The 108,838-nt window shown below is 38.9% G+C and overlaps 1 protein-coding gene across 1 annotated transcript; it reads left to right on the plus strand.

The window, feature by feature from the left end:
- Window positions 1-5,092: 5,092 nt before the first annotated feature.
- LOC6569413 (pneumococcal serine-rich repeat protein) lies at window positions 5,093-98,453 on the plus strand. Its single transcript, XM_043215969.1, has 12 exons — window positions 5,093-5,122; window positions 5,637-5,861; window positions 9,661-9,727; window positions 38,479-38,639; window positions 56,844-57,035; window positions 57,108-57,926; window positions 58,032-58,835; window positions 59,374-59,502; window positions 94,036-94,202; window positions 95,031-96,687; window positions 96,773-97,233; window positions 97,861-98,453. The coding sequence occupies exons 4-12, from the start codon at window positions 38,499-38,501 to the stop codon at window positions 98,132-98,134; spliced, it is 4,644 nt and encodes a 1,547-aa protein (XP_043071904.1). The 5' UTR covers window positions 5,093-5,122; window positions 5,637-5,861; window positions 9,661-9,727; window positions 38,479-38,498; the 3' UTR covers window positions 98,135-98,453.
- Window positions 98,454-108,838: the final 10,385 nt, after the last annotated feature.

Raw genomic sequence — 108,838 nt, forward strand, 5'->3', positions numbered from 1 at the left:
CGATTGAGGCGTCAATCAAAACATCGCCTCGCCAAATGGCGAATTTGATTTGAACTTTACAGCGACCTCACACAACACCCACACACATCTATATATATATGTATATATACATATTTACATAAATATATACACATTTACAATGTGGCAAAGAAGTAAATTTGATTGATGGTTGCATTGAGTTGGCAATCCCCGAATGCAGCCCGAGGATTCGCCACTCTCCAGCCTGGAACTGAAAGGCATGACAAACGTTTTCTTTTTCCCTTTTTTGTTGTTGTTGTATTTGTTGTTGTTGTTGTTGTTGTTTTGTTGCTATTCTCTGCTGAGCCGTGCCCAGTTTTAAACTCATTTTTTATTTTGCTTCATTTTATTCTTATGTATATATATATATATATGTATATAATATAAACATATATTTTTTGTTTTGTTTTTTTTTTTTTTGTTGTGGGTTCTTTTAGCCGCTTTGCCCTTTGGCCAAAAACTGTCGCAACTCATCAATTTTCATTCAGGCCACAGCTCTTCGGCTCTCGCCTATTATTCACGCCTAGCCAAGGAGCAGAGTCAACGTGCGTCCAGTCGCCAGTCGCCAGTCGCCAGTTTCCCAGTTGCCCACTTCTCCAGTTGTCCAATTGTCCAGTTTCTTTAGCTTTGTTTTTTTTTTAGCTCCGCTCTGTGCCTCAGTGGGCGTTTGGCTCTGACGTTAAGCCAGAGCAATGAATGCTTTTAGCTGAAAACTGAGTAATTGAGTGACAATTAAGTTATTTCTAGACGAACAAGCCGCGATCAGCACTCAGCCAGCTAGTTTCCCAGTTCCCCAGTTGGCCAGGCTCTCTAGTTCGGACCAGGCTTTTATGAAATATTACCAAGTTCATATCTCAATTATGAATGCTGCTGCCACAGTGGCCACTATGCTGTAATCTCGCCTCCAAATTCCATTCGGTAATTAGCCCAAGCAGATGCTATATGTAAATTGTGTCTAGCCTAAAAATTGATCTATGTTATATGACTACAACATTTCCAATTAAATAGGTCTGAACAAAATTCCTCAGTCGAAATGGAAATCGATAATAAATTCGTATTCTTTTTATTTACATATTTCATTTACATATTTGGCGAAAGCAAAGATATTAAAATCCATCCACATTCAACAGTTGCACATGTGCACAATAAATACACATTCCACATACGTAAAATAAAATTAATTTTATCACATTTTTTAGTTGCATTTAGATGATTTCGATATATTTCCATTTTCATTGCATTCCCATTGAACTGTTGGCCACTGTGCTGAGGCTGAGGCTGAGGCTGAGGCTGAGGCTGCGCTCGCTCGCTCTCTCTCTCTCTCTCTCTCGCTCGCTCGCTCCGCATTCGGTCGCTCTCCGTGAGTGAGATTAATCGCAGCTTTGACAGGCAGACTGCATTCGACGACGACGATGCTGCTGCACTTTATTTATATTTTTTTCGTTTTTTATTTTCTGTTGCTTTCTTGAACATGATTAAGCGACCGTGAGCTGGGAGCCGCCGAAGAGCTGTTCGGGCGTTCGGGTGTGTTCGGGTGTGTTCGGGTGCTCGGGTGTCCGCGACTGCCTTTGACATTATCGCCGCCGTCGCATCGTCGTCAAGTCGAGCAGCAGTGGCGAGTTTGGCTGAGTCGAGTCAATCATTGCCAGGCATCATCAGCTGATGATTTTGGCGTTGCCTTTGATGTTGTTTTGCGGTTGAACTTTAACATCGCTTATGTCAAATTATGTGTGCATTTTCGGGGGTGTTGCGGGTGGGTTGGGGTGGCCGACTAGTGAGGATGTGCAGGGCGTGGCGTCCATGAGTCTCGGCTAGTTCGGTTTGTTCGCTCCACATTTGATTTATGGCTGTTTTTGTTTACCGCCCGCTGCAATTTGTGAATTATTACGCATTCTGTTGGGGGGAGTGGGATGTAGATGTTTAGGTGAGTTGGTTGGTCGAGTGGGCGGGGGAGAGGGGTAAGGATGCGGTCTGACAAATTGCACAAGAGCCGCGAACTTGAGAAAAACAATTGCGGCGATAGAAAAACATGCGAAATGGCACAAAAACACACACTGAGAAAACAACGACAACAAGCAAAACCAAGAACGATATGAAAAATGCGCAGCGACAAACTGCAGGAAATGCTGCGTGCTGAGCCAGAGCAGAGAAGCAGAGCGAGGGAGAGAGAGAGAGAGACAGAGAGAAAGAGAGAAAGAGAGCAGCAGCAGAGGCAGCGACGTCATGCGTATGCATTTGGATGCTTGCTACCCGCACACCCCCTCCACACAGTGGGGTGGTCAACATGCGCTGCGCTGCACTTACATAAGCTGCACGTCGTTTCCGTCAATGCCGAATGCGCTCGCGCCCACACGCGCCAGCGAACACGCTCTCCTCTCTCTCTCCTCTCTCTTCTATCTTTCGCGCTCTCTTTCTGCGACTGCGATTGCGAGTGCGAGTGCGAGTGCAGCGATCGCATTGCGTTGCGCATCGAAACGAGCGACGACGCGACGCTTCTCGACCTTGACAGTGAAATTCATTTGCTGTTGGCAGCGGCAGCGGCAGCGACTGCGACGCTTTTGCAATTTACGAGCGCAAATTGTATTTGTTGTTATTGTTGTTGTTGTTTTGTATACTTGTTTGCAATTTGAAGAACACTCAAACATTTTGCGTATGCGGGCGGAACTGTATTGTTGTTGTTATATATTATTCTTGCTGTTGTTGTTGCTGGGTTAGGTGCATTCGCCGCACGACCTTGAATAGTTTGCAATTGGCGCGACTTTGGCAGAGTGCGCACATAAAACTATGTACTCTGTGTGTGTGTGTGTGTGTGTGTATGTGTGTGTGTGTGTAGAGATGTTGAATAGTTTGGCATTGCACTTTTGAATTGCTTTCGCGATCGTCGCATAGAAATTTCATATTTCACCCTACAATTCAAAACATTAGGTAATTAAATTCAATTTAAAAAAAAATAACAATAAAAATATGTGTCAGGCACTTCAAATAATGATTTCATATAATAATAAATATAAATAATACGATAAATTAAACAAATAGCTTAAGTTGATAAGAACATTATTAAAAATTATACTATAAGCGGCATATTTAATATTGTAATCGTATTGGAAATGAAACTCAATTCCTTTTTGGTCTTCATGCGATTCTATTCATCTGCGCACTTCCCGCAAACGTCACAAAATACATACAAATGTAAATAGATGTGTGTGTGTGTGTGTGTGTGTACATCTGAAAGTGGAGAGATTGCAGTCTCCACTCTTGCACTCTGCCCTCTCTCTCTGTCGCTCCCACATAGATCTTTCGTCTATTGTGCTGCAGTCTTTTGCGCGTCTTTTGATGCTGCTTGGCATTATTTTGGTTTTTGTTGTTTTTGTCGGTTGATTCTTTTGCATTTGTTTTCTTTTGCGCAACTAAGCAAAAAATAGCAAGGTAAAAAAAACCGCCCCAAAAAAAATGAACAAAATAAGAATAAAAAAAAAAAAACGAAACAAAAGTAAGACGAGAAACCAAACAAAATAAATACCGCACCACATTTGTATAAAAATTGTGTTTGGCAATGAAAACTGTTGGACATTGGCTTTCACTCACACACACACACACACATACAGACACACACACACACGCTGGTCATGGCAACAAATAGATTTGATTTGTGCGCCGCACATTCGCGTTATTCGTGGCGTTCTGCTGTTTTCCCCAAAAATTGTGTTGTGCTTTTTGCGCACATGCACGCGAAACTTGTGTTTTATTTTTAAGAATTTCAACAATTTGTGCACTTTCTTTTGTTTGCGAGCAAACATTAAAAGGGGGGCGGATAGGTTGCGGGGCGCTGAAGGAGGGGAGGGCCTGTAGCATGGCAACTACAGCTGCAACTGCAGCGTTTGGGTCAAATTTTCAAGGGCACGCGCGTGCAATGTGCGCCGATGACTGATCACAGGCCGAGTGAGTCGGTGTGGGCAGAGCGACAACGGCTAGGGGGTGGGGAAGGGGAAGGGGGGGCGGCTAACGGTTGACAGTTAAGAGTTGGGCAGGCAGGCAGGCAGGCAGCTGCAGTCTGTGTGCGATTATGCATACGACGCGAGCAGCACTCGCTCGCCGCACGTCTAACGCGATCAGTTACACTTGTTACACACACACACACACACACACACGCACGCACACAGTTACATACATACATACACACGCACACTATGCGCTGGCTCTTTCGCACGCCGTTGGCCTTGCACGCGGCTGCGTCGCCCGCTGCATTTCCGCACTCTCACACAAAAAACGTAAAATAAATAAAAAAGAATTCGCTGTACAGTGAACGCTCGCAAGCAGAGACGGTAGACTTGTTTCGACGAATGAAATTATTTGAGGACTCACACACACAACAAATTAAATAAAAAATAATGAAATTGATTAAGGACTCTCGCACCAAAAGAATTATAATTCGTTGTACAGTTAACGCTCGCACAGCGAATTGGGGTGTTTATTCGACCAACGAAATTAATTAAGGACTCACTTAAAACAAACGAAAAAAGGACAAATTTAGAGTTATTTTTCGAGAAATGAAATGGATTAAGAACCATGCATTAATTTGCAAATATACAAGTGCTCTTAGCGAGCGACCACTGTGCCGCCTATCGCCCTATCTCTCTCTCTCTCTCTCTCTCTCTTTCTCTCTGTCTCTCACTCCCTTGTACACAAAACACACAAAACACAATATGCTCTCACGGGCAGCAGGCGCTCTACATCTAATGCGAGTGCAATTGTCGCCGTGACGTCGTCGTCGTCGTCGTCGTCGCCGTCGTCAAAAAGTGAAAAGCTTGCAAAATAGAATGCGAAAAAAGCAAGCAGCAGCAGTAGCAGCAGCAGCTGTGAAAAAAAGACGCCGTCGCTGTCGGCTGCGTTAGAATCGTCGTTTTATACGCCAACGCTCTGAGCGCAGCCAGCGCCAATTGCAGTTGCGCCGCAGTCGGCGTCGTCGTCGCCGTTGCCGTCGCCGTTGTCGTTACTCGTTTTCAATGCGCCTGCGGTTTCAGTTGTCATTTTACTACAGTCGCTGTTAGTTATTTGTGTGTGCGTCGTCGTCGTCGTCGTCGCCGTCGTTGACGTTGCATTCTAAGTGGGTTCTCGACTCGGAACAAAACATCAACAGCAACATCAACAGCAACAGCAACAGCAACATCAACAGCAGCAACAATAACAGCAACAATTGACGCACTTTTTTTCCGTTGTCAATTTCCGCCTGCGCTGATCTCAAGGCTACACGCTTATCCATTGTTGTTGTTGTTGCTGTTCGTGTTTGCTGCCGCTTGCAGGAGGAGTGGTTAGCGGCTCGTGTAACGTGTCGCTTGCGTCTCCGTGACGTCTGCGTCTGCGTCGCGCCTGCGTCAGCGTCAGCGGTTGCAGCATTGCGTCTACGTGTTCATAAGCGTGAATTCCTTTGGACGCAGTCCGTGCCATTTTTGCGATTTTGCGTTTGCCGTTAACCATTAAACGTTTACCGTTGCCCTGCTGCTCTCTTGTTGTTGCTGTTGTTGTTTTGTAATTGCAAAGCCATTTTTTTTTATTTTTTTTATTTTTATTTTATTTAATGTACAAATATATTTATATATATATATATATATTTCGAGCAGTGCACAAGAAATGAACGCCACGTTTTTCATATAATAGAAAGAGAAAGGAAGTAGTGTGTGTGTGTGAAAGAGGAGTAAGAGAAAGAGAAAAAGAGCGAGAGAGAGAGAGAGAGAGTCAACGAATTCTACAATATCTGTGCAAATAATCGTTGTTCTTTTTATTTGTAATACTTTTTTACAACAACTTTATCGTGTGTGTCGCTGCCTGCTGCATAAGCAAACAGGGTGAGTCAAGTAAAATCTATAATTGCAAATGTGACGTATACGTTATATTAAATAACCACATTATTAAGCATACGCACTGTGGGGAGCTCATAAAAACCCTGAATCAACTCACATGGAAAGCATTCACAAGTTATTCATATTTAACCTGAATATCACTGATCAATTTTGTATGGGAAGAAAACAGAAAAGACTTTCACAGCTCAGATTCGTCCTGCAGCTGTTTTTAATGGTCTCTAATTGATGCATGATTGATTGATGTGGCCAAGACGAGACTGACCCTTATTTATATAAACATTTCCATTTCTATAAACATCTTAATCATTTCCATAGAGTGATTATGTTATTTAGCAGACTGGCTGTCGTTGTCAGCGCGATGAAATGCCATCAAATGCAATAATTGGCAATTTATTGTTTGTTGTTTTTTGCTTTTTGCTTTTTGCTTTTTGATTTTTTGTTGCTGCTGTTTGTCCTTATCAGACTCAATCTTAATACAAACGAAATGCAATTTATATATATGCATTATCGGGGCTGGCACAGAAACCTCTTCCGACCAAAATCCAATTCAGTTGGTGTTTTAAAAAAACCAACAAAAAGCAACAAAATCAATAACGATTTGTTAAATATAATCATTTGAGTTTGTTAAATATTTTGCACAAAGATTCATATTTGAAATGTGAAATATTTGAAATAATTATTCATAATTTAGTGTTCGGGGACCAAAGTCGTCTCTTTTTGGAGACCGTTCCCAAAGACTCTGGAAATAAAATTGGAAAATTGAAATAGAAATCGAAATAGAAATGCATATGCGTATCAGCAGGCCGACTTCGACCTCGTCGTCGTCCGATAAGCCCTGCTCTGGCAGGCGTCGGGGTGTGCGAGGGGTGCAGGTGTGGTTGGGGTAGGTGGAATAGCGCATTGTCGATAAGAACAAATGCCAAACGAGCGGGCATCAATAGGAAGGAGTGAAAGAGAGAGCAACACACACACACAGAGTGAGAGAGAGCGAGAGGGAGAGAGTGAACGATCTTTGAAGGCAAACCAGGTGCGACAAAAATTGCTTTCGCCTAACAATTTTCGACGTTGATTGTAATTGTTGTTATTGCTGTTGCTGTTGTTACTGTTGTTGCTGTTGTTGTTGTTGTTACTGTTGTTGTTGTTGCACTGCTTTGCTTAATGCAGCGCAACGAATTGCGGCGAAACTTTTTCATCAGCCTACACAAAATGGCAAAGCCCAAAAGCAGCAACACACAACTGCAACACACACACACACACACACACACACACCTAACCGCAAACGTGGCAAATAACACGAAAAAAAAGGAGGGGTGGGCGGTGGGGGGGTGAGCAAAAGAGGAGCAGAGGAGCGCTGAGCTGATTTTCCCACGAGTACCGCAACGCTTTTCATCAACGTCAGCGCTGACAGACAGCCAACGACAACAGATGCGAATGCGAATGCGAATGCGAATGAGACAAAACAGACAAAAATACATAGAAACAAAAACAACAAAAAAAAATAACAGAAAAGCAGAAAAACAGCGAAAAAAACAACAAACAACAATTTGAGGCAGAGACAGAGACACTGCTCAGGTGTGAATCGCATTTGCTTGTCGCCCAGTTCCCTCAGCCCCGCCCATCTCACAAAATCACAAAAAGCAAGAGAAGAACAACAACACTCATAAATTTGATTCAATTACAATTGCCTACAGAAGGCATGACAAAGAGAAAGGCATGAAAAGTCATGTTAGCCGGCAAGGGCAAAGGCAGTAGAATTAAAAAGATTCATGCGAAACTTTGATGTCATCACAAATTTCATATTATTCGAACTGCTTTTTCAATTTTGTTTAGTTTCATCTTTAAGTTTGTCAAGCAAAGCTGAGCACTTTTATTTTAGCCATATATATATATATACACATATATATATGTACACTGGCAAAAAATCGCTTTTAATTGAAAATCGACCTGCAAAATACGAACATGTTTTGCTCTTTGGATATAGCAAATATATGTCCCTATAATTAGAGCGCTTTGTTCATTTCTTTCTATTTAAAAAAATATTTTTTTTTTCTAATAATATAAAAAATATTTCTGAGAAGTAGAATGGCAAACAGTTGTTTTTACCAAATAATATTTCGTTCGATTATTTCTACACTTTAGTAAAATGTAATTAAAAATCCTGATTTTTAGTAAGATACAATCTGCCTTTTAGACATATACACTTGCCGAATAATAGGATGAGTTACGCTTGCCACCAAAAAGTATGACGATGATTTAGTTAAAGGCAGTGCGATCTTTTGCTGAGTGTATTACTAAAGCGCATCTGTGGCTTTGGCTTGCATTAATTATTATTGTAAATGTAAGCTGTTGTTGTAACCTCTCTCTTTTAAATGTTGTTGTTGTTGCCGTTGTTGTTGCTGTTGTTGCTGTTGTTGCTATTGTTGCTGTTGTTGCTGTTGCATCGTCGTGCCGGCGTCGTCATTGCAAATATGGGTGTGGGAAAAGTGGGCGGAGTAAAAAGTGCGCTTTCGTCGTTGGCGGTGGCGTCAACTCCTCGTGTCTGTGTGTTTAGTTGTAATTGCATTTGTCCAACAACAACAGCAACAACAACAACATCAACAACTGCTGCAACTACTACAACAATTTGCTATTTGCTGTTTTTGTCGTTTGCATGCGACACGCGCTTAAATTGAATTGGATCATATCTGTTTTTTTCGTTTGTCGTTTTTTGTTTCTCTCTTTTTTCCCCAAGTGCATTGGCAGACAAGCATACGCATTGTTGTTGCTGTTGTTGTTCTTGTTGTTGGCAACTGCATAAAGTAAATTGTGGCCACGCCCTGGTCGCTGCCTTTCTCTCTCTGGCAACAACGTCCAAAAAATTGCCAACTGGCCATTTGAAAGTTGTCGTTTTTAATGGAATTTGGCGTTGTTTGTTTTTGGTTTTTTTCTGTTTTTCTGTTTTGTTTTTTTGCTTTTTGCTTTTGTTTTTTATTAAATAATTTAGCACTATTTTATTTTTGATATGCCCTGAATTGAATAATAAACTGAATCAAGTTATTTTGAGTGCATTTTTTGGCGATAAATAAATCAAATTTCAAATGACGATTTAACAATTTAATTTAACATTTCATTAGCAAAACAAAACGAAACGAAAACAAGACAAACAACAACTGTAATTACAGGGTATGTGTTGTCGTTGGGCGATCTTTGTTTATTTGGCTGCGGCCCTGAAATGTCTATTATTTGATTAAGGCAACAATTGATTTGCTTGGCAAGGTAATTGGCAGTCGCTGCAAAGTTGCCAGTTGTGCGAGTTGCAGGCTGGCTGTAAGTTGCAAGTTGGCTGCAGCTGCCTCTCATTTGAACTTGCCACACATTTGATTTGATGAATGAGTTTAATCAATTTTCACAGCAGCAGCAGCAGCAGCAGCCTGGCGTTGGCATTGTTGTACGCCTGATTGCTGCAGTTGCAGTTGCAGTTGCAGTTGCACGTCTTGTGGCAGTCGCACTTGACTCTGAGCCCGCTCTGAATTGCGCTTAATTGCAGTTCGCACTTATGCAATATCGTTGGCCCAACCAATTCAATGCAATTCATTCTCTCAGCCAGCTCCTTCAATCTATTCTCAGCATTCGCACAATGAACGGCGGCATTCGCTTTGTTCTTTTCTGATCGATTGTTCTGTGTGTGTGTGTGTGTGTGTGTGTATGTGTGTGTACATATGTGTACTACTATTCAGCACCTTTATCTATATCTTAATCTTTATCTTTATCTAATTGCCACTCTTTCGTTTCATTCCATTTGCAGGTAAGTGCAGCCAAAAGAAGCCCCAACCCTCGACCAACCTCCCCAACCATCCTGGATATGATATTAGGTGAGCCAACGAACCTAGTCGGAGACCAATGACTAATAGATATATATATATATAGCATTATATTTGCCTCTGTATGGATCGCAGCCCAAATTACTTTATCCAAAACTGATCCGCGTTAAATCCTTTTAAGACCTTCAACGCTTTTCATTTGATCGATAACTTTGGCCCTTTGGCACATATCGATACAAATCGATTTCCGATAGAAGTCAGCATTTTAAAGATATATCTCCAGATCGTAGGTAGCTTGATGTAATATTGTTCATCTGTAAATTGTATTTTGTGATTTACTAAACTAAGACTTATGAATAGATATTATTATAGATTTGGATCGAGCTCCTTCGACTAGAGCATTCTTAGTTGACTGCTTATTTTTGGCTGAATTTAAATTGTATTTTATTGCTGCTACTATTTATACATATATTGACAACACTGGCAACGCTATAATCTTTGAAACTGCTGCTGAAGTTATATTTAACAATGCTGGTTGACAGTTGACTTCGACTCCAGTTGAGGCAGCCAGGAAGACTGCTGGAGTGAGGGGTGAGAAGGCGAGTTGCACCCCAACTGCGATATCTGTCTGATGTTTGCTGTCTGGTGTCTGTTAACTGTTCTTTCTTCTACTTCTTTTATTTTATTATTATCTTCCTTTGTTTTTTTTGTGTTTTTTTGTGTGTGACCCGAATTCGCGATGAGCAGGGGAAGATTTCTATCAGCTAAATGAGAGTGTTGGCTGGCAACCCTTTTACATACATCCATTCGTTAAGTGCCGGTGAAAGTTGTGGCACGTGCGGCAGCAGCAGCAGCAGCAGCAGCTGTTGATGTGGCAGGAACAGTTCCTGTCGCCGTCTTCTTTGCTAATTGTCATTGTGAAATGTGCTAGAATGTGCCGTTAGGTGCTTCCGCTATATATATATATATATATATATATATAGACCTGTACATATGCATATGTATTTTGGACTGTAGGGGTAAAACTTTCACTTGCTGGATGTTGTTGCTGTTGCTGTTGCTGTTGTTGTTGTTGTTGTCGTTGTTCTTGCAACATGCAGCTGCCCAGTTGGCTGCCTGTCGCATTCCGTTAGCCATAAAAGCTGGCATCAATCATAGCTGCTAGTTGAGTGGAGCGTGGCAAGTCGGGCAGCCTGGCAGCCTGGCTTATATGTAGCTGCCACAAAATGGGGCGTTATCGCTCTTAATGACACGTCATTTGTTGCCAGCGTTCTGCGCCGCACTCTGTGGCAACTTATTAGATTTGCCACATGCCGAACGATTCATCTTTTAATTACCGCGCTGAAAGCGCACATTTTTCAATAGCGCATCGATTCCAACAGCGCCGCTTGCAACTGCCTCTGCCTCTGCCTCTGCCTCTGTCTCTGTCTCCCTCTGACTCTCACTCTGTCTCCCATCATGTTGCCATCTCTCTTGTGGAGTATCTCCATCTCGCTCGCACTGACTGCCCACGCATGCCAGAGCAATTTCGCAGTGCGCTTTGCACTAAAATAAATCTGCGGCGATTTGTTTGTTTGCACAAGTCGCCGCCAGTCGCCCAATTGCCGAGTCGCCTCTGTGGCTCAGTGCCTCACCCCGCCGCACCCTGCTCCCCCATTGTTGCCACTATGCGTGGCACCCGTTAAGCGCTCGGAGGCCCGCACTTAATATTACAGGCTGCTTAGTTGCTTATACGCAGTACATTTGAATACCCTGTAACCAGCTCAAAGACCAGCACATCAGCCAAGAAGGGGTCTATCATCTATTTGTATTTAGTGTTCCGATTAGCACAATCAAACTATATATTTTTATTTAGACATGCATTCAGAAATCTAGCTAATATTCACTCATCTCTCGCCAAGATTCCATCATAAAAGAGGCCATCACAAAATGACTACAAAATTGATTATTTACTAAAAAAATAAATATTTTAATTAAGCATTATATTTATATATATATTTATATTCATTTCTGCATTTTCATTCAACGATTTCAGTTTGACTTTGCGTTTTGAACAAGAGTTTGAATTGTTCCAAGAAGAAGAAATTTGGACTTATCGTTTCGGGTCTATTTTTGGGTGTGCATTTATTAAAGATTGTAGAGAACGCATCTAGGTTATATATATATTTATATATACATTCATGATCTCTGTCTAGAGGGTATTTTGCTAGACGAACAGTTGCCACCAAGACGCACTTCTGCTTGGTTTTTGGTGCATATTCCTCGTCTCCAACTCTCTCTCTCTGTCTCTGTCTATCAAGCGGTGTCTCGTGCGTTCTCTGTCTTTATATCCCTATCTCTCTCCCTCTCTCTCTGTCCCTCTGTCTCTCTCTCGCTCTGGTGTTATTTATCATAAAAAATTGGTCAGATTTGTTTTGCGACGGCAAAGACATGACGCTCATTTGTTAGCAAACGAACTGGCAACGGGGCAAAAACTGCATCACAAATCCACGGTGGGGTGGAGAGTGGACAGTGGCGCGGAGGCGGCGAGGGGGAGTCTAACTGCAGCTCTGGCAATAGCACTGGCACTGGCACCGGCTCCACCATCTGCTGTCTACCTTCTTGCAGCGCAGCCTGCGCGCCGCCAACTTTCACTCTATGCTCTATGTGCAGTTGCTCCTCGCATACCCTGTAAAAATATGAAATTATTGTTCAATTTACCAGCTGATCATTTTGATATGTATTTTCTTATAGTTGTTAATATATATGTGTGTAAATATATATATATATATTGATACACTGATACAGTTTTTAGTTAGCTAAGAGATAATAAAATATGCGAGTATTTTAAAGTCAAAAGTATCTTGGATGAAACACTTGGCTCATTGTAGACATTTGTTGGGAATATTAGACCAGCATGTCAGTTGGGTTATTAGGGTATCGGCTAGTCGTGACGATGGCAGCAACTATTATTTGTTTGATGTACAATATTTTTGTGCAAAACTTGCTCTACACTTGCGTCGTGTGTTCTTATTTTTATTAATGCAGCCGCCGACTGTTGCCAAAGTTCAACGCAAATATAATCTGTCAAATAATTTATCAGTGTTTGCTGACGATGAGCTAAGAGCAGCAGCAGCAGCAGCAGCAGCAGCAGCAACGACAACGACAACAGCAACAAGCAGCAACATCAGCAACATTGAGACCTCGCTGTCTGTGCCTGTTGCCTTGTGCAAAGTTCACTTCGAGTGCTTGACAACAACAATTCGCATCGATAAAGAAATGCTTTCTTTCAGTTGCTGCTGCTGCTGCTTTTTCTTCTTAGTTCTTTTGTTTGATTATTGTTTTGGGAAGCGAAACCTAATGATGCGCCTAAAGGAGCTGACTACGCTCGCGAACACCTGAGCATTCTTTCAAGTATTTTTTATAATATTTTCATTGAACTTGTTCGTGCAACTTTCAGTTTACATATGCCACAGCTAACAGCTATGACTGTTATTGTCGCTACTTATTTAAACACCATTCATTTGCTCAGACAGTCAACAGCGTATTTTTGAGTGCACTTTCATTATTAATTCTTGTTAAATACCAAGATTTATCAGCCAGAAATAGACAGAAATAAAAGTAAAGTTAAAACTTAGCCTCATTTTGAATAGTTGAGTTTTTTCATAATTAAATTGAATTCAAAGTGTTCAACGGAATTGAAATCGATGATTCCGGTTCTGGTTCTGGTTCCGATTCTGATTCAGATTGAGATTCAGATTCCAGCTACAATTCCGTTGCCAGTTCAATTGTCGATGAGGAAACTGTCGCTTTTCTCATCGGTTTGCTTTCTTTTCAATTGTTTGCTGACAATTCGCGTTCTTGACTCGACCGATCGACAGCCCCTCGCATCTCTTGCTTGCGATTATATATATATATATATTATATATATTATATATTATTTATATATATGTATATATTTATTTATATATGTGTGTTTGCTCTCAAACAGAAACGATTAAATTATCTCAAGGTTGCACGCGCGCTATTTTATCTGCCTCTTGCTCGGTTTGCTGCCACTGTGTGCTATTTTCTACGCTTGCCTGTTGCCTTTTCCACCACCACCACCCACGCCCTCATCGCTGCCGCTTCTCCTTGTACCCTTGTGCATCCATCAAGACAGCTCAGCTTGGCTTTGCTCAAAGCAACTATCATTCTCTGACTTAAAACTTATCAATCATCAGGCTGGTTCAGTTCTCTTTTATTTTGGACGAATTCTTTCTGCTCTTAATGAAGAAGTGTGTGTGTGTGTGTGTGTGTGTGTGAATTTATGTTCATAAATAAAATGGCAAAGGGAGTTGCAATCAAAGGTGCAATTAAGTGAAACAGGCACAAAACGTGCAACGTTGCCTGATTTGAACTCTATTTAAGGCACTCAGTGGCCCAGTTGATGTTCCCTTCACCTTGCCCCCTTCGCTCCTTTCATCGTTTGCATCTCTGTTTTGTTTGCCCCGCTGCGTGCTGTGGCTGCCCTTAAGGATGAGGGGCAATATGTGGCTGGCCTCTCTGTCGTTTATCTGTTTGGCATTGTTACCCACAGACCCAAAGAAGAGTGCTTGTTGTTCTTATTGTTGTTGTTGGTGTTTGCTGGTGTCAAAAGCTGGGCGAAGGCCAAATGCGAATGCGGAAGCTGCAGCAGCAACAACCACAAAAGGCAACTGCTGTTGTTGTTGTTGCTGCTGCTGCTGCTGCTGCATTTTTATTTGCTTGTGCTTCTTCTGCTTTTGCTTTTGCTTCTGCTTCTGCTTCTGTTTGGGTTTGGGCTTGGGCATCGGCTACTACTGCTATTGTGGCTCTTGTTATTGGACACCTGTTGTCCCTGCTCGATTTATCGCTCGTGTTTTGCTGTGTTTCTGCTGCTGCTGCTGCCTGCTGCCTGCTGTTGTTGCCGTCGAGGCGTCTGCCTCGAAATCGTGCCGTTTATGATGATGGCCACTTGCCGGTGCTCGCCTTTTATTGCTTTTCGATTGCAGCGTGTGAATTATGATCTTACAAGAGGCGGGAACCACAACAACAATAACGTTGTCGTCGTCGTCGTCGACGACGGTGGCTGTTGCCTGCCCGCCGGCAACATGTTGTTGCTGCAGCGGTCACGTGCGCAACAAGTTGGAGTGCTTTGATTTTAAGCGCCAACAGGTGTCGAATAGCGGCAGCAGCAGCAGCAACTGTTGCTCTGGCATGTCAACAGCAACAGCGACAGCAACAGCTACAATAATATCATTAAGCACAACAGCAATATTCTTATCTACAATTAATAACAACAACATTCTCTCGCAATAACTCAAAAATCATTAACAATGAAAGCAGCAGCAAGAGCAAGAGCAACAGCAACAGCAACAGCATATAGACATATGTATGTCGAGTGTTGCTGTCCAGTGCAGTAGCAACACTTGCAATGAAATCAAAAATAACAACAACAACAACAGCAGCAACATACAGCACATATTGCTGGCGGTAACAAGAGCAACATCAACAATGACACAACCAACAACTAGATACCTAAGCCGGGCAATAGGCGAGTGTTGATGCTGTTGTTTAGCTGACACCTACGCAACTAGCAGCAGCAATCGCACCTGGTCGCTTTCTCACCTGGTTTGCTGCTAACGATGCGCGCGTGTCAGCAACATGTTGCTGCTGCTGCTGCTGCGTATTTCGTATCATTAGTCAAAGGAACGCGACAAAAAAGAAAAGAGAAGCAAAGCAAACTGGCAATCAGCAGCAGCAGCAAAAGCTGCCCAAATCAATTGCTGCCATCCGTTTGCTTTTGCTGCTGCTGCTGCCGTTGCTGCTGTTGCTGCTGTTGATTGTGTCAACGCAACAAAAGCAGCAGCAGCAACAGCAACAGCAGCAGCAGTTGCAGCAATAGTTAGAGTCTTGGCATGATTTATGGCCAAGCATTTCTCGCATCTCACCCACACACAGATGGGTGCACACCACAGCAACACACGCTAATTGTGTGTGAAAGCAGCAGCACAGCAGCAGCAGCAGCGGCAGCAGCAGCAGCAGCAGCAACAACAACTTGCTGCATTGCTCATACGCCCACGTGTACAACAACAACAGCAACAACAACGATCGCATTACCATTCGCTGGCATATTTAGCATTCGCATGGACGCAATCATAACCATAAAAAGTTTTTTAGCCGTCTTTTTTTAGCCTTTTTTGTGGCGGCTCTTGTTTTGAATAGGCGAAAAGCAAAAGAGAAAAAAAAATCGAGGAAAAATAGGCGAGCGACGCTTTTGGTCAGCTGCTGCTTGCTGCTTGCTGCTGTTTGCTGCATGCCCCCGCCGTCCCATAAAAGGCGCTTGTAAGTGCTACTGTTTATCCAATGCGGCTAACGGTACAAAATGCGCCGCATAATTTACGCAAAAAAAAAAAAAAAAAGAAAAGAAAAACGAAAATAAAAAATAAAAAATTGGCAAACAGCTGCCGAAAATAAGCGGTAAAAAGCGCTTGAGAGTTTTCTCACACAAACAAACACACACACACTCGCACACACACACACACACACACATATAAGCAGGCAGAAAAAGTTTGCGGCGCGCTTTTCACTTTTCACAAATGGCCATGCAAATTACAAGACACATTAGCCGAGTCAACAATCCTACGCCTAACCCAAAAATGGGAGCAACTACAAACAGCAACAGCAGCAGCAGCAGTAGCAATAGCAACATGCTGCATGCCACATGCCGCATGCCGCATGCCGCTTGCATAGCTAGCTAGTCAGGCGAGAGAGCAGTTTACAGTTTACAAAACGGAAATACGCCAAAAATATGTTTACAGCAGCTGCTAAGCGGCCATTGGAATTGTTTGCCGCTAGGGGGCGCTGCAGGCAATTGCCAGCAATTGTTGCTGCTGCTGCTGCTGCTGCTGTTGCTGAACAGAGTTGCCAACACAACGACGGCAACAGCAGCAAGTTCTCAGCAAATAAATGAGATCGTTTTTGTAGCTCAACTTTGAATAAGTTTTGACATCTGATCAATTTTAGAAAATTAACATCTCCTAACGTAAATGACCCATAAATTGGGTTCAATATATCAGAATTGAAAATAATGTTTCGAAACAAAATGTGGACTGTTTTGTGTCAGTTTCACTTAGAATACTTAAACTAAAATTGAACAGCTTAAATATATCATCTTTTTCCAACCCACTAATGAGTTGAAATATACTCGTATGTCTAACAAAATCGTTGAATTTCTCAATTCGGAGTCTTTTTTTTCGCCCTCAAGCCGTGAATAACTAAGTATTCAGATGGTTTTTTGGGAAAATGGAAAAAAGCAAATAGCAAATTGTATTTTGTTTTATGAAAGTTGCTTTGACAATATGTAAATCACTCAATATAAAACAAGTGTTTGACGCGCTGCTCAAATTGAAAAGGGTTCGTTTCGCATAAGTTGCAACAAATAATGGAGTTGTGCAACACTGTGTCAAGCTGCCAAACAATGAGCTCGAATAAAAATACTTGACTTACTGCAGCGTCAACAGCATTTAGTTAATTGACTTAAATTTAAATTGAAATGAAAATTCATTTCCCCATCGATGTTCTTGTCAAAAGTCAAATGGATATCTCTGCGTTGGCAACTCTGGCTTTTTTCTCTTTAGGTTTTTTGGTAAGCCTGGTAAGTGTGGTAAGCTAGTTGGTGGACTTTGTCGTGGCCCGTTTGGAATGTTTAGTTAACCGTAAATACCAAAAAGTCGCACTGCGCCCGCGCCATTTTGGCATTGATTGCTGAGACCAACTCAAACACACACACACACACACACACACACACACACACATGGACATGTGAATACACTCACTGGAGCGTGAATAACATTTGGTAATCATGGCACAAACACGAAAATGCATTAACCAAAATTGTGATCATAAATTTTCAATCGACACGCGGCGGGTGCTGTTGTTGTTGTTGCTGTTGCTGTTGCAGCTTTAACTAACTGAGCCTCTCTCAGTCTGTGTGTGTGTGTGTGTGTGTGAGTGACTTGGCCAAGCGCATGAATGACTGGACTAAAACTGAACTGGACTACGCTGCATTTGGCCAGCAGCGTGTTGCACATGTGTGTTGCTGTTGCTGTTGCAGCTGCGCGCATTCTTGGTCAGAGAAAGTTTTTGTTGTTGTTGCGCTTGTTGCTGTTGCACAAGTGGCAGCCAGCTATGCAGCTTCCACACAGCAGTTGGGTCAGTTAAATGCCAAAGGCTGCCTGTTGTTCTTCTTGTTGTTGTTGCTGCTGCTGTTGCTGTTGCTCGCTTGCCATTTCATGGGCCTTGCAAATGCGACTAGCTACACAATGCTTGCTGCGTGGGTGCAACAACAACAACAGCAGCAGCAGCAGCAGAGATGCCATTTGGTCTGAGCTTGTGCGACACTTGACCGCAATCCTCCGCCATCGCCAGCCTGGCTGTGCTAATCATGCACTTGTTTATAAGCCCCAAATTATAACGAGCACAAGATCAACATTTCGATGCATATCGATATTGTTGCAACAAAATATTCAACTCAACAAATATGCGTATATCGTTGAGTGATTTTGTGGCAAGTCAATGAATGCGGAAACAGAATAAATATCCTGAATAAATGCAGCATCGAATTGGTATTGTTTGTTTCTTAATTCTTCGGTCTTTTAGTGGTTGAAAGTTGTTTTGGATTACAATATGAAATGCATTTGAATTTGAATCTTCAACTGTGTTGTGACAATTAGACAAATACGTATTATATTTTGTTCAACGACGAGTCCTTTGCGCAGAGGGTACTCATTGTAGTTGCCGATGTTGGTGGCATGTTGGTCTCCTGTGTCCAGTGTCCAATGTCCAATGTCCTTTGCTGCTCGCTTGTCTGCCACACGCAAGCACAGCTTAATCGAATCAATTGACAAGCGACTGTTGCAGTTGCCACAATTTTGGGCCAACAATAAATGCTGGTCTCTTTGTCGCTGTTACTGCCGCTGGCACATGACTCATGCATTGTCTTGTTGGCTTCCCTTTTATTCAATTCTCTTTTTTTTACGGATTTTCTGTTGCCTTTTTTTTTGTATTTTTTTGGAGGCGACTTCAAGCGCGCGCTTGTGGCACAATGTGAGAAGCAGCCGGTCGAAGGTTTTACCACTTTGGCCCAATGTTGCTGTTGTGTTGCTGTTGTGTTGTTGTTGTGTTGTTGTTGTTGTGTTGTTGTTGTTGTTATGTATGTATGTGTTTGTACAACGCCTTTGCTGTGGCTTCTGTTGCTGCCTGTTGCTTCTGATGCTGCTCTTGTTGCCATAGTTGTTTCAATATCATCGCATTCCTTTTAGCCTGGCCAATTGACTTGCCCACACACACACACACACACACACACACACATGCGATACGAATTTATTGAGCTGAGGCTTTTTGGCCTGTGCCTCTGTCTGGACCCTGGACCTGGACCCGGACCCGGACTCGGATCTGTTTGCCAGCGAGATATCTTTGTGGCCTTTTGCGTTTCGGGGTGCTGCTTGTTTTTGATTCTGCTGCTGCTGCTGTTGCTGCTGTTGCTGCTGCTGCTGTTGCTGTCTGTTGTTTATTTTTATTGTTGGCGAGGTGTTGTTGCTGCTGCTGCTTCTCAAAATCAATTGAGTTTAACTGCTTTTAATTTACTTGGAATTTGTACAGCTTTAATGGATTTATGTCGGCTTATGTTGCTGCTGTTGCTGACTGCTATTGCTGTTTGCTGGCAACAGGTTGCTGCTGCTACAACTGCTGCTGCTGCTACTGCTGCTGTTGCTGCTACTGCTGCTACTGCTGCTGTTGCTGCTGCTGCCTCTGTCGCTGGTGACAAGCTGCCATATATTAAAATTTATCATGTGCTAAAAACTTATCAATTAAAAAAATGCATAAAATTTCTTACGCTTGGGCTGCTGGTTCAATAGATTTACGCAGCGCCCCCAGCAACATCAATCAAAATGTAGCAGCAGCAACGGCAGGAGCATCAAAATGTAGCCGCTTGCAATTTGATGTCGCGACTGCAATTTAGACATGCCATGCCATGTTATTAACTAATTACAGGCGACTAATCTAAAACGCCGCGCCAAAACAGGTGCCCATGCATCATGCCCAGCAACAACAACAGAGGCAACAACAGCAGCTGCCTAATGAAAAGTGACATCTTGGCCACGGCCAGGCCTAAACTGTCAACGTCTGAGCCGTGCCCAGGAACAAACTCGTTTGCATGTCTTGTCATTCGTCATTCGTTGTTGCTGCTGCTGTAGCTGTTGTTGCTGTTGTTGTTGTTGCTGTTGTTGTTGCTCAGGTGCAACGCCAGCAGCTAGAAGATGTCGCGTTTGTTGGCCACCCGCTAGCCAACACATGTCACATGTCATGTTTGCTGCACGCACTTGTTGCTCTACTTGTTGTTGTTGCCGTTGCTCTGGTTGCTGTTGTTGCTGCTGCTGTGGTTGCTATTGCCGGAAGCTAGCTGTGTGTTAATTACAAAGTACGCTTTGCTTTTGCTGTTGCTGCTGTTGATGATGATTATGATGTTGCTGTTGTGTTGCGTTGACATGCGTTGCTAAACGTGCCGCCGGTTGTATTCTTGCTGCTGCTGCTGCTGCTGTTGCTGTTGCTGCACGCATTCAAATGAGGCAAGCCGCTGACCAACTTGATTTCCTGCAACATGTTGCTGCTGCTGGCATATCGAATGCGGTCCAACATGCTTTTGAGATTATGAAAATTAGATATACAAATCGCCAAACGGATGCTGCCAGCAGCAGCACCAACAGCAGCAGCAGCAGCAGCAGCAGCAACATTAGCTTTTGATGCTCGTAAAAAGAAAACAAAAAATTCGTTGCTTGACTCATGATGTTGCTGCTGTTGCTGCCGCCGCTTCTGGCTGGCGGGGCACACAACATGCAACATGTTGCTGCGGGTCAGGGTCGCAGTTGTTTGCCGCTGTTGTTGCCATCGACTGCGTAAACTACTTACCAATCAAATGGCACTCGATGCCAGCCAGCGTCGAGAGAGCTTCGCGGAAATTGCTTGAAACGGAAATGTGGTCGTCTTGTTTGCTGTTGCTGTTGCTGTTGCTGTTGCAGTGTCAGTGGCAGTTGCAGTTGCATTTGATGCCGACGCTGCTGTTGCCAATTTGATGTCATTTGTTGACAACGCGCTGCGGATATTGTTTTAGTGTTTTGCATAAAAGTTTAGAAAATACGCGAATTGGGTTAGAAGGAAGTTGTCACTTTGCGGTCGCCTCAACCTCCCGTCTCCCGACCACTCCATTTCCCGCCCCTCCCCTTACTTTCTTACTGTGCAACTCTCTTCTTGGCCTGCCCGATGCCCGTTGCCCGTTGCCCGTTGCCTGTTTTGTGGCACCATTCGAATAGTGCCCTCGGCATGGCTTAATTATAGTGCTTTGGCCAGCATTGGCAGGCGCCGCCACAGCAATAGCAGCAGCAACAGCAACAGCAACAACCACTGCCAACAGACCACGCCCCCCAAATACAATAACACACACACATACACAGTTACTTATTTGGTTTGGGGCCACTGCTGCCACCGCTGCCGCTTTGTTGATTTTTTTGTTTTGGGCGGGCGAATTGTTGCGACTTTACCTGTCTGCCACACAAGGCGTGGCCAAAATGCAAGCCAAGCTATCTAAAAAATAAATTTATTACCAGTTCAACTGACTTGATCAATGACCAACTAAATGTTGTAAACTTCCTTCAATTGTTGCAAATTAAATTATTACAAATAACTAAACTGTTAAGCTGAACTTGGACAAAGTTTTTGGTACATGTTTGTCTCATTTGTAAAGTCAACTGGATTATGGATATATATATATATATATATATATTCTTTTTTTAATGTTTTTTCTTTATTTTGAAAAGGTAGTCATTAACTTTTTTTAGATAATAATAGTTTACTAATACATCCATAAGCATTGCGCTTTACTTGATTAATTGCAAGTGAATTTTTGCCATTTCATGTGAAGGGCAGATCACGTGAATGAAGTCTATATATGTATATAGCTCAGCTGTTCGCAATTCATTCACAATTCGCAATCGAATTCGTATAAAATGTATGCCAATATCTGCAATGAGTTTCGATTTTGATTCTACGATTCTACGAATCTCGAGTAAATATGCCAAGACCACTGTCCTGAGCTGTGCAACTGCTAGTGGCAGCCACTTTTGCTGGATGTTGCTGCTTGCTGTTGCAGTTGCTGTTGGGGCAACAGCACTTTGGCTAAACCTATAATAATAATGAAAGCAATCGCAATGCATCGGATTCCACTTTGATTGCTGGTTTGCTGCTTTGCTGCATTGCTGGTTTGCTTATTTCTTTTGCTTTATTCGATTTTGGGCCCCTGAGCGTTTTCTTTGCATGTGCAACATTTGTCAATCGCTTGGCAATATGTCATTAAACAGTTGCTGCTGTTTGTGTTGATGTTGGTGCTGGTGTTGGTGTTGGTGTTGCTGCTCTTGTTGCTGTTGCCGCACTTGCAATCATCATAATTTATGGCAACTCATTTGCTATTTTTTACACCCGCTAACGGTCTGGGAGAGAGAGAGAGCGAGAGGGGAAGTGAGGTTGAGAGACGGGGAGAGACTTGCAGCCATTTGTGATGCTTAATTATAGGCGGCATTCAGCTGCAGCAGCAGCAGCAGCAGCAGCAGCAACAACAACAGCACCAAGAACAACTTGCAGCGCGAAAGATGATGTTGACGATGGATGCGTTTTAATAGGCACTTGGCTGCCAGATCATTAAAGTAAAAATTGATTTTCTAACCTGCAACGATTTTTGCATTAACAATTAGCTGCTGGCAGCAACCATTGTTGTTGCTCGTGTTGCCTGCAGCCTCTCAATATTTAGTTGCAGCTCATTCGCGCCGCTTTATTAATTAACAATGCCACACCAGGCAGCCGCATTTAAGGCATTAATTGCCTGAACCGGTTAACAACGCTGCACCGCCGAGCATCACCCGGCAAAGGCTGGACGGCTAATCAATCTAGCAAATTGTCGCCCAGTCGCCCAGTCGCTATCGCATCGCAATATTCAAACACCAAACTGATCTACATTCACCCTCTCTCTCTCTGTCTATCTGTTGCTGTCTCTGTCTGTCTCTGTCTTTTCTCTAATTATGACAACTAGGCAGCCGCTGTGCGTGCTCACGTGTTTTTCTAATTAGCCGGCCCCAAGATGACAATAAGCGATAAAGCCGTCGCCAGCATTCGACGACCAAATTGACAATCATCGCAGACCGTTGAGAGATAGAGAGATAGCGAGAGAGAGAGAGAGAGAGAGACAGAGAGAGAGAGAGAGAGAGAGAACATATAGGCAGCCTCAATCGAAACGATCGCAGAGTGTTGCCAACTTGCTGCTAAAGTCTTTATGCTAAAAGTGTTAAAGAGCAAACATTTTCTGCCAGCCAATTCGCAGTTCAGTCTTCATCAGTTGAAAATTAAATTGCTTAGTGTTATGTGGTATCTAAAATGTTAAAGTTACTCGTCTTAAGTAAATTTCTCTCTCCTCTCTCTCTCTCTCTCTCTCTAGCATGCCTCTAAAACATGGTTCAGCTAAGCTTTGTGCGTTTAATTAAATGTTGAATCAAGTTCAGAAAGATTTTATGACTGAAAAGTGCACTGGCCAAGTTGGCAGCACTGTCAACCGTCAAGCATCAACGTCAACGGCAGCACCGACAACGTCTTCTGTTTGCCTCAATGGCACACCCACTGCCCGTTTGCCAGGTTGGCAGCCTCCGCTGCTGCCTGCTTGCTGCCTGCTTGCTGCCTGCTTGCAACGCCCACTGAGCGTTTGGCTGAGCTTTAATGCGTTTTCATTTAACACAGGCCCAGTTGGCCAGGCTTGTTAGCTGCTCGCCATATGTGTGTGTGCGCTTGTGTGTGCGTGAACACCTCCCACTTGGCAATCTAATATAGAGCCCCCCTCACCTACCCACTCCACCCCTCGCCCACCCCCAGCCACTATCAAGTGCTTCGACGGCGCGTGTTGGCGTCTTTTTTCTTCTTCTTCGTCTTCTTCTTTTTGTTTGCTGCATTTTTTTAGCCGTTTTTTTTTAGCCATTTTTCGCACATTTTGCTGACGTTTTGGCGCTTTTCACTTCCGCATGCCTAAGACAAGTCTATATATATATTTATATACATATATATATATATATTTATATGTATGTATTTGGTATATAAATGTTTTTCTTGTTCTTTTGCTTTTGGCGCTTTCTATCAATATTTGCTGGTTGGCTGGGCTGTGCAACGCTCCACATTAATAACGCATCCACCCTCTAATTGCATTGTGGCTGGCCACCTTAATCGAATTCCAATTGCTGCCACATGCCGCATAGCGTTGCCCCAACGATGCACAATTTCGATTACGCGCTGCTATTTTCGGGGCGACCTGATAAGGCAATATCCCCCGGCCCCCGTTCCCCCCAACTCCCAACCCCCTCTCTGTCCTTATCCCATACGCTGCGCTTGGAGGCCTTTAGCTGCTGGGGGCTTTTCTTTAGTTTTCTTAGTTTTTAGAAAGTGGCAACGTTTCTTAAGCTGCTTCCGCATTTGGCGTCCGAGGCCGTTGTTAAGTTATGTGCTCAGATTAGCGGGTGTGTGTTAACTGTGTGTGTGTGTGTGTGTATGAGTGTGTTTGCTGGTCAACTCTATCGCCGGGCTGGTCTAATGAAAACCATAACTTTAACTTGGCATTTTGGGCCGGGCTCTCGAATAGTGGCAAAAAGAGGCGACGCCTTTTATTTTGTGTATTTTTTCGATTTTGTATATTTTTGGGGTCAATTCAGTGCGCTGAGGCTGCTGCATGGATGCATTCGATGCCACATGATGATTATCTTCTTGATTATGATTGAGTTCGCTCTTGCAAGTTGCAATTGCGAAGAAAAACTAATCGCAAATGTCTGTTGTCTGTTGGCTGTAAACTGAAAATGATTGCATCGATTGATGAGATCAAAAGCCCTTCTTAGATAATGTTGACAGGCAGTTCTGAATTCTGAATATATATATATATATATATATATATATATATATATATATATATATATATATATATATTTGAATAAATGTCCATTAAACTTGCATAAATCAATTATTAATTATTTTTTATTTATCTCCGTTCTTTTCGTCTTCTACTCGTCAGGTGAGTTTTAAACGTTTTTTTTTCTTGCTTTCTCGATTATTCGACTACTTATATGCAACCAAATTGTTAAGCGGGCAGCAAATGCCTTAAATAGTAATTCAGGCTGACCAAAAGAGCTGACAACAACAATATTAGCATAAATATGAGCAGCAACAGCAGCAGCAACAGCAGCAACAGCAGCAGCAACAACAGCAAAGGTATAACCAAAGCCAAATTAAAACAATTTGTAAAAAGTTCACACAGTTAAAAAGATACAGATACATAGATAAATGCTGGCAGATAAATAGCATATATATATGTATACATATGTTATGTATGTATGCGTCTGCAGTTGCCTGATTTTGGTTAAAGCCTGTCACATTTTGTGGTTGTTGCTGTTGTTGTTGCTGCTGCTGCTGACGACTGACCATAGAGAAATGACCACAAAATGTGCGCATAAATCAACACAATGGCCAAATGCAGCAGCAACAGCAACAGCAACAGCGGCCGAAATAGCCGCCAAAGGTGTGGAGCCAGCAACAACAACAGCAACAAGAACAACAACAGCATCACATGAAAAATGCAAATTTCACATGGAAAACGAGCCGCGGGGGATGACAATTTGTTGTTGTTGTTGTTGTTCTTGTTGCTGCTGCTGCTGCTGCTGCTAACTCAAAACAGTTGTTGCCGTGCAAGTCTGCTGTTGCTGCTGCTACTGCGAAATGAATTAATAAACTTGCAACGGCGGCTGCTTTTGTAAAAATGCCGCCAATGATTGTTGCTGTTGTTGCCGCTGCTGCTGCTGCTGCTGTTGCTGTTGCTGTTGCCTTACAGCAACTATACGCAATGAAAACCAAACAAACGAAATTGAAATCTGACACCAAAAGAATTGACACACACGATTTCGGAGCGGAGACTCTCGAAAAATGCAAATTCAACGATCGTTCGCCCAAATCAATGAAAATTGACCAACTACTCTCCTCCCCCCCTCATAGAGGCCCCGCGAAACCCCTGCGGAAACCCTCACGCTAACCTGACTCAAATTGCTTTTAAATTGTTCAAAAACAAAAAGCGAGAAACAAATATAGGGAGTGTTTGACTATGAAACACCATGTAATGTGTATTTGGTATATAAAATCGATATTTATCGATAGACTTTAATTGATGTGAGAGAGCCTGCCTCGCAATCGCTCCAAGTGTTCATCTCTGAGATCACACAGATAAAGAGATGGTCATCAACTAAGCTGTTGCTGCTGATGTATCTTTACAGGGAATTTACAGGGTATTTACAAATAGTGAAAGAAGCTATGCAAAATGATATTAGCGGTAGTTTTTGTCCCTGCAGCAGCAACAGCAGCAGCAGCAGCAGCAGTAATTGCAACTCCAGCAACAGCTGCTGCCCCATTGGCCACCAATTGAATTGTCCAGCGTCCGTTTGTTGGTGCTGTGTTGCTGTGTTGCTGCTGGTGCGCTGTTATTTTATTGATTTGCTTGCTTGGAAATTGATCTTAATTTTCATGGAGCTGCGATTCGACAACTTCAGCTATGATGTTGGCTATGACTTCAGCTTGCAGTTCATTTGCATATCTCGACTTTGAGTTCCATTCGAAATGATTATGAATAACTGTTAATTGTGTTTAGGCTATTACGTTGCATAAAACGATTTTTGGCCGCTGGCAAAACCGCCCCTTTAAAAAGACCCCAAAGACCTTTACAGCAATTTGGAACGAGGGGGTCTTGAACATAATCCTAGCCTATTCACTATTCAAAGTCTGTTAACTATTGACTACCTATTAACAAAATACTCGAGCACAGCAATGAATACAGCAGTTTGTCACACAACTCATCTAAAATGCTACACAATTATGATTTAGTGTTAACCACCTCGAGTGGAGTTTGATTAGTCGGAATATGCCTATTTTCCATCCAAGATAATATCACGTGAAGTAATGTAATTGGTTGGTGTTCCCAAATTAAAATGTATAATATAATAAGTATAATAACCACAAATTAGATACGGGTCAGTTGCATACATCGTTCAAGACATGTTATCTTATCTCTCTCTCTCTCTCTCTCTCTCTCTCCTTTGCTGGCTTTTCATATTTATAGCCATCAGTTTGGCAGGTTAAGCACACAGCACACAGTTCACGGCTGCCTTTAACTTCATCTGCAATTCGGCACCCTTTCCACCATCACCCTCGCCATCCTTAAAGGCTGCTGCTTCCCGTCTTTATGTCTATGCTGTGGAATCGGCTTTTGAGTGAAGTCTGTCCTAATGACAACGGTAGCAGCTACTGCCAGGCAATTACTTAATTTACACTTGGCTATTTTTTGTAACCTGTTGCAATCGTTGTTGTTGCTGTTGCTGCTGTTGTTGTTCGCCAACATAAAAAATTGTGGTGCCTGCACTTGGCAAAGCTATTGAACAGCAACAGCAGCAGCAGCAAAAGGAACAAAAACAGAAAAGAAAAGAAAAACTCAGCTCAGCGGACAATAGCAGAGTGTGGCCACAATTCAAAAGTGTGCAACGGGCAACGCCTCCTTCTCTACCAGCCCCCCTTTAACACCCCTCTCTGAACTGCTGCTATTTTGCGCGTAAATCAAGCGACGCTGACGCTGAAGCTGAAGTTGAAGCTGACGCTGAACAGTGGCGGGCTTAGCTACTGAAGCAGAAAATTACTTTCATCATAACTTAAAGTTACTTATGACCACAGCAGCACCAGCAGCAGCAGTCTCCAAGCCGAGAGTCCCAGAGTCTAGGGAGTCTACAGAGTGTGAGACGTCTGAGAGTTGTTGCTGTTTGCTGCGGTTGCTGCTGCTGCGACTGCTGCTACTGCTGCGACTGCTGCTGCTGCTGCGACTGCTGCTGCTGCTGCTGCTAGAGCTGATTGTCTTAGGCTGTGTTGCGCACAAATTGAAAAATCATCTGGGCAGGATGTGCTGCTCCTGCAACTGTTGCAAGCCAAACATTTGCACGTCAAACAAAGTGGCAGTGAAATAACAAAATTATGTTGGCAGATTTGTGGCGACGTTGAAATTATTGCAACACAGCAGCAGCAGTTGCACTTGAGTTGTGTATGTGTCTATGTGTCTATGTGTGTGTGTGTGTGCCCATAATTGCTATGTTGCTGTGACGTTTGTGGCATGAATGATGTGGCGTGGGCTTCCTCAGCAGCTACTGGGCACACACTGCTGATCCACATTTTGCATAAATTACACTTCATTTGATTTGGGCAGCCGCGTCTCCAATGACAATGCCACAGTAAGGCAGCAATGCAGCAATGCAGCAACCAGCAAACTGCAGCAGCAACTGCAATCTGTTGGCCATGGCCACAATCAAGTCAAGTGTTTATTTGTTTATGGTCCGTGCCGAGCAAAGCTCTGCTTCTTTCCTACTTCTTTTCTTCTCTTCTCTTCTCTTCTCTTCTCTTCTCTTCTCTTTTTTTTGTAAGTGAGTGGATGGCATGTTGCTTGTTGCATGTTGGTGGTCCACATTGCGTTCCTTTCGTGCGTTTGTTTGCCGCAATTAGCGTGTGGGCAGCAGCAGCAACAGCAGCAGCAACAGCAGCAGCAACAGCAGTAGCGGGTGAGTGAAAGTTGGAGTTGAGGCTGCCGCTGTTGCCTGCATTTTGATAAGCTCCCCCACAGTCAAAGCAGGCAACCTTCCCAGCCTCCAACTCCAACCACCTTCTCACATGCACATCTAACCCCCAATGCACACCTGTTGCCAGTTGGCTGTTGCCTGCCGCCTGCCGCTTGCTGCTTGCTGCCTGCTGACTGCAACCGGTTCGTGTTTGGGCTCTGAGCTCGTTAGTTAATTCAGAGAGCTGTAAATATTATAGCAGAGCGCGTTTCATTATTGTATTAACAACAGTTTTGCGAATCGAGCGCATTCAGTTGGGGTTTTTGTTCAGCTGAGGGGTTTTTTTCTTTATTTATCTTTGGAGCCTGACCAAACGACATTTTTTATTTGTCTAGCTTGCTCCTTCGCTGCTTGTTGGCTGGTCTATTTTTAGCCAATTGACATTAAACTATTTTTAAAAGTGTTTGTTTATTTGTTAGACGATTTTTTCTTAGCCGTGTCTGGCTGGCAAAGCCTATGCTTTAATAGTTTTTGAAAGGTTTTCGTTTACTCGAATGATTTATATTATAAATGATTTACATTCGGTTTTATTACTTCAAGTTGAATGCCACAAAAATCAACGTTTAATGCGCTATCAGTTTTAATAACTGTTTTATTAGCCATAAATGGATTAGCTTTGATTTTGCAATATTTTTTCCTTGATTTCAAAATGCCACAAATACGTAACACAAATATGGTAAACGCATTTGGAAAGCAGGTTTATTTACAATCCATTATAGACTGACTATTGCCCACTGAGCATGCTGATGCTTAAGGAAGCAAATATGCAAATATTAAGCCGAAGACAATGTTTGAATATATTGAAAGTGTATGTGATCAATACGACTGACCAATTAATCACTTATTGCAAATGTTATCAGTCACACACAATTTAATACTGTTCTATAAATTTCATTCAATTGAAATCTTTATTTTCGAGCTGAAATTCATATTTTACTGCTGCCCAGCAATTTTAGTTATTGCCTGACAGTTTTGACCATTGTTTTATGATTTTCTTCGCACAAAAAGGGAATTGTAAGAAGTTTTTTTCGAAGCCTTTTTTTGTTTTGTTTATTTATTTTTATTTTGTAGTGTTACGGAGCTGCGGCCACATTACTCATGCGCCGTGTTGCACATGCGGGTATAAAATAACAGATTTATGCCTACGTTGCAGGCAATGACACGCCAATTAGCCGCCCAGCAATAACAACAACAAAAAAAGGCTTGCAAATAAAGCTTTGACATTTTTATGATGCTAAGCGGGGGAACAGCAACAACAGCAGCAGCAGCAGCAGCAGCAGCAACAACAACACGTTCTGTCTGGCTTAATACTGGAACAATCTTTTCGGGGGAGCCAAGACAGGCCCCAAGCAGGCAGCTGGGTGACCTTTGCGTGTGTTGTTGTTGTGCCGTTGTTGCTGCTGCTGCTCTTGTTGCTGTTGTTGCTGTTGTGTACTGTTGCTGTTGCTGTTGCTCTGTGGAGGCGAATTGAGTTTGACAGCTGGGGCGACACGATCCGATTGCGATTTCGATCGCTCTTTGACCTTAATACGCGCCAGCTGCGTCAACGTCAGCGCCCGGGGGCAACATGTCTTCCACATTGCATGCCACTCCCCACTCCCTTCTGCCCCGTCTCCGTCCCCGTCCCCGTCCACATTGCCTTGCCTGACTGCCTGTTTCGAAGACTAGCATTGTCATTTGACACCTCATTTGGGGGCTGTGGCGGGCACGCTCAGCTAATAAGCGCTCAATAAATGTGCAACACCCGCTGGCAACAGCAACATGTTGCTGCCGTGCCAAGTTGCTTTGCTGCTGTCGCCGCCACCGCTGCCTGTTGCTGTGCGTGCGACAACAACAATGCATGTGGCACACAATGTTTCTGGATTTTTCTTCCTTTTTTTTTTTTTTGCAATCAACTGGGCAATCTCATTAATAAATTGCGCTGCATGCAACGCAGGCAACATGTTGCTGTTGCTGTTGCGTCTAATGCTGCAAAACGGCAGCAACATTAATTGGCTGCTTACAGCTGACAAGGCAGCGACTCTTGTTCCCCGCTACTGTTGCTGTTGTTGTTGCTGTTGTTGTTGTGGTGGTGGTTCGTATCAATTTAACTGCCGATAGGTGGCGCTGTTGCATGCCATCATCGGCAACGGGCAGCAACATTTATTGTTTATGCATATGTGAAGGCACAATTTCAACAGTTTTTTTTGCTTGTATGTTTTGTTAGTGGTTGGGGGACAACTAATTGATTTTATATGCGCAGCCATGGCCACAACAACAACAACAACATCATCAACATCAACAACAAGAACGAAAACTACATTGAATGCCGCATAGGCGGCACATATTTTAAGCACAAATTACAAAGCAATAATCATAAATCTTTTTTGCGGCTCAGCAGCGCTGCAACAGCAACAGCAATAGCAACATGTTACTGCCATTTATCAAATTATTAATGTGTGTGTGTGTGCGTGTGCGTGTGTGTGGCAGTTGCCAGACAAATGGGCATTGCGTGTGCCATATCAACGCAATTTCGCTGCTGCTGCTGCTGTTATTGTTGTTGTTGCTGTCGCTGTCGCTGTTCCTGTTGTCATCGTCGCTCAAATGTTGATAACTTGGCTGCCAGCAACAATTGCAAATGGAGCACGTGGCCAACATAGCAACAACAACAACACTAACACCAACAACAGCAACAAGCAAGTCAGCAATTATTGTTGATGCCCCGCTGCTGCTGCTGCTGCGACTGCCTGCCTCAACTGATTGCTCTTGATTAAATGCTAGTCACTCACTTGAATACTTGAATCTGCACTAAAGATGCGAGATGCGGCCCCCGGAAATTGTTTGTGCCACGAACTGCAGTTATGCACCTCGCAGCAAGCGTCTGCTGCCAGCATTTAAACAGCTTCCTGGCGGTTGATGCTCTGATCTAGACGAACGCTTGTCCAGTTGTCCAAGTGGAACAGCCAGCTGCTGCTGCTGCTGCTGCTGCTGTCTAATTTTGATGGATCTTTTGGTTGCAGCTCAAGCAAGTTGTAAGTTGCAAGTAGTACAAAATATTTTCCTCGTTCATATAAATAAAACTCAAATTAAAATTCTTTGAAATCAGCATTCAAACTTTAGATTCCACAAGAAATAATCACTAAAAATAGCAATGATTAAAAATAACAAGTCTACCACATTTTCATTTGTATATATATTATAAATATATATATCAATAATTGTACTTTATTTATTATTTACACAAAAGCCACTAATTTGGCTCCGATTAATTATTTCGCTGCATACCAGCCTAGATCTGAAGACAAATTTGTGTTAATCCTGTGCATTGGCCAAGTCAAGTTTAATACGCTAACAACGACAGTTGCTCAGTTGACAAACCAACCAACAACAACCAACAACGTTGTTTAGCGGCAGCACTTACAGATTGCAGCTGCGTGTTGCTGCGGTGTTAAAATCGTTTCCAACAACAACAAAAACAGCAACAACACCAACACCAGTGAATGACAACAAGAACCGCAACGATCCCTAGCTTATTAAAGTTTAATGACTATTGGGGTGGTCTTGGCACGTAGCTGTCACTGTTGCTGTTGTTGTTGCTATTGCTGTTGTTGTTGCTGTTGCTGCTGCTGCTGTTGTTACTGTAGTTGTTGCTGTCGCTGACGATTTGCGCAATGCGCGCAATGGCAGCAAATAATTGCAACGGCAACGTGCAACGATTTGCGGCGGCAACGAGGTGAAGGCAACAACAACAGCAACAAAATGTTTATATGAAAATTGAAAATGATCATTGCGCAATGCGCGCTCGGCGACAACAACAGCAACAGCAACAGCAGCAGCAATACTACCAACAACAACAGACAACAAATAGTCAACGTTTTCTTTTGATGCTTTGCATTCGGCACGCAAAAAACAACAACAACAACAGCAACTTTATGCCGTTTCATCATGGCGCAACAACAATTGGCTAATAATATAAATTTGGTGCCCGAAAAACAAGACAACAGCAGCAGCAACAGCAACAGCAGCAGCAGTAGCCGTAGCAGCAGCAATCGTCTTTGGCCCAAGGCTGATCGTTGTGTGTCATTGTTATTGCTGTTGTTGTTGTTGCTGCTGTTGTTGATCCAGTTTTGCATTATTATAGTACGTATAATTTAATTGCATTTCGATAGCTGACCCCGTCATGGCAGCTATATGTCAATAAAATTGCTTCTGCTCTCCAACAAAATGCACTTGCTGCTGCTGCTGTTGCTGTTGCTATTGCTGCTGTTGCTGTTGCTATTGCTGTTGCTTATCGTCCGACCACAAATAACTGCAAATTGTGTGTATAAAAATGCAAACTGCATTGTTTGTCTCTGGCTTATCTGCAGCAACTGGCCAGTAAATCAGCGTAACAGGCGCAGCAACAGCAACAGCAACAGCAGCAACAGCAGCAGCAATGGCAATGGCAACAAACTGCCAGGCAACACGCATGCGCCACCAAAAGTCATGTTCGTGCCACAAAGGCGACACCAAAGCCATACATATTGTAGGTGGCAGCAGCAACAACAACACTGAGCTGCAGTTGCAGCTAAATGTGGCAATTGTAGCTTAAAACAGCTAAGCAGCAACACACACACCCTAGCTAATCATTTTGGGTAATAATTTTGCATTTTTTGTGTGCAACATGTTGCAAGCGCGCGCCCTTTTTTTTGTTAGATTTTTTGTTGTTGCTGTTTTTTTTTTTGGGTCGTATATAACTGTCCAGCGTGTGGGCGTGTGCAGCTGCCCAGTCGCACAAAGAAAAGCGGCAACGTTTGCCACTTTGAACCCGCCACGCAGCAACAGCAAGAGCAACAGCAAGTAACAACAGCAACCGTTGCAATTGCAATTGCGCTTCGCAACAATAGAAAGCCACGCAGGAAGCAGCAGTTTAAATGATTTGAAATTTATGAGCAGCACCCAGAGCGAAATCCTTTCACCAGCTTAGACAACGCATTAATAAATCAATAACGCGTTTATAATCATAGTCGTTGCTGTTGCTGTTGCCGTTTGCTGGTCGGTCAGCAGCAACTTCCGTGCGCGGCAGGCAGCAGTGACAGGCGGCTATTTGGAGCGACAGGCAGCGACAGCGGCAACACCTTTGCAACAATGTTGCTGGGGTGACCGACAGCAATTAACATGCCACGAGAGAGTCTTGATCACAATAATATGCAGCGCGCCAGCAACATGTTGCGCAACTTATCAAAATAATCATCATTCACATCGACAACGGCACAACCACAACAACAACAGCAGCAGCAGCAATAGCAACGCAGGCAGCATTATGATAATCGCAATGCGGCGGCAATGTTGAAACAAACAGCAACAAAAAATTGCAACTGTTTCTTATGCAGCATAGTGTTGCCGGCCAACGCCACCCCCATTGCCCCTTCTCGCGGCAAAATGCAACTGCTGCATGTTGCAATTAATAATCGACGTGGCTAAGCAACTCGCAAGGCGCGGCGACAACAACAACAACAACATCATCAGCAGCAGCAGCAGCAGCATCAGCAACCGCAGCAGCAACAGCAACAACAACAACTGCGTCGTGCGCCCTTCTTTTTGATTTAAAATGTGCCGCCACCGTTTTGGCCCGCACGTAGGCGTACTCACACGCAGCACACATATATATATATACATATATATATATATATATATATAATGTATACCACATATTCTATATATAGTATAGTGTATACCATCCAGCTGCGTCAACAGGTCGCCCTTTGGGCGCTAGACTTGCCACAAGGTAACAAGTGTTATTGTTGCTGTTGCTGTTGCTGCTGCGGTTGCTGCAACCACTTGGCATCATCAGTCAAGTGAGTTTGGTGGTGCAATGTCACTGTCGCTGTGGTTGCCGTGGTTGTTTTGGCATTAGCCTTGTGCACTTTTGTGTGGGTCGGCAGATTGCCATCAGCTGCCATCACTGGACACCAATTGTTGCTGCTGTTCTTCCTGTTGCTGATAATCAACTAGGCCAGAGTTATTTATATTTTTATAAATTTTCAAATTTATTATGCTGATTAATAAAAATACAGATCGAAATGAATAGTTATGAGATAAAAGAACTCGCTAATGGGATTAATAATGTGCAAAAAAAGGGAATGCAATAAGAATTCTATTTAATAGTTGTTATTAATTTGATAAACTAATAATAATTAGGCAGTAAATCAAACTTAGTCACGGCAGCGTTAAACCAAGCAACTAGCAACTTAACTTAAATTAAGTTCTTATCGTAATCGCAAGTTAATCGTGGTATAAGATTTTAGCAGTTTGGCTCAAAAAAGCATATGAAAGTTGCATGTCTGCCAGGATTGCATAACTTAAAGTTCAGTTTTCAACTTAATGGCTATGATAATATGTCTGTAGAATGTGGAATGTAGAATGTAGAATGTTGAATGTTAAATGTTGAATGTTGAATGTGATAAATTAAAGCTTTGAGCTCGGCTAAGTGGCTTCACTTTGTCATCAGTTTCATTTTGCAAAATGTATCCACAATAAACAATAAGGAAAATGAAAAGCAGCATTCAAAACTGAACTCAACCCGAGTCAGATATGTGCGTTTTTGACACCATGCCACGCCCATGACATGGGCAAATTTATGTGGCCCACTAATAAGCAAGTTTGCTGGCAATTACGCTTCTAAATAAATAAATCAGCGCCGCTAACTTCGATGGCGGCGGCGCCTTTGTAGAAGCCACTTTAAGGAGAGCCGCTGGGTGCCGCGTGCTGTGGGTGTGACAAGTGCAGCAGCAGCAGCAGCAGCAACAGCAGCAGCAACAGCAGCAGCAACAGCGAGTGGTGCTGTGGTGCAGCGGTCCAGCGGCGCCATTCAAATTCAAATTCACATGTGATCGCCCAAGCATGAGTCAGCTACTCTGCACGGAGGTGGCCTGTGGATTGCACAACTCTGCCGGGAGAAGCGCAAAAGCGAGAAGAGAAGAGAAGAGCAGAGAGGAGAGAAGCAAGTTGAGAAGCTTCTAAGCTGCGCTGCTCGTCAGCGGTGCTTAATTAGAAAATTGCTAATAACTCATGCACACGAACAAATTTCAATATTAATGAGGTTTTAAGGCAGCAACCACAAACCAGCAACAACAACAACAACAACAACAACAGCAGCAGCAGCAGCAACTTTGGCACTGCGGCAACTGCAACGGCAGCGGCAACAACGTCGACTTAATTGAAAACTTTTTGAATCGTGCCGTCAAATGAAGGGGAAGCAACAGCAGCGGCAGCCGCAGCAGCAGCAACAGCAGCAGCAACAGCAGCAGCAACAGCAGCAGCAGCCCTGGCCCAAACTGTGCGCAATGGGAGGCACAGCGGCAATTGTTGCTGCTGCCTGTCTTACGCTGGCAGCCTGTTGCTCCTGCTGCTCATTAAGTTGCATGAAAACTCAATAGGCTGCTGTTCTTGTTGCTATTGCTTCATTTTTTTGCTGTTCTTTTGCGCAATTAACGGTTGCCGTCTTTGACTGATTTAGTTGTCAGCTGAGCGGCAGCAACATGTTGCTGGCATTCATAATTAGCATGCAAACGGCATAAATCGCAGCAGCAACAGCTGCAGTGGCAGCAACAACAATTAACAGACCCAAATTGCATGCAACACACACACACACACACACAGACACAAGAGGCACAAATGTAAACTGCCGCTTTCTCTGTCTATCACACAGTTCACTGCTGTTGCTGCTGTTGCTGCTTTTGATGTTGTTGCTACTTAGCATGCAGTACAGCGTTTGATGTCTGCAACAGAACACGTAGGCAACAGCAACAACAGTGACTGTCAATTATATTAGTTGCTGTTACACAGCGCGCTAATTCAAAAATCATGCGTGGGCAGCCGACAGCAACCAGGCACGCCAGCAACATTGCCCTCTGTGCCAGCAGCAACATAGACTCTAGCAACTTTTCTTAATTAAGTGACGACCTGTTGTTGCTGCCGCCGCTGCTGCTGCTGCTGCTCAGCTGTTGCAGCATGCAAATTTAATTTGCGACTTGCCGCGACCTTTGGCCATTGCGTGTTGCTGCTGTTGATGCTGCTGTTGTTCGAGACGGGGCCATAACTTCTCGGCAGCAACATATAGCATTGTTGTTCGGCCACAAATTGATATTTAACTGGTTGCTAGCCAACCTGGTAAAAGTTCGCACGACTTTTCGCAGCCAAATGCACGCGTATTTAACATTTACAATCCGTTCGATCTTCTCTCTTCTCTCTTCCGATCTCTTCTCGCTTGCCCTATCCGATCTACAATGCAATCTCCTCGATATTCTCGATCGTTGCTCGTTGTTGTCGTTATCTGTGGCAATATCTCTATCTGGGGCCAATTCACTTATGTTGCCTGCTGCCATTTCTATCTATCGTGTGTGCGCCGTTAATGTTTTTACTTATCCACACACACACACACACACACACACACATATATATACACACACACATTAAGACGACGCGTTGCATGCTGTGTGCGTAGTGCAATAAATCAAAGTTTTATTTGTTGAAATAAATTCACAGTTTATTGCTTCGTTATTATTTGCGCGACTGCTGCTGCTGCTGCTGCTGTTGCTGCTGTGAGTGTTGCTGCTGTTGTTGTTGTTGCTGTTGCCGTTGCTGTTGCTGTGAGTACAACAGCAACAAACACAACTGCGACAGACAGCCATCAAACACTCGCAACAAACAACGCATGCCGGAAATGTTTATTGTTCTTGTTGCTATTACTGTTTTGTTGTTGCTGTTGTTTGTTGTGGCTGTTGTTTGTTGTTGCTGATCTCCTTCCAATTTTTGTTTTTGCTTTGCCGTGCCACGTTGATTGCCATTGCCTGAATATCATGCGTTTCGCTTACGGTCATCAAATTAATTAAAATCGAATTTATAACGTCATTTATTGCCTCATGGATTGTGAAACGCCTTCAAAATAATCCACAAGCAGTTACAAGTCTCAGATTACGTCCATAAGGAAGTACTTTAGCCAGCTATCAGCCAGAGCTTTAAGCCTTATGCTCAGTTTCCAATTACATTGCAATATTTTATGGCACTTGCTAAATGAGCCCAAGAATACCGATTCATATTCATAAGCAGCAATATTCACTGCTCCACATCTAAATAACTATTCTTCAAGAATTTGTTCAATCTAAAACTTTATTGTCCTCGAAACTACTGAAACCTAAAAGTGGCTTTAAGTGAATTTTCATTAAGGCTAATTCCATTTGCTTAAATATTATTGCGCATGCACTTAATGAGCATGCCAATTAAATAATAACTCAAAATTTCTTAGCCCAAAATATAGAAATATTTCGCACAGCTTGTCGAAAATCGCAAGTCAAGTTGGTCTGCGGCAATACCACGCCCCCCGAGCACACCAAACAGCCAAACCAACCAACTGGCAGTCCGTCCACCTGCCGGACTGTCTGTCTGTCTGTATGTCTCTCTGTCCGTCTGTCTGTCTGTCTCTCTGTCCGTCTGTCTGTCTGTCTGTCTGTCATGAGGTTTACGGTGACATTTTTGAACCCTGACCGTTTTTTAATTTACAGGCTGAGGCAACACGCTGTGGCAAATGCAACCGCACGCTTTGCCATTAATTAGTGATACGAGATACAAAATGCAGCTATAAGATAGAAATAATATATTTATATATATATATATATATATAGTAGGTGTGTGTGCGAATATTACGCAATGCCTTCAATTAACAAACTTGGGACGCTAAATTGAGAAATGATTCACATGCCTCGCCTAATTCATGCTAAGAACGATAGTTATTTAGATAACGATTAATTGAACGTTGCAACACATTGTTACAGTGTACAACGGCAATTTTAAGCAAAGAAAAACTTAAATCCAGATACAATATCAATGAAAGCAAATCTTCAATTTGTTGGGCTCAACTCGTAGTCGAACTGTATCCAATGTGAAATGTAATACTTTTAAATAGAATTAAATATAATATCTCTCAAGTGATTACTTATGCTTAAATTAATATTAATAATTGTTTTAAATTAATATTAATAATTGCTTCGATTTTTTTTAAATAATTATTTTGTATCTTTGATCTATTTGCAGCAGCGTAAGCTGTCACCGACATGGGCAGTGAGCAATACTGCTTGAGGTGGAACAATCATCAATCCAACCTGTTAGGGGTGTTTAGTCAATTATTACAGGACGAGAGCCTGGTGGACGTTACATTAGCTTGTTCAGGGGGCCCATCCATCAGAGCCCATAAGGTGAGTTCCCAAAAAGCACACAAAGAAATACAAATCTATACAAATATGTTTAGATATGTTGCCTATGCCTACAACAACTATATTTTTAACAACTGCAACTTGACATTCTAGTTGATATCAGCTCAACTAAATCTGCTTTCTGATTTTATTTATTTATTTATATTTTGTTTAATGAATATATTGTTCAAGATGAGACTAGTTGTTTATTCATATTCTGATAATGTTGATAGATTAGTTGCCTTATAAATTATTAACTTATGCAATTTGCTTATTTTATATGAATTGCATTTAAATCGCAGCTGGTTGGCAGCGCTGTTAACGAGCAACTGCAACTGCAACTGTAAAATGCGGAAGCTGTCGCCAGTGTTGCGATCAAGGTCGCCGTTGCTGTTGCCGTTGGCGTCGCTGTTGCTGTTGTTGTTGTTGTTGAAGTTGCTGTTGCTGTTGGCGTTGTAGGCCTCTCAAAATGCCAGCCGCATAAATTAACGAAGCAACAACAAACAAACAGCAACAGCAACAATAGCAACAACAAACGGCAAACCACAACACGATCAAATGCAATTTACACATTTGTCAGTAAATTGTCAACTTAGCGCGGCAAACAGAGCAGAAGACTGGTGAGGGGAGCAAGGGGCAACGACGGCAACAGCGCTGTTGGCGTCGCTGCATGTTGCTGGCGTCGCTTGTTTGTTGCTGGCAACATTGTTGACAAGGTCAGCGTCTAATAGAAATTGACTGCGCCCCGCCACGTGGCTGCTGCCCATGTGTGCTGTGCTGTGTGCTGTGTGTGTGTGTGTGTGTGTGAGTACATAAATCATGCGTTGCCAGGCAGCAACAGCAACAGCAGCAGGAACAACAACAACAACAGCAGCAGCAGCAGCAACGTTTTGCGCACGTCTGTCAATTGAAATTCCTGTTAAATTAAGCGGAAAATATTTAACTGCAGCAAGCAACACCAACACCAACAGCAACAGCAACAAGACAACAACCTGTAGCCAAGTTGTTGCTGCTACCTTTTGATGTTTCTGCTGATAAAGTTATTTTGAATGTAATTTCTTGCCGCCGCATAGCAAAACTGGTAAATTGTTCAATTATAATGCGTTTACTATGCGCTTGCTTGCAACAACAACAACTAGCAACTAGCAACAGCAACAGCAACAACAACAACAATAAATGACACTGATATGGCCAGTGATTGCCAGTTGAAGTGGCTCAGCGTCAGCGTTGCAAAGTTGCAAAGTTGCAAAGTTGCTCATTACGTTTAGGAGCATTTAGGCCGGACACAAAACGCATTTTATGCATTTTCTCAACACTTTCGAGTCGAACTTTGAATGCCGCCTTCGCCTTTCGCGAATTTCCATGAACTAGACAACCACAATTTGCTGCAAGTTGGCAGCGGCAACTGCCGCATAAACTCATTACAAATTAAAGACATTTTGAATGTTCTTCGAACTGTATTCAAACTGCCTAATCAAATAGTCTGCACCAGCTAGGTGCATAATTGATTTACCCTGCCTCTCCTCTCACAATCCCAAGTTGGTCATATCATGATGTCAGCTCCTTTTCAATATTTTGCTGTCCTTTTTCTTTTTTTGCGGAATCAACTTCATTAGCCGCGCAGACAACAACAGCAAACAGGAGCAACAAATGTGGCAGGAGAGGGTTGAGAACAAACTGATGAATTCATTTCCTTTTTAGACAGACTTTTAGGCAACAAATATTGCCGAAGGCAGACAAAAAATTACACACACAAAAAAAAAACCCAAAAAAGAGCAAGAAAAACAAAGCTTAGCAAATGAAGAATCAAAATCAGCAAAAGAAAAAGAAAATGAAAAAGATAAAGATAAAACAAACAAATATTTGAAACAGAAACTGGGAGACGATGGACTCTGATTACGATTCAAATCCGGAGACGACTCCTTCGCATACATGTGTTGCTCCTGCTGTTGTCGCTTTGCCAAACTAATTAGCAAATGTACACACACACACACACATACACACACACACACACATGCATTTGCCGGCATGTCAACGTTTATAAAAGTTAATAAAGCAAAGAATTGAAATGTTGAAGCAACTCGAAGATGAAGTGGCTGAGGCAGTCGAATCCAAAGCCAAAGCCAAAGCCAAACCCAAAGCCAGCTGTCAATTACTTTTGCATATCCTTGCCAACGATGCTGGTTTGGTTATTGCCTTTATTGTTTTTGTTGTTTTTGTTGTTCTTGTTGTTCTTGTTGTTTTTGTTGATAACGAGTTCAGTTTTGACGCTGCAGGCGCCTTCACAACCGGCCAAAGAGCGACAAAAAATTGTTAAATTGATTAAAAAGCAAAGTGTCGATGAACGAGCCAATGATGACAGCAACCAGCAGCCAGCAGCCCCGGCCAGTCAGGACATTTAGCCAGCAGGCAGCCAGGACATGCCAAAGTCAATGTGCAACAAACAAAAAAAAAATAGAAAAAAGAAGAAAAAAACAAACTGCGAGACGAGAAAAAAACACTGCACGTGAGCGAAGTGGATAACATCAGCCAGAGTTGACTGGCTGGTCTGCTGACGTCAGCGTGCGCCGCATGTCCTCGCCAATCCTCCCACCCCTCGCTCACCCTCCGCGTCCTGCAGGCCAACTGCAAAACTAAATGAGTGCGTGGGTTGACTTTAAAGTCGGACTTGGTGTTTGCTCAAATCATCATCAAATCTGAGCAGCATTTGACATTTCTGTCTGACTCAATTGAGAGTCACGCTGTATTTATCCCGTTAATTCCTATACTCGAACTATATATATATTATATAATAGTTTTGAAAGCAGTTTTGAGATTCGAATTATTCAATGAAATGCCACATTTAATAGCCATAGCCACAAGCCGTACAGTGAAAGACAAGAGTACTGCAAGCCCAATATTATTTCGTTTCCGCTTCCGGTACGGTTAAATATTAAGGTTTCCGGTAAATGTTATGAATTGGTTGCAATTTTCAATAATATCGGTTGCTTTTACTATTAAAACAAGAAGGAACAGTTAGCTTAGATTATTATTTATTATAATTATATAGATTATTTATTATAATTCATCTGTGGACATATCAATTTCAGTTTGCCAATAGCTTTTCCTGTTTTTAGTTTTAGCTAAGAAATTCTCGTTCTAAATAAATATTTGTGAGAAATGTTTTTAGTTGAATAGTTCCAGATTATGCCACATTTATTTATTGATATTGTTCGTCTGCTGAAGCTGATCAAGACTGTATAGATGCTATATGGATTCGAAGTTATTAACTTGAAAACAGAATTCAAATGCCCTCAACAAGGCTAGCAAAAAAAAAAGTGTTGAATCTTAGTTCCGTTTCCGGTTTGACACCCTGCTGCAAACTTGTTAAGCTGCCCGCTTTTTTATCTATTGCGTCTCATAGTTCTATGCACGTGTGTGTGTGCGTGTGTGTGTGTGTGTGTGTGTGTGTGTGTGTGTGTGTGTGTGTGTGTGTGTGTGTGTTAGATAGTTTTTGCTGCTGCCTCTGGCTTTTGTAATCCACTCGTTTTTATACGTATGTTTCAACTACTACTTTTTTTTGGTTGGTTGGTTGGTTGGTTGGCTGGTTGGCTGGTTGCCGTGGCCATTTGGTATCAATGCTCCAAACGGCAGCGGCACTTTAACTCAATTTGAGGCATTTAACGTATGCCTGGTTGATATTTGATGCGATTTGAGAGCCGCCCACCCACAGCTGCACCCACCTTTATGGTCGGTCACTTGTTGTTGTCGATGCGGATCTGTTGCCCAAAGGCTAACAAAGTGTAACAAATGCCTTGGTCGAGATACAGTGGTGTCGTCGCTGGTTCAGCCCTGGTACACCACTAAAACTAGGGAGTTAGCACCCAGCCGTGTTGACTGCTCTTCATTGTTGTTGCCGGCAAATGACTTTCGACAACTTTCGGGCAACTAGCAAAAAATGCGAGAAAAAAATGAGAGAAAAACTCATGCAAATATTTGCAAGGATTTCGTTTCTTTTTTTGTTTTTTTTTTTTTGTTTTCTGTGTAATTTACTCAGTGCGGATTGATTTGGAGGAGGGGTGCAGGGGTGGGTCGGGGTGGGAGGAGCGCTTGTGTTATCTTAAGCTGATTTGTTGGCTCTGGAGCTGAAGAGCTGAAGAGCTGATTGAGTTGAGCTAATCCTTTCGGCTGGCTCCTGGCGCCTAAGTCAATTTGCAAATAGAAATTGATCGAGTGGGCGTTTTTGTAGTTGTGCTGCGGCTGTGGCTGTGGCTGAGGCTGAGGCTGTTGCGGGTAGGCGTGGCACGCGTACGTATGAACATGCATGTTCAACAACATGCCACACATGATTGTTCGCTGGCATTGTTGTTGCAATTGCTGTTGTCAAAATGCATATGCAAACACTTAACAGCAACAGCAGCAACAACAGCAACAACACAAGCACCAGCTCGTAAGTCTTGCCAACACTTTTTTGACAAGCCGCTAGCAACAACAACAACAACAACAGCAACAGCAACATGGCGTGGCTGCCTCTATTGGCAGCTGCAACAACTTGCAACATATGTCAGACAACAGCAGCAACAATTGCAGCTACAACAAAACAAATTGCCTGCCTAGCAAAAATCAAGTAAAATGTCAAAAAATGCCACAATTTTCATATCGAATAAAAGAAACAGCCGAAGCAAGCGCAAATAATAATAAGAATAATAAGAATAATAATAATAATAGCAGCAATAGTAGAAATAACGCATTTTTCTCTGTCAAAAGTGGTTGTTGTTGTTGTTGCCATTGTTGCTGTTGGCAGCGCTAATTGTTGCTTGTCATTGATAAGCAGCTGAAAGCTTTGTGCAGAGAACTACAACAAGGGGAAGGGAAGGGGAGGGGAGGGGAGGGGCACGGGCCAACACAGTTAAGCAATTGCTGTTATTAAGTGCATGCAAAGCCTCTCACTGTTGCAGAGCAAAAGGACAAGAATGTGGCAAGCAAGCAAACAAGCAAACAGGTATTCGAAGCGATCTGACCCAAGAACTATATATGCATATATATAGTGTATTATAATTCTATATATAATATAATTATATATATGTTGTTGTATTAGTTGCAGTTGTCAATTGAACTTGACTGAACAAACTGAACTCAATTCAATTCAAGAATTATTTTGAATGGGCAAATTTCAACATTCCTGAACAGAAAATATCTAACAAAAGCTCGATGAATTGGCTTAAATGAAGTGGCTTAGCTACAAAGCGGAAAAAAGACTGTTCTAAATTCAAGTACAGCTGCTCTAAGCACATAATGACAAACATTTGCAGCCAAGTTGAGTAAAGTTAAAACGAGTTTTCACAGAGTCTTAGTACATTTTTATCCTTATTTTTGCTGTGTGTATTTTGGCAGCATGCATTGAATGCAGCTTGCGGCAGCCACACCTTGTGTTTAGTTCCAAATTTGCATAATTGCACACAATTAATAATTATATCTTGTTTACATTAATTTGAAGGAACAACGAAAATAATGAACTTAAAAATGTACCAGCAGCAGCGGCAGCAACAACAATATACAGTTAATTGCAATTTGATGTTAACATGTGGCAACCAGAGCAACACAGCTGCTCATTATTGTTGTTATTATCGTGCAACAACAACAGCAACAGCAACAGCAACCACATTGCGTGGGTGGCAATTATTAGTCAGTTGCCGATTGTCGATCGTCGATTGCTTATTGCTCGTTGTAAATTGTAAATTGAAAATTGGAGCCAACGTTGCGTATGCGTAATGCAAGAACTGCTCATGCGCCGCATTCAACATTCAACATTCAAAATTCGCCATTTGCCACTCAACATTCGCCATTCGGCCGCTCTCGCATTGGCCATGCTCCGCGTTGCTAATGTGCCGTGACAGGAACCAACAAATGCAATATACAAATAATTTGATAATTAGTCTCACACACACAAATGTAATTTGGTAAATGTGTGTGTCTGTTTATGTTCAACATTCACATTCACCAGCACACATTCAAATGTGACTCACACATGAATGTTGTGGGAATGGGTGGAAGTGAAACACCATTTTCATTCGAATAGTAAATGCTCAATTGCTGCATGCATATGGGAACGACAGGAAATGGAACAAGATGGCGATTCGAGCACTGCTTTGCAGCACACACACATAAATATTCATGCTTGCGTCGATCAGCATGCCATCCCTTTCTCACACATGTTGATGCATACAGAAAACAATATGGAAATATAATTTCGACCATAACTTGGGTGTTCCTTATCCGATCTCGATGACATTTGGGCAGTTGATTAATGACATGCATATGCATTTTATATATTAATGAAAAGATTCTGTCTTTAAAATTGTAGCATTTATTGCTATCGGGAATTTAAAAGTATCGATATTCGAGAAACGGAGGCGGTTATCGATAAAAATAAAGCAAACTTAATCTGCGCCGGGTATTCGAGAAGCTATATTCGAATTTTGAAGTTTCTAGCTCCTATAGTCTCTGAGATCCGCGAGTTCATACAGATCGACCCGACTGTTGAACCTGATCAAGAATATATATATATATATATGTATATATATTTAGGGGGTCGCAGATGCTTCGTTCCTCATTTTTAATGAAGAGTTTTTCAAAACGTTGCATGTGTGTTGTTGTTGTTGTTGCTGCTGTTGGTCGTGCAACCAGTGACACTGTGCCACTGTGCCACTTCCACGCCGTTCGACACACTCGCCTCTGGCAGACTTGCCAATTTGCCAGAGCGAGAGTGAGAGTGAGAGAGGGAGAGAGAGAGAGAGAGAGAGATAGAGCACATTAATCGCAATTACAATTTTGCGTTGCATTTGCAAATCATTTTGCCAGCTCAAATTTCGATTACACGATTTGATTAGCTTGGGCATTACTCAACTCGCTGCTATAATTATCAATTAGCAATCAATTGATTATATTACCACATTATGGCATGCACCGCAAAACAGCAACAAGCTTCGATTTTTATTTGGTTTTTTTTTCCATTTTTTTTCCTACAAATTCTTGCGACTACAATAAAACAATGGCAAAGAGGCAGAAACAACCGGATAAAACGACAACACAAAAAACTGCATATCAATACATTCCACAGCAACAACAGCAACAGCAACAACAGCAACAACAACAACAACAACAATAACGCATATTGCTGCCGGCACTTTTTTTTTGGCCTGGGAAAAAAATCGACAACAGCAGCAGCAAAACCAACAACAACAACAATAACAACAACAATAACACTGTTAATTTAAATTGGAAAATTATACAAAAATATTCAAAACGTTCGCTGTGTGCAATTTCTGCTGTTGTTGTTACAGTTGTTGTTATAGTTGTTGCTATAGTTGTTGTTGTTGTTGTTGTAGCTGTTACGAGCTTTTTTTCTCTTTACATTCAAATCTCTGTTAATCTGAGCAGCTCTCAAACGTCACGTTTTCACGCGGCCAACTATGCAACCTACGGCAACAACTACGAACAACGACAACAACAGCAACAACAGCAATAGCAACAACAACAGCAACCACAGCAACAACATCGATGAACAACGAGAACTGGAATCTAACGATGATGGCTGGCTGCAATCAACAAAAGCAATTCACGCATTCAATTAAATGCCTTCAAATGCGACTTGCCGACATTTGTTGTTTGTTGTTTGTTGTTTGTGCTGTTGTTGTTGGTGCCTGTAGTTGTTGCTGCTGTCGCTGGAGTATGCTTTAAAGTGGTATCAAATTGTCATGTTAATAACCAATAATTGTTAATTTACAACACATTCGCATTCGCAACATTTCTCTGCGTTTTTTGCTTTTGTTTTTGTTTTTTGCATTTGAATTTCAGTTTGAATTATTTGCGTTTTGACTCGTTTTGGCATTTGTCAATTGATATTTTTATTTATTTAATGCTTTTGGTTCCATTAGATGCAAAAAATGTTGTTATTGCACTTTTTGTTTTCATTTTTATTTGTATTTTGTGCGAAACTCAATTGTCATTAATGGGGGCGATATTCGCAGGAAATATCATGAAATATACAATGGCACCCTAAATATGCATGTGTATATATACATATATATACATATATATATGTATTCTTATAGAATACGACTGGAGAATTTGATAAAAACTTGCCTCGTTCGATCAACAGAGAATACCGTATATGAAATTCGTCTAAGCTCATAATTAAACATGAGAAACTTAATGGACTGCCGACAGTTCATCGGAAATAGAAATAAAAAACATTGCACAAAGTACAGAAAAATGCAATGAAATATATATACAAATATATATATATATATATATTTTTATTATTTTTTTTTTAGTTCCTCCATGCAAACAAATTTTAAATAGAAAAAAATTGCACACAAAAAAAAGCAAAAAAAAAAACAAAAAAAAAGTTATAATTAAAATTAACAACATTTCTTGTCACGACTGCGAATGCTGGTGACGCCGCCGATCTGAGGCTCAAGCTGAGGCTGCAACTAAGGCCCCAGGTCTGCGGCCAGGTGTTGTTGCTGTTTCAGTTGTGGTTGTTGCTGTTGCTGTTGTTGTTGTAGCTATAATTATGCGCATTTTCAAAAGATTTATATCTTTTCTTTATATTTAAGCACAATAAAAAACTAAAAATAAAAACAAACAAAAACAAAAAACTTATAAAAACTGCAAACACACACAACACACACACACACAACACACACACACACACAACACACACACGCAGACGCATCTATCGATGCTGTCGGAAGGGACGGAAGGGGGAAGGGTGGAGTGGGGTGGGCTCTGGTGTGGTGGGTAAGAGAGGGGTGGAGAGCGAAAAAAAAATGAACTGCGATTCAGACGCGTATAGAAAGATAGCGTATCTCATTAAAGCAGCAACAGTTGTCGGCTGGCTGGCTGGCTGGCTGACTGGCTTAGCTGCCATTAGTATATAATAGCAGTAGATCCATATGTATGTGTGTGTGTGTGTGTGTGTGCTTATAGTATATAATTAGTAATTGTTGCACAAGCGATGCAAAGTTGGTGAGTGGCTGCGGCGACGGGTAGACAAAAGCCCGGGTCTCCATTCCAAGCCGGGCATAATTCAAACAGCGCTCATAAGCTTCTAGCAAAAACAACAACAAACAACAACAACAACAGCAACAACAACAGCAACAACCACACCGATAGCAACTAGCAACAATAATTATAATAAAGGCAAAACGCAGCCGGGCAGACAGCAAAATTAAAACCCAGTTTGAAGGTCAGCTGCGACACGAACTGCGTGGCCCAGTAACAACAACAGCAACAACAGCAACAGCAACAACAGCAACAACAGCAGCAACTATGCACAAATGTGTCTCTGAAATGTGACGTCAGCAACAGGAACTGAAAATAAAAACGCGCATGCGTTGGCGCGTTTTTAAACGCTAGCTTTTAAAACAGTTTCTTTTCTTTTTCTTTGGTTTGCTTTTGTTTTGTTTTGTTTCGTTTCATTTTTGGTTTGTATCTTGAAATTCGTTGAAATGCTTGAGTGTGTAATTATGGTGGGTGTGTGTGTGTGCGTGTGTGTGTGTGTGTTTTGGGCAGATTAACAAATACTCAGCTCGGGCACAAATCACACTTTTGAGGTGCTCTATTGAAAATTGAGTGCACAGTGCACAGTGGAGCAGAATGGCAGATTGAGCGTAAATTATTACTATTTTTAAACACTGAACCACTGTAACAGTATACATATATATATTTATTCTTGATGAACACGCGGATCTCAGAGACTATAGGAGCTTCAAATTTGGAATATAGCTGGCTCGAATAGCCGGTGCAGATCAAGTTTGCTTAATTTTCGATAGTTTGAAATTGCCAATAACAATAAATGCTACAATTTTAAAGGCTGAACTGATCAGCTGCCCAAATAAAACTGGAATATATTTAACAGTTAGGTGCAGGGTATATCGTAGTCGAGCTCATTTTATCTTATTAATTAATTTATCAGAAATCAACGTATTCAAATTGTGTATGCATTCACTTGTCTTAAAACTTAAATATTGCTCAGTCTAAAATATATATATATATATGTATATATACATATGTATGTGCGTGTGTATGTGTATGTGTGTGCATAGCTCATAGTTCATCAAGCGAAATTTAGCAAACAATTTAGAAGTTTTCACTCAACAATTTGTATTTATTTATTTTTTTATTTGGTTCCAATTCGCCCAGTTTGCACGAGCATCACGCCCCTCCCCGCACACCCGCCTCGTCCAACCATCCGTCTATCCGTCCATCCGTCGTTGCAGTCATTTGTCGTCGCTGCCTGCACAACACCCACAATGCTCAATTTCCACTCCCTCGAAACATGCAAGCGGCTTAACGGTAAACGTTCTCTTTCCGGTTTCGCTTGCAAATCGTTGCCCAAAATGCTTGTAACGAGTTCAAGATCTGATCGCATATTGTTGTTGCTGCTGTTGTTGTTGCCGTGCCCATAACGGCGTCAATTAAATTATGTTGCTGGCAACATTTTACAATTTGCAACAAATTGTTAACAGCAGCAACAACAACAACAACAAGAACAACAGCAACAACAACAACACAAATCAATATCAGCACGATTTCGCTTTAGCTATGTTTCTCATATTGCTATCTCGCTCACTATCATCACGATTTCGCTTTAGCTATGTTTCTTGTATTGCTATCTCGCTCACTCGCTCACTCACTCCATTTTTGAGTTGTTGCTTTCATTTCGTTTCATTTGTGCTTCATTTTTTCAATTATTTGTTGGACAGCGGACGCTGGGGCTGGGGCTGGGTGTGGGAAGGAAGAGGAAGAATTGCGTTTTCTGTTCCTTTCTTTTGCTTAGCGTGGGATAATTGTCGCTGTCGCTGACCTTGAAGAATGTCTCCCTCTCCCTCCCTCTCTAAGCTCCTCTTCTGTGCGGTATTTCGGCGGGTCAAGTGCTACCGATTCTTTATCTGCTCTGCTCTGTTTTGTCCTGCTGCTGCTGCTGCTGCTGCGACGCATCGTCGCTGGTCGTCTTGCGAGCTTCCGGCTACCAAATGGATGACCACAAAAGCTTTTGCTGCTGTTGCTGTTGCTGTTGCTGTTGCTGACCACAGACAGAGGCACGACACGCAATTGTTGTTAGACAGACAGACAATGACAATGGCAGCAGACAGTCCGGACAGACGGACAGATGGGCAGACAGACAGATGGACAGATGGACAAACAGAGCGATCAGAGCGACTTTCCGGCGCGTCTTTTGTGCGTGCAGCACTCGCTCGCTGCAGCAATTTAGCATTGGCGAATTCCCTTCGTTTGTTTTCTGTTTTCTGATTTAAGTTTGCTGTGTGTGTGTGTGTTTTTTATATTGTTGTATGCGCTGACCATTGGGCGGATATTATTTAGACGCTATTGTGTGGCGCCGTGTTCTGTTCGCTGTTTACGGCTGCGACTACCTGCAATTAGCTTTCACAGCTGCCGCTGCTGCCGCAGCCATAAATTAATTACGAATTGTAAACAATGCAACGCAGGCGTCGCTCGCTGGCATAAATAAATCTCTTTCGCATGTGCGCATAAATTTGCATTGCCTGCCGACCTTGATGTGGAGACTAGTCGTGCTCCGAACTCTACTATTGCATACACACACACAGACACACAGACACACACACATATATATATATATGCATACATACGCGCACGCTTTTTATCATCAGATAACGGCACAAGTTGATAAGCAGCAAACAGCAACAATGCCAAGTTAAAAGCTGCGAATGGTGCGTAAAGCAAAGCAGCGCAACGCAACGCAACGTTCAAGTTCAAGTTCAATGTCAATGCTGTACAACCAAACATACATACAAACACACACACACACACATTTGCACATTCGCACATGCACACATACATACATACATTAATGCATGCATAAATGTGTGTGTGTATAAATATAAAACTCGTTCAATCACATTCACACGCACACAAGCACGCATACATGCAAAACATATACATTTGCGTTATGCGTTTTGTGCGTCATTTCGTCGGCAACAAGTGGGCAGACAGCGACAGCGACGTCAACGTTGACTGTTGCTGTTGCTGTGCGCTGCGTTTTCCTCTCCACTCGAACTTGTTTGCCGTGACGTCATCATCAGACATTGCGCCGCAGTCTCTACGCATGTTTCGCACACGCACGCACGCATACACATGTATATATGTATATGTTTTATTTCATTTGTTTTGTTTTCTTGTATTTTTGGGGGCGCGTCTGTGTCTGGAACGCAAAATGTGCGTGAGACGACAAAATAAGTGCGTGTGACGTGAAAAAAACAGCTGATTGGACTTGTGCGCGTCGTATGAATGAATGGGGAAGCTGAAAGCAAACTGGGAGCAAATTTATCGATAGGAATGCAAGCATCGAGTATGTTTGTAGGAACACATACACACACACATGCATACGTATGGATGTGCATGTCATAAATCAAACACACACACACACACACTTACACAGCATTAATTTTTGTTTTTGGAGACTTCGCTCATCAACATAGATTTTGTTGGTTGGCTGGTTCTTTATTTCACTTAGCTGCGTTTTGGTTTCAGTTTCGTTGCTTATACATATAACATTTGTTTCTCTTTGTTTTATTTTGTGTGTTGTTTGTTGTTGCCACACTAATTTGGTTTGGACTCTAATTCCAAGGTCATCATCGCATTAGAGCGACTCGTCCGACGTCCGACGTCGTGCAATCAGTCAACAAAAACAAAAAGCAGCAGCAACAAAAAAAAAACGACAAAATAAAATAAAATAAAGGCGTTTCAAGATGTTTGATGGCTCACAAATGGAATTCATTTATTTATGAGAATTGTGGTCGGCTTGCGGATTGTTGCATTTGGCTAATTGACTAAATCATAATAGCCATAGTCAAGCCTTAAATTCAACGCACCCAAAAACCCAAAAAAAAAAGAAAAAATAATATAAATATATATATACAATGTATGTATCTACAAATATTTATGTATTATATATATATATATATATATATATATATATATATATAAAGTGAACAGCTGCCATATTTGATGAGATAATTTTTAATTTTATTTATTTATTTTTTCCTGCGTTTTTGCAATTCACATTTTGTGCCAGCGCCACGCCCCGCCCTGTCCCGCCGCCCATCCGTTAGCACGCTTGTTCAGACACATGCACATATGCAAATACACACAGGCATAGCGACAGAGAGAGAGAGAGAGAGAGAGCGAGAGCGAGCGAGAGAGAGGGAGACAGACTTAACACCCGCGCACTCGCAAATTTTACAAACGCGCTGCGCCCTTGCCTTCCTCTTCCTCTTCTTCTACTTCTTCTTTTTCTTCTCCTCCTCTTCGTTTGTTTCCTCTGTGCTGTTGCTGCTGCTGCTGCTGCTGTCGTTTCGCACGCTACACTAACGACAAACGGCGTTAAAGCTCTCAGCTGCTGCGTTGCGTGCGCTGACGCTGACGCTGCTTTTGCTTAATGCTTTGCACGCCGCTTGGCACACACAGAGACACACGCACACATATATATACACACACACACACACACAGACGCTTGCACACAAAGTTGGTTCCGCTGCGAATGCGAATATCAAGGTCAACATGTGATGTGTGCTTGCTGCCCGCTCTCTCAGTCGACGTTGACGTTGACGTTGACGTCGCCGTCGTCGCTGAAATGAGCTCTAAGAAAATAATTAAATAGCAGCAGTCGGCAAACAAAAAAACGCAATTTTTATTTGAAGCGCAGTTGTTAAATTAGAAATGCCATATTTTTATTTAGCCTTTTCTGCAGTCATTTTTTTTCTCATTTGTGTGTTGTGTTTTTTTTCTTCCTCTTTCATTTTATTGTTGCTGCCAAAGTTCCCCTTTAGGCCATTAATCAGCATCAAAAGCCAGCCATGCAAAGATACAAACATGCATATGAATAGAAGTTTCATTTGTGGTTTTTTTATTTGGGAATCTGTCTTGGGATTATCTATCGATAGCTAAATTGATGAAAATATCTGTATGTATATGTATATATTATATATATATGTATATATGTACATACCTGTATCAATATCATTGTGGAAGTATTCAAAATCGAAGCGTTCTCGTTTTGCGAGCGATGACTGATTGCGATATTTAAGGGCGCAAAGCTTTACAAAAAAAAAAACAGAAAAAAAAGATGACTAAGCACATAGAATTGCCTCATTTCTAAGTCATGAGTACTCATTTATATATATATATATATATATATATATGTATATATATGCATAGATATATATTGGAATGTGTATCGTACAAATTTATGCCCCAAGAAAATCTTTGAAAAACAAACAGTTTTGTGAGTCACACACACAGTTCGACAGGCGGCGCGACGTGATTGCTTTATGACGCTCAAGCTGCAACGTGCAACGTGCAACAGGGCGTATGCGTGAGTGAGATGGGGCTACACACACACACACACACACATAGGTGTGACGCCGCTGCCAACTTAAGTTGAAATGCAAAAAAGGAAAAAGAAGAAGAAAAAGAGTCACTGGTTGCAAAAGGTTAACATTTCTATTACGGCCACTCCCTTAAAATATTCTGGTTGTTGTTGTTGCTGCTGCTGCTGCTGCTGCTTTTGACCACCATCAGAGCCAAGTTGGGTCGCCAAAACACTGCGGCGAAATATGCAAATTATTATGTTTGCATATCGCCTTCACTGCATACACACACACACACACGCACACACACACACACATAGATACACACACATACACACACACACACACACACACACACAGAGAGGGACGCATAGATTTAGCTGGCTTTGCTGCAATTTCTGTTTGTTGCCGCAAGCGGCTCTTTTCATTGTCGTTGTTGCTGTTGCTGTTGCTGTTGTTGTCGATGCTATTTCTGTGGTGCCCAGAAGAGCGTTTCGACTTGGACTTGCAACTGCCAAGTGCAACTCCACGCTCTAAAGTCTCTTGCAGCCGCTGCCCCTGCCCCTGCCCCTGTTGCTGCCACTATCTGTGGCTCTGCACTAGTCGCGCATTTATGTCTTAATATAATTTAAGCTGCAGCTGCAGTTGCTGTCTTTTGATGCTGCGCTACTGCCACACACACACACACACACACACACATAGACACACACATAGACACACACACACACACACACACACACACACGCAGAGCTACTGCACCCACCTTGGCCCACCTCAACCCCACCTTCTGCTGCTTCTTCCTCCTCCGCCTCCTCGGGGCTGATCCGCACAATTTGCGACTGCAGCAAACATTGTTATTACCCTTTCTTTTTTGTTGTTGTTGTTCGTTGTTGTTGTTATTTGGTATCTTCTTTTTTTATGTAAAATATCTTGTTTTTTGTCTTAATATTTTAATCCGTTTTTGTAGGCTGCTCTTCCGCACTTGTAATGTGCGCAAATTTCTATAATCTGCATTATGCCCAAATTATAGCATAATTCACTTTTATTGATTTCTGTTGTGGCCCAAACGAGCACTTCATTGCCGAAGTCGAACGTGCCTCAAAAATAATACCACCAACTATCTATATTTAGCATGATAATCATATTTTATTAGAGTCCCTCTCTCTCTCTCTCTCTCTCTCCCTATCTCTCTCTCTCTCTTTGCTTTACTTAATCTTATTTTATTTGATTTCTTTGGCAAGAATTCACACGATTATTTGAGCACAATTAAAGTCGGGCAATTGGCGGAGAAGCTGGCTTAAAGATTGCCTGGGGCGGCGCCTGGCCAGTTAAAGGATGTGGCAAGTGTATCGCTGGTTGAGCGTGGCAATCGCAGTCAGCAGTTCCAATTACAGTTGATCGGTTGGCCCCAACTATAGTTGTCCTACTCCATACACATAACTGATGATGATCATGCCCCATGCCCGTTTGCATTTACAGTTGCAAGTACAGTTCCAGCTCCAGTTCAAGTACCAGTCCCAGTCCCAGTTCCAGTTCCAGTTCCAGTTCATTTGATTATTGGTTTTACGTGCAACTCTGAGGCGTTGGCTGCCTTTTGTAATTTCATTTAAATCTGTTGACGATTTATACATTTATACGTTGCATGTACTCGTATGTGCAACAAAATGGGAAAGTTGCAACGCCCCCACACAACCGACACGCAATCTATATATTCCATATATTGTATATATTTTTATATATATATATATAGAAATGCAACTTGCCACCCCAGCCCCATCCATTCTAGCGTGGCCATAATCTATGGCAATTTATGTTGTTGACTATTTGGCTGCAAATTACATGCAACATTTTCGAACTGCGCCTGGCGTTAGAAATCAAAGCCTTTGGCGTTCATTAGCTTTGGGGGCGTTATGCCCCGGCAAATGTTAATAATAAAAGCAAGCAGCAAACAGCAAGCAGCCAGCAGCCAGCAGCCAGCAGCCAGCAGCTGGCAGCGACGTCAGCAGCGGCGTTCAATTAAAAGTGTTGCCAATTTGCGCCGCTTGGACAGCGCCTCCTACTAGCTGCCTCCCAGCTGCCTCCCAGCTGCCTCCCAGCTGCCTACTGGCTGCATAGTTGCCAGTTGTAATCAGGAAATTCGATTTTCTTAATGCCAGAGACGCGCCAAGACTGGGACCCCCTCTCGCCATCGGTTCCTTGTGCCCCAAGACCCGATGCGCCGCCGCACTAATATGCGCGTGAATTTATTAGCGCTCATTTTAGACCCGGCTTTTTGCATTCTGCTTTCTGCTTTTTGCTTTCTGCCTTTTGCCTTTTGCTTTTTGCGCTTTGCGTTTGGGGGCGTGTGCGCGCCGATTGCATTTTTTTTAAATAAATTCTGGCGCAAACGGCGCGTGACAGGAGCAGCAGCAGCAGCAGCGGCAGCGGCAACTGGATCTCTTTCACATCTGCCCCAAACGTGGCCAAAAGCTCATTAGGCTGCAGTTGCTGCTGTAGTTGGAGCTGTAGCTGTAGCTGGAGCTGGAGCTGGCGACTGTCGAGCGGCTGAATCGGAATCTATATGCGAAATGCGAGGCCGACGCCTTTTCAATTTGCCAAGCCATGAAAATTTACAACATGCCCCCAACTCAATCCGGCAGTCGCTGCAGTCTGTTGCTGCCCGCCACCGCGTGTTGCATCCAACTCCCCTTGACGGGGCAGGCCGTGTTGCATACCCCAAGGCGTGCAAGCGCACATAAAAATCGACAGATATGCGAACAGATCGTTGTTGTTCTTGTTGTTGTTGTTGCTATTATTGCAAGTGTTGCAGCAGCAGCAGCAGCAGCAGCGGCAACTGTTGCTGGGTTTGCTCTCATTCCAGTTGCAGGCAGCGCATTGTCATTCGTGGCGTGTTCACGCCTTGACGCCTGCAGCCAGTTGACCAGTTGCCCAGTTGACCAGTTGCCCAAGCTGTTGGCCAATCTGAGTCTGGGTCTGAGACTGATGCTGGCACTGCAAATGCTGCACTGCATCTTCAAAGCGTTTGCCGTTGCCGTTGCCGTTGCCGTCTGCCCATCGCTGATCGTAAATCTAATAAATGTTTTTAGCTTTTAGCTCCTGTCCCCCCTCCACCTCCTCCGCACTAACTGTGCCACATGCACATGCCTCTTCAGTTGCACGAGTTGCACAACTGGGGCGAGCCTTGGGTTGCACTCGGCGTTGCTTTCTAATGGCCAATCGATATATTTTTTTTATCGATTAGCTGCAACTTCTGCCTGACAGTTAATTTGAGCTCAAGTGGATGGGGTTCGCCTCAGCAAAATCCCATTTCTCATCGAAATGCGTTAATTAATAAACACAAATAATAACCTAATATTTGTATATATTATATATATATATATATATATATATATATATATGAGACGAGCTCACATGGTAATCTGATTTGCACTCAACAATTTCCCAGATTCCAAAATAAATGGGCCACAAATGAAAGCTGGAATAATCTCTTCTAATTTGGCCATTTCAAGGATTATTCGGTTGTTTCTTGGACTACTGATAGTCCTTGGCCTCAAGAAATGGTTCAAGGACATCGACGAGCTGTAGTTATTTTTCCGACTTTGCCTTTGGTGCAGCCTAAAAATATGCTTTAATCCTTTTTAGTTTCTGTATTTGGGAGAGTCTTCTATAATTGAAATAATTATTTTTTGGAGTATCAATTTGTCATCCAAAGATATCAGCAGGGACTAGATCAAGAATACATATCTATATATGTTTGAAATAATATTGTTTTATTAACGATTTGCGTTTGTTTGCTTTGTGCCTGTTGCAGGTGGTCCTCTCGGCCTGCTCCTCATATTTCCAGAGCCTGTTTCTGCAGCACTCCGATCCACATCCAATTGTGATATTAAAGGACGTCCGTTTTGCCGAGCTGCAAACTTTAGTTGAATTCATGTACAAGGGCGAGGTGAACGTGCAATATTGTCAGTTGCCAGCGCTGCTCAAGACAGCCGAATCACTCAAGGTGAGTAGACAAGTGGACAACAGCCATCTTGCCTCGATTCATTGACCCGGCTTGTTCTTGGTCTTCGTTTAGGTTAAGGGCCTAGCCGAGATGACAAATCAAAATACGACGCTGCGGGAACCCGAACGGGAACCGGATCGACTACGTCCCCATTCGCAGGCCAGCGGTGCCAACAAAGCGGCCGATAGTCCGACAGCAGCAGCGCTCGATGCAACGGCAGCAACAGCAGCAGCGGCTGCGGCAGCAGCGACAGCAACCAGCTCATCAACAGCAACTGCAGCAACAACAGCAACCACAACAACAACAGCAGCAGCAGCAGCAGCAGCAGCGACAGCAACGGGTGGCGGCAGCAGCTCATCCACGAGTAGTACGACAAGCAGTACAGCAACAACAGCAACTACAACAGCAGCAGCAGCAGCAGCAGTAACAAGCACAGCAACAGCAACAGCAACAACAACACAAGCAGCAACACCAACACAAGCAGCAGCAGCAGCAGCTGAGAGTGGATCTGTGGCATTGGCGGTGAAGCGTGAGGCAAGCGAACGTTGCAGTCCGACGCCGCCAAAGCGACCAGCGAGCAGCGGTACCGCTGCCATTGAGTTGCTGGAGGATGATGATGAGGACGAGGATGATGAGGACGATGACCTTGAGGAGGGTGAGGAGCAGCTGCAGCTGGGCGAGGTGGAGGAGCTGGATGAGGATACACCAATGCCGCTAGATCTCTATCAAAGACCCGCCGCTGTTGTGCCGCCCGAAAGCGCCACCAGCAGCCACAATAAAAACAGGAGCAGTAACAACCCAAGCACCAGCACCAGCACCAGCAGCAGCAATAACAACAACAATAACAGCAACAACAACAACAACACAAGCAGCAGCAGCAGTAACAACAACAACAACAGCAGCCACAACAACAATAGCAGCAGCAGTAGTAATAACAACAACATGAACAAGAACACCAGCAGCAGCACCAGCACCAGCAGCAGTAACAACAACAACAACAACAACAACAACAACAACCAAATGAAGGCCACCTGCTCCTCCTCCTCAGCGCAAGTATCGCCCAGCGGCAGCAACGGCGACTGCGCAGCCAACGCAGCAGCCGAGCCGAGCAGCCTTATTGTTGTTGCCGTAGATGATGATGATGATGATGACGACGACGATGATCATGCGGAAGACAATGAGCTGGACGACATGGATGACCATGTGATTGTTGTGGACCGCTCGAGAGCAGCTGCCACAGCAGCGGCGGCACGCGACATCGCGCAGCGCATTGCGCATCAGAGCGCGCGGGCGAGGGGGATGCATGGCGAGGACGAGGACGAGGACGACGATGATGATGAGGAGGATGCGCTGCTGCCGACGGCGGCGCACGAGTCCATTGGCGGTCTGCAGCCAAAAGCGGAATTGCTGGACGATGACTATGACGACGAGATGGATCTGGATGATGATGATGAGGCGGACAACAGCAGCAACGATATGGGCCTCAACATGAAGATGAGCAGCGGCGGTGTCGATCTCTCAACGGGCTCAACCGTAATACCATCGCCGTTGATTACGCTGCCCTCATCATCGGCAGCGGCAGCTGCTGCACATGCAGCCGCCGCAGCTGCCGCCCATGCAGCGGCCGCCATGGAATCAGCACGCTCGACACCAGGCGGTGGCGCCTCCGATCTAAGTCTGTCAGCGCGTCCAGCGTCACGATCATCGCGCGACGGCAGCAATGCCGCCGACGGACGCTCCACTAGCCTATTGAATCCCGGCTCCGTAGCCGGACTCTTGCCAGTGCAATCGGTGCCATTGGTGAGTGTTGCAAGTTCACCCATTAACTGTGACCATCCCAATCCATCCTTATTAGTAGAGTGCTCTGTTTGGCATAGATTTAATGATTTCCTTAAATTGAAATCAGCTTTTCTTTATTGTTTTAAATATCCAAATCCAAAAATTATTATTATTATAATTATAATTATATAGTTATATCTGCACTGCGACTTACTCGATCTAGTGTGCCCCCTCCAGCAACCCCAGCTGCTCCTCCTTTTCTAGGATGCTGCATCCACTTCTAGTTGAGGCGACACACTGTGTTCTGCTGGGATGTGCCTTGAGGACTCTTTCTCGCTCTCACAAAACCTGCTCAGCTTGCTCCTATAAATACCTAGTTTAGTTAGCTGACTTCTCAGTCCACAAAGCCAATTCCTGCTCAGGCTCATGGTTATTACTTGCTTGAATCGTTTATGATTATAGCTAGCCAAAAAGAAATTCAAATATAGCCAAAGCAAGTGGAACATAATTATGCAATTGTTTTTCTAATATTTCGATTTGATTTCTTTCGATTTTGCAGAGCCTCAAGAAAGAAATCGATTGCAGTGAGGATGATAACAGCAGTCACGGTAGACACATGCAACCGCGTTCGGCATCAGCTGGCGGCGGACTGGGCGGCGACCTTGACTACCGCGCCTCGCACGAATCGGTAAGTGTTGCATAATCGAGTTCCCAGCAAACCCCGCAATCCGGCAAGCCCCCCAAACAACCTCTCAGCCCCCGCAAAAACCTTCTCACACTGATCAGACCACAACAAACAAACCCCTCCACCCCCAAAACTCTTTTCCCCAAAAATATCCATTCAGTGAATGCTTTTGCTGCTTCGATAGGTCTAAACAAAAGTCAACTCGAAAACAAATTCGAATTCAAAAAAACTAAAAATATTGAAAAAATAAGAGAAAACTCTTTCAGAGCAATCTGAGCTATAAATTGACCCACAGAATCAGACAGAATATTATCTGTTTTAAATACGTACATATTACCTATTTATTACACCCTCTAAATGGCTACACGCTCTATCTCTATCTCTCTCTCTGTCTCTCTGTCTCTCTCTGTCTAAATATACACACAAATATCTGTCTCCCAATTTAATATTCAATATTTAAATTCTCTGTTCAACTTCAAATTTAAACCACAATATTAAGTATTCAATTTGTTTTCTCTCTCTTATTGTCTGTCTCTCTCTCTCTCTCTCTCTCTGTCTGTCGTTTATATACCTGCCATTTATATACATTGCATATTTATATATATATATATATCAAAACTATATATTCTATATCAAGAATTACAAAAAAAACCCAAAAAAAAGAAAACCAAATCAAGCAAAGAAAACAAATCAAAACTCAACATATGTTTTTGCTCTTCGTCGTGTTCTTTGTCTATGAATTTTATATACATACTTATATATATACACATATAAACATATATATATATATATATATAATCGTATATATATACATATATATATATATATATACATTTAACCTATATAATATCCAAAATATATTTATATACCTTCTTTTTTTCAATAAGTACAAGTATTTATTCAACTTTCTGTTTAACAAGCAAAGCTTTAACAAAAATACCAAAAACAAATAAGATATACATATATTTCTAATGTTAGTTGTTCAGTTGCAATTCTCTTTGTACATATCTAACCACACACACATATACATATATACATATATATATATTTATGTATATATAGATGTTTTCCCAATTTTGTTGTTGTTTTTCAATGTGTAGTGCTCTTCCTATCTATAAAAACACTCTTGCTCGTATATAATATCTGTAATTTGCTATCTTTATCACACACACACACACACACACACTTTGTACTTTATATAGCAATACACTGTATACAATATTATGTATTCACATATGTATATAATATACACACACTCTACTCTAAACACTCGCTGCAATAAGTTCTTGCACAGCTATTTGTATTTTTTTTACATTTTATTTGTACTTTCTTTTTGCGTTTCGTTTTAGTTTGGCTCCTAATGTAATTTTATTTACTATTTTTTTCCTTTCTTTACGTATGTGTGTGTGTGTGTTGCAAGCGGATTTTGTTGGCTCACACACACACTCGCACACACACTCGCACACACACTCGCACACACTCGTGCTAGCAATTTCCGCTTGCAATTCGCTCTCTTCTTTTTACCCACTCATCCATTTTGCTGTGGCCATGTTTTTCTTGTTGTTGTTGTTGTTTTTTTTGGCCAGGTCATTTTTTATTTATTTGCTGACCATGTTTTGTTTGTTTTCTATTTTAATTTTGTTTTTCCTTTCTACAGCCCTGTCGTTTCGAGTTGCTGTTGTTGTTGTTGTTGTTGCACGTGGTTGTTGCAGTTGCATGTTTACGACACTATAATTTTCAATATGGCCTGTTGGCCATCTCGGCCCCCATCCAGCCTTGCTTGACCCAATGCTATTCAATTAAGCAAATACCCTACACTGCTCCAGTTACCCGGTGTATTGTGCTTTAAGAAGAACGCGCAAATCGTCGTCACTCGCCACTCGTCACTCGCCACTCGTCACTCGCCATTCGTCACTCGTCACTCGCCACTCGCTATTCGTTACTCGTCACTCGTTACTAGTAAATATTTGTATGCTGTTGCAATCAATAGATTAGAATCGGAATTTGAATTCGATATTGTTTCCATTCCGTTTCCATTCGACGTTGTTGGCTAACCTAAACTCATTTTGCATTATGAGAAGCGCATAGAAAGGCGCACATTTATCGAACTTTGGCATTTGAACAATATTCATCGTTTTGTCATTTTGTCGTTTCGTGTTTTGGATTTGGAATTTCGTGTTCGACCCTTTTACACATAATTTATTACATAAGTCGCAAGTGCAACAAAGCAACAATATAAAGAGAGACAGAGAAAAATGGCGAAAATGTCGTAAACACAGTTCGGAAAAAAGCAATACACAAAAATAATTAAATAAAATACGTAACAATTTTTCAATTTGAGTATTCGTATTGATTTTCCGCCGCTGTGTGCCACAACAAAAACAAACGCTGCAACAACGAGTGCTGCAACTAAATCAGCTGCTTGCAGTTTTCGTTTTGCCAATTGCCACATTTTTTGGACAGGCTGCGACTGCCGTTAGACTGTCAGGCTGTTGGGCTGTTGGGCGCAGCAAACGCAACTGTACTTGCCAGTTTTAAGGATTTGCGAAAGGCATCCTCGTAAGCACAACGACTGCGATAAAAAAAAAACTGGCAAAACATTTAGCTTCCGGCAAATTTATTTTCATATTACACTTTCTTGTTTTTCGCCTCTTCGTTTTTTTGTGTTTTTTTTTTGTGTATTTATTTTTGTAAATTATTTTCTCTTATTTTTGTTTTTTATTGCCTCTTTTTCGACACACTCATTTGTGGCACGTTGCCGCTTCTGCCCTTTTAAGCGAGCAAATTTTGTGAACAAGCTTCAAAAACAAAACAAAAACCGACAAAAAATATATTATTCGCCGCTGTCGTTTTTATTATGTTTCTTGACTCTCCTGTGAATGCGTGTGTCTGTCTGTGTGTGTGTGTGTGTGTGTGTGTGTGTGTGTGTGTGTGTGTGTGTGTGTGTATGTCTGCCCAATGTTTTTTTATTTTATTTATTTTTTATTTTTTTTGCTGTGCTCGTCAACGACGGCAACGATGAGGACGTCACCGGTGCAAAGAAAAAGTACAAAACGCACTTTGTTGCAACGCTTGACGAATTTAAGCGACGCACAGTCAGCGGAGTGTTGAAGCCTGCAAGGGAGATGCTGCACACACACACACACACACACATTTACACACACACACACACTCACACTCACACAGAAAGGATAACATCCTGTGTGTGTGGAACGACGAGGCAAAGTAGTAGTGACTTCAAATATTGTGAGGAAAGCAATTATTTAAGAGTTATCGATATCGATCTTAATTATATATCGTTATTCTATCGATATTGGCTGCTTTAGTTTATAATGTTGCTGCAACTGTCCAATATATTTTTTGTGGCATTATTGCTGAAACAACAATAGATTCCCTGAGTTAGCCATAAAGCAGGCATCGCATTCGGTAAGACAGCTCTTGATGAAAATCGATAACTGTGCAGTTAACGACAATCGATAAGCATACCGCTATCGATAACTGAGCAACAAACTGCTAAAACAAGCTGCGAGCCAACGACAAGCTTCAGCTACAACATCATATATCCTTCCAAGTTAAAGGACAACGTTGGGTAGCACATCCAATAGTCCCACACACACACACACATACACACACACACTTAGTCAGTGCATAGGCATATGCAATTTACACACACACACACACACACACGAAACGCACATGTGCATAAATTCAAATAAAAAATTTATCTAAAAAACAAAATCCAAAAATAAATAGCAAAAAAGTAAAAGAAAAACAAAAACGAAGAAATGGCATAAAATAAAATGCACACGCGTCTGGAGTCGTTGGAGTCGGACGTTGACGTTGATGCACACACACACACACACACACACACACACATACATATGCAAATGGCTGTGCCCCTCTTTGTGCGTGTGTGTGTGTGTGTGTGTGTGTGTGTGTCGTGCAATTTGTTGCCTCGACTCTTGGCATTTGCCGCCTGCAGACGCAGACCTGAGCCAGCCCAGCCGCATTTGCCGCATCATAAATACTTTTGCTTTTACACTTTCCTTTTTTTTTTGTGTTGCTGAATGTGAATGTATTTGTGTGTGCCTCTGTGTGTGTGTGTGTGTGTGTGTACGTCTGCTGCTGTCTCGCTCAAGCATTTGCTCGGGCACGTCTCGAAATTATAAGAATAATAATAATAATAATAACAGCGCATAGGCGCAAAAATACAGAAATCAACGTGCAGCAACAGCAGCAGCAACAGCAGCAGCAGCAGCAACTTTTGCTTTCTTTTCACACACACACACACACACACACAGACAGACGCGTATTTAATTTTGAAACAAATACCTTCTTTTTATTTTATTTTCTTCTTTTTTTGTAAGCCTCCCCCTCCACTCGTCTGACTTGCTGCCTGCCTGCCTCTCTTTCTCTCTTTCACTCTTCACTTGTATCGCTTTCCCACTTCGACTTATGTTGCTGCTCTGCTGCTGTTACTGCTGCTGCTGCTCTGCTGCTGTTGCTTTTGCTACTCATTCTTTCATTTTTCATTTTTGCCTGTTCTCGCTGCTTTCGTCGCCGTCGTCGTCGTTATGCATTTCATTTTCGTAGCATACCTTTAGGCAGCCTCTCAACTGTCGCTGGGCTTGCATTTTATGCCGCGTCATCGCCCCTCTTCGTCCTTCCCCTGTGTCGTCTGTGTGGCTTAGCAGCGTATGCGTAATTGTTGTTGTTGTTGTTCTTGTTGTTTTTTGTGTTCTTTTTTGTTGCGTTTATTTTGGCTCACTTTACTTTTAGCTTAAATTATACAAAATATGAAAGGGGCAAAGCAGAACCAACTAAATACTCTGATCAATGGCAAAACTGTCAATCATACACACACACACACACACAGAATACATGTGAAAAGGCAACAAATGCCAAAACGCAAATAAATTGCATTGCATACAATGTGTGTGTGTGTGTGTGTGTGTGTGTTAGCCAGCACTTTGACTCCTGCACAAAACTCCACGCACATTGCACATTTATGCGGCACTCCAGACCCTCCTTCTCCCCCACCCACCCTTCCCACAGCGATCTCTTACGCTCACATGCGCTGACGTCGACGTTGACAGCGCTGCCAGGGCATTGTAATCAGTGCGCCGCGTTGATTGCAAAGTTTTCAAGTGCTTCGTTTTTTTCAGTTTTTTATTTGGCTGTTTTTCTTCTTTTTTTTTTTCTTTCGCATTTTGTATTTTGTATTTTGTATTTTGTTTTGTTGCCCAGCCAGTTTTGCCCAGTTTGTTTTTGGGCGTAGCACCATAGGCCACTGAGTGCGACCCAGGCGAGGCGAGTGGGTGCCCAGGGTTCCCAACGGTGGTTAACGCAATTCGAGGGGACGGGTTGCCAAGCCAAGGGTGGCAGGTGGCGGTTGCCAGTTGCCAGCTGGCAGCTGTGGGGAGCTGTAAAATTTTTATCATAAAGCTGCTAATAGCCTAGCCTAACGGACTGTTTGCCAAAGGCTTAAAGGGAGCTTTTGGCAAATCGAATGGAAATACACGCTCTATAAAGATACACACACACACACACACACACATACACATATATATATAAACAGACGTGTAAAAAGATTCCCATCTCAAACATTATCGATATGGCAAGTTGACCGAGATGAATATGATACGATTTTATACAGATCAATCAATCCTCTCTCGGCTGCAAGGGACAACTGAATCGGCCGACTATATTACAATGCATAAGTTGCACTTTTGATATTCTCTGAATTGATTCATTTTCAATTCAATAATTCTCACATCTTCAGTGTAGTCAGATCCCACAAATATATATACATATATATATGTGTATATATACATATATATATGTGTATAAAATAACCAATTCTTTTGCCTAATTGCGACTTGCGTTCTGCTTGAGTATCTTGTCTGAATTCTCTACGATACTTGAACTATTCTGATATGATCTGATAGGAGGATTAGCTCCTGCATTTCTACAGATTATCATTGCAATTAAATTGCTTGTTTGTTGTTTGTTGAGTCCTCAAATGATTTGTACACTTAAATCTGGACGCACTAATGCCGTTGAAGTATCTGACTAGAAATCAGGATTGCTTTAAGCCAGCGCGGCTCAACTGCAGTGCAGATTCAGATTCAGATACACCCGTCGGCAGATCCCCTTCTGCGTACCGCATTCAATGTCTGACTTTTGTTTCGACGGTTTTTTTTGCTTTGTATCTTTCGACTACTTTAGCTGTTTGTATTTCGTGCGCGCATCACGAAGCATTCTATGTCTGCCTCTGTGTGTGTGTGTTTCTATATATATATATATATATATATATATATATATATATATATATATATATTTCATTTTTATTAAAAATCAGCCAAAAGCGCAACCCACAACAGACAAAACCCCCCGTAGCCAAAACGTCAAACGACACACACAAAAAATATATATTACACAACAAAAAAACAAAAAAATATATGAAAAAGAAGAAGAAGAAGACAAATATTACAAAACACTGCCACCAAACACACACCCGCACACACCACACATCACACACACACACTCAGAACTCACACACGAAGGCCCAAAAAAAAAGGGCAGCAGTTAAAATATTGTTGCATACGTTCGGGCGCCAACTGCACTTCCATATGCCAAACTGCATGTGTGTGTGTGCGGGTGTGTGCGGGTGTGTGTGTATGTGTGTGTGTGTGTGTGTGTGAATTTGCATTGCTCTTCGCCGTTGTTGTTGTTGCTGCTGCTCACACAAACAAAAAAATTATAACAATACATAATAATTTGAGCAAAAATATTACGAAAAAATATTTCAAATAGTCGCTTCCGCTCTAACGGTTTCTGCTATCCGTCCCACCCCACCCTGGATGCCACCCCTTAGCTATCTGCTCTCCTAACATCCAACGCGCGTGTGTGAGTATGTGTCCTTTTGGGTGTGTGTGTGTGAGTGTGTGTGAGCATCTCCTCCTGCCAGCTGCGTGGTATGCGTCATCTATTGCGTCTATTTTGGCGGCTGTTTTGCAACAGAGCGACTGGGATGGGGATGGGGATGGGTGGCATATATGGCGGGAGCAATTGGGCAGGTGGCAGCTGCTCAAAGGCCAGCCAGGAACGAGTTTTATTAAAAATATGCGAATATTCATATTAAAAATTGTGCAAGCCAACAAACTGCAGTGCAAAAAAGACAGCTTTAAATGCAGCTCACAGAAAACAAACAACACAAAAAAGATGCATTTTCAAAATAAATTGCCAACCAAAATTAATAACAAAAAATAAATAAATAAAGAGCAAAGATTACATACCCTTGTAGACCTTGTTGTCAAATTGCTGACATCTAAATTTCGACTGACTTTAAGAATCTTGATATCTTGATGCGATTGTTTCATAAATGAAACAAAAAGAATTTCGATTTTGTTTCATTGTTTCAACCAGATCGTTACTGCATATCTAATAGAATCATCCGATCCGACTGACTTGCACATGTGCGTAGCAAATATATAAGAAAAATGATGGCTTTCACTTATTGTTTGACAATCTGAATGCCCGTTGCAAGTGAATGCAAGTCGCAAGTTGAACAAGAAGAAGGCCGACAAGCGTCGAAAATTTTCGTGGCAAGAACCCAAAAAACCAAAACCAGACGCACATCGATCGATATTTGATTATTATAGCGACAACGACGACGACAACGAGGACGACGAGGACGAAAAGTCGCAAGACGATGACGCAGACATTGACATGGTGGAGGTCTGGCCTGGTCGCTGATGGGACGCTGGTGCAGCGGGTGGACGCTGGGCTGATAGACGCAGTCAGGACATAAAACTCAATGGCTGATGTGGCTGGATAAGTCGGGAGTCGCATGGGAGAAGCGTGAGGAGCAGGTGGGAGGAGGGCGGATTGAGACGAGTGACGAGAGACGAGAGACGAGAGACTCAGCAAGCGGCTGTCGTCTGGGTCGCTGATAATGATTCCATTAGCCGAAAAGGTGGCGCGTTGAACTTGCAAACGGTTCAATGACATGTGGCTAACTGAACTGTGTTCACTCCCCTTCAGTCTCTCTCTCTCTCTCTCTCTCTCTCCCTCGCACTGCAACATGTTGTTATGCTGTTGCCTTGTTGCTGTCTCTGTTTAGTGGCAAATCAATTGCCAAAGTGTGAGCATCTTTAGCGAATGCTTGCTGGCCAAGTTGGCCTGCATAATGTGGCCAGCTGTGAATAATGCAAATTGGCTTTTTGGACACACACACACACACACACACACACAGACACATGCATGTATTTGTGACCCAGATTGCTGCTGCTGTGCAACTTTATTGAAAAATATGCCGCATTTCGTTTGTGGCGACAGCCAGCTAAAAAATCACCCAAATTCACTCGGCTCAACTCTGCAATTTGCCTAATGGAAACCTTTTGGCACAAAGAAAGGTCGCCCAAAAGGTAAATCACGCAACATCGCCACATCTACGTATGTTCACATGCTTAGTGAGTGCCACTCGTTGTGGCAGTGGCAGGATTTGCTTTCTGAGTTAGTGGTGCACTGGACTCGTCCACTTGACCACTGGGCCAAACTTTGGCAGCTACTTTAAGCAAAAAGTTACACAAAACTAGAAAACTTATTGCAACGTTCAATTCACATTGCCATTTGCCAATTGAAGTTGAAATCCAGGCATTATTATCATTTGGGTATCTCGACTCGATGTTTAACTTAGCAAATCTTTCTCGCATTTCAAATTTGCCTCTTTATGTAATCCTCTAATCCTAGATCAATCAACTCGACAACTTATCTTAGTTGTTGGTATTTTTCTTCTATTTACTGAACTGTATTTCTATTCTTTCGTCAGCTCTTTAGTTGTCTCCCTCTTGCACTTGCCTTCCCATACACCCCAATTATTTATATATATAGAAATATTTAATTAATAATATTAATTTGAACTCCTTTATGTACTACACATGTCAGCTTCACACACACACACACACAGAAACTTACTGCACATATACTGTAAACTGTAAACTGTAAACTGAATATTTGATGTATATACTATTGCAACTTGTAGCATAACCTTTTATTATACGATCGTATCGCATGTTTTTTAATATACCATAAATACCGACATACTAATATCATATTCAAAATCTACTACCACACACAGTACATCAAAATACCAAAAAAAAAAAAAGAAACCAACAAAATCATACAAAAATACAAAAAAAAAACAAACAAGAAAAAAACACATGAATATATAAAATCCTAACTTAGCTTTTGCGCTTTATAAAAACAGAAACCGTTTAAACACCAAAAACCCCTAACAAAATTATCAAAATTCAAAAAAAAAAAAAAATGTACGAAAACGAAAAAAATGAACTAAAAATATAATAATTTGGCTGAATCAAATTGAATAAAATTGACTGCACATAAATTTGGACTATTCCCGAGAACTTAAACCCTCCCGCAATTTGAATTGGCATATTGTTTATATGTTTACTTGTATGTAATACTATTTCCATGCCATAGGAACCACCCTCTGTCAAATAACTTTGCATATGTTTTACTAGTGGAATATTTAAGAATATTTCTTTCTTCTTCTTTTGTTCTTTTTGTTGATTTGAATACTTTTATATATACTTAATACTTATCAATATATCATTATATATATGTAATTTGTGCTACTTATCTTGCTGTCTTTGTCTTACACGCTATCTGCCTCGCTCTAAGCTCTCTGTCTCTCTCTCTCTCTCTCTCTATTTATCTCTCTGTCTCTGTGTGTCTCTCGCTCTCTCTCTCTCTCTCTATTTAACTATCTACTCGTATCTATTAATATATTTCAATGTGTCAAACTGTGTGTTGTGCTTTTACATACTATATAATAATAATCCCAATCAAAACATACCTATGAAAATGAAATTCAAACGAAAAAACAGTAAAGAAAAGCTTAGAAGAAGAAGAAGAATCAGCAAACATTGCTTAGTATATCATCAATTCAACCTAGAAAACAAGAGGGGTCCAGTAAAAACCAAATATGTGCCCTGAACGTTGTGCAATTAAATAAAAAAAAAAAAAAAAAGGAAAAGCAAACAAGCTAAAAAAAATATATTATCTATAAAAATGCATTAACTATAAACAAGAATATCGTACTAAAGCGCTTTTGGTGTTTTTTAAGTTACATGATTGACAAAAAAAAAAAAAAAGAAAGAAAACCAACGAAACAATTTCGTTCAACAATCAAACAGCAACAAACACAAAAAAAGGAAGAAAAAAAAAAACAAAATCAAATTAACAACATTGATGCTATACACATACACACACTCCAAACATACACACACATACATACACATACACATACACATACACATACCAATGTTTTTTTTCTGATATATCTATGTATTATCTAAATGTGGAACGCTTTTACATAAATCGTTCGTTCGTTGTTCGTTTATGTAAATGGTAAATGTGTGTGTTCTATTTTTCCATAAGCTAAATGTATTTATTTTCGTTATATTATATGTGAAATTTTCAATAATACATATTTATATATATGTATGTATTGTATGTATGTCTGTATGTATGTATGTATGTTTACTATATATGATTTTTATTGTCTTAGAGTTTCATTTTGAATTTTCAATTACAAAATGGCCATTTTTATAAGTACATCAATTGCATTCATTTAACTAAAAAATATTCTTAGAAATTATCATCAGGTGAGCTCAAAAATATTACAGAAATTATGGGTTAAGAGTGAATAACGAGAAGAGCTTCGTAAAATGATGAGTAACGAGTGAGTGACCTAGATGAACTTCATTGACTAATGTAAAAGCAGCGAGTGAGCTAGATGAACTACGAAAAGTGACGAGTGACGGGTGACGAGGGAGCTGGGAGATTTTCGAAAAGCAACTAAAATCGAGTGACCTTGAAAAGCTTAGCTATGCAATGAACTAAATGAATTAGGCTCAAGCAACAAGTAACGAAATATCTAGAAGAACTCCATAAGGAAACGAGTAGCGAGTGAGCTATCTGAAGTGAAAAGTGAGCTAGGAGAACTACGGAAAGCGATGAGAAAACTAGAAAAACTTTGGAAAGCAACGAGTAAAGAGTGAACTAGAAAATCTCTGTAAGGCAACGAGTAACGAGTGAGCTAGAAAAACATTGTAAAGAAATTATTAACGGGTGAGTTAGAAGAACTTCGAACACCAACGAGTAACAAGTGAGCTAGAAAAACTTTGAACAGCAACGAGTAACCAGTGAGCTAGAAAAGCTTCGAACAGCAACGAGTAACCAGTGAGTTAGAAACACTTCGGACAGCAACGAGTAACCAGTGAGTTAGAAAAACTTCGAACAGCAACGAATAACAAGTGATCTAGAAGAACTTTGTAACTCGAACAAGGACTAACAAGTGAACTAGCAGAACTTCGTATAGCAATCAGTGACAAGTAAATTAGAAAACATTAAAAAGCAACGAGTAACAAATGACTTAGAAAAACTTCGTAACGAGTCAACCAAAAGCAGTGCGTTAAGTGGAGAGTATTGCACAAAATAAAGAACACGGAGTGAGCTAAAAAATACTTGGCAAAGCAACGAGAACGAATTGAGAATTGTCAAGGAACTATAACGTTGCTAAGCAATGACTCATTGAGTGTCCTTAGTTCATTAGAGTTAACATGAATGTAGCCAAAAACTATTCTCGACTGGTCATAGATATATAATTCTCAACATTTAGATTCATTTTGTGTTTTTTTTTTTGTTTTTTTCTATTTTGCAATTTGTCGCGCTTAGAATTGATGTATTTATTTATTTTTGTTTGGCCAAGAAATTTACTTTGTGTGTGTGTGTTTGTGCGTGTGTGTGTTTGTTTTGATGTTGTGTTTTACTTGTTGATGTTTTGGTACCTCGATGTTGTTCAATTTTACTTTTGTTGTTTTCATAAGCTCTCTATCTCTCTATCCTATCTATCTATCTATCTATCTGTCTATCTCTCTTTTTTCTAACTGTCTAACTGTCTATCTCTCTGTCTATCTGTGTAACTCTTTTTACAAAATATCTAACTCGCTCTGTCTGTTTTAAAATATATAATATACTCGTATATATACATAATATATGCCTTTGTACCATATCATTTATCGTTGTTGTACTCTAAAGCTATTTAAAACTAAGTTTAAACGAAATGTAAACTCAACAATTCGATTGATTCAATGTGACCAGATGTGTTTACAAATATAATCGAATCACATTTGTATTGTATCTTCTTATATGGCATATTATGTATATGTATAAGTCTACGGATCTGTCTATATCTACTCTAGGTATTTCACAAACTAGCATATATACAGATGTGATACAGATGATATGTACAAGTGCATTTATATATTATGTGTATATAATATATAAACGTGTGTATGTATTAGTTTCTCTATATATGTGTGTATTATCGACTAAATCAACCCATCATACAAAATGTATTAAGCTTTGTCGACCCTCGCTAAGAAATTAAAGATTAACAGCGAATGGCAGCATTGCCAGCAGCGAAACGTAGGCGTTGCCAGCTTTCGATTCGAGACGTTACGTAACGAGCGTTGCCAGCTGTCCCCAAAATTGTGCTGTGTGTGTCTCCTTGCCCGACTCCATTCAACTTGTTTGAGTTGAGGTTTGTGAAATGTGCGCAATGCCAGATCAACTGTTTGTCAATGTTTCTTAAGGCCTCTCGAACTTATCTGTGAGCCTCTTCAGTTTGAACTCAGTTGGTTGATTCAAATTGTGGCTATGTTTTCAAGCAGATATTTCTGATTTCTGATTTCCTTTCGTTTCTCGCTGTTCAAAGTTGACTAATTGATTGATTGTTTATATTTTTTTTTTTGGTTTCTTTTAATTGTTTTTGTTTATTTTCATAAGAATATTGTCAAGAAGTTGATCTACGTTTTTTGAAAGAGGCTGTGCCAAATTTTTCTTAAAAGATCATATAGTTTATATCATTCGGATGAGATCAAAGTATTCCTTGCATTCCAAGTGCTCAACTGGCATATTTAATTTCCCATTCTCTGTGCGAAAAAAGAGTGCAGCAACGGCAGGAAAAAGTAGAAAACTTCTTGAAAATACTTTGGACTTAAATCCTTTTTTTTTTTTGTTTTGTTTTCAACTGATCTCAAATAAAAGTTGACCAAATTTTTAATTCGATATTACGAAAAAAAGAACACGATCTGGCCCAACAAAAGCTACGGAGCTGCTGAGTTTGTTTTCTACTGTTTCCAAAATGTTGTATGTTTATTTTATTTATTTTTTTTTCAATTGATTTGGAATATTTTTTATGTTACCAAGGCGGCAGTGGCCACAAATTGTTTATAATTTTTCAAAATTTCTTATAAGCATTTATAATATATTATTTTTAATTTAATAATTTCTTGTACAACAAAATTTTGACGCAAAAATTGGCAAAACAAAAAAAAAATATATCGTTTTTTCATTTTTGTTGTTTGTTCTTTTTTGGTTTTTGAGCAAAGTAAAAAGCCAAAGAAGAAGTTGGCCAAAATACGTGGTGAAAACTCTTTTTTCATACTTAAGATTTTTGAAAATATTTTCGTTTTGTTTTTTCGATTTTTTGCCGAAGCAAAATTTTGTTTATGATTTGAAGAACCAGTTCGAGTAAAACCCAAAAAATAAGTATAATAAAAAAGTACTGAAAATACGCGTCGAAAACTTAACAAAATTCTATTGCACAATGTGCAACAAAGCAGAACGTGAAACTTAAGTTATAAATTCTTAACAATAAGTTTGAACAAACCCAAAAATTATGTTACAAAAACCAAAACTTACAAAAACACAAAAATGTAAAACAAAAACCAATAAACCAAAAACACAAAAAAAGCAAAAAAACAACCAAACAAATAATGAAAAAAAAATCAAACAAAAAGCAAAACTATTATTATTATTAACGTACGATTATGTGACGTTTTTCGAACGACGCCCAAACAAAAATCGAAATTCAACTTCTTGAAAACAAAAACAAAAAAGTATATATATGCATTCATATAACTTATATATGTATATATATATTCATATATATAAAAATGTTTGTATCGAAATTCTAGAAATGCAAAATAACTTAGTACAACAGCAAGCAAAACCAAAAAACAAAAAGCAAAAAGCAAAAAGCAAAAAAAAGCAGTTATAGATAATAAACAACAACTACAATAAATACACAACGAATGACATGCTGAAACCCCCTCTTGTTTTTACTGGCATCACCCGCCAAGTTGAAAGATATGTAAAGTCAATAGTTAAGTAGAGCTTCAAGCTCGCAAAATTGAAACTTGAAAGATTGTAGCAGAGGCGCAGAGCTGAGAGAGCGTCGCCAGCTGAGCTCTGGCGGCCATTTTAGCTTTTGCAATTAGTTTCCGCTCTCTTCTACTTCTATAACGATATCAGATATATACATATATATTACTTTCTTATCATTTTTATTTAATGTTGTGTTATTTCCTTGCAAAAAACAAAACAAAAAAAAACAAATGTAACTTTTGTAATGATTTTTATTTATTCTATTTTTTTCTCTATCTTCCTCTATACTTAATTAAATATATATATATACATATATATATATATATATATATTTCACTTCTCTTATCTTTCATATATATACATATATATAAATATTTATATATATATATATATATATATTTATTTATTTATATATATATATAGAGTATACAAGTCAATATAAAATGTAACTTAATGAATATGCGAAAGCGAGAAGAGGCAGACCTTAAAGTATAGCAAATTTGATTTTGTAACTGTAAACGTAACTCATTTTTATTGATTGATATCCAGTTGAAATATGTTTGTTTTTCCTGGCCCTGGCCTAAAGCAACCAGCAGAAGAGTGAGAAAGAAACTCTACACTAATTATTATTATTGTTTCATTCTATTATATGGTTCCAGTTCTGATTATTTTCATTTTCGTTGCGTTAGTTTTGAAGCTCTTACTATATCTATCTTTCCATCTGAACTTCTTTATCCCTCTCTCTCTATCTCTCTCTCTTTCTCTCTCTCTCTCTCTCTCTACCTATGTCTCTCCTGTTCTCTCTGTCCACTACAGTAAAAGTACAACCACAGAAAATGAAGTATAAATTCTGTATTATTTATCTTTTTTTTTTCTTTTTTTTTTAAATAATTTTTTTTGTTGTTTTGTAAAGGGTTAAAAACACAGTATTAAAAAAAAATAGTTGTAAAGACAAAGAAAACGAAGAAAAGCAAAAATAAATGAGAAGCGATAACAATAGCGATTCAAAATAAATGGCACTCATATCGATAACATAAAGAGCTAAGCAAAAACTATCGATCGATCGACTGCAAGCAAAAACTGAAACTGAAAATACCAAAAAAAAAAAAAATAAATCTAAAATAAAATACAAAAAATTTGCAAAATACAAATACAAAAAAAAATACAAAAAACGAAACGTAAAAGAAGTTGATGTTGGATTTTTGTTTGGTGTTTGTTCCAGGAAACGTCCGAATCGCCCCAACAACACGCTGTGGGCGTTGGCGCGGTCCTCGGCGGCGGCATGAGCAGCAGCAGCAGCAGCAGCGCAGCCGCCGCCGCCGCAGCCGTTGCCGCCGCAGCCGCAGCCGCTGCCCACGAGCAGCAGCAGCCGCAAACGTCGCCACCGCCGCCGTTGCACCTATTGCCATGCATATACTGCGGCGCCGCCTTCCCCAACCAAAACAAACTAACGCGTCACCTCCTCTCGCACTCGCTGAAGACGCTCGAGTATCGCGAGCCCGCCTCCCATGCGGCACTGCTTCACTCGCAGATGCGAACGGCCCACGACCTGAACATCGGCGCCTTATCGCAACCGTTTGCCTTCCAGGCAGCGATGGCAGCCAGCACCGGCAGCACGGATCCGCAGGATCAAGCGGCCGCTGTGGCCGCCGCCCTGGGCCTTGAAATGGAGATAGCGCTGCACGGCGTCAGCTGCACCATACAAAGCTTGACGGCCAGCTGCCTGGAGGCAGCTGCTGGCAGCGGAGCACCCGGCTCCAGCGGTGCTGCCGGTCGGCTCGGATTAAGCGGCACATCCACATCGGGCAATGGTGGCCTTGGGTCAGCAACAGCCGGAATGCTGCTGGGCAGCGGTTCAGCGGGTGGCAGTGGCTGTGGCGGCAGCGGTAGTGGTGGTGGTGGTGGTGGTGGCATGGGCGGCAGTGGTGGTTGCGGCGGTGGCTCTTCGTCGCCCTCAACGTCCGCCGCAGCGTCGGCAGCGGCGCAGTCCGCCTCGTCGGCCGCCTCGTTGCTCGGCGCGTCAAGTGATCCGAATAGTGTTGTCATGTGTAAGTTCTGTGCTAAAAGTTTTCCCGATGTTACATCACTGATCACGCATTTGTCGGTACATACAGGTGATCGACCATTTAAATGTGAGTTTTGTGGCAAAGCGTTTAAGCTGCGCCACCACATGAAAGATCATTGTCGCGTGCACACGGGTAAGTCTCTACCAACGGTCCACAAGTGGGATCGATTACTATGCATCTACACACAGACCCCATTCAAACACATCATCGATCGATCTCGCTGAGAGCTTTGTTGAACCCCAACAAGAGACAGTATTACAACAATCAGAATATATCTCCAATCACATCTCGAGTACCTTCCTTGATATTCTGAGCTTATTTTTTGCAAAGATCATAAGTAATTCTTCTTAAAATAGAACACATTATTACAAACTTGATGCTCTTTAAAGTTCGCTTTTAAGTCCAACTCTCAGACTTAACATTAAGCTCGATCTCAATCCGTGATTTAAATAACACTTCAATTGTAAAGTTTAAGTTTGCTTTTGCATTTAGTTTCAGTTTGGTAATAATAATAATGAATCCTCATGAAGTGATTTCTTTCCAATCTCTTTCACACGTCACAAAACAAGATGAAGATTCAAATTTTCAATCACAACTTTAAGCTGCCTATATCGGCGTGATTGATAGTGATTGATGTCCAACAAGAGTGTGAAAAATGCACTTATGATTGATTTTGGTCCCATTGTTAAACAGAGCTCATAAAAGAACGTAAACCATCACACACACACAGACACACACACACACACATCATTGACATGATTTGAAGAGAATATTGGTTTTATCCTTTATCTGACATATTATTGAAACAACTTTTGTGGCCCCGCAACAAAAACGTGTGTCGTTTTGTGTGGGAATTGCAGGTGAACGACCATTCAGATGTCACATGTGCGGAAAAACCTTCTCGCGCTCAACGATCCTCAAGGCGCACGAGAAAACGCATTTTCCCAAATATGCGCGAAAGTTCTTGTCACCCAGCCCTGTCGACACAAAGGATGAGCTACCGCAATAGTGAAACGATTTTAGTTTGTTATTAAATTATTATTATTATTACTATTACTATTACAATAATAATAACAACAATAACAACAACAACAACAACAACAACAACAACAGCAACAACAACAGCAGCAGCAACAGCAACAACAACAACGGTGCAAACTATTTGCATAACAACAACAACTACAACTACAATTGATGAGAACGAGACAACAACAACAACAACAGCAGCAGCAGCAGCAGCAGCAGCTGCAGTTAAAGCGGCAGCAAAGTAGCTAGAATGAGACAGCAACAGCAACAATTTTTGACTTACTTAAGCGAAAAGCGCAAAGCTTAGACACTTACACACACACACACACACACACATACATACGAACACTAATATACATATGAATATATATATAAATATGTATAAACAATATGTACATATTTTATTACTTATATAAAACTAAAAACGAGGCAAACAAAAACAGAAACAGAAACAGAAACAGACAAAAACTGGCAAATAGAATTTGCTCCTTTTAACTGAGGCGTAGCGCATAGAAAAGAGACGAACAGAGAGAGACACACACACACACACGCACCCACACACACACACACACACACATACATATTGAAAGCAAGAGAGAGAAGGAGTTTGAGGGAGAGAGGGACGTATAAAGAGAGATCTTGGGATCGCAAGCAGGCAGGCAAGCATACATAATGCATATACATTAATTATACATACCTATATAAATATATATATATATATATATGTAAAGGTATGTATAATTAGTGTATATATACTATATATACGATATATAGCAACATATGTCAAATTGTTGAAATTTATACCAAGAGCGATAATATTTTTTTTATGCAAAAACACACACACAGTTTTTTTTGTCTCTATTTATAAATTAAAAAAGAAAACAGAAAACAGAAAAAAGAAAAAAGAGAAAAGTGAAGAAGAGAGAAAACAAAAGCGAAGAGAAGAGAAAACAAAATATGTTTAATTCTAATTTAGTGCGAAAGTGAAGAGAAAAACCCAAGAAAGAGTTTAAGCGTTGATCATATATTTTTTTTTCTATACAATATTTTAGTGAAGAACAAGTGCAGCGTGAAAGTTGTAGCAGGAATCTAATTAAAATTGATAAATATAATATATATACATATATGTATACATATGTATATACATATATATATATATATATATATATATATATATATATTGGTATTTTCAAAAGTATATATATATACATATATAAGAGAACGTAAGACATATATACATAAAAGAATGAAAAGAAGCAAAAAAAAAAAACACAAAAAAGAACAGCAAAAGTTAAAAATTATACTAAATTATAATGATATATACGCATACGATAGTAATGATATAGAAAAAGAACAGTGAACACGTGATGTAACTTTTTAAGTAATGATGATGATGAGTATCATGATTATGATGTTGATTATGATAATGATGATGATGATGATGGTAGCGATATTAGCGAGTTGATAATAACAAGTAAAACTAGTTTAACAAGTAAAGATCTACATACCTATACATATTAGCAAAGCAAAGCAAAGCAGAGCAGAGCAGAGTAAAGCAAAGCAAAGCAAAGCAAAGCAAAGTGAACTGTTAACAAACAAAAAATTCTAGAAAAAAGCAGCATACTTTTGTGCGTCTTTTGTTCATTATTTCTCTTGCCCGAAAACCGTAAAGAACGTATACCACATACATATCCACACACACATACACACACACACACACACACAATTTAGGCTTCTCAAACTTGTCTTACTCCCGGGCCGGCGTATATTGATCTGGTTCCGTATGCGACAAGTGAATGCCGGAAATGTTGTCATATATTTCTAGAAATGTTGAGAAACGGCGGCAACAGGTGGCGCCACGTACATGACAAACACAATCTTGCAACCCCCCCACACACACACACACACACACACACACTCGTATATATGTACCTCTATACAGAGATGCCATATGCATACATATGTACATATATACTTGTACATATGGAAAACATAATACATTTTTAGCCACATATACATACATACATTTACAATCTAATATAATATATTTATATATGCGTATATATACTTTCTATATACGTATATCGAATAGAAAGCCACAAACCCAAAACTTGTATATCAGAAGAAAAGAAGCGAATGAAAGAAGACATCAAATGTGAGGCACTTCGAGCTGAAGCAAATGAAAATTGAATTGAAATCATTGAAAACAGACATACGCGTGAATTATGCAAAGCAGCAGAATTACATAGAATATCTGTGATCTTAAATATATATACACACATACATAATACAATAACGAAAATGATAAAACATATATATATATGTATGTATGTATTATTATACATATATACACACACACACACACACACACACATATGTATATGTCTACTTATATATATATATATATATATATATGTGCAGTGCAAACCAAATTCATATTAAAATACATAATCGAAAACATTTTGAAAACGGCCCCAAAAAAAAAAAGAAAATAAAAAATTAAAGAATTAAAAAATACAGCACATATTGGGCATAGAAGATGGGCATAAATTTAAATTTAAATTTAAATTTCGATCTCAATTTCAATTGATATTGCAATCTATGCCGCTGCAACTCGTCAGATATATATATATATATATTGTTTGCAGCTTAAACTTAGTCACAGTCACAGTCCACATAGTAATTATGTTTAAATGCGTCCACAGATTTGCATTCGCTTTAGATAGATCAGAAACATCGTTTTTTTCACTGCATTTCTCGAGAAACATTTTCAAAATTTAGAAATGGTAGAATTTATATAATTTTATAACTTTGGTAGACTAATTTTTTGTCTTTTGCGCACATATACAATAATCCTTTACTCATACACACACACAGACACACACACCCATATACACTGCTACAATACAATTAGCAACGTTCCCTTTGGTTGCCAGAATTTGTTGCCTACTTTGTTGGGCTCGAAATTCGGCTAAATAATACCTTTTTTTTGCTCAGTTTACTTTGCTTTGACCAACCACACGAAAAGAACAACAAACAACAACAAACAGCAACAATAGAAACCACCACACTGAGAATCAATCAACAATCGTAATTCAATTTTTTTTCTGTACATTTTATTATTTTTTTTTTGAGTTTCGTACGAAGAGAAAACATTAAAAACTTTGGCTTAACATTTCGCGCAGAGTGAAATATTTGCTAGTTTTTAAGCAAAATTTTTGTGTTATTATGTTTATGTATCCTGATTGCTATGAATACGAATAACTGTTTGATAACATGGTCACAATGTCGCTGCGCCGCTTTTGGTACAACAACAACGACAAACAAACAAACAAACAAGCAAACAAACAAAATGGCATTTCCCTTCGCATAGAGACTTTCTACAATTTTCAACCAGATGTGGCCCAGAGCCAGTGTATAGCGAAAACAAAAACAAAAACAAAAACAAAAACAAAAACAAAACAATACAAATCGATCTCAAAATTATAACAATAACAAATTATATTATAAAACAAAACAAACAAACTAGTACACCAGCGTTTTGGGGGGCTCTGGCCAAACTATATATATATATGTATATAGAGATATATATATATACGTACATAAATACATATATATGTACAGACATATATGAAGCGATTGTTTTGGCGGCCGTGCGCATTCTGGGATCGGTTTAGACATCGGTCTGTGTTAGTTTTAACCGCAGACGAAAGACAACAACAAAACGCGTACATTATAAATTAATAAAATAATATTAACAAAAGAAACTACAAACATGAAAAATATCACAAAACGCACGCTAGGCAAAATTCAAAATTCTAAATTTTAAATTAAAACCAAAAAAAGAGCAAAACAAACAACACTTTTTGGCAAAAATAAACCAAAAAAAAAAAAAAGAAAAATCCCAAAAAACTAGCGGAAAGGAAACAAATGAAAACTTTGGATTAAACAATTTGGCTGTGATAGCATTAAACAAGAAGAAGAAAAACAACACCAACAACAACATGTAGATGTGAATATGTATTTATAACATAACCGATAAAAAAAAGAAAAAAAATTGAGAAGGAAATAAGTCTCAATAAAAATATTCGCTTTGCATTTTTTAAACGCTAACAAAAAAACAAAAAAATGAAAAATGTCGCCATTATAATTTTGTTGTTGGCTTTTTTTCTCGCATTGAGCGCAGTATTAGAGAAAAACAAGACAAAACACAGGAATAAAAAAATACAAAAAAAAAACAAAAAAAAGGAAACCCCAACAGGCATCAATTCGACATTGTGATGTTAAAAATATTTGAAAGAAACAAAAAGCAAATGAATAATAATAAAATACAATTTAAACATAAACATAATCAAATAATAATAATAATAATAATAATCATATAGTGGGAAGAAAGCAAACAAAATTTAAAATTTAGGAACAAAACAAAACCAAAATTGTGATTTTCGGCCTTTTAGAAACAAAATTAAAAAAAAAACAAAACAATTACTACTCATTAAATAATTATTAAACGTAACCAAAAAACCAAATTAATAAAAAAAAAATTAAAAGCAAAGCTACATAAGAATGAAAAACATATAAAAAGGGAAGCGCTAAACAATTTTGCTTCACACTTCATTGGCTGGGCAACGATATAAAAATCGACTATATAGCAAAGGGAATTCTTGCTTTTTTTATCATTATATTTAATGGCTGCCCAAATGCGCACAGGCGACAGCCGCGTCGAAAGTGAAATGAGTGAAACATTCCAAGCAAAGAACAAGTAGTAGAAGAGTAATTCAGAAAGGATTTGCCGCCAGTTGGTAAGGGCAGCGCAGCGCCAGCAAATTGTGACCACAAGAAATTAAACTTATTTTTTTTTTAGTTTTGCTTACGATAATTAAAATGATTATCTTAATTATTATTATTTTGACTGCACACTGACAACCAACAATGTTATATGCTCTGTGTCTCTATGAAACAAAAACAATTTATTATAATTACTGAATTATCAATCTATATTTTTTTTTTTTGAATATCTATAATTTAATATTTAAGCAAATGTTATTATTATGATTATTACACTTATTGTACCAACTTATATGAAATTTATTTAGCTTTAGCGCAAAAACAGCAAACACAATATTTTAAAGAAGATGAAGAAAAAGAAAACATGGCAACAACTTTTATGTTTCTTTTACATTTATTCTATTTCTAAATGTATCCAAATCAATATTATGCATACTTATATGTTAAATTCAAGTTCTGTTTATCTGCGCTTATTTAATACACATACTATAACAACAACAACAACAACAGCAAGAACAACAACAACAACAACAACACACAATGAATTTGTAAGCTATATGAGAAAAAACGCAAGAAACTTTTTTATTATCAAAATAAAATTACATCTAACAACGACAGGCAAAATTATTGTGACCACACCGCAGAAAACCAAAATGATACAAAAAACAAAAAAAAGAAACACAAAAAATAAAAACAAAAATTTAAAAAAAAAAAAACAAAACAAAAAAGTTCAAGTAAAACAAATTTAAATGACGTTTTTGGGTTAATAATATTTCGTTTGGTTCATTTTTCGCATATCATTTAAATTCATTGTGTTACATTTTGATTACATCATTGATTTCATACATACATACATTTAAATACATACGCATTGTTCTTTATATATTTTTTATATAATTTCATTTAAAAAACAACACATATATATATATTTATATATGTATTTCTTAATTTCTGTAAGTTTAGCGCCTAAGTTTGTATCAGTTTTTGTAGCCTTTAAGTTGTGATCAAAAAGTTCCTTACTTTGGTTCCCCGCGCGCGCGCCCCATGCCCCGCACCGTGGGCCTTATATTCAATGTTTTGTTTACTTGTTTATTTCAAGACGCCATTCGAAAACATTTCAACAAGTTCCTTGACAAAAGCAACAACAAAATAAAAAAAAAACAAAGACAAAAAAAAAAACAAAAAATCGAAAAATCGAAAAAAATAGCGAAATATACAATTACAAACTATAAATTTACAAAATAGAAACACACACACAACACACAACACACACACACACACATACCACGAAGCTGCAGCCACAACAAAAAACTACAGTTATTCAGTTGATTTAATTGTCGTTTATGTTTGTTTGCTTGTTTTTTTTTAATTTATTATTTCTTTCTCGTATTTGATTTGCTTGTTTTATAATTACGTTTTTTTCCTTTTCGATGTTGCCAGGTTTGATGTAGACACTTTATATATCTATGTATCTATGCGAAGTCGGTTCGGCTCGGCTTCAATTAGTACTTGCTAATACAAATTTTTAGTCAAAATTTTATCGAAAACACTTTTTAGGCAAAACAAAAACAAAATAAAAACGTAGAGCGCTTTAAAAACAAAAACAAAAACAAAAAACAAAAAACCAAAAAAACAAAAAAACGAAAAACAAAAAAACCAAAACTATTTAAATGAGAATTAAATACAATGACTTTTCATCAATTGTTTGGAATATTTAAGGCGCATAGTTCACACTATAACGCACCAATAACAAGAAAATGAAAAACTTAAAACAAATCGAAAAAGAAAATGGAAAATAGGAAGTAAGAAGAAGAAGAAGAGTGCACGCGTCGACTATTTTCAACAAAATTAGACACAAATTAGATATACAAACACATACATAGCTCTGTATGTATGGCTGGTATATGAGTTTGTACGTAAATCTAAGTTTTGTGGCACAGTGTGGAGTGGAGAATAAGGAGCAGAAGGCAGAAGGCAGAAGGCAGAAGGCAGAAGTTGCAAGTCAGCTTCAGTTTGGTTTGAGTGCTTATCAGTTTCCTTAGTTATCAGCTTATCAGCACAGGCAGCACAAGCAGTAGAGGCAATACTACAACAACAACAACAACAAAAACAAAACTACAACTTAATATAGAAAATACAAAAAACACTCGCTACACACACACACATAGCCTCACACACACACACACACACACACTTACATACACTGCAAATGGAGGAAATAAAAATGAAGAATATCATTAGGCGTACTGCAAAAATGCATTTTAAAGGAAACAGGAATTTAAAAGATATATATACAGAAGTAGTTATATATATATATAAATATATATATACATATATATATATATATATATACATATACAATACATACAATAATAATATATTTCGAGTAGCCAGAAGTAAGCAAAGCAAGTTATTTATATATGAATCTATATATAAAACAAAATGCATACACACACCCACACACACACACACACACACACACACACACATACAAACATATGATATGTATGTACTACTATACAGCATATATAGCAAATCGAAGCTAAGCATGCTAATTATACATTTGTACAGCAAAGTGGTAGAATCAAATTCTAGTGAGATCGACCTGACAACAAGCACACACACACACAGACACACACACACACACATGTATACCCAAACTCGTTTCACAAATAAACTGAATTCGAAAAGTGACGTAGACGTTGACGTAAATGTAACGTTACGTTACGTTACGTAACGTAACGAAGCCCGATTGGGAATTGGAAAGAAACAATTACGCTAGATTTGCATACAAGTCGAATTTATATAAATAAATGCATCAATACATGCACACACACACACACACACATGCATACATACATACAAATATACATACATACATACATACATACATATAACTAGCCCATACAATCTATTCGTAATGCTTACATTACGAACTTAATTATTTGTTTCGAGTTCGCAACAACAAAAAAAAAACAAGAAACAAAAACAATACCAAAATTGAGAACATTTTTGTCAACAACTTGATGATATCTAAACCAAAAGCTTTGGCACACAACAATTAACTTTTTCGAATAATCAAAACCAAAAACAACAAACAAAACAAAACAAAGAATGAAAAGAAAATTAAGAAAAAAACGACGAAAATTACTAAAAGAAAGAAAACGAGATATAATACGAAATTCAAAATAAAAAACAAACCCAAAATCAAATTCAAAAAACCAACTTCAACACTCAAAAACCAAAATACAAGTTTCGGATAAAAAAAAAAGCAAGTTTAACAAAAAAAACAACAGCAACAACAACAACATTTCTAAACTACTTTCGGCATACAATTTTAGCGTACAATTTTATTTTTGGTTTCATTTTCAACAGCAGAACAACAACAAAAACAATTCGTACACACACAAACATAAATACTAAATACAGAGAAAAAAAATAAGAAGTTTAACATTTTACTGAAAAGCAACAAATGTTAAATGTTTTTATTCAGTTTTTGTTTGTTTGTTTTTTTTTTTTTGTAAATTTCTTTTGAGTTTTTGTCTAGCAGAAAAGTGCTCAGGGTAAACACAGATTCTTCCAATACAATATAACAATATAACTAAACAGCAACAGCAACAGTAACAACAAGAACAGCAACAACAACAAGCAATATTTATATATATGCATATATACATACATATATCTATATACATAAAGACACATATACACACATATACAACAACTACAAGAACAATAACAACAGCAACAACAACAAGAACAACCAACAAGCAACAATAGTACCAATATTAACAACAAATACCGTAACAAAGCGTTCCAAACCCTTTGTAAAGTAAAATAGTTAAAAAATACAACAAAAACCAAACAAAACAACAAAAAAACAATAATAATAAAAGATGGCTGCAAAATGCTTTTAAAATGCATACTTACATATGTATATTAATAACTATTTTTTTAAATTAATGCATATTTTTTTACCGTACCAAAAACAACAAGAAGAAGAAGAAGAACAACAACAACAAATCAACTATATAATTCAATTATACAAACTAAATAAACAACAATTATCAATTAATAACGAAACACGTAATTATATAATGTATCTAACTTATATACACAATCATATCATAACAATGACATAAAGAGAGATAATATAAAAAGGGGAAAAAAATATGGAATACCTAAACACATCAAAGGAAAGACTATAAATGACCCAGAAGTGAACTCTTAAGTACTTGATACCTTATTAATTATAGAATTACCATTACAATTACAAGTACAAGTACAAATACAAGTACAAGTACAAATACAAGTTACAAATTGCAATTACAGTTACAAAATACAATTACAACGTATGTGATTTCGTTTGATTAATGCAAGTTTGTTTCATTATTGCCGCGAGAACGAGAACGAGAACAAACACAAAAGCAAGCAAACAAAAATAGTTCAAAACGAAACCCAAATATGATAATAGTGCTCCCTTAATTACATATACATATACATATAAATGAGCCGTTAACAATACTTATCTCTTGGTTTTTACCAACATAAATGAATCCCAACCAAATGCCTTCTTTACAGTCGTAGCGTGTAATTTAATCAAATCAAATCAAATCCAGTTAATTAATTAATTTTTTTTCAATTTATTTTATTTTTCTTTTTGCTCATGACAATGTGCGACAGTTAAACTGATGTTCAGTGCAGTTCAGTGAACTAGTTCCAACAGTTAAACTGCCCATAGTTCAATTTTGTAAGACAATAAACTGAAATACAACTTACTGCAGGGAATTGAGTAGAAATTCGAATGCGCATATCAATTGATCCAATAACAGATTACATTACATATTACATAGTACATATTCCATATTACATAGTACATATTACATAGTACATATTACATATTACATTACATACATAAATAAATAGTTCAAATAAACCAGCTCAACAGCTAGCTTGCAAAGCCAATCAACGGAACTAGTTCGCAGCAACTAGTTGCAAACACTGCACTGAGAGACAAACAACTGTAGCACCGAAGTGATTCAAAATAAACTTAACTAATATTTTCGGCATGCCGAACTTTAGATACCCTTGCGGCAGATTTCTTATTTCAAGATCGCTCCCATCTCACTCCAATTTCAACCAATTATCGCAACCAAAATTCAAATTGAGAGCCTGCAAGGGTATCATCAATATTATCGTAATACAACCAAACAACAAACAACAAACAAAAGAAAACAAAATAGTAACACAAATGTACCCTGTTGACAGAATGCCTTCATCTACACATTCACATACATAATCACCTACAATACAAATAATTTAAGACTTACAAACATATGTGAAACATTACATAGAACCTTGACCGATAAATAATAGCCACAATTGCATACATGCGCGTCGATCGATTTATATCGATGCACAATCGATGATAAATGTGGATTCATTTGTTTTGTCCCCGTATCTAGATACTTACACACACTCATACATACAAACAGACGTACCTATTTCTGTTTGTTTTTCTATTTTGTTCATTTCATTTCCAGTTTAACTAATTATTAAAGTAAAGTAAAGTAAAGTAATTGAGGTAGCATTGAAGCGAAATGTGGAGATTTACTTGTTTAAAAATATGCCTTTTTGTGTTCGTTTTTCGTTACTTTTGTATAAGCGAAACTTGTAGGAAACTCAGCTAACTGATAAACTGATAAACTGATAAGAACCGTTAACAGCCTGTGAGCAGCGATGCAAATCAGCAAAACCGATAACAGATAACCGATAACCGATAACAAAGCATCAGATAACCGATAACATGTAACAGATAACAGATAAATAGATCAACATTTAAAGCAGCTAACCAACTATAAAGTGAAACACAATAAATCCGACATTGGTTTCATCGGCGTATATAACAAACGATACAATAATGAACAACCCTATAACTAACTAAATATGTTTGAGTGCCAAGCTAATAATTCGAAATAACTGTATATAAACCCAATAAATAGTACCAAACACACACTAAACTTAAACAGAAATCGTATTTTTTTTCTGTTCTCGTTAAATCAGTACAATATTGGAATTAGTTCCAATTTGCGAGCTAATTAAATTGGTTATCTTCAATGTGAACTATATCACTCCGTAAGCCACACACACAAACACACACACACACACACACACATACATAATATATATATAGAACTGTATATAGCAGACTTGTAAACTTGAGGAAATCTATAGAAAATTGTAAGGAATTTGTTTTCGTTTGTCAATAATGCAAACATGCTGAAAATTGAAGCCATTTTGGTAAATATATACACACACATAATCTATATACATATACATATAGCTCCGATATGGAATGCATGTAAATACAAACAAATATACTTAAATATACTTAGTTAGCATGGTGTCTAGGATCCATTATTTGATGCTGGAAGACATTTCAACTTCAACTGTAAAACTGTAAACGAATTACTTACCAAACACGAGCAAAACTGACAGCATAGAACCAATTTTTGAATGCCTACATACGAGTAACTATATACATACATATATACACACATACACACATCCACCCATACATACATACACACATACATCCATACATACATCCATACATACATAGTACATAAGAACTTTTTATACACTAAACTGAGTTACATCGTATACAAATACAATTAAACAACACAGATGCAAATGCTGATACAGATACAGATGCAGATACAGATTGATGAGATACAGATACAGATACAGATACAGCTGGAGGCACACATACTTACATGGTCTGTACGTATTTACAAGTAGACAGCAGGACATTCGAGAAAAAAAAAGCTGGGCAGGTATGTGACGTTTTTGGCATTCTGCTCAACTCCAACAGACGCGGAAAAGCATCGGTGTATATATATGCCTAGGAAACCCTCTCATATATATATATATAGAGACATGTACACACGTTTAGGGTGGTGAAAATTGAGTTGATAATATACTTAAATACTTAAATGACAAGCAACAAATAAGGGTTGTAAGCTTATTTTGAGAGAAAGTAAACGATTGCCACCTTTTTTGGTAATGAATAACAAAAAAAAACGTAATCCATAAGACAAGCAAAGAGAAAAAGTAAATGAAAAAAAAACAACACTGTAGTGCCTACTCCCCTTTAAAAAACAAGAATCTACATATATATATATATATCTAAATATATATAAATTATATATATGCATATATATATATATATGTGTGTATATATATATAAAAATATACAATACATATTATACATACTAAAGTAATATTTTATAAAAAGCATAAGCAGATATAAAAAACACCAACAATATGGTAAAGCCAAACAAAAAAACAACAAAAAAAACAAAGAAAAGACAAATAGAAGTCAACAGAATTGCAGTTTTTTTTAATAGTTATTTTTTTAGTGAGCATTGAATCACATATATAAATATATATATATATATATATATATATATTTATATATATATATTTAAATATATATACATACTATATACATAGACACTCACACACAAGCATTTGTATGCCGATGGAAGTGAGGTTTGTAAGCAAACTCAACACACGGCAAACAAAATATAATTATTAAGAAACAAACGACAAGAGAAAGAGAGAAATATAAGAAGAAGAACTAGCATTAGCTATATTTCAATCTTACAACCAAATCAACAACAACAACAAGAACAACAACAAAAGTAGGTACACAAGAACAACAACAACAACAACAAAAACACAAACAAACAACAAAGTAGTTTTGCATATCCACACAAAATATTTAAAACAAAACAAAAACAAAAGAAAAGAATAACTGAAGAAAAAAAACCAAACAAAATTACAAAATTATTTAGAAATATATTAGTTTATAGAGCGCAAATATTTTCACAGCCACAACAATACAACAACAACAAATACATATTAAAACCAAAAAAAAAAAAGAAAAGAAAAGAAAAGAAAACAAAGAAAATACTAAAATCTAACAAAAAATACTTTATATACAATTTAAGAGACATCATGAAAAGCGAACAAACTTTATGCACAAACAAAAACAAAAAAAGCAATTTTTTAACCTTCCCAAAACCAAAATGAAAAAGACAAAACAAAAACAAACAAAAAAAACAAGAAATAACAACTATTCAGAAAGGAGAAAACAAATTTTGTGGTTGCTTAGTTCAATTTCAGTGCAAATGTTTTTATTTATGCTTGGCAGTCAGTCATACACACACTCACACACTCACACACACACACACACACACACACACAATGATATATAACAATAGTTTTTAGTTTAATTTTTATACATATAAATATGTTAACAAATTTAAAATATGTTTTCTAAAAACATTGATTAAGATTCATTTCCATTGCGCTTAAATTTAATTTAGCAAATTTTGCCGCATCCAAAAAACGAGTAAAAATAAATATAATAAAATAAAATTAAAGCAAATATTTACACAACAGACAACCGACAACCGACAACCGACAGTTGAGGATTACATTCACTAATACATTATAATAATAAATAAATACATAGCGAAATAATAGTTTTAGTTAACTACGGTTGAAATTTTACGTTTCCTATGAGGCTCATCTTAATTTTTGTTTATTCCAATTTAATTTTTTTCAATATATACATATACATTATATATATATTTATATATATTTTTTTTAATCTTTAACGTTAAGCAATTAAACATCGTACGAATCAAATAAATCACCACACACACACACACACACACACACACAGAGACACACACACACACATACTTACATAGTATATTGACTTTTGAGGCAGCTCAAGCAGCTCATCAAAATAATTGTTTGGCAGTTTGCAAAAGGCGCACAAACCACCTGGCTTTGTGCGCTTGAGGTGAAGATAAGTGTTTTTTTTTTTATCAAGTAGATACATAAGTAGAGTATCAAGAGGCTGCTTAGGATTGCCAGTTGCTTTGAGTTGAGCTTTGATATGGAAATGGAGAGCAAAACGACGAATTGTTTTCCCCCAGCTGTTGAAGAGGTGGCAACCAAAAACCAACAAAACAAGCAAAATCAAAACAACAACAACAAAAATAGCTGCAATACGTTATAATTACGTCAATATGTTCCTAACAATATAGACATACATGCATATTTATAAATTATGATTAACTAACTATAAAGAGACAGGAAGAGCAACAATTTAAAATACAACAATTATTTTAACATAAGCAGATACACACTCACACACACACACACACACACACACACACACAACAGCAGCAGCAGCAGCGGCGACACTACTTGACACAACAGAAACAGAAACAGAAACAAAAAAAAAACAAAACAAAAATAAACAATTAACAAAAGAAAACATTTATAAAAAAGCTTAAAAAAACACACACACACATTATTTAAGAGGCGCGTGACTAAATTCATTTTCATAATTTCTTAAGTTAAGTTAAGTTGTGTTTGTCTTAATGATAACGTATACATATACACATATACATACATATACATATACATACAAGCATAGGCATTATTGATATTATTTTGTAAGCGTTCAACAGGCAACAAAAACACCCATAAAATACTAAAAACTTATTTATTTAGCTGACAGCAAGTTGAAAAACATACACTTTTTGAAATACATATAAATGAAGAGTACTTAAAATATTAACTGCAATTTAAGTTCCATTTCATAGTTTATCTAAGCTAAATAATCATATATATATATATACATATATATATATATATTTATTTATATATGTATATATATATATATACGTATATATACATATATATTTAAAGTTCATAATTTTTTTCGCAAATAAATTGATAAAATGAAACCGATCATTAAATTAACGCATGTTTCACTCATTTCTTACACTCACATTCACACTCACACTCAAACACATCATTAGCATTCGCTTCCTGGCAGCTTTTTGGTTGTTTTCTTTTTTTGAGAGCATCTCGGAGATGATTGAGCAATTAACTCGTCAGTTTTACTCGCTGAAATTGATTTCTCCGCCATTTCGCTGGGCGAAATTGCACCGAAAGCGAATTGTGAATGTTTGAGCTTTCTCAGACAATTTCATTCTATATTTCTAATATATTTGTTAGATTTGTATAACAATTATATCTGGTTAAAATGCCAGCTAAAAAGAGCTTGAGCTTGATTTAAATAATAAATATGAGCAAATATAAATGCAATTCTCAGTTTATGATGAGAGCAGGCGAACAACCAACCAACCAACACACACACACACACACAGAAGTCGAAGGTTAAAAAGTCTATATATATATACATATACATATATACCTACATACCTATATATATATATATAGATATATATTTTTTTCGTAGTCGAAACAAGTCGAATGTAAAACGTAAACCTAAAAACCAACTAAAAGCACTGAGCAACATTTATAGCCAACTCATTTTCGAGTTGTCCAATGCTGAATAATGGAAACAAGTCAAGTACTCGTAATGAATTAATAATAATGAATAATGAATAACGAATAACGAATAAATAAAAAAGAGCAGCTTATATCAGGCACCAACAAATAGACGCAAAACAAGCAACAACAAATATTTTAGATGAACATCTCAATAACTCACATACCTATACAGACACACACACACACACACACGCAAACACAAACAAAGTGGTAAATTAAACATATTTTAGGCGAAACCCCAAAGGCAAACAAAATTTATATAAAATTATTAAATAAAAAGCTAAAAAGTTTATAAACAAAATATTTAAGCAAAGCAAGGCATATCATAGTTTATAAAAAAAAAAACCAAAAACAAAAAAAACAATACGAAGAAACCCAAAATACACACACAGATCAGAAACACACACCTTACAAACACACACACACACCACACCACACACACAGTTAACAGAATGCTCCCAGAAGCAAAAATTGGTTTGTGAATCCTTAAAATTCCATAGTACACCACAAATGAGGCAAAGGCTATCCAAGAGTTACTTAGGATCAGAAATGAAACACACACACTAAACCAAATTAACTTCAAGTATATTAAAAGAAGATGATGATGATGATGATGATGATGATGATGATGCAGATGAGGATGAAGATGAAGAGCAGGCTAGACAGCACTAAGTAAGAAGGCTAACCCAGGAGGACCTTCAGATTACACATACATGATATGATAGATGATATTATATATGATATCATATATGGTCATGCATATAGCCAGCTATCTATATAGACATGCATAGACACCGCAATTTATAGTTGATGAAAGTGTAGCCGTTTATAAAAGAAGAAACCAAAACAGAAACATTAACTAAAAAAAACAAAGAATATGAGCGAGATAAAAAATAACAATACAAAACAAACTAACAAATAAATAAACAAAAGCAAAGAAAGAAAGGGAAAGATAAATGAATGAAACACAACAGAACAACAACAGATGAACAACAAATAAAAATTAAAAAACAAAACAAAAAAACAACAAAAACCAAAACAAGATGAAAAAAGGAAAGTAAATTCTATATAAATAAAACTACTGAAAATAATGAGTACCTGTTTTTTATTGGGCACCACTGAGTATTTATTTAAGTCCATAATTTAATTTAATTGCAATTGCGTTACTAAATATGTTTAGATTTCAAATATGCAGTTCATATTTCGAATCTATAAAATTAAGCCAACAAATTTTACGTTAAGTTTTGTTGACGGCACTGAAATTTCACAACGAACTTAAATATTTTTAAATACCATTCCATCAATGAAACTATCATTTTAAGCTGCATAAAACGTTTTGCAGCCAGATATCTTAACTTAATAAGTAGGTTTAACCTACTTTTACATTTTTCAAGTGAAACACGCAAGAGTCTCCGACAGCCTGGCAACGCTTACGTAAGTACTTCCTGGCAAACCGACAGGGCAACGTCTGCAGCAGCAGCTAAGCAGCTACTAAGTTAGTAGTAGTGACTACATAATGTTCAATGTTTTGATTTGCTAATTTGCTTGTCGATATATATACATATCTATATATATATATAGAGTATAGAGTTAAGAGTATGTAAATAGCGCATTGCATGTTCAGATTGAGGCTTTACTTTGGCTATATTCGCTATAAGCTTTTTCATTTCTGACTCCTGGCCTTTTTGCTACACATACATACACACACACACACACACACACACGCACACACATACACATACACACAGCGAGCCCAAACACGCCCAACCCTCAAGTAGTCTACTCAGCAACATAGCAGCAATTGACTAGACCCTCCTCCCACCCCCAACCCCAACCAATTATAGTGTTAATAGTTTATTTAATGAAAATCTACATAACTACATATATACATATATATACCAATATATATATGCGTATGTGTACATATATATATAACTGATTTGTTTCGCAGCTGCTGCGCAACTTTGGCTCCCCGATGAGCGCAATGGCCGCCAGCCGATGCCCCACCCCCTTTGCGTTTCCATTTACGCCACTCGGTTTGAGCCTTTTCGACATTGATCCGTCCAGAATACTGAGCCTGCTGCACCACCAGACCTGGCTGGCCGAAGAAGCATTGCGGTAAGCATTCACATTCCCCACACAAATATAATATTTACACACATATCTGCGATCATTTCCAAGCACGAAGCACCATCAATATATCGATAGGAAAATCGATTAGTTCGATCGGATCCAGAGCGATCGAGAAGTGGCTACTTCGTACAGAATATATATATGATAAATTGATAGTCAGATTCTGATACTCTTTTGCTTGATAGAACTTTGAAGTAGCCGTGTAAATGCGTATACTTAATGCGTATACTTAATGCGTATACTTAATGCGTATACTTAATGCGTATACTTAATGCGTATACTTAATAGCAAATCAGGAGAACTTGGATGTTTCTTGTCCGATCTTGATGAAACTCAGCATGTTTTAATTAGAAACTTCTGCATTGAAATTGTGGCAGCTATGGCCATCGGAAATTGAATTGAATCGATATTCCAGAGAGTGAGGCAGTTATTGATCAAATAAAGCAAACTTGAACTGCGCCTGGTACTCGAGGACCTACATTCAAAATGATGACCCTGATTAAGAAGAAGCAACAAAGAATTACAAATGCGTTTCACAATTCGCAGATAGATTACCTGATCCTGATTAGCTTCCACACAGTGATGTTGAGACGCATATCAAAGTACTGGTCGCACTCAATACAGCTGCTCCCAACAGTTGCCATGTCCTTTACTTGATCCTCTGCGATATGCGCACATCTTAAAATGTGAGAGAGAAATTTGAATTGTTTGTCCTTCGATAAATGACCATAGATACGTTTGTAGATATGTTTAAACATCAACTAGATATAATTGTAATTGTAATTTGCGTTCCACACACACACACACACACAGCACTCGAGGATTGCTGAGCGCACCGAAGGATTTTCCCCACCGTTTTACCACGCTTAGCGATCTGCTTACCAAGGACTTTCAGCCAACTGGTGCCGGCTTTTCGGCCAAGTCATCGCAGTCCCAGGCGCAGTCCACAACGAACCGTTCCAGCGAAGTACAGTACAAACAACAACAACAACAAACAACACAGCAACCACCAACAGCACAACAACAACAGTCACAACAGCAGCAGCAACAACAACCGCAGCAGCAGCAGCAGCAGCAGCCACTTGCCGCCTTCAATCTGCGCTATGCCACGCCCACTACCAACTTTTTCCAACACTCGAAAGCTGGCAAAACGACAAATGCACCCTCGCCCCAGCAAATGGCGACTTCGTCAACAATTTCGGTCGGAGAATCGCAACTGGAGTCGCCTCAAGCGGAGGCGAAACGAAACAGTGCCAACGATAGCGATGATGTCAGCATTGTGGAGCTGGGCAGCGAACGGAGCGTCGTAACGCCCAACAGCAGTGCATTGCTGTACAAGGAATCCCTCGAACAGCTCCTCGCCCAGCAGCAGCAGCACCAACAGCAACAGCAACAGCAGCAGCAGCAGCGACGTCGCGCTGCCAGCAATAGCACTCCAGGCACGGGCAGTGGATCTGCAGCGGGTGGAGTTGGAACTGCAGCGGGTGGAGTTGGTGCTGGCGGTGTCATCGTCGATGCGAGCGGATTGCGGCAGTATACGAAGCTATTGTTGTCGGGCGCTGGGACGCCCGTCAGCTGCACGGACACATCGAGCAGCTGCAAGGAGAAGAGCTCCTCGTCGTCTACCTCGTCGACGCCGCCGCCGAGTAGTGCACTCCTTGCACAGCATCAGCAGCTCAGCCAAATGCTGAAGAGTCCATCGGACACATGCTCCTCGCTGTTCAGCGAACCGATCGAGGAGGAGACACGCTGCGTCGTCTGCAATGCCCATTTCCCGAACGTTTGGCTGCTCGAGCAGCATGCGGCACTGCAGCATCCGCACATTGGTCCCGGCGATGAGAAGCCCTTCATTTGTGAGCAGTGCGGCCAATCGTATCGCTATCGCAGCGCCTACGCCAAGCACAAGGAGCAGAATCATCGGGCCCGTCTCCCCGCCGACAAGCTCTTCACCTGCGACGTCTGCGGCATGCAGTTCCGCTATCTGAAGAGCTTCAAGAAGCATCGCCTCAACCATGCCCTCGAGCGTCTGCATGGCAAGAAGAGTATTGGCGTCGGCGTCGGCGTCGGCGTCGGTGTTGGCGTTGGTGTGGGCGTGGCAGCAGCACGACAACTGGCAAGTGGTGGAGCAACAGCAGCGGCGAGTGCGGCACAGCAGCTGGAGCAGGACGTGGTGACCAGCTCGCAGGAGCCAATGCTGGCCGACGAGGGCGAAGATCTGCGCATCAATGTGAAGCGCGAGAACGACGAGACAGCCAACCAGCACCAGCAGCAGCACCAGCACCAGCATCAGCATCAGCAGCTGCAGCTGCAGCAGGATGCGACCAGCGAGGAGCATGAGCAGGACAACACTATCGATTCAGCGGGCATCACAATGCTCTACAATGACAACAATTCATCGGCTTCGGCCTCCACCAGCGCCACGGAGCCGAACATTAGCAGCTCCGACGGCATACATAGTACAAACAAGCGGGTAAGTTCCACAAAACTGGATTTGTATTTCGATTATTTTGGATATATGTGTAAAGATTAACCGATTTTGGTTATTTATATTTCAGTCACGCCTGTTGAACAGCGCACACCACTTGGAAACGGATCCCTCCTATCATCATCAACAGCAACACCAGCATCAACATCAGCATCAACATCAGCATCCACATCAGCATCAACATCAGCACCATCACCAACAGTCGCAGTCGCAGCAGCAGCAGCAGCAGCAGCTGCCACCACATTTGGGGCACGTGTCACTGCCAATGGCCAGCGCCGCGGCAGGTTCGTCATCGTCAGCAGCGGCTGCGGCCGTTGTAGCTGCAGCTGCAGCCGGTTGCAATTCGAGCGCCACAGCGAGTGGAGCCGGCAGCACTGCCAACAGTGGCGGCATCAGTTCGCTCAGCTCGCTGACATCGCTGATCAATGCGGAGCGCATACCCAATGAGCAGTTCCTGGGCCTCAATCCGCAGGAGGCTTCTATACTCAATTTTTTGCGTGTCGATGCCGCTGAGCGACAGCGTGACAAGCGGTAAGTGCAACCAGTGCTTTCACTGGTTCAACGAACGAACTAGTTCACAATTCTTTCCTTACCAAACTTCAAATTTTCCGAGGAATCAAGTCAATAATTCCAGTTGCAGTTGCCACTTTCATGTCAAGCATTCAAATGATGATCTTCGAATTTCCACATTCCACATTGTAATCGACTTTTTAATGTATATATTTGAGTATATATATATATATCTTCTTGTTCATTTCATTGATTTTGAAGAGCTCATGCTTTGAGCTTAGAAATAATATCTGAATTCATGCCAAGTACAAATCGTATCCCATTAAAAATGGGGAGTGGCAAAAAAGTGGGCAACAGGCAGAAGGAAGCATTTGCAACCCCATAAAATATACATATTTTTGGGCAGCCAATACAATAAAGATCGATCTATCTATCTGCATCAGCCAACCGATGTCAGAGACTATAAATCATACAATAAATAATAATAAAAGACTCGCAATTCAACTGTGCAAATCAATCAAATCAGTCATTAAATGCAGGGCATCGCCTAGTCGAGCTTTCTAAATTGTTTCTTTCTTTTGTCGTTGTTGAAAATGTGAAGACAAACAAAAATTAATATACATTTTTGAATATGACTTGCAATTGCAGACCGGCAACTTCACGCTTCGCGTGCCCCTTTTGCGGCAAGTGTGTGCGCTCCAAGGAGAACCTCAAGCTGCACGTGCGTAAACACACCGGCGAACGTCCGTTCGTCTGTCTGTTTTGCGGCCGAGCTTTTGGTGGCAAGTCGGACTTGACGCGTCACCTGCGCATCCATACTGGGGAACGGCCCTACCACTGCGAGTCCTGCGGCAAGTGCTTCGCCCGTGCGGATTACCTGTCCAAGCATTTGACCACCCACATACACAACGCACCCCGCTGAGATGAGGCGCGTAGGAGGCGGCTCCTACGCAGATAAGCTAACAACCGCAGCAAAAGCATAGAGACAACACACACACACACACGCACACACACACACGCGCACACACACGCACACACACACACACACTACACAGACACCACAATATAAGATGAATATAAGCAAGATGAAAGAAGCACCACTCAAAAGAGAAAACACCCAAGAGGCATAAGTTACAGGAAAAACATGTGGAAATTTATGTATAGACCTATTTTTACTACCATTATTATTAGATTTACGCAATGAGAAAACAAGTGTCTAACATGCATATATTTATATATCATATATGTTTTTGTTTACTTTTTTTTTTAGTAGTCACAACGTTCGAATTTTATTAGATGTGAGCGAAAGAAACGAGGAGCGAGTAGCGAGAAGCGAGTAGCGAGAAGCGAGTAGCGAGAAGCGAGTAGCGAGAAGAAGATACTAGGAACGGTGCTGAGGTACAGATAAGCCAGGCACAGATATGCCATAGAGCAATGTGTGTGTGCAGGCTATAAATTGTATCTTATTTTATTGCTATTACTATTAATATTACAATTTTTTTTTTTTTTTTTTTTTGCATAACTTACAACGTGTAAAAATTAAAGATTGGCAACTATTAGCACGGGTATGAATGTGTTTAAGATTTGAAACTAAAGCATAAATATTGTAATTAGTAAAAGATTTTTTTTGTTCTTTGTGTATATTATATATCCAATTATTATATGGTTAAGTGAGGGTTTTTATTAAGAAGCATATGTGAGTACCAAGTACATATGGGGCCTAAAGAATTTTGTTAGGTTTTATTGAATTTCATTAGTTCTGGCAGCTGCAAGGCAACTTACTATAAACTACTACAACAAAATGCAATATAAAATAGTCTGTTTTTTTTTCTCTAATAATACAACAATCACCAAGTACCGTTATCTGCCGTTTACCTAATAGCGTAATACATAAATACTAATTATAAACAATAATTTTACACTTATTTAGTTAAACGAAAGCACAACAACAAATAAATACAAAAAACTATCGTACAAAAGCAGTCAAGAAGTAAACGAGTTAAACTCATAGCTGGGACAAAAGGACGAGACAAGTTGGCAGTTCCAAAGCAGAAGAAGAAGACGACGAAGAAGTTGTAGAAAAAAACAAATAGCGGATTCCAGCGAAAGCAGAAATAAAAATGGAACGCAGGACATTAAACATTGAACAGTAACAGTTACAATAATGCAAATTGGTTTTAGTTTTGTTAGCAACAATTATTTTGTTATTACAGCTAAATAATAATAATTATGAACACGCAGACATAGATAAAAGTACAGATACAGATACAGATACAGATGAAGATACAGATACAGATACAGATACAGATACAGATACAGATACAGATACAGATGGACAGGAGAAGGGAAAGGGAAATCAAAGTATCACAGAGGCAAGAGACAAATGTAAACTAAACTAAACTAAACAAAACAAAACTACTTACAATGTGTACTATATACATACATACATACATACATACATCCATACATACATACATACATAATATGTATATGGAAATAACTTGTTTAACTGTTTTAACCGTATGTGCTAGCTGAAAGCAAACAGACAACAAAAACAATACAGATGAGAAACTTATTATTATTTATACAAACAAACAAACAAACAAACAAACAAATAAACAAACAAACAAACAAACAAACGACATATAAATTAAAAGCAAAGCAGCAAAGCAAACAAAATGAGGCAAACCAATTTGTATGGAATGATGGGGTTAGGGGGAATTAGGAAAACTTGGGGGGTGGGGTGGGGGTTGGGGGTTGTGGGGGTTGAGGCAAGCTAGAATTACAAATAATATTTACTTATGTGCAACCACCGTCAATAGTTTAATTATTACAAACGACAGCAACAAATATACAAGAAATAGTAAAACAATATCTAATTACAATAGAAATACAAATAACAATTACGATTACAATTACAACTACAATTACAACTACAATTACAATTACAATTACAATTACAAATACAAAACATAAGCAAACGTTTTTTTACGAAACAACAAAACTACAACAACACAAACTAACTGTGATTCCAGCAACAACAAATAACAAGTAACAATTACTTACTTACAACTTACAAAGAATATAAAAATCAAAAACTAAAACGAAACAAAACGAAACAAAACAATAGCAAAGCTAATTACATTTAACAATAACAATAACAAACAACAACAATAGGCAAATTGAGGGGGCAAAGCTGCCCACAAATTTCGTATGTAGAGCGAAACACGTGCAATTTTTACAATATACTTGAAGACTAATTATTTGAATATTATGCCTAAATGCTGCTTCATTTATTGTTATTGCTCATTTCTCTAGAGATGCAAAAGGTTACCACCAAATAAATCACACAGACATAACATGCCACATGAGACAACAACAAAAAGAAAACAAGGAATACGAAAGAAACACACACAAAAGAAAACATAAACAAAAACAGCACAGATACAATAAATAACAAATAAAAAACAAACAAAATAAAAGGATACAAGTAACAAAACTTTGAACCAAGAACATCGAATTAATTGTAAATGTAGTTTCAACAACAAGCGGGAAAAACATCTGCGAGAAGTTATATACAAAGTATAGACCTACATACACAAGTATATGAAATAACTTTTCCATACATATATATACATATATATATATATATATATACTGTATATGCATACATATATATATATATTTATATATATTATTTTTTTTTATAAATGTTCTAGCCTAAAACAAACAACATATTTGCCGTACCAAAAAAAATGAATAACTAACAGAAAAAAAAATGAAAATAAATAAATAAAAGAATGTAAAAAGAAATCCAATTAAAAATAAATCCAACGTAAATCAACAATTTAAACTATCGTCAAGCAGAAAAGAGAACTAACACACATTTAAAGTGCTAGTAGAAAAGTTAAAGAAGAAAAACTTTCACTGTGCCAAAAAGTTTAAAGTACCTCATAATTTAAATAAATATTAATAAAGAAACAAACAAAAAATACAACAACATAAAGAAAACAGAAACTTGCCCCACACCGTAGTTAAATTGAAAGTGGTCATAGTTAAATGAAAATGAAAATGAAACAGAAAATGAAAATGAAACAGAAAACTACTAATACAATTTTAAACAAACTTACATAATGTCCGATCAAAGGCTTACAGATCCCACGTATGAGAACGTAAAAACAGTCAAAAAAAGAGAATTACCATTGCCACAAATAATTTACATACATATATATATGTATACACATATATGTATATGTGTGTGTGTAGACAACCAATGTCAATAGAATAGAAGCTACAAGCTGCTGATAACTAACTAACTAGCTACTTACAATATACCAGAGGCAACCAGAGGCAATATTTTAGGAGCATAAACCGCATGAACAATTTTCTTGATTTTTTTCGTTGTTATAAACAAACTATGTTAGCATTAGTATAAGATTGAGATTTTCCCATGAAACTACAAGTAATTTCAATACACAGTCACATCCATCCATCCATCCAACCAACCAACCAACCAACCAAAATGTATCATTTATACCCTCCAAGTCTTTGGTTCATCCATTCGCTGTCTCTCCAAATGCAAATAGTGTTCAGTTATAGTAAGATTTTGTGATAGTTCAACATGATTCTGTGCACAGTTTTGTATTTCTTTCTTATTTATATTTACCCATCTACAACACCACAAAAGACAAATCTTGACTATTTGTTTTACAATTTTTGTATTTTTTTATTTGCCTTTCATATTGATTTAAATAGTTTATTTTTATTTTTTTTTGTTGAGTACGTTATAAATAATAATTATCAGGGTCTCTAGCAAATGTTATAGTTTTAAATATATTTTATAATACTTACATAATGTCATTAAATGCATATTTTCTATATTTTTGTATTTCGTTTGTTTACCAGCAATTTTCGATTTAGTTTCTATCTACGTATTTCAAAAGCCAATGTTACTGCAACAACAACAACAACAAAAACACTGCCTTTTATTACAAAAAAAAAAAAAGAAAATGAAAATGAAAATGAAAAGAAAAACAAACCACAGAAAACAAATCAAAATCTTTCTACCTTTAGTATACTTAATATTATTTCAATTTTCTATTTTTGTGAATTTTATATGCATCACAATTGCAAAGTTTTCAGCACTTTTAAGTACTATATTCATTTTTTTTTTTGTATACAATTTTATTTAATATTGCTCAAGCTACTCTTATTTTATTTTACTTTATTTGATAACGCAAATATATTTATATTTAATTGACAACAACAACAACATGCTGTGAGCTATGTATGTGAACTTTGATTTTTTGTGACAATTATAATATTTAATTATTATTATTTTATAGTATTTATTAATAAAGTTTTTTTGCATTGAACACTTGTTACTTGTTTTCATTATTTTCAGCAGAGAGCACTGAAAAAAATAATAAAAAAAGCATCTCTTTTAGCGTATTTAAATTGATTTTTGTTTGTAGGAAAAACGCGCCTTAAAAGAATTTAGCAAGTTAAGGTAATAAGTTAAAGGGAAATTAAGAAAGAAAACAACACCAACTATAAGATTCCACGTCACTAAGGGCATACAACTAAACATAGGTAAGAAATAAAGCAATATTAACAAAATTCAAATATAAAATGTAAGTCATTTTTCCGATCATATAAAACAAAAATCAAAAAAACAAAAAACAAAAAACAAAAAAACATTTGGTGTGTGCTAAGCTAATGGAATTCAATTACCACATAAATGTTGAAAACTAAACTAAAACAATGAAAAATAATATAAACTTATAAATAGAAGAACAATTTTTTTTTACCACAAAATGGTGGGTCGTCTGAAGAAGAAGAAGACGAAGAAGACGAAGATGCGAGCAAAAGCAGAAAATCATTTGTAAGCCATGCAAAAATAAAAACCAACAAATTGGAGGGATTCAAGACTCTTATTTCATATATATACATGCATACAGAGTTATATACAGATACATATAGGTGTGTATATGGATTTACCATATATATATATGTACATAATATATGTATGTGACTTACGAGAAAGTTTTTTTAAGCATAAAGCTAAACAAGGCATAGTCAAAATGCGGGAAATAGGTGTAACAAAAATATTACAAAATCCAACAACGAAACTTTTGGCATTAAATCAATGCATTTTTAAACAATATTTATTTATATATACATACATAGAGTTAAAACAACAACATACACACACACTCATACATGCGAACATTACACATACACACACACACACACACACACACATAAAAACTAAACAATTTATAAGAAAAAATTGAGAGCAAATGCAAAATATTATACAGAGAATATATATATACATATATATATATATATATATATATATACATATATACATATATATATATATATATATATATATATATATACATATATACATATATATATATATATCTTTATACAGATACATAAATGTAAATGTGGTTTTCGGTGTCTATTACATATATAAATAGATATATATACAAATACAAATACATATATACATGCATATATGTATATATATATATATATACATAGCAATGACTTGCATATTTTGAAAGAAATTATGAATGTTGTTCATTTGAGTAACTAACAAAGATACCCACAAACAAGCATACAAATTCCATTTCCATTTCCCATTCCCCATCTCCATTCCCCCTCACCGAACCAACCCGTCCCAAGCACACACACACACACACCCAATGTGGCAGGCATGCTCGACGGGAGTCAGATTTGGTGCACAGAGTTGGAGTCAAGAGGTGATCAGAAAGGTTTCGGGCATGATGAGATTTGAGTAACTTCTATAAGCAAATCAAATCTTGACTCAACTAAACTCACTTCATTGCCTCATCTGTTCCCATGCCGGGCTTGTCCTGAAACTGTTCGAAAACCCAAGCAAATAACAAAACTACGTTTTCATGAAATTAAGACAATTTCGAGGTTTCACTTAAATAACAAAAATAAAACAAAAACAAAAAAAATAATTAAAAACAAAACATTTTAAAAATAATCAAAATAAATACATATAAAAAGGAACACGATATTGAGTTCATCAGCAGTATAATGCTTATAAATATGTTCAAAAGTATGCTGTTAAATAATTTGGTTCTTAAACTCCGATAACAAAGGTAGAAGATTTATTGAGTCCGTCATACTTTTTACACACTTAAAGCTTGGAGTATAAATCGCAATCTTTCTTCTTTTTTTTGAACACCCAACAAAAATAAATAATTGGATCAGTTAAGAAATGTTTTTCATCTTAGCCGAATATTTTCACTTAACTAAACTCAAATCAAAAATTGTTAACATCAACTAACTCATGTATATACTATAATGCAAACCATCTAAGAATAGAAATGATATGGAAGCGATATATATTACAACAACAACAAACAACAAACTCAAAAGAATACCAAAAAAACAAAAAACCAAAAAAACAAAAAACAACTAAGCATAATAAACATAAAATGTAGTACATGCAATATATTTTTCGGTGTTAGGCGTCTTTTTGAGATTTTTACAGAAAAACTAAAAAACGAAAATAAAAACAAAAACAAACACACAAAACTCATATATATATATATATATATATATATAACAAAATCAAATAAAATATTTCATTGTTGATGTTGTGAGCTAAAAACAAAAGTAAAATAACAAATTGTATTTTGTCTCTTTCTCTCTCAAACTCTCTCACCTAAGCTCTACACTTTAACTGTCGTGTCTCTTAAATATTCAAAGAGTTTTACATACCTATATATATATATATATACATATATATATATATATATATAGTAGATGCATTACATACATATGTTGTATTACATATGTGTGTGTATCTAAGTGCAAGTAGTCGATAACAGTAACAGAAATATAAATTTAAAACAAAAAAAAAACCAAGAAACGAGAAAATGTTTCTTATTTTTTTTTTTATACATACCCGTAACGAATTCAGTGTCTACAAAATATACGATTTGAACAAAAACCATTTTAGATGAAATTCAAAAACTTAAAAAAATAAAAATAATAAAGCTAAAGTTAAAATTAAAATGCAAGTTAAGCAAAAGGGGAAATGGAGAGAAATACGATAAACAAGAACAAGGAATGATGAATTAATATGAAGAATAGATGCAAGAGAACTAGCAATAATTCTGAAATGACCTCAATCAAATATTTTTTAAATTTTATATATTTTAGTCGTGCAGCAAAGCAAAGCAAAACGTCTTAAATACAAACGTACTGTAAATAGAAGTTAAAAAACAAAAAACAAAAAACAAAAACAAAAAAAAAACAAGAAACATACAAAACGAAATAGCAAATGAATACAAAAGAAAGCAAAACCAAAGAAAACAACAAAATGTAACCACATAAAAATGTCTCTTGAACGAACGAAGTAAGAATGTGATATTTTTTTAAGCTGTACTACATACAAAACCAAAAACCCAAAAAAAACAAAAACAACAAAAAAAGCACAAAATCCAAGCAAAAAAAAAAAACAAAAAAAAAAACAACTTTTTACTGAATCAAAAACAAAAAACGAGAAAAGCCCAATAAAAATAAATCGAAATGAATATGAAAATTGAAATGAAAATGAAAATGTTAACCTATAATAATCGAAAGACATGCATAAATAGAACAAAGGCAATAGAGACTGATTTTTGACAAATGACAAGAACAACTGAGTTATGTGCAGAATGAGAATCCCAACAAGAACAACAACAAATAATAACAGCCATCAAATTGAAAATATTACAAAATATGCTATAATACTAAAATACACATAACACTGAACCACATCGGTATGTATTATTTACAAACGACTATTTTCGTATCGTTTGTGTATCTTTATCAAGGAGCGCTGTCCAGATCACAATTTGTTTTAATAATCAATAATGCTACCTGATCTTCCTGATCGCATTGCTCTTCTTTGGTCAGGGCTTTAATAGAACCAATATATGTATGTATATGCATATTTACATACATACATACATAAATACAGCCATAGGAAATCTCTTCAGTTAAGTGTAATCGATTTTGCCATTGCCATCATTTCGACTGGTTTATTAGCGTTAGCACAATGTGGGGGGAGGCTGGGGAGGCAGTTAGGGAACGGTTTAGGGAACGGTTTATGTTTGAGAGCGAATGCAAATTGTATTTAGAGATGTAACAGAAATAATGGAACCAAAAGGAACACATTGCGTGGTTTAGATTTAGATTGATCGACTTAGAAGCAATGTTAGTTTAAGTCTTCAATGCGGCACAGTGAGACAGAGAGAGAGAGAGAGAGAGAGAGAGAGGGAGAGGGGGAGAGGGAGAGCGAGAGTGAGACACGCGGCAAGTCTTACAGCTAGATACATATATTGAGGATGCGGTGAGGGGTGGGCGGGGCAGGATAATGGCAAAGCCGATATGTTGTGCACAATTAGCACAAAGTTGTAATTATTTTTGTGATAAAATCCGAAGCGCAATTTTTTTCCAACTGTATGGTAGGTAAATAGGTAAGGCAGCAGGGATCGAGTTGAGCGATACACAGCCACAAAATGTCTGTAAATAGTTAAAAGCTTGTTAAGATTGGCGCAGATTGTAGCGAACGGGAATGTGGATCCGAATGTGAATCTGAATGTGAATCTGAATCTAAATGTGAATGTGAATGTGAATGTGGATGTGGAACTGAAGAATGTTGAAGTGAGAGCACATTGCCAGCGTTTGTTATGAAGGTGCTACGAACAAAGACGTAATTGAAAATGTGATACAGTTTTTTCCTTAATCTACTACTTATGTATTTATTGAAGGGTATGTGCAGACAGACAGAGACAGAGAGACAGAGAGAGAGAGAGAGAGAGAGAGAGAGAGAGAGTGGGAGAGAGTTGCAAGCAGAAAGGAATCGGGGCAGATAGGAGTATGGGGCGAAGAGTATGCTATTGCATGTATTAGCAATATGATCGATGATCGATGAGGCAGTCGAGGAGTTTTCATTTTGGCAAAAAGTAACGAAGGGAAAATGTTAAGTTTGTTTTTTAAGGTCTTTTGGTTCCATTTTGCTACTTAGTTATGGCCGTTTTGTTTTTGGGCAGCCAAAAAACTGGAGAATCCAATTATAATACTAAATTAGCAAAAAAGAAAAAAGAAAAAACACAAGCACTACAACAACCACAGGAAGCACAGCCAGATAACGTGAAATATTGAAAAGAAAACCAAAAAATATTGTAAAAAATTTACACTTTAGGAAAATCTCTAAATTTTAAGCTTTCGGTGTTTTTAAGCAACATAAAAATTTAAACACAAACCAAATTAGCGAAAAAAAAATACAAAAATTTATATATATACATACATATATATATTTCGATATTTAAAATTTAATTCGGAAAAAAGAAAAACCAACAAAAAAAATTAAAATATAAAAACAAAATTAAGAAACTTTTGAGCAAAATCTCGGTGTTTTAAATTAAGTGCATGGAAAATAAATTACACTAAATGATAACACAATTAATTAATGAAAATAATAATTTAAGCCAACAGACGTAAACCAAAAACAAAAACCTCTTTCACTTTCGTGTCTTTGACTTAAAACCAAAAGCAAAAACAAAAACATATTAAGCATATTTTTAAAATGTAATTTAGCACAAAATAAAAACCAAAACCAAAACACAAAAAAAAAAACACAATTTTTAAACTACCAAAGTATTGATGTGTATTTAATATATTAATGAAAAAGTAAAAACAAATACAGAACGAAAGTCAAATGAAACTAATTAAACATAAATAATTGTTTTGTTTTTTTTTTTGTGTTTAGATTTATAATATCAGTTGGATTTTGGTTTCAATCGTTTTACGAAACTTTTACAAAACTACGAAATGCAATGCCTGCCAAAGAATTAATGTTTTTAATGCAACAAAAACAAAGAAATGTACTTATATGCAACACAAAAACAAAATAAAAATCAAACAACAACAACAACAAAAAGTTCAATAAAGCCGTTCCAAACAAGAAACAAACGACAAACAAAAAATCAAACAGAACTATATACTTGTTTAGAGATTTTTTGTGTTTCCTTATATACAAAATGAATGAAAAAAGCTAAGAAAATATGAAAAAAATAAATGTAACAAAAAACAAAAAAAAAACTGTAAAACAAATGTAAACTTTTTGCAATTTAAAATCTGAAAGAAATCAAAAACTGAATAACTATTTGTCGTGAACAAGTGAAATTATTTGTATTAAACTAATAAAGTGAAATGTTTATTGGTTTAATTTTAAACACCACAATTTTTATGCATTACATTAAAAAAAAAAAAAATGAAGCCACAAAAATAATAAAAACAAAAAAACTAAATTACAAATGCAATGGATTTTTATTCAAATTTCCAACACAACAGTGCCGCTGCGACGCTGTAACAATTTTATTTCTTCTAAACAAATGAGCTGTTTTGAAAAATGCGCAACTGTTTCATGGCTAAACAATCGATTGCTGTTATCGTTAGGAATGCATTCATCGGTAATGCTGCTCGCTACAACAGCTGCTCGGTCGCTCAACATTCCCATTTAACTTTTTCACAACCATCGGCAACGCCTTAAAACCGGAGATGGCAACGCTCGAAGCATTGAAATTAT

This window comes from Drosophila grimshawi, unplaced genomic scaffold (genome assembly GCF_018153295.1).
Source record: "Drosophila grimshawi isolate 15287-2541.00 unplaced genomic scaffold, ASM1815329v1 contig_848, whole genome shotgun sequence".
Taxonomy (NCBI): Eukaryota; Metazoa; Arthropoda; class Insecta; order Diptera; family Drosophilidae; genus Drosophila; species Drosophila grimshawi.

Excerpts from the sequence above, each read along its gene's own strand:
- LOC6569413 (XM_043215969.1), top strand. The coding sequence starts at position 38,499 with ATGGGCAGTGAGCAATACTGCTTGAGGTGGAACAATCATCAATCCAAC. Across the intron at positions 38,640-56,843 it reads CATCCATCAGAGCCCATAAG|GTGGTCCTCTCGGCCTGCTC; the intron begins GTGAGTTCCCAA and ends TGCCTGTTGCAG. Across the intron at positions 94,203-95,030 it reads CTGGCCGAAGAAGCATTGCG|CACTCGAGGATTGCTGAGCG; the intron begins GTAAGCATTCAC and ends ACACACACACAG.